The 144,179-nt window shown below is 43.3% G+C and overlaps 1 protein-coding gene across 1 annotated transcript; it reads right to left on the bottom strand.

Annotated features, from left to right (window-relative positions):
- Nucleotides 1-32,358: 32,358 nt before the first annotated feature.
- On the bottom strand, nucleotides 32,359-36,154 carry CXCR4 (C-X-C motif chemokine receptor 4). The gene is made up of 2 exons (XM_046018039.1): nucleotides 36,044-36,154; nucleotides 32,359-33,946 (listed from the first exon to the last, which is right to left on the bottom strand). The coding sequence occupies exons 1-2, from the start codon at nucleotides 36,056-36,058 to the stop codon at nucleotides 32,900-32,902; spliced, it is 1,062 nt and encodes a 353-aa protein (XP_045873995.1). The 5' UTR covers nucleotides 36,059-36,154; the 3' UTR covers nucleotides 32,359-32,899.
- Between the last annotated feature and the right edge of the window lie 108,025 nt (nucleotides 36,155-144,179).

Below are 144,179 nucleotides of genomic sequence, written 5' to 3'. Positions count from 1 at the left end.
CCTCTGCCCACCCCACTGCTCATGTTCTATCTTGCTCTTTCTGTCAAACAAATAAAATCTTAAAAAAAAAAAGAAATCTGTGCCTGATTTGCCCACACTCACCTCTCGCTTATGTGGTTGGTGACATTGAAGCAGATGTCCAGATGGAGCCTCTATTAGCCTGGGTCCCTGAGGGATTATGGTGGGCAAAGCGACCAGCTAACTCAGTGTACATGAATCAGGGCAAGAAATAAATCCGGGGCACCTGGGTGGCTCAGTGGGTAAAAGCCTCTGCCTTCGGCTCAGGTCATGATCCCGGGATCCTGGGATCAAGCCCCGCATCCAGCTCTCTGCTCAGCAGGGAGCCTGCTTCTCCACCCTCCCCGCCTCTCTGCTTACTTGTGATCTCTGTCTGTAAAATAAAAAATCTTAAAAAAGAAAGAAAGAAATCTTATTCGCCTTTAAGTTTTTAGGTTTTTTTGTTACTGGAGCATAATTAGACCATCCTAACTGGCCTAGATGGTATTTCCCCTCCCTCCATCTCTAGCTGAGCTTTTCTGAAGATCTTAGATCTCCTTCTCAATCTAACAGCTTCAGCTTTTACCTCCACACACTAAAATAAAGTTGTGTTTTCTGCCTCCTACGCCCACTTCCAATTTCCACTCGGATACCTCTAAATTTTCAAAACACGCAGAGTTGAACTTCTCCCAGAATTACTTCTTTGTAGGACTTCTCTATCTCTACTAGGTCAGTATCATTTTTCTACTCACTGAGTTCTAAATCTGAGAGGCCTCTTTGACTCACTTGCCGCCTTCATCCTCACTTCTCATTAGTTACCGAATCGTCTTTCATCTTCATTCATGAGGTCTCTTGAGTTCATCTTTAGTGCTACTTACTATCTGCCACTTCCCAGGCTCTCTTGCATCAAGGAAAAGGCATATGAATTAGTATTCATTTGCCAGAGCTGTCATAACTAAATACCATAAACTGGAGATCTTAACCAACAGAAATTTACTTTCTCAAACTTCTGGAGGCAGGAAGTCCCCAGTCAAGATATTGACAGGTTTGGTTTCTCCTGAGGACTTTTTCATTGGTTTGCAGAAAGCTGCTTTCTCACTGTAGTCTCACACGGTCTTTTCTCTGTGTGCATGCATCCAGGTTTCTCTCTCTCTCCTTAGGAGGACAGAGTTATACTGGATTAGGGCCCCATCCTTATGACCTCATTTAACCTCAATTACATCTTTGAAAGTCCTACATCCAGATACAGTCATATTGGGCATTAGACTTCAACATATGAATTTGGGGGGTAGAATACAGATCAGTCCATAAGAGTCCACCAGTGAGTCATATTGGCACCAGACTTTGACTCAGGGACTAGTGAGGGAAAGACACCAAGCAGAAACAGTGGCAGAAGTCAAGGCCATATGAGATCCTGGTTCAGAAGTTATAATGGGGCTGGCAGTGGTAGAGATTGGTCTGAATTTGAGTCCAGGTTCAAACATTGCTCAGAAGTGGCACAGAAATTTCAGTGCAAACTGAAATGCCTCATGTTTTGTGGTAGCAGCTGTGATTATAACATCAGACCAGTTCTGAATTGAGGTGAGCATCATTTCTAAAGTTTAGTTTCAAGGCTGATTCTCCAGTCTTCCTAACAATTTCCTTTTGCCTTATGTATATGATGTTTATGGTATGTGAGTAAAATAATATGGCCCTTGTATCTTATTCGATATAAATATTCAATATGACTTTTATGTCTATAAAAAGTGTTTTGCTCGAGTATTTTTAAAAAAATACTCATTGAGATAATAGTGATTTGGCCACTTTCAAATAAGAAAATGCCTTTGTGATTGAGATCATCTGCATATTAGAATGACTTGGCCAAGTTATAGGGCCTGAGTCTCCCATATCTTTTGCATAAACTCCTTTTCTACCTAATCACTTAGAATTGACTTCTACTGCTTGAAATAAAAAAATTCTGATGCTTAGATCATGGTAACAGGCTCCCAACCTGGTACCTATACTCTAATTTATCTTAAAAATCATTATCAAACAAATATTCCTAAAACACTGCTTTCATCATTTCTATCTCTGTCTATAAATCCTTAGGGACAGTTGAATGTTATTATGTTAGCATTTTGTCCTCTCAGTTGCAAGTGTCAGAATACTAATTCAAATTAACAAAAGCAAAAAAGGGTCACTTATTGGCTGCCATAGCTATCGAGTCCAAAAGGATAGACAAAACCTCAAGCATTCAGGCATAGCAGCGTTCAGGGGCTCAAATTGTGTTTTTAGGGCTATGTTTTTCTTCATTCCCAGCTCCCTCCATGTGTCCCCAAAGATAGTCAGTCCTTAGCTACTTGACCTTTGGAGGAGAAAGAGATAGACATTCTCTGTCTCTCTCTCTCAACAAAACTGAATGATTCTGCATGAGTCATAGGGTCTTCACTAGGCCAATCACTAGGCCAATCCATGTCCAGAAGGATAGGATTCCCGTGCACCAGACTAGGCTGTGCACTAGCTGCTAAGGTGGGAGAGGTGGCCACAGTTCAGGCCCTCTATGTCAGGGAGTGCCGATTTCCCCAAAGAAAAAACTGTGCCAACAGAATAGTTCAGAAACACACCAGGTTTTGTGGGCAGTGTATTCTCCAGCCCTCCAAACTACACTGGCTGGTTTCTGCCACCAGCTCTGGTGTTCTGGACACTAGCGATGACCCTGGGCTTTCCCAGGAAGAAGCAGCCCCTGTCTGAGGGAAATAAGCTTTCTCTGGAAGTGAGTGGAGATTGTCCTCCTGGGCCAGATGACTGTGTGCCCTGTTTCTACTTTCCACCCTATCTCCCTGCTTTCGAAGCTAATCTAATTCACTTTTTACTAGTGCTGGCAACATCACCAACTGCTCTTTCTGCTCACAGCCCTGCAGGAAGCCGTATGTGGTCTTTTGACATCCCACTCCTTGCACCCAGGGAGAATTGGACCCATTGTTTCATAGGGTTTCCTTTAGGCTAATCTGAGGAGTGTGAAAGAACCCATTTAAAGGGGTCTGATGAATAAGGACAAAATAAAGATCAAACCCAGGCACAATCAAAAGCTGTTTGTTAACAGGCAAGATGTTCTTCAAAGCATTTATCAGGAGCCAGGGGAGACTTATCTTGCAGCATTATGTGGAGAAAGTAGGCGGGTCTGAGGGCATTCATTTGAAGTTCTAAACAGATGACTGCTGGCCTGGCAGCTGGGCTAGGAATTATCAGTAAGTCTCTTAGGTTAAGTGGGCAGCACTGGTAGATAAGTGTCTGGGAAAAATAACTAATCATGTAGTAGGTAATGTTTATTGGGGAAGTCCTCCAAACCCTCTGTCCCACTTCCAGAAAGGACTACATGCTGTAAATTTTCCTAATCCTAATCCCCGGTTTAGGAAATTGAGCTATTCTGGTGTCATATAAACCTTGTATCCACTTTTGAGATGATAAAGGAATGCAGAGAGGCATTAACTTCTGCAAACCAACACTAGATTGGGGCATGATGGTACTTCCAGAGTTGGCTTCCATAATGTCTGCTATTAATGGTAATAAGTAACATTTATCAAATGCCTACTGTGTACCAGGTAGACATTGTACCCAAATGATCTCATTTGATCTTCACCACACCCTAGACTTTTATTATCCCCACTTTACAGATGTAGGGGCTGAGACCCTGAAAAGTTCATGGAATTCACTGAACGGTACATAGCTAATACATTGTAGGGCTGGGAGCTAAACCTCTCTGGCTTGCTCTATCCAAAGCCCGTGCTCCTAATAGCTTACCATTCTGCCATTTTAACTACCCACCAAGGACATCGTCTCCCTTTTCCTTAGAAAATGGGAACTGAGTTCTTCCATTTGAAACTTCAGTCATAGAGGGAGAGGCTGAGGGACATAGAAATTAAAGTAACTCAGCTGGAACTGCAATGGTTCACGGAATTTACTATAAAGGATAGATTTTTTTCTCATTATAAAAGACAAGCTGTGGGTCCAACACCAACAGATTTAAGGACATGGGTTAGTGGTGGCAGAAAGGGTACCCAAAATGCACTTACTCTGATACCCATTTGAGTTAATGTGTGTAATGATTCCTATTAGCATATTACTCCTTCAAGGAACAACTACAAACTATGTTGCCCTAAAATAGCAGTCATTATAACATGTAGCTATTTAAATCTAAATTAGTTAAATAAAATTTAAAATTCAGTATTTCCGTTCTATCAGCCACCTGTCAAATGCCCAATAACATGCCCATCATTGCAGAAAGTTCTGTTGGACAACACTGCTACAAAACCTCCCTTCATGCATGCTGCATGCTGGCTACCACCTCATTTCTTGCTGCTCTTCCTGCAATTTTGTGGAAAGCATGGGCTCTACTTATCTCCACTTCCCCACCTCCCTTTCTCCCCTCAGTCCATTCCACCCAGGCCTTTCATTTCAACCACTTCACCAAACACTCTTCTTCCAGGGACATTAATAATCCACATTTGCCCAGCCAGTGGTCAGTGTCCTCACCTGGTCCATCCTCTTGGCTGAGTGGGATGCTATGGGTCACACTCTCCTCTTCAGACACTTCCTTCTCTGAGCTTCTGGAAGACCACCCTCTCTTGGTTCTCCTCCTACCTGAATGGGACACATGGCAGTCTTCTTTACTCCCTTGTCCTCCCCAACAAGACCTCTTTTTTTTTTTTTTTTAAGATTTTTAAATTTATTTATTTGACAGAGAGAGATCACAAGTAGGCAGATAGGCAGGCAGAGAGAGAGAGAGAGAGAGAGAGGAGAAAGCAGGCTCCCTGCCAAGCAGAGAGAACAAGACCTCTTATTATGGGGTTCTAGAGCTCAGTCCTCTGACCCCTTGTCTTAGGTATCTACACTCTTTCCATGGGTGATCTCAAAAACCATAGAGCAGAAAGCATAGCATTCAGCTCCTGAGCTTAAAGCCCTACAATGACTTTCCATTGCAACCAGAATAAAATCTGGGGTCCCTACTGTGGCTTTTAAGGCCGTGAATGAGATAGCCTCTGCCTTCCTGTCCCTCTGTTCTATCTGTGCTGGTTTTTTCTCTGTCCTTTGGCTAGATTGTTTGCTCCTGGCTTGGAGCCATGGGGTTAAACTGCTCTCTTCCAGATTTTTCAATGGTTGATACTTGTCATCATTTGGGTCTTAACTCAAGTATCACCTCAGAAAAGTGGCTTTGACCATGACTTGACCATGATTCTGTAGCGCTCCCCTTCACACACTAAAGTATCTTGCCTATTTTATTTTATTCATGGCATTTATTACTAATTGAACTTTCCTTATTTATTTATGTTTTATGGTCTCTTTTCTGACACTTGCATATAAGCTCCTTGGGAGGGCATTTCATCTGTTTCTCTTACTTACCACTCAGTGCATCCTACAAAGTTTGGCACACAGTAGGTTCTTAATTAAGTCTTCTTGACTTAAAATGTTTGTTGAATAACAGTTTGGGCAGGAGTCAGAATGGGGATATTAGAACTATAACAGACTCAGAGTCAGAGTCAGAGACAGAGGAAGACAGAGGAAGAACCAGTTGCTGTTAGTGGGTTATATAGGCAGGAGTAGACAACTTCGTTAAATGAGTTTTTTTGCCCCGGCCAGCTTAAACCAATGTCCTTCATAGTTTGTGACTCTACCTATACCTTAAGAATGTCAGTTTCTGGGGCACCTGGATGGCTCAGTTGATTAAGCATCTGCATTTGGCTCAGGTCATAATCCTGGAGTCCCAGGATCCAGCCCTGCATCAGGTTTCCTGCTCAGTGGCGAGTCTGCTTCTCCCTCTCCCTCTTCTCCTCGCCCTGCTTGTACTCTCTCTTACCCTTAAAAAAAAAAAAAATTGTCAGTTTCCCTTAATCTTTTTGCTGATTTTCTCAGATGTTAACCCACCATCATGGGTTTTGGTTTTTCTATCCATAAGGCAATTTGGTTTTTGGTAGAGAATTCCTGCTTTCTCTCAGTATTAGATTTCTAATTGCCTGACATCACTTTAAAGAAACTTAGGTTACACTCTTTCTGAAAAGAAATTTAACAATAATTTATAGAAGACTTTAAAAATAATTTCACTTCTCGGACACCTGGGTGGCTCAGTCGGTTAAGCATCTGCTTTTGGCTCAGGTCCTGGGATTGAGTCCCGCATTGCTCAGTCCCCCCTGCTCAGTGGGAAGCTTGCTTCTCCCTCTGCCTGCTATTCCCCTGCTTGTGCTCCCTCTCTCTCTGACAAATAAATAAATAAAACTTAAAAAACATTTTTCACTTCTAAAATGTATCCTAAAGAAGTAGTCATAAATTTGAACAGAGATTTATTCACAATGATTGGTCATCTTAGACTTATTAATAATAATTTAAAAGTCAGAAATAATTTAAATAATCAACAGTAAGAAAGGTTAAATAAATTCAGATACTTGTATGTTTGAATATTAAAATATTAGAATATTGGAATAAAAATTCTGAGAACCACCAGAAATGGAGATTTCTCCCCACAATATAATGAGGAAAAGTCTTACAATTCATGTTTAATTGTTTATTATTTCAATCCATAAACTACCTATATCCACAGGAAGAAAAGTTGGAGAAAATCAAAATGTAACTTGGATTATCTCTAGGGCATGAGATTAGTCTTCTTTTAATATTCATTATCGTTTCCTAGGCAGTGAGTGTGTAGTTCTTGGCAGCCAGTGAATTACATTTTCAAGCAGGAGTGGATTCCAGTGTTAGGAATTTGGAGCTGCAAGTCTCAGGTTTAGTACAGTTAAGTTCAACAAATATTTATTGAATGCCTTTTATGAGTCAGTTGCTATTTCATGAGCTGGGGATAAAACATGGATAAGGCAGAGTCTGGTCTAAGAGACTGACTGAAAACTGCCAGGGAGGTTATCGCAGGGTGCTGTGGGAATGTGGGGAAGCAGGAGAGGGTGTTTGGGAGAGAGTTATAAAGGGGACACAGAGCTTCACAAACAGTTTCCTGAAGGTTCTGGGTCCTTGTTCTGGTCCTACATACATGCTCATGACCTTGGGCCATTCATTCATCCAGTCAGCCTCTCAGCTCCCCATCTATAAAATGGAAATAACACTACCAACCCTCTCCACTAAAGCAGGTTGTGATTTTTGCAGATCATATTGAGACAGAGTAAAGAAATGCTTTTGGCACCTGAGAAGAGTTATCAGGGGCTTATGGACTTAACCTACTAAAGACCTCAGGAAGTAGAAGCCTTGATTTAATGATTAACAGCTCAGCTCAGCAAGGCCGGAGGTCAATTGGATGACGATTCCCTTGTGTCGTGGGTGAGATTGCTACTTCTTCCCTCCTCTGAGCCTAGCAGCTATTTTGTGGTATGTTATCACTCAAAAAAAAAAAAAAAAAAAAAGCAACAACAAAAGTACAGAAAAGCTGATATGGGGACAAAATGTGTCTCCGTGGGAGAGTCTCAGCTTCCACATTGTAGAATGCCCTCCTTTTCCTTCCTGGCTTTAGCTCTGGGGCGTGACCTTCTGAAATCATCATGTTTTATGACTGAGAGGAAATTGTGCTGCAGTTGAGGACCGCAGTCCCTATTATTTTGAAATTCACAAGCCTGGGTTCTGTCTGGAATTAGACTGGGGGGCTTTGGGGCTGATAGCCTAGATGTTCAGTTTGCAGCTGTTGAAGCTAGATTCTTTTGTGTCAGTGGCTTCTCCCATTAGCCCCAGTCCCTGGGTCACCACACATTTAAGAACAAAAGGGAAAGGCTGAAGCTCCTTGCATGGTGAGATCTTAAATCTGCATACCCAGGAAGACAAAGCCCCAGAGATGGGGTTTTGTAGTTCCTGAAAATAGTATGGGAGTGTGCTTCTTCTTCAAATCTTTTGGGGGTGGTGCTGGCTCTTCTCTGGGGATTCTTGCATAGAATAGCTGGTTCATTCTCTCTGTTTCCCTCTCTCCCTTGTGTCTTTCTCCTTTTTATTTCTTCTCTCCTCCTCCCTCCTTTTCATCTTCAACAAATATTTATGGACAATCAGTTGTACATCTGGCACTGTGTTATGCATTGTAGGGAAAACAAATTGAAAATGCTACCCCAAATTTTAGATGAATACTCTGGAACTTTCAGAAAGCTATCACTACCAGGCAAGATGATCAGGTCAGAGTTCATGGGGTTCACTTGGTAAAGTTCCATGGGAAAGGTTTTTTTAGTCCTGAATTTTATAGTAGAGCTAGAGTCTAGACATGCAGAGAAAAAGTGGAGGGAATGGCCCAAACAAAGGCCTGGAAGTGGGGACCAAGAGCAGTGGAGGGTAAGGTGCCAGAGTGGACAGAGCCAAGCTTGCCTTTGTCTCTTCTGTCTCTCACAGGAGATGGATAAAATCTCACTCAGCCATGAGAATTCCATTTCTTAGCATAAAACCTTCCCTTCCTCTTCTGGTTCTGAAGGCGTAATCCTGTATAGTTGGGCTCTTCTGAAACTTTTAACCCCTTGCTGAAGAATTTTGGCATGAAAAGATGAAAATGGAAACATTAATACCTCCACTTCCAAAAAGGTCTTTCCTTTTAAGTTACAGAAAGCATTAGCATCATAATTAGCAATATCCATGTTTCTTTATCAGCCTGTTCTTTCTTTGTGGCACTAAATAAAATCACTTTGTAATTTTAGTCCCAGCCTTTAAGAAGTTTCATTGTACACTTCTATAGGTCAACAAGTGCCTTGAAGATAGGCACTGGGTCTTATTCTCGTAACCCTAATATGGTGCTTCATAAAAGTTTGTTGACCAACGGTACTAATATGAACAGACACATAAGAGCATGTATTCTGAAAAATCTGGAAATAAGAATAAAGAGGAAGCAGCCCCATTTTCCAGGAAGACAAATTGAGATAAAGTACATGAAGAGCTTTACTTAGTCTTTCTGCCAGAATTTGATGAGTGTCTCTTCTGAATTGTGGCCCTGTGGCGAGCTCTGCATGGCCTTGGCAGAGTGGGGCCTGTCATGTCTACCACATGGTTGCTTCCCTGCAGTGCCAAAGGATGAGGCCATTTGGAGACAATCACCTTCTGTCTCTGGGCTTTGACATCTGGAAGGTGTACGACCAACAGGCCTTGGCTGGGCCTCCTGGCCCTTCAGCTTGCCGCATGTTTGTTGGAAGCCGTTTTAAAGGAGAAAGCTGTGGCGGTGAAGGTCACCTTCTGGACAAATAATTCTGGTCCAGGGGCACCAGATGCAATAGGGAGTCAGAGGCAATGAACAAATGAGCAAATGACTTTGTCTTAAAAGAAAATAAGATTTCAACAGAGCTGTGAGTATCCTTTGCTCAATAGGATTGGCACTCTGTAGAGAAACGACTGAGGGTGGCTTGGTTAGAATCCAATTTTAGTGATTAGTTCTATTCACAATAAGGCATGTTAATAGGTCCCATGTTGAGCAGCAGAATCCCCTGCCTCAGGTGCCAAGTGCCAATTAATGAAATCCACATTCAGGTCCCCCAGGTAAACAACCATTTGATATCCATTCTCTTTTAGCCGCAGGCAAGCATTTCCTCCAGTAGCACAGATCGTAGATAGATAGACTGTAAGCTCCAAGAAGACAGGGGTGGGGTCATTCTTGTTTTGTTCACCACTATATACTCAGTTGCCTGGCTGGCCTCTACCACTTGTATAAGATTGTAAAAGGAAAAAAAAAAAAACAAAACCAGCCACAATAATTTCCCCCCTCCCTCTATTCTCGCCTATTGCAATATGACTTTGTAGTTCCTGGCCTTTGGACTTGATTTGGCTATACAATATGACAGAAGCTCATGGTCTCAGTTCTGGGCTTAGACTTTTAGACCCCTTGCACACTTCTCTCCTTCTTGAACCCTGCAGAGTCTCTGAGTGAACAAGATCAGGCTGCTCTGTTGAAGAGTAAAGACACATAGGTCCATTCACTCTTATCATCCCAACTAACAACCAGCCAACCCCTAGAAGTACAGTGACCTTGATGATCAGTAGTGACCACAGATGCATGAATGAGTCTAGCTGAAACCAGAAAAATCATCCAACTGGACTCAACCCAAAAGGTCACCCAAGAAATATGAACTAGGGAAATGGTGACTGTTTCAAGCCACGAAGTTTGGGGTGGTTTGTTATGCTATAAAAGGTAATTGATTAAGGGCCCAATGTATATTTGCTGAGAGATGAATGACTTATTGGTTAAAAATCAACCAGTCTTGGTTTGCCCAGATCTCTCTTTTATATTATTGTTTTATTATATTATTTATTTATAAATAAATAAATATATTTATTAAAATATAATAATATTTTATATTATTGTTTTATATTATTGTTATTTTTCCTAACACTTACCACAAGCAGAATAAGCTTGTTCCCTTATTGGTTTGTTTATTTATTTATTCTCTTTTTCAAGTACCTAAGTTCCATGAGATAGGAGGATAAGATGCCTCTTACTCATCTTTCAATTCCTATGGTCTAGAGTAGTTCTTGGCACATTGTGGGCTCTCCAAATACTTATTGAATGCAAAAGTGGGGCACATGATGGGCTATCAATAATTATGTATGAATGAAGAGTGAATGGATTTCATTAAATCACTTATAATGAGGCTATATGAGCAAAGAGCCTGGGAAGTGGGTATCACATGTATTGGTTAAGGTATCCTACACTTTGTGTGTTTTCCTGGACACTCTTAGGGTCCTTGGCTGGGTCTGAAAATTAAACTGACAAAGACGGATTAACAGGAGAGAAGCAAATTTATTTAATATAAGTTTTATATTACATGGGAACCCTCATAAGGAAATGAAGATCTGGAGGAATGGTTAAACCTGAATATTTTTGTGCTAGTTTTGTTGAAATGTCGACCATCATATAGGCAAAAAAGCATGAGGTAAATGTAATAAACTTGGGGAATCATAGCAAAGACTGTTCAGATTCTTCTCTGCATCATTTTATTTTTGGAGGGAAAGATGCTCCTTTCTTCTGGCTATAGGAAAGGCATTTCCTAATGAGGGCTTTATGAGGGGAAAAGAGGGATGGGGGAATGACCTTCCTTCTACTTTTTTCTCAAAGTCCTTCAGCTCAGAATATTCAGGATGCCAAGATGCCATATTTTGGGTGTAGTGTGTTCCAAACCCCATCATCCTTAATTTTTTCCCTTAAAGTCAGCACTTATTAAAGCTTGGCAAGTAAAAGTAAAGAACTTTACTTTTGTGGAGATATTGTTATATTTTTTTTCTTCTACCTCAATTCTTGGCTCCTTATTTCCCTTCCCAAGTAATTTTTAATTTACTGTGTTTGGATGATTTGCTTGGATTTTCTTGGTTGATAGCACCACCAGTGAAAAGTTGTTATTCAACAGGTTATAGTTTCCCTTAAGCAAGAAGAATAAATTCTAGAGATCTACTATACAAAATTGTGCCTATCCTTAGCAATACTGTTTTGTACACTTGAAGATTTGTTAAGAGGGTAGATCTCATGTTAAGGTTTCTTACTACAACTTAAAAAAAATAAAAAAAAGGAATATAGGGGAGCCTGGGTGGCTCAGTCATTAAGCACCTGCCTTTGGCTCAGGTCATGATCCCAGGATCCTGATCCCAGGGTCCTGGGATCAAGCCCCACATCAGGCTCCTGCTCAGCAGGAGGCCTGCTTCTCCTCCCACTCCCCCTGCTTGTGTTCCCTCTCTCACTGCTTTCTCTCTGTCAAATAAATAAAATATTTTTTAAAAAAGGGATATAATATAGCTGTAATATGGGGATTGACAGAGTTCAGAGCATCCCTATCTCCAAAGATAAAGGTACACAAAGAGGAAGCTGAGCCAACAGGCCCTGCTAAGTTGTCTCCACTTTACCACACTTGCCTCATACCCTTTTGTCCTCTCCTGGTTTTCCATGACTTTTCCGCTTTCCATTGAAACTAGTATAAAAAAATACTCAGGTTGAACTGTTTCTGCAGGTCTTCATTTCCTTATGAAGGCTCTGGCGTCATGTGAAAGTTAAAGTAAATAAACGTGTTTATTTTTGTTAATCTGTCTTTGGTCAGCTCAGTTTACAGAGGCCCCAGCCAGAGAAACTAGGAGGGAAGTAGGAAAAAGATTATATTAAGAAGAGAATAGTGGCAGTTTTTGTGATTCTAAAGATGAGTTCTTTGGCTGTGATCAGAGTCTGAGAGTGGGAACATCACTCATGGTGTTAACAAATATATCCATAGCGATTACAAAATGAAAACCATTTAAAAAGCACCACCATCACCAGTAGCATCATCAACAACAGAAGCAACAACAACAAAACTTTGTTTCCAAAATTTCCCATCTCTTCCTCACTCTGCTGCTACCTCAGATATTTACCTTGGTGTCTTGGCATTTAGCTTCTTAGAGGAAGTAAAGATTTCCTTTATTTACTCATATTTGTTTCCCACCTTAGATCTAAGTAGACAGGGAAATGACACAGAAGACAAAGGAGACAGGATCTGCACTTTAAAATCTGAATTATACTTATTCACTTGATAATCAATAATAAAATTGCAATGCACTCTTAACCTGCAACATACGTCAGATGATATCTTTCTTTTATTTCGCACCGACTGTTGTTAGTGAGCTAATCTTTATGTTTTGGAAGGAATAAAATGTCTAATTAGTATTTTATTATCCAGCTTCATTTTGAAAAAAAGTATAGCACAGGAAATGAGTAGATTTGCACTTAGGTTGGAGTCTTATTACAAAGTGGCCAAACACATTGCTTTTGCCTTTATGATCAGGGACTCCAGCATCTAAACATTAGTTGGAGCAAAGAGATGGACCTTGATTTTCCCAGAAAGCTCTAGTGCCTTTTATATCTGTCGTCTTCCGCCTCTAGGGTTGGAAAAAAAAAAAAAAAAAAAAGATAAGAATTGAGGAATGGATTGCTTTCTAGTGTAATGTAAGGGAGGAAAGTTTTCCTGGACCCTCTTACGGTCCCTGGCTAAGTCTGAAAATTCAACTGACAAAGATAGATTAATAGGAGAAAAGCATACAGATTTATTTAATATCAATTTTACATGATATGGGAACCTTCATAAAGAAATGAGGACCCAAAGAAACAATTAAAACTGGGTATTTTTATGTTAGATTTGATGAAGAGTGGATGGTGATCAGAACATAGATAGGTTAGAGACAAGGTAAATGGAATAAACTGGGGGAAACTTAACAAGGCCTCCTTGCTTGGCTTCTTATCAGTGTCCCTTTGTCTTTGGAGACAAGAATCCTCCTTTTTTCTGGAGATATGTAAGGCGCCTCTCACATGAGGGTTATATGACCTGCTTCTTGGGTGAAGGAAGGTGGAGGTCAGTGATCTTCCTGCTTCTGCTGTTTCCTCAAGCTCCTTCAGCCTAAAATAGTCTATATACCAAGGTACCATATTTTGGGGGCATTGTGTGTTAAGACCCACTATTAGACGTTTCAGACACTTTGGGCATTGTCACAAATTATGGTCATTTTTACTTTAAGAATAGGGAAAGGGAGGTGGGAGAGAAACTTCCTTTTGCCACTCAGATTACTCCTCCCTGATGATTGCCAGCATTGCTTCGCTTCAAGCCTGGCTCAGACCATGAGCCACACATGTCAAATGTGACAGGAAATATGTGACTGGCGGAGTGCCCAGATCTCAGAAAACATTTTATGAAGGGATTCAATTGGGTCGGTTGAATCTCTCAATTTTTCTAAGACAGTGTGTGCTGATTCCCTTTCTGGTTCCAAATGTTTGCTTTGTCAGGATCTTTCTTTTCACACCTCTTTTCCATGTGGGGCTTTCACATCATTCCTTTTCCTCGGTCTGTTTTTTGGGCCATTTATCTGGCTTTCAAATCAGCCCATCAGGGCACTGACTTCAGGGGGTGAGTGCAAAGAAAGGAATCCAGAGGAAGGCCCACCTGCACCTCTGCCTGTCATTGACATCGTCAGAAAGGATTTATTAAGCACTGACTTGTGCCTAATCTCCCCTGGAGTCTAAATTTATTGTTGAGAAATCTCAGACCTTAATGGGTATCCAAGTGTTTCAGATTCAATTGCAGATGAGCCTTAATGGCAATTCAAATGTGAGAAGACAGTGTTCCACAAATTCTTCTCATGCTTTTATTCAATTACTACTTGTTATTATGGGTTTATAGATTGATTGCACTAGACTTAGGCTTGCTGAGCAAATTTTTATAAAGATCTCAATTCAGAAAGTCAATGTCGCCGGCATTTTTAAGGTAATTCTTTTTCTCCGGACAGCACGCCCAGCCTATGCTTCCCATTTTCCCTTACAGTGCCTGGACCCTTGCTTGTATGGCTGGCCAGCCGGCAGGCCGGGACATAAGATCATGAAAAGCCCAAGTAGTGGGATCAAACTGTGGATGACAGGAAGCTCAGCAGGAGGATATTAACACTAATTAGAATACTTTTTTCTGACCACAGATAATGATGGCTTTCTTTGTTCAGCATCATGAGTAAATCCCCCACTACAGATTTCCATACTCTGAACCAATCTGAGCATCTGGATGGAACTGCTGTCATGGCTGAATTAGCCATTCCAATTAGAGAAAGTAGGGAGTTGCCTCCGTGTTTCGATTCCCCAATCATCTGTGATAACTGGAGTTAAGGGGGGTTTATGAAGCCGTTCTTAGAAGGAAGATGCATTAACTATGACATGACCTATTAAGCATGTGCAGAAGTTATGAGCTCAGAAAGGGAAGGGACACACGTAAGTATTTTGAATTGACACTTAATTTTTTCTCCCCTCACTGCGCTGGCTCTGTGCTGAATTAATTCCACTTTTATCTTGCTTTTAAATAAAAATTTATGGATGGCAGCTGAGGTCCTTCTTAGAGTCTTTATGATTTGGGATTAAGATCCTTAAGTGTCTGGGCAACTCATTAGCATGTGCGCTCTAGCCACTTATATGAAGTGAGTGGAGGAAGGAAATGAGGGAGAAGGATGGGGGAAGAACAAAGAAACAAATAGGTAGCCATGTTTAGATAATAATAATAATAATAGTTATAATAATTATAATTATTATTATTATTATCATCATTATTTCACTTGAAGCAACTAAAAGGCTTCCTTTAAGGGCTAAATATTGCATGCTACCCCCAACTATAGCTGAATAAGCATCTTGGTCAAAATTTAAATTCATTTTGAAAGTAAGGATTTAAATACCTAATTTAAATTCTAAACCTTGAATTTTAAAAAACATTAGGAAAACAAACATGCAAACAACATTCTACTACCCAGAAGTCTAGAGGCACTAACTATTGAGATGAGAAGCAGTGAGCTTATATCCTTTCCAGATACACAGACAACATTGCTATTTCAACATTTGCATCTTTGACCAGCCCATTCAGAGACTTTTTTTTGCCAGTGGGGGATTTGTGTTGGTTGGGCAGGCCTGAGTGGATATGAAGACTAATGTGTAACGTTGGGCCTGCCTCCCAAATGCTCCCAAGCCAGAGAGTCACCTTCCACCCCACTCATGATGAGGTAGCAAAGTGGTGAATGCCCCTTCCTTGACAGACTCTCTGCCATGGCTGTTACCTGCCGAGCAGCCCCATGGGAAATTAGTCACATGGAGTCATAAGTCATGGAGCAGGAGGAGTTTCTATAATGTAGCTTCTTTCATAGGGTTTTAGCTGGCCGATGCTTGACCTTTCGGGGTCTGGTTAAAAGTGCCTGACCTCTACTTTCTGTGAACCACAGAGTCCGGTCAGCATTAACTGGCATTACACAGTGTTAGAATACCTTCTTGAAGTTCTCATAAGTGTTTTCCTGAAAGGGAGGTGCCCTGATGCTTTCTCGGCCTTTCTCTATTTTCAGTGTTCAGTAAGTTTCTCTCATCCCTGAGCTGCACCTACCCTTCAGTGGCCTTTCCACAGTGCTGAAAACAAATACAGAGAGATGAAAAGCTGGTCAAGAACATCTCTGGGGGACGCCTGGGTGGCTCAGTTGGTTAAGCGGCTGCCTTCGGCTCAGGTCATGATCCTGGCGTCCTGGGATCGAGTTCCACATCGGGCTCCTTGCTCGGCATGGAGCCTGCTTCGCCCTCTGCCTCTGCCTGCCACTCTGTCGGCCTGTGCTCTCTCTCTCTCTCTCTGACTAATAAATAAATAAAATCTTAAAAAAAAAAAAAAAAGAACATCTCTGGTCCATAACAAGCATTTATGTATAAGTCATCATGTGAATGATTAACATATCTCAGTAAGATTCATAGAGGGCTTTTTGAATTAGAGAAGAACTTGATAAGGGTGCCTGGGTGACTCAATCAGTTAAGAGACCGACTCTTAATTTAGGTTTAGGTCATGATCTCTGGGTAGTGGGATCCAGCCCCTTGTTGGGCTCTGCACTCCCCTCTCCAGCTCCACACTCAGTGGGGAGCCCTGTGGGACAGTGGGGAGTTGGGGGAATGGGGGTATGTGGGGCAGTTGGAGGGATGGAGGTGGGGGATGTGTGTGTTTGCTTCTCTCCCTCCTTTGCCCCTCCCCTCTCACAGAGCACATGCACATACCCCCCTCAAATAAACAAATAACTCCTTAAAAAGAAAAGAGAAGAACTTGATACCTCCATATATTAAATATATTTATTTATTCTACATAGTTGACATGAAATTCAGTATGCTTTATAGCATATGAGCGGAGGGATTGTAGTGAGGTAGGGAAAAGTCAGCTCATGTAGGTGAACTTGTTTTTATTAACTGAATCAGTTATTTTAATTTATATTTACGTCTAGGCCTATGCTTCACTGTTTCTTGGAAAACTGGAACATAGCTGGATATCAGGAAGGGAGAAATAGATGCAGACTCCGGCTTCTCTATCTATAGAGTCCCCAAGGACAAGACTTCATCTTGTTCATAATCACTGAGCCTGACACTTACCAGGTGCTTAATATGCTTGATAGGGAGCTATAGAGGGAACTGAAGCAAGGGGATGTTAGTGAAAAGTACAATTAGTGGGGCATGGTGTTTCAGTGGTGCTCATTGATGAGGATGTGATTAAATATTAACTTACATTCTGTTTTAAATACAGAGAAAATGCTCATGTTTCTTTGACTTTAGATTTTTCATGTGTGAGGTGAAGTTTTGGCTCAGATAATACCAAAGGTCTTACCACATCCAGAATGCTAAGAATCTATTCCCAATTACTGTACCCAGAGTCAATAAGTATTGAGTACTCATTAGCTTACCTGCCTGGCTGATCCTGTTAGCTTGTTGGGGATATGGAATAAATGTACTATGGTATCCACCCTTAGGAGTTAGAGAGAAAAAAAATATCACATAAAATGTAATGAGAAAACAGTTTACTCCTCAACTGTGGCCTCTAAAGATGCCTTCTTGAGTGAGGAGCCTAGGAGAATGAGGATCACTTGAGTAACTAGATAATGGGGAGAAATATCAGTCCAGGTTGAGGGAAGAGTATGATCAAAGGAGGGAACCAGCTGACATGCCTGGGGACACTGAGAATATGGACATGATTTTAGAATGGGAAGTAGACAGAAGTACATTTGGGGAGATAGGCTAAAAACAGATTTTAAAAACTCTAAAGGCAAGTAGAAGGTAGGAAAGGTAATAGAGATACATCATCATTGTCCATATCCTCATCTTACCAAGCTTCTGATTAATATGTTATAAAACGGGCCATCCTTCTGGAAATGCTCTCTTCTCTTAGCTTCCATAGACCACATGTGTTTTGTCTTTCCTTTTACCTCACTGGTTTCCTCGGTCTCCTTTGCAAGCTCATCCTCCTCTACCCAGCCTCTAAGTGTTGGAGGCCCTTCGGGTCCAGTCCTTGGCCCTCTTCTCTATCTACTATACTTGATTTAATCTAACCTCCAACTTTAAATGCCATCTTCATGGAGATAACTAACTGCCCAGTACATATCTCTGAACTCATCCTACCCCTTGAGCTCTCAGACCCATATTTCCATCTCTACACTTGACATCTTCATTTAGATACCCCACAGGAATCCCCCATTACATAGTCATCGTTCCCACTTACATATTGATCATTCCCCACTGTGGCTGAGGCTGCTGGTGTCCACCAACATTCTTTCTAATCTTTTTCCTTTTGTAAAATAACTTTCCAGTTTTAGCTTAACATATAGCTGCCCAGCCAAAGGCTATTATTTCATGGCCCCCATTTCAGTTAGGTGTCACGTGGCTAGGCTCTCACCAAGGAGACACCAACAGAAGTGGTGTGTGCTGCTTCCAGATGACAGCTCCAAAACTGTGTTTTCCTTGCAGGCTGGGATGCAGTGGGGAAGGCTAAAGCCAGAACAGCTAACTTAGATCCAGAAATAGAAACATTGCATTTAGGATAGCCAAGCTATCCTACCAACTGTGGACTCTCTACCTATGGCTTATTATATGAGAGAGAAATTGTTCCATATAGTCTTTGAGACTCTATGCTAAGAAACCATTTTGTAGAGCAACTTCTACTGTACCCCTAACCAATCTACCCGGTTTTCCCCATCTCAGGAAACATGATCTTCATCCACCTAATTTCCCGAGTCAGAAACATAATTGATTCCTTATTTTTCTTCAAATCCAATTTATCAGTAAGTCCTATTGATTGTACCTAAAAAAATACCTGAAATCCATCCACAATCCAAATTCATTCATAGCTACTTCCTTACCTCCAAACTGACCACCTTATGTTGTGTTTGACCCGTACAATGCTTCTCCTGACTGCAGCCAGAGGTAGATTTAAAAACTTAATGCATCACGTCATGTTCCTATTTGAAACCTCTCATTGCCTTCTCATTTTATTAAGATATTTTTATTATATATATTATATATGTGTGTGTATATATATATATATATATATTATTATTATTATTAAGGTAGAGCCCCATGTCCTGAACTTGACCCTCTATGACCAGGTTTCTGCTTTTTTCCCCAACCTCATCCTGTGTCACTTTCTCCTTGCCCCGTCCTCAGCCACAGGAACCTTCTTTCCATCTTAGTTCCTCAAACAGTCCAAACTCTTCCCAGTCTCACACCTCTGCTCACGTGTCATCTCTCTAGGGAAGTTCCCTTCTTCAATTCTTTGTCAGGTTGGCTCCTACTCATCCTGCAGGTCTTGGCTTAGCCCCCTTGCTCAGCTCTCCAATTTTATTTCATAACAACCTATTATTTTCATTTATAGTACATCACAATTTATAACTATACATTAGACAAAGGCTCTGTTTGTGGATGTGTGTTCTTCCCCATAGTCTAGAAGCTCTCTGGATGCAAGAACCATGCTGGTGCTGTTCACCTCCACACACCTAGCATTGTCACAGTGCTTTTCACACAGTAGTTGTTCAATAAATTGAACACTTCCTGAAATGAAATAAGTAGGAGAGAAATATTTTAGAGCACAGATTAAGGAAAATATCTAAGAGAAATATGTGAAGTGGATTTTAGTTGGAGAGAGACTAGTTTAGTATTAGTTTCCCAGGGCTACTGTAACAAATAACTACAAACCGAGGGCCTTAAACAACAGATCTAGCCAACTTTATTTCGTTAACTTCTTTCTGCCTCAGGGCCTTTTCATGTGTCCTTCATGCTATCATCTCCTGTACCTTTTACCCTCTTCAAATACACAGTCATCCTTAAGATGCCAGCCAGCACAGTTAACACGTCTTAGGGACTTTTTCCCTGACCTAGGTCTAAGTCACTTTAGGTCACCTTCTTTTGTTTCTTTCAGAGCACAAAGCTAAGTTCATAAAGAAGCATTTTTTTTAGCCTTGGATATTTGTTTAATGTTTAGCTCTCCTATTCTAGGTCCATATGAGCAGGGGCTAAGTATGTCTTGCTATGCTCAGCACCTAACACAGCACCTGGCCTGTACTAATAGAATGAATGAATGAATAAAAGCCATAATTCAAATATTTGACTCCTTTAGATTTCAAATCCTAATGTTGAATTCAAAGCACAACTTTTGGTGGGGTTGGGGCGGGGGACAATTGCTGTTTTTGTGTATGCATTATATCACACTTTAACAAAAATTTAAAACTTAAATCTTCCCACTATATAAGTATTTGGCAAGTTATATTGGGTATTAAAAATACATTCCTTCAAGACCTTGATTTGGGCTATTAAAGCACTTGCTGAGAGACCTTCTTCTTCTTTTTGCTGAGAGACATTCTTATGTTTTTAAAAGCAAAAAACAGCAGATGTTGTTGAGTATTTGGAGAAAGGGGAACCCTCTTACACTGTTGGTGGGAATGCAAGCTGGTGCAGCCACTCTGGAAAACAGTACAGAGGGTCTGCAAAAAGTTAAAAATAGAGCTACCTTATGACCCAGCAATTCCACTAGTAGATATTTATCCAAAGGATACAAACACAGTGATTCGAAGGGGCCCATGGATCCCAGTGTTTATAGCAGTAATGTCCACAATAGCCAACCTATGAAAAGAGCCCAAATGTACATTGACTGATGAATGGATAAAGAAGACGTGGTATGAATACATATATATATTCATATATATAATATATATTATATATATAATGAAATACTACTCAGCCATGAAAAGACTGAAATCTTGCCATTTCAAGAATGTGGATGGAGTTAGAGTCTATCATGCTAAGTGAAATAAGCCAGTCAGAGAAGGACAAATACCATATGATTTCATTCATGTATGGAATCTAAGAAACAAAACAGGGATGAACATAATAAGAAGGAAAGGAAAGGAAAAATAAGATAAAAACAGAGAAGAAGGCAAACCGTAAGAGACTCTTAATGATAGGGAACGAATGCTAGAGGAGTGGTGGGTAGGGGGATGGGGTAACTGGGTGAAGGGCACTAAGGATTTGTTGTAATGAGCACCGGGTGCTCATTACAAGTGAGAATCACTACATTCTACCTCTGAAATTAATTCTACACTATATGTTAAGTAACTAGAATTTATATCAAATCTTGAAAGAAAAAAAGAAATTGCTTAACTTTATTTTTTATCTTTCTTAAATATATTGAACAATTTCCTGATGTCATAAAAAGAAGATATTTAATATAAGTAAATGGTTAATTGGTTCTTAATAATGAGCATCATCAATGTAAACCTCATTGGCTATTCTCTGATACTATTATAATACTCAGCTTTTATTTTATGGCAGAAACAAAGCAGTCATTTATATCTTTCTTTTTCTTTTTCTTTTATGCATTTTTTCTTTTTCTTTTTTTTTGAATTTAAATTCAATTGACTTTCAAAAGCCTCTCTACAAAAATCAGTTTACTGTTTTACCTTTTGAGGGCTGCAATAGCCATGGAGGTGTTGGTGGCTCAGTGGGTTGGGCCGCTGCCTTCGTCTTGGGTCGTGGTCTCGGGGTCCTGGGATCGAGTCCCACATCGGTCTCTCTGCTCAGCGGCGAGCCTGCTTTCTCTCTCTCTCTCTGCCTGCCTCTCTGTCTACTTGTGATCTCTCTCTGTCAAATAAATAAATGAAATTTAAAAAAAAAAGAAAGAACTTGTTTTGAGCCCAGTTAGCTGACAGTTTCCAGCTCTGAATGCCTTCAGGCCACACCCAAGCTCCAACAGACCTCCAATAGACCTGTTGCCTTCCTAACCCTCTTTCAGCATCTGCTTCCCAGAATATCCAACCAACGTAGCGGGCTTCCAGTAACATAGCAATATAAGATTAAAATGTTGGGGTTTTCTTTTTTTTTTTTTTTAAGATTTTATTTATTTATTTGACAGAGAGATCACAAGTAGGCAGAGAAACAGGCGGGCGGGGGGGGGTGGAGCAGGCTCCCCGCTGAGCAGAGAGCCCAATTCGGGGCTCGATCCCAGGACCCTGAGATCATGACCTGAGCCGAAGGCAGAGGCCTAACCCACTGAGCCACCCAGGCACCCCTAGGGTTTTATTTCTTTTGATTTTTCAATTTTCCTTTTCTAGCTCATTCTCTAAAGATCTGTAGTTGCTCACTGTATAAGGCCTATTTCTGAAATGAAGAATTCCAGAAGAAGAATAATTTGTTACTAGTCTCTAATCTCCATGAGACCTGAGATTTTGTTTGTTATGGTCACATCCCAACACTTACACATAGCAGATGCTTGATGAATATTTGTTGAATGATTGAATGTATATCTCAAGAAACATTTTTTTTCTGTTTATATTAAATGAAAGAGACAAGAACATGACATACCACAATAGCATTTTACGTAGAGGGTGTATTAGTTTGATAGGGCTGCCATAGCAAAGAGCCACAGACTGGGTGGTTTAAACAACAGAAATAAATGTTCTTACTGCTCTGGAGGCTGGAAGTCCGAAGTCAAGGTTTCAGCAGGATTAGTTTCTTCTGCAGTCTCTCATGTTAGCTTGTAAATGGCCATCTTCTCCCTGTGTCTTCACATGGTCTTCCCTCTGTGAGTGTCTGTATCTTAACTTCTTCACAGACATCAGTCATGCATTAGCGCCCAAAAAGACCTGAATTTTAACTCAGTTACCTCTTTAAAGAACCCATCTCTAAAGACAGTCACATTCTGAGGTACTGAGAGTTAGGGCTTCAACATATGAATTTTGGGGCGTACAACTTAAAGCCTATAACAGAAGCCCATAAAAATGTGCCAGTGAACAATTCTTTGGTTTAAGGTGTTTTACTTTGTGTTAGATGCAAATGGAAATAGAAATAAAATACAATAAAATAATATGAAAAATAAAAATTATATGAAACAAGACAAATGTCTGATTTATAGCCAAAAAATTACATTAGTGTATCTAAAAAACAGACAGTGAGGTATAAAGGCTAAAATTCTTTTGTAATAGCTGGGTGGACTTCTAATGCTTGACAAAGTATATCACACATCATAAAAAAGAAACAAGTTATAACTCGTAAATGAAGATATGTATGAAACTACCCATGGAAAATTTCTTTACCCTGTGAATTTAAATCAAACCAGGTCGTATCTTTCTCATTGAAATATGTGTTTTGAAGAGATTTTTGTTTTTAAAGATTTTATTTATTTATTTAAGAGAGAGAGAGAGAGAGAGAGAACAAGAGGGCAGAAGGAGAGGGAAAAGCAGACTCCTCACTGAGCAGGGAGCCCCACTTGGGGCCTCAATCTCAGGACTCTAAGATCATGACCAGAGCTAAAAGGGAGACGCTTAACAAACTGAACCACCCAGGCACCCCTGAAGAGAATTTATATACATTATATACACATAGGACAATTTGTTTCCCAGAAAAATACAAATTATGAAAAAGTATTACTTATTAAAACATTAATTTCATTTTAACCACAGGGAAAAAACCCGAGAAGTTTTCCTTTCTAGTCCCTGCTGTCTACCTGATTCCTGAGCCTATCTCAAGTAATAAAAGTAATAGGCTTGTGGTATGCCCTTCACAAAAGTGAACATTGGTCTCTCTGCGATGGCATTTCCCGCCTCCGAAACTTGCATTATGTTACATGCTGTCAGCCACCATTGTTGTGTGTCGCTATATTTTGGGGACTTATTAGAATGAAGGAAGTTCTTTCCTAACATGACATTTCCTTTCTAATACAATACAAAATGGAGTATTTAGGGCTGACCACTTACACATTGTTTCCATTTCAAGCCCCACGGTATTGCCGTCATATATGAATGCCTAATGGTTTCAGAGATTTCCTTAAGGGTTTTCTAGCATGTTTACTTTCCTGTGGATTTTGAAAGACTTGACCTCTCTGAGAGAAGTCTTTTGAGAGACCTCAGATGCATATCACCTCTATGAGAGCCTTAAGAGGCCAGTCTTGTAAGGATGGTGCCATGACTATGTATTGATTTGAAACTGTCTCACTCACCAGAACCATACTCTGGCCTGTGGCTGCCATTCTCCTCTACTTGTGGAATTCTCTAGAACCCTTCCCTGATATCATGACTGTCAGTTTGGAAACACTAGATTATATCAAAGGCTCTATTGGGAATATAATGTTAAGATTTCTGCTATTAGTAAATTCTACTACTAGATTCTAAATACCTTGAAGGTAATGTACATGTCTGATTTTTAAATCAGGTAAACTGAGGCACATTAAAAAGTGTAAGATTTTCTTTGAGCAAAGATGGATTGGAATAGGGTAGCATCATAACAGAAGTGGTTTGGAGTACTCCTTACTAGGAACCCATAGAAAGACTTAACACAAAAAAGATCCAGAAGCAAAGAAAGGAAGTTATTTGATTTGTTATACCTTAAAGCCTATTGTCTATTTTCCATTGCTTGTCCTTAGCATTTTGATTTTATAACCTTGAGGCCTTTACTACAGGCTTAGATTTTGATTTGTTTACATATGTAGCACCTACTTGGGCCCTGAGCTAATTAAAAAAAAAAAAAAGGAAAAGACTGGGTTCCTATCTTGGAGTGCTTATAGCCTAGGAAGGAGCTTGTACACTTCCTTCTTTCCTGCCCTCTGCCTTTTAAAACAAACTGATTATATTTTCATTATTCATCATAATAAAATTTGAAAATACAGGGAAACCAAGATTTAAAAATCAACCAAAAAGCCTTAAAAGGCTTAACGACTGCTAATAACATTCTAATTTATCTTTTTTCATGTGCATAGAATTTTTTAAAAAACTATGTATATTTTTTCATTTAAAAATGTATTAAAATTCAATTAATTAATGTATAGTGTATTACTAGTGTCAGAGGTAGAGTTCAGTGTGAGTCATCAATCTTTTATAACACCCAGTGCTCAAATGCATAGACTTTCAGAAACATTTATAATCCGGTAGCACGCACAATTTTGTAACCTGCTTCTTTTATCTCACACATCATAAAAGTTTTCCAGTAGCCTGTGTAAACTTATTTAGGAAGCTAGATTATATTCCAAGCTTTGGATTCACCATAGCTTCCTTAATCCCCATTTTGAGGGCAGGTATTTATTTGACTTCTTGCCCCCCCCCTTTTTTTTTTTAGTTCTAAATGCAAAACTCAACTTTGTGCACAAAATATTTTTATTATTTAGGATTTTTTCCTGAAATTAAATGTCCAGAGACAGTCTCCCTGTGTCCAAAGGAATGAGCATCACAACTCCCAGGGCATGTGCCAGTGACTCTGGAAGGGTCTGATCCATTTGCCCCTGACCTGCAGCACTCAGTGATGCCTGGCTCCCTGGGTCCTTACCCTTGGGACATTGCCACTTTGAAAATGTTTGCTCGTTTGATAAATGAGAAGCAATGTGTTGTTTTGATTTTTATTTATTTGGTTGCCAGTGGGGTTGAACATTTCCTCATATTTTTGTTTATCACTTTTATTTCCTCTTTTATGAATTGGCACTTTGTGTTCTTTCTCATTTTATTTATTATTTCTCCCACATATCTCTCTCTCGCTCTCATTTTTTTTTTTTTTTTCACTCCATACTGATAGGGTTTTGGTTTAGCCAGGGATATTTTTCCAAGGCCACTTTAGCCTTTAGCTTGTCTTCCTTTACTCTGGACAGTGGTGACTGGGCAGTCATTTTTATCCTGTCATATATTATACTACTATACTATCATACTATCATTTTTATACTATCAGAAAATGTTCTTTAAAACCGAAAGTAGTTTAACGTTGCTTTAGCTTTTCAGATTCTTCTCATTTGAGACAGCAGTTGGGCTTCTCACATTGGAAAGAATGTTCTATAAAGTGAGGAAGTTCCCTCAGGGACATTTTTAGTAAGAGACCTAAGAGTGGCACCCACGTGGAGATAAATTCTGACATTCCCATGAGGCACCTGAAGGCTAAAAGGGAAGAGCAGAACTATCCCCAGTCCCCCAAAAGCTGGGGTGAGGTCCAAATCTGCTTCCTGCACCATTGATTTTTCTTGGGCTTTTGTGGCTGCGAAACACTATTCATTGCAGTGGATTATGGCTTTTTCTTTTGTCCTATTTACTAACTGGGGAGCCGTTGCCAAAAGTTGTGACGGGTGATTATCATTTTGGAGACAAAAAACTTGTGCTGCTCACCCTCGAGAATGGTGAGTCAGCACCTCAACAACTTTTATTGGTGAGCTGTCGTTCTCCCTACAGGGCGTTATAAAAGGAGATGCCACCTTCACCCACACCCTGGGAGATGAGAGGGTAAAGTACAAAAGTGGATAAAAAAGGCAACTCTGTTATCCCAGAACTTTCTTCTGTAAATAATAGACCTAGTAAGGCAGGAGGATCTTGCCAGCCAATAAGGCACAAACCCGCATACAGACCCATGTTGAGGTCCCACCTGTGAAAGCATTTTGTGAATAGTCAAGTGCTTTGTAAGTGGTAGGTGTGATATTTTTGCAAACAGTTGAAGGTCACGGGTTCACTGGTTTTATTCTTGGTTCCTTAAGCTAACTTAAAAGTAAACTTTCCTATATTTAGAGTTTCACTGATTCATGCACGTTTACTGAATTTCTATTATATTTTGAGCATTGTTTAGACCTGCGGTCAGCAAACTATAGCCCCGCAGGTCAGATTTGACCAGCCACCCGTTCTTCATAGCCTGGGAGCAAAGAACGGCTTTTACATTTTTCTAAAATTGTTGAAAAAAATCAAAAGAGGAAAAATATTTTAAGATACTTAAAAATTTCAGTGTCCACAAGTAAAGTTTTATTGGAACACAGCTATGCTCATTCATTTATGTATTGTTTCTGGATGCTTTCCTGCTGCAATGGCAGAGTTGAGTAGTTATGACAGAAACTGTGTGGTCTGCTGAGGCTAAAATATTTCCTGTCTGGCCCTTTACAGAAAAAGCTTTCCACTACTGTCCTAGAGACTGGAGATACAGCTATGAACGAGATAGACATTGTCTGTGCATCTACGGGTGTCATTACTTTAAAGATGGTCCCAGTGGGACTCACCCTTGATCCTGGCTTTAGAAACATCAGGTTCTAACCAACTGAGCTAACCTTATATAATTTTAGCCAACACTGGAACAACCTTATGGAATCTGATTATTTTTTCATCAAATCAGATCAAATCTATGAATTAAGTATGTTAGACTGCAAAGGTCTCAGCACTTAAGACATTAAGCGAGTTAAGAAGCAAAATTTATTTTCAAAATGAAAAAAAATGACTGTAATGACACACAAAAGCTGCTTTTAACTTTTCAAAAGCCTTTTATTTGTGCTAGCTTACACTCCGCAGACTTCATGAGCTAAGAACTTCAGATGGAAAAGCTCACTTTGGACTGATAGAGACTGAGCAGGCTTGCCAGAGGAAGTAGCATGTGGCCTAAAATGATGGTCCAGATTTCCTTCTTCAATCCCAGGGGCCTAACAAGTTGTCTTCTATGGACAGAAGGCCAAGAAACTGCCTTCAGGGCTTTTTCCCATATACTATGGTTTGGCAGAATTTCTACTCTTATCCTTATGATGCAAACAGACCAGGATTGAGAGCTTCTCACCCAACTTGTGAGGTGGGTTGCTCTTCCCTAAATGGAGAATCAGTGGAAGTAAGAATGGGAGTGAATGGGTATTATTCAATAGGAAAATTGGGTGGACGGGTGGAAATTTTGATATCTTAAAATGTAAAGCAGTTTGGAAAGTCTGGGGATCTTTTGACTAACTTTCCACCTTATCTAGAACACCAAAAGGATTACATCTTCGGCTATATTGTGAGCAACTTGCATACCTGCCTGGTCCAGGGTGTTGTTCAGTAAACAGTTCAATTAAAGAATGCCTGAAAAAATGAAGGAAGGAGGTAAAGTCACATGCCAACATTAATCTGAATTCTTAGAGTGTTATGTGCTCTTAGGAATGGAAATTTGTGGATTTTCGTTCATTTGCTCACTCAACAAATGTTTATTGAGCACCTACTATGTACCAGGCACTTAGTCCCATTTTATTTCGGTGACTAATAGTGAAAATCTTTCTAAAATATCAGTGTCTGGGGACACCTGGGTGGCTGAGTTGCTGAAGCATCTGACTTTGGCTCAGGTCATGGTCTCAGGGTCCTGGGATTGAGCCAGCCACCTACCCACTCCCCTACCCCTCACCCCCTACTCCCTGACCCCACCCCTCCTAACTCTGTGGGGAGTCTGTGTGTCCCTCTCCCTCTGCCCTCTCTCTCCTCCTGTTCATGCTCTCTCTCTCTCAAATAAATGAATGAAATCTTCAAAAAACAAAAAATCACTGTCTGCTTTGTCTCTTTACAAAGCATAACCAAGCAAGTGCCTATTATTGAAGCCTGAAGAGGACTGAAGAGCATGGAGGTTCTTTTTGACCTCATGGATATTACCCTGGCTAACAGGGTAGAAGCTAACAAAGTTGCCGTAGTGCTTAAGAAGACACACACTGGTGTCAGCCTTCCTGTGTTCAAGTCTAGACTTTACCATTCATATGATGTTAGATAAATTTTGCCTCAGTTTCTCCATCTTTAAAGCAAAACAAAAATAATACCTCATACACAGGGTGGTCGCGAAGATGAAATAATCAAAGTACCTTGGTACGTGGGAAACTCTCAAAGTGAATGGTAACTGTTTTTGTGATCACACAGAAGTCAACCTAGAAAAGATAGAAGCATTTGGACTGAAGGTATTGAGAACTTGAGGACATGCCCCAGAACATGGTGGTTTGGTTTCAGTGCCACTTATAGTATGCGTAGGGGAAAAAACACAACCCCGTTATTGTAGTTTAATTTCTCTGTGTTCTTGCCTGAAAATGGGGTGAGTAATACCTAACTGGTAGGGCTCTTCTGAGGAGCACATGGATGAGTGTACCCAGAGTTCAGTTGGCTCTCAATAAATATTACTTTCCTTCTAATGGAGTCAAATATGAGGAAGTAATTCCCTTTAATTAAGAAGGTTGATGAGTTGGGTTCTAGTTAATTGAACTGTAATATGTAAATCAACTTAATCGTGGACTGGCTTTACCAGATAAACACCCAACACCTGGTATGGTTTGGTTGAGCACCTTTATTTGTTTGATTTTGAAAATCCTTCCTCCCCCTCTTCTGTGGCTTCTTAATATTGTGGATCCTGCAACTCAGCCTGCAAACACTTTGCATTTTCAGTTGAAAGAAGGATTTTGAGAAGGTTTTAGATTTTAATTGTTGGACTTAATAGGATTGCTTTAAATTAATCCAAGTCAAGGGGCGCCTGGGTGGCTCATTGGTTTAAGCCGCTGCCTTCGGCTCGGGTCAGGATCTCAGGGTCCTGGGATCGAGTCCTGCGTCTGGCTCTCTGCTCTGAAGGGAGCCTGCTTCCCTCTCACTCTCTCTGCCTGCCTCTCTGCCTACTTGTGATCTCTCTCTGTCAAATAAATAAATAAAATCTTTTAAAAAAAATTAATCCAAGTCACTTGCAGACAATGGAACAATAGCCTTGTACCTCATCACTCCTTGTTTATTTTTTAAAATAAAAGGAGCAAAGTGGGACATGTTCCAAATTGAGTCACAGGCTGAGATGTGGATCAACTGAGTAAACATTGTGGTCTTTGGGGAGATAGATATTGGGTGGGAGCTAGAAAATGTTCAGCATTCATCCTTTACCATTTATTTCTCTTTGTGGGACATCTTCCTAGCATAGCATGAGAGAAGAAGATAAGCAGAAAGACATGTTCATTATGACAAGGTGACATTGAAGTAAAGATGGACGAGAATGGTGTTTGTTGAGTAAGGAGGAACCACCAGGAAGAGGTGCTGAAGGGAGACCTTGGAACTCTGTCCATTGATAATTTCATGGGATTATACTGTTTGGATATACCCTTATTTTCATAATCATTATCATCCTGTGGCCCTCATCTTGAAAAGGCATTCTCAACCTTGAGCACAATGGACACTTTGGGCTAGATAATTGTAGAATGTTTAGCAGCATCCCTGCCTCCTACCCACTAGATCCCAGTAGCACTTTACCACCCATCCCAGTAAAATAACCCAAAATATTTCATTTCTTGGGGGGCAACTGCTGCCCCCACCCCCACCTGCCCTGCCCCAGTTGAGAGCTACTGCCTCAAAAGGATTCATTCAACAGCATTTCTCTTAGGCTGTGCTCATGGAAAGGGCATTCCTCTGACTTTCGGGTCTCCAGGACCGACTGGCTAACCCACATTGAAGCCAAGTGGAATCCTCCTCAAAATGGGCCGAGTACCTCCCTATGATGCCAGGCTGCAGTGCCACATTTTTAAGTGTTGGTGGGATGCCGAGATGATTTTCTAAGGTAGTGCGAATTTTGTCTCCAGTGGTCCTTAGCCCTCCTCAGTATTACATGGACTTAATGACAACTCAATTCCCTTTGTGGTGCCTTTACTATCTGACAGTAAGCTTGCAGAAAGTCAAGCTTGTTAGATTGTTAAAATAAAACCTGTAGGTTATCCTTTTAAAATGGTCCCCCCCCCCATTACTATTTTAACATAAGCATAACCACAAACGGAGGCTCAGAAGCCCACAGGCAGGGGGAGGTGAATTGCCCAGTGGCATTTTAGGAAAACAAAGGCTTTGCAAGATAAAAACATCTTCTTTCCTTCCCAGTTACAAGCTTAATGTTATTAATAACTCAGATGTCCTATTTATGCTGTTAGTGGCAGCATGCATACAATTTAAATATTTTAGCTTCCATTATACAACTGGATCTACATTACTGACCTTCAAGGGCCCCATTCATAAAGGATGAGGAGAGGGAACAATCAGCTACTTCATACAAGGACTGGCTAGCACACTGGGTTTCCCAGCATTGTCGAACAAACCACAACATAGGGAATGCTTTGGAGCCACTTGGAACATGGCAGGGTGGGGACAGAGAATGATGGGGGTGGGGCTTTCAGGGCAAGGGGAGAGCCAAACCTTTTTTTTTTTTTCTATTTAAAAAAGAGTTATCCCACCTTTGTTCCAAGGGAGAATGAAATATCCATTAAGTCTGGTGACACTGGGAATTTTGTTTCAGCTCCGTTCCTTTTGTTGTGACTCCAGGGTAAAGGAGAGGAATCTGGGGTGACTAGGTTTCAAGCCAAGAGGAGAAAGAAAATGAATCCTTCCAAGGATTTCTTCTATTGTCTCAAGAATAAATATTTATAGAGAAAGTTCAAGTGAAGTCTTACAATGGTCATGGTTTTAAGACTAAGCCTTCCAAAGAGTACATGTAAAACTATGCTTAAATGAAGGGTGATCCAATTATGCTTCCCAGGGAAAAACCAAGAAACCTCAAGATAATTTCCTATATAAAATCTAATTGTGTTCTCAAGTGGAGTAGGAATACCATTCTGAATTATTCCAAATCCATAGACTGCAGCAGAAATGCACAGCCAAATTGGATTCTATTTTAAGTAATTAAGTTATTTCCCTTCACAGGATCTATAATTTGCCTTCGACAAATGTGATTTGCCTCAGAAAGATAATACATTGCAATTTTTCCTCCAAAATAGATTTTCTGTGCCAGAAACAATTATGAAAAGTAGACCAAATATTGCTTTGATTATATCCTGGTTATTATCTTTGAGTGCATGCCTGGAATACCCTTTTTGTGTCCCCAATTGAGATAGGTATGGCTGTTACATTGTTTAGAAATCATCTTTAAATGGAGATCAGAGCTGAAATTTACTCAAGAGCCTGGGGCTTGCACAATGGTAGTGTAAATAGTTACGGGTGTTATTACATAAGACTCCAAAATCTTGTGCAAAATATGGGCAATGAGGAGCTTGGTTCAGTGGAGCTTTCTTCTGAGCTCTGAAAGCACCAACTTAACTTTTATCTGCTTGGTTAAACCCTTGAGGTGCTAGGTGTTACAATAGATTAAGTGTTGAGATTTGCATAGAACATATTGCAAGTGGGGTATTTTTGGCTTGGTTAATTTTAAGAAGAAAACATTCACTTTTGGCTTTATTTTCAATAACATTTCAGTTGACTTATGACCAGGTGTTCTGGGGAACAACAGTGGTATGGTGAAAAGCATGAGCTAGGACAATGAGTGCAATCAACTCCTGGTTTGTCCCCTTCAAAGTGCCAGTGTCCGAAAGTCTGTGAATCTCAGTTCCTTTGTTGAAAGGGAATGATGGTATCTAGATTGAGAAAAATCAGAGGAGAAAACCATACCAGGCTTGGCACAGCACAGACCTGGGTTATACAAGGGGTCAGTTGTAATAAAATCTAAAACATGGTATTGCAGACCTTTTCTCCTTTACACACATTTATCCTTCAGATTCTTTTTCATGGGAATAGGAACTGGCTAGATGTTTCTAAATGTCTAGGAGTTGAAAGTGGTTGAGACTTCAGATTTTGAAGACAGATTCCCTGGTTTGGAATACTGGTGGTGCTGCTTACCAAGCCTTTAACCAGGTCACTTAGGATTTCTGTGCCTCAGTTTCCTGCTCTACAAACTATCGTTCTACTATTAATAATTGAGCCAGAGTTCCTATCATAGAATTATGATAAGGGTTAAGCAAAATAATTTAACAACCAGAAGAGGACCTGACATGCCATAAATATGTTATTTTTTACTTCTGTGAGCCAAAGGAATATCAACAGAAATAAGAACATAACACTGAGTAAGTTTATCATGAACTTTTATTAACAACTTAATACAAGACTGTACATTGTAGGTGCTGAAATCAACCCACTTCTGAAAACTGAAAAACCAGCATTTCTATACCACTTTAGGCTTTGGTTATAAGTGCCACTTTCTACAGCAAAATCACATAGTGTAACCAAACAATTTAAGAACAGGAAAAAGAAAATGTTCCACTGGAATGGAGAGATTATTTATGTACAAACAGCTGAGGATCATTTCTAGCTTAAGTAATTCACTACACTCTGGAATGTTCAGTTCCCTCTTCTACAGTCCTACAACCAGACATACAGCAACTAAGAACTTGGCCACAGGCCCTGCCTACAGACACTCATTCACATGAAAAACAACAACAAAAAATATTTATATAAATAAGTCAATTAAAACTCACAAAAACTAAAGCAACACAAGAAAAAAATCCAGTAAAAAAACTGTACAGTATTGGTCAGTCTTTTATATCTGAAAAAATGTGTAACATAAAAAAAAAAGTTCTTTAATGTATACAAGTCTTTTCAATCAGTGTTAGCTGGAGTGAAAACTTGAAGACTCGGACTCGGTGGAAACAGAAGAATGTCCTCCCCGCTTCCCTTTGGAAAGGATCTTGAGGCTGGACCCTCTGCTCACAGAGGTGAGTGCATGCTGGGCAGAGGTTTTAAATTTGGCTCCAAGGAAGGCGTAGAGGATGGGGTTCAGGCAACAGTGGAAAAAGGCTAGGGCCTCAGTGATGGAAATCCACTTGTGCACAGTGCTCTCAAATTCACATCCTTGCTTGATGATTTCCAGGAGGATGAAGGAATCAATGCTGATCCCAATGTAGTAGGGCAGCCAGCAGGCAAAGAAAGCCAAGATGAGGATAACTGTGGTCTTGAGGGCCTTGCGCTTCTGGTAGCCCTTCGAGTGGGACAGCTTGGAGATGATGATGCAGTAGCAGGACAGGATGATGATGCCCGGTAGAATAAGGCCAACCATGATGTGTTGAAACTGGAATACCACCAACCACGAGTCGCTGGGATAGAAGCGGTCACAGATATACCTCCCATCTGCCTCCCTGACGTTGGCAAAGATGAAATCGGGAATGGTCAACAGGAGAGCAGGTATCCAGACCCCCACATAGACCACCTTTTCAGCCAACAGCTTCCTTGGCCTCTGACTGTTGGTGGCATGGACAATAGCCAAGTACCTGTCCAGACTGATGAAGGCCAGGATGAGGACACTGCTATAGAGATTGACTGTATAGATGACATGGACTGCCTTGCACAGGAACTTTCCGAAGTACCAATTCGCCACAGCATCAACTGCCCAGAAGGGAAGTGTGAGGACAAAGAGGAGGTCTGCCACAGACAGGTGCAGTCTGTACTTGTCTGTCATGCTTCTCAGTTTCTTCTGGTAACCCATGACCAGGATGACCAATCCATTGCCCACTATGCCAGTCAAGAAGATGATGGAGTAGACTGTGGGCAGAAAGATACGGTTGAAATGGGCATTTTCCTCCCGGAAGCAGGGTTCCTTCATGGAGTCATAGTCGCCTGAGCCCAAGTCATCTTCTGTGTAGTTATCTGAAGGGTATATCTGCAAAAGAGGCAAGGGAATGAGTATTAACTTTCAAGTACAGCGGGCATTCTCCAAGTTCAAAAAAATCTTTCTGCAATTTTTAAAAAGTAATTTATAAAACCCAACTCATCTCAGCCTTCTTCAGGACATTCTGCTCCCAGTGAAGCAGTGAGGGAAGAGCGGGAGAGAATTATAGACTCCTCCCCATCTTCCCCCAGAGTCATTTCATTATAGCTGTCTTTAATAGAACCAATTAGAAAATTCTTTGTTTAGAACAAAAGGGCGCTGAGATTCTGACGGTTTTAAAGTCACATCTTTGCTAACTGTTCTACCCCGCCCACTAGGGGGAAGAAAAAAACCTTGGGAGGAAAAATACCAAAACAAAACACAAAGAGGCCCCTCCTAGGCTGCCCGGAGGTGGGGGGCGGCGTGGGAGAGGACAGGTGAGGAGTGGGAATAGAAGCCCGTGTTTGGGGAGTGGGATTAATTTTCTATACGAAGATTCACCGGGACAGGGAAAAGGGGAGGAAGGAGCATGGTGGGGGGGAGTCCTCAAAACTTTCTAAGGCTCAAAACATTGTCTTTCCCTCGCTTGTCTAAACACAAATCATTCTGTACTTCAAGCAACGCTAGTGGGGAAGGAGAATACGGCCGTTAACGAAGAGTCTTTATTGCTTGGGGTATTGAACAGGGACGTTAGAAGAGGATACCGCCCCACACACCTGCCCGCAGCTGTGCTCCTCAGGGGCAGGGGCGTCTCTACCTGTTTATCGCTTGGCGCGTTTAGGACGTTAGGGAGTGCAGCATTTTAATGGGAGGGGAAGGTCACGGGGTCTGCACTCAAGGTCCTCGCCCCAAGTTTCATTTCCTCACTCTCCCGGATCGCTTCCCACCCCGCCACTGGTCCAGTAAATGGGGTCGGAGGTCTGCAGCTGGAAGCCTCCAGGCGAAGGGCGCACCAAGGGCCGGGTGGTCCAACTCCCGACCTCCGCGGCTGCTCACCACGCCCACGCCCACCACCAGCCGCAGCAAGCTCCCAGGGTTCCGCCCGGCAGCTCTCCCAAGTTCAGTCCTACAGGGTGCTGGGGAGAGAATGGGCGGCTCCTCAGTAAACGCCTTTGAATTGTGCGCCGCTGGGGGAAACGAAAAGCCTTCCTGGTAAGGGGTTTTCAAAAGTCTCCAGGAAACCACCAACGGTTAAACTGCGCAATTGGGATCGGTGAGAGCTAAACGGTCTCCCCACTTGCACCTGCCGGTCTGCGCCGCAACTACCCGCAGGCCGGGTGCCCTCCCAAGTCCTCATTCCACCCCAGACCCTGCGGGGCACACCTCTGGGTCCCGCTGCACCGCGACTGCTTAATACTCCTCCCTCGGTACTATCCCAAACTATGGAACCCCGGGGTCCACTCGCTGCGATTCCGATGCCCGCGAGGTCTCTCCCTCAATCCTAAGGCGCACCGGCGGCTCCTGGCCACCTCCCTGCTATGGCCAATTCTCAGACCTCTCTCAGGCAAGCAGCACCTTGGGTCCGCCCGCCCTTCCCGCCCTCTGCTCACTATGCGGGGGTACTGACACAGCTCCTCGGGAGGTGCAGAGTTTGGCGAACAGGCGCCTAGCCTCAAGAGTGGTCCCCTGGAGCCTTTGCCTGAAATTAACCAGGGGCGCAGCCTCGCTCTGGGAACTCAGACCCCGCACCGCCCTCCACCTCTCAATTCAGATAATTCACTCCAAAAAAACCCCTCCTCCTCCCCTGCGGGAGAGACTCTTGGTCTGAGTTCGCTGGCAGCGCGCACGCCTTCTCCGCACTTGTGCACAGAATGTTCTTAGTTTGCAAACAGCATACACGCACAGCGCGCGCCGCAGGACTAAAAGGAGACACACACGCAGCCACCGAAAAGGTCCTTACAGTTTTTTCTCCAATGTTTTACAGAGTAAAAGATTCCAATCCTACCCCCTCCTCCAGTATAACCAACCGCACGAAAACTCCTTTCCATGCTCCTTCTCCCGGTTACCGGCACCTCCCATGTTCTGGTCGGTTATGCCCACTCGAAGGGGTTGCGCTCTAAGTTTACGTGTTTGTACGTTTAAGAAAAAGCAGGTTGAAACTGGACTTACACGGAACCCGTCCATGGTAACTGCTCGCTCTCCAGCCGCAGGGGCTACCGGAGCACCCAAGTCGTCGGGATCACTTTGCTACCTGCTGCCGCAGACAACAGACTGAAGTTTCTGGCTGAGACTGGACTTTTATAAAAACACGCTCTGCGGGCGGCGCATGCGCCGTGTGGGTGCGCGGGCGGGGCAGGGAAAAGGGAAGGCGGGGTGGGGTAGAGGGAGCAGACGCGGGGGAGGAAGACTCGAGGGAGAGGTTGGGGTAAGCGCTCCAGCAGTCCCAGGGAGGTTAATTGGGGTAAACCTGGGAATCCCCTGAGCGGCTGCTGTTAGTTGGAGGTCACCTTGTGAGTCTTGAGCTGTGGAGGGCATCCCAGAGGCGTTCCCCAACTTGGGAAAGCTGAATGCGCCTGAAGGGAGGTGGGAAGCGCGGGCGACCAACGCGTCCCGTGTGGCGCATCCATCCTTGCTCACGTGGATGGAATTCCAGACCCGGGAATGCTACAAATGGAGACACTGAGGCCCGGAGTAGAGTAGTGATGTGCCAGAATAACCCAACCAGTAGGCGGCAATGCTGGAAGTGGGTCCAGCATCTGACTCCATTCCCCTGCGCTTTCGGCAGATGCAGTCCGTTCAGACAATAAAATGACTCTTCAGAGCACAGCTGTAGGTAACAGTACATGCACATCCACAGTAATAGTACCAGCATCAGGTACACATAATAAGGAAACACTTTCAGGAGAGGGTAGGATTATTTGGCATAATTAGGGAGGGAGACCGTGTAGAGAAGTAGGTGTGTATTTCCGGGCAACCAATTAGTGAATAGTACTTAAAAAAATACTAAGTGTGCTTTATTATAAGAGAAATTTAGCGAATAGTACTTTTTGTAACAGATCACGAGGTAGACTTGCACAGAATCACTCATTCATTTTCACAACAACCTGTGGGTGTTACCATTACGGCGATGCATTTAGTCATTTAGATATTTTCGGAGGGCCAATAATGTGCGACTCACTGGTCTAGACGCTGGGCGTACAGTCCTGAACCAGAGGATAAGGCCCCCATGCGGAGGAAACTGAGAGCTGACTAGCGGAGATGAAAAGCCGGGTTTGGCCCGGGATTCCAAGCTGGGCTCAAACCAAGATCTGGCCCCGTGTCCAGTGTCTTCCACGACTCAGTGTGGAGGACAAGTGTCCGCAGGGATACTAGAAATTAGGCTGAAGGTTGGGCGGGGTGGGGCGGGGGTGAGGCTAGACGGTTAAAAGAGTCCCCCTATACACTGGGGTTTGCAGTGAACGCCCAAACAGGGCTTTCCATCCTCGCGCCGGTTCCCGCCGGCGCGAGCCTGGGTGGGGCGGGGAACGATTGAAGGGCGGGGCCAAGAGCTAGTGCGACCGCTGGCGGGGTGACCGCACCAGCGACAGCGGGGGACCGAGAAGTGAGTGCTAACCAGCGAAAGCGATGAATGCGCTGTGACGCGCGCCCCAGCACGATCCCAAGAAAAAGACTTGCCCAGACTGGACCTAGAACACCAACCCCTTCGCTTCAGATAAAACCTTTCAGTCTGGAGGTATTCCAGAGATGGTCCAGGGGCTGGGAACCTTTCTAAGGAGCATGATTTTCTTTTGTCGGCACCCCTTCCCTAATGTTTGTTGGTGAAGGTACTCATCTACTGAAAGCTGATGTTAGGGTCTGGAGGTGGGACTCTCAGGAACTACTAATTTAGGACACAATGATGACCAGATGAAATTATATGTAATATTACATTATGTAGAGTAAAAATTGGGATCCTCTCGTTTTCACATCCTACGGTTAGGAGGCAATATTGAAGGACCAGAATTTTAGATAGATTCCATGATTTGCTTTTCACAAAGCTCAGTAGTGGCAGAATCATTATGTTTTGACCCAGAATGTCAGCTGCATTGTACCTCAAAATTCTTCTCTTCATTATGGTGGAAACCTGACACGTGGAATCTTCCAAACCTGTCCCAAAAGGGAAGAGAGGGTAAATCCAGAGTAAAATGGTTTGCACGATAAATATTTGTTGATTGCAGACAAAAGAAAGGTTTTTCTTTATCTGTAGACTAGTTTAGATCCTTTTAGGTATATCTGCTAAGGGAAACAAGATAAGAGAACAATGAAATGCCATTCAGTGACTGTCAAAGTAAGCAAAATTTTTCTTTTCAAAGATAATATCTGGATATTAAGATAAGAGCAGCTATTTCTCCGTTGTGGCTTGGTGGAGAATGTGGACTGAACATCCTTTCTGGAGAGCACATTGTAGTCAGCAGAAACTTAGAACAGTAATTCCACCTATAGAAACATCCCGAGGAAATAGAAGTTTGCCGCAAAGTTATTCATGGAGGCATTATTTTAACACTGAACTATCTGAACAGCCCTAAACGTCCATAAGGGGAACAGTAGAGAAGATTTTGGTATATCCATATGTGGAATTCCATACGGCTATTGTCAATGATGTTTATGAAGAAGATTTTCTAATGACACGGGAAAATGCTTATGAAACATTAGGTGTGAAAAGTAGGACACAAAACTGTATGTAGTGTGAACTCAATTATGTTAAAATATGTGCTAGAAAAAGATGGGAAGGATGGGGCGCCTGGGTGGCTCAGTGGTTTAAGCCGCTGCCTTCGGCTCAGGTCATGATCTCAGGGTCCTAGGATCGAGTCCCGCATCGGGCTCTCTGCTCGGCAGGGAGCCTGCTTCCCTCTCACTCTCTCTGCCTGCCTCTCTGCCTACTTGTGATCTCTCTCTGTCAAATAAATAAATAAAAAAATCTTAAAAAAAAAAAAAAAAGAAAAAGATGGGAAGGAAAACAAAAAAAACATTTCTTAAGATTTTATTTTTATGGGGCACCTGAGGGGCTCAGTCGGTTGGGTGTCTGTCTGCCTTTGGCTCAGGTTTTGATCCCAGGGTCCTGGGATTGAGCCCCATGCCTGGGTCCCTGCTTAGTGGGAAGCCTGCTTCTCCCTCTCCCGCTCCCCCTGCTTGTGCATATGCTGTTGTTCTCTCTCTGTCAAATAAATAAATAAATAAATAGAATCTTGAAAAAAGAAAAAGATTTAATTTACTTATTTGAGAGAGAGACAGAGAGCGCAAGCAGGGGGAGGGACAGAGGGACACGAAGACTCCCTGCTGAGTGGGGAGCCTGACTTGGGACTGGATCCCAGGACCCTGAGATCATGACCTGAGCCAAAGTCAGACACTTAACTGAGCCACTCAGGTGTCCCCCAAACCAAAATGTTTATAGGAGTTTTCACCGGGTGAGAATTATATTTGATTTTTTATTTTCTTCCATCCATTCTTCTGTGCTTTCCCAATTTTCTGTAATAGGCATGAAACATTTTCATATTCAGAAAAAAGCCAGTGTTAAAAAGGGAAACAGAATGCCTCCCTTCTCATACGTTTCCACTTCCTGAAGTATTCACTAGATAGGATGACTTTTCCTTAATAGTCCTCCTTTCCTCTAAGGAATGGCCTTTCCTTATTTTCCCTTGGGCCAAACCTACCTAAACTACTTTTCTAACTGCTCTAAGATGTTCTTAAAAAGAAAACAAAGCAAAAAACCCAAATATCTGTCGAGTGCTTGTGATGTGTAGTTGACCACTTACAATCCCTTCAACCACTCCATAAGGCATGTACCACCTCTAGACCACCGGTAAGAAAACTGATGTCCAGAGAGGGCAAGGAACGTGGTAGAGATCACACAGTGAGGATCTGCACCCAGTCTGTCTGGCTCCAAAGCCCAGACTCTCTCCACTCTTCACAATGTCTTCTTTCTCTAATGGCTGCTATTCACCCTCTGAAAGCTCCCTCCCCTGAAAGGTCACTTGGCATCCACTTACATACTGCTTTGAGTGGCATCTCTTGGGATGTTATCCAACTTTTAAATGAGTGTATGTCTTTTCTCCTCTTCCTCAAATATTCTGGGTTCCTTAAAGTGAATGCTCAGATATCCTCTATACAGCTAGCCCACTGATGAACAAATAATGGGCTCCCTAATCGTTTACTGAAGCTTTATTTAATGAATTAATGACTTTCCTGTGTGGCTCTGGCAACAGAGCTAGGCTTAGGGGCTGTCAGGGCTTTGGCAGGGTCCCCAAGTTCTCAGGCTGGCTTGAGCCCAGGGAATAACTAGCCTTGGCCATGCTTTGGAGGGGATGCTTGCAAATCCAGTGACATAGTGGCAAGCATTCTGCCGCCTCCTGTTGCTTGGTCTGCAGCTGGTTGATTTGTGTGTAAGTGTGTTTGCGTGTGTGTATCTGTGTGTGTGTGTCCCCAGGGAGGTTCAAAGCCAGTCAGGCAGAAACCTTAGGGACAGACCTCTTCCTGATGGTGGGTGGTAGGAGGCAGCAACCTCACAGGCCTTCTGAATGCACCAAGTCCCCTGTTCCCTCGCTTGCTCCTCCCCTGTCTTTTTCAAAGAAAAACTGCCACTTTTGCTTCTGAAAGAGAAAAAGAATACAAACCTCATTGATAGCAGTAGGGGCTAATTCAAGAGACAAAGTTAATGTTTTCCCAACTGATAAAAAAAAAAACAAAAAAACACAAAACACAGGAGACTATTTCCCAAGAGGCTTGTAATTCTACCAGAGGGTTACAAATCTCAAAGACAGTGCTATCAAATGTCAACTATTGCCAAGCTGGTGTTAGGGGGAAGAAATGGTTCCTCACCCCACTGCAGCCAGTCGGCTCGCTCCTCTTTTCTCAACTCCATATGTCTCTAATGCCTACAGGTGGAAAATGACTTGGGGAAATAAATTAAATTTAGGGAAAGTATTACTGGTTTTCTGAGTACCATTTTTATCTTACATCTAAGTCATATTTTGAATTTCTAAAAGGTCTGACTTCACTGAAGTCAGACTTCCACGATTTCCAGATTTCCAGTGATTTCCACGGAAGCTTTGCAGCCATCAAGAACAGTCCACAAAATTTCCTATACAGAGAGAAAAACTAGACTGGCAAACAAATACAGTTTAGAGTCAGCCTGGTAAGTCATTTTAACAAAGCAGCCACTTAATTAACAATGCAATGATCTTTACTTGACTAGTTAGTTCCACTGCCAGGAAACGCATTGCTTTCAAAGTTTGTTGTGCTCCTGTGGCAGGTTCACTGTGGCTTTGTGGATCTGAAGAACAACAGACCCCGTGCTGTTGCCTCAAAAATTATGGTGTCAAGCTGGGGAAGAGGGCACGACTTGAGGAAATAATTGAGTGAGCAAACTCTGTTCTCCATGGAAAAGGCTTGTCATTGTTTTCCTTAAACCAGTAATTTATTGGCGGTGACCTCAGGCAGCTATATTACCAGAGGAAGTGCCTACAGTTCTGTGGACCGTCTGGTCTCTCTAAAGAGAACTATGCATCCCACGGCAGAGCCAGGGGACAGCCAGAAATGCGGTGATCTGATCCCCCACACAGATGGGCTTTGAGATCTTGCTGAGATCATTCTACCAAGAGTTTTATATTAGCAGAATGATAGGGTGGAAGTTATTTGTGTGTGTGTGTGTGTGTGTGTGTAGGGAGATCCCTGCAATGTTCATGCGAGAGGAATTTTCTAAATCCAGAGCCATGATTGTGCCTTTGGAGCTACTTACAGTTATAAGGCACAAGGGACAAGCCCTGCAGATATTGTGAATAAATGAGGCCCCATAGGGAGTGGTGGGGGCTGTGGAGAACTGGGGAGCCCAAAGGGGGATAGCCACCACCCTTGATTGCTCTATGTGGGAATTTGGGCCCTATCTTCCAATTGCTAAAGAGAAGATGAAAGTCCTAATTTTTTAAGGTGAAATCTCTTGACTTTAAAATGCTGATTCAAAACACGCAAGCAAACAAACAAAAATTCTATGAATTTCCAGTTTACGCTGGCTGAAGTTACAATACTAGGAATCAAAAGAAAGATGGGGAGGTTGAGGGACCCAAAAGGATGGAACAGATACATAAAAGGCAGCAATGGAAATAGCCAGAACTCTCCACACAATTCTTTTAGGATAGCCCTGTGCCATAATTTGTCCATCGCGCTGAGACTGGAAGTTAAATCACTTTGGATTTCCGGAGTTGGTCCTTCTTTGCAGCTCCCAGCTGCACTCAGATTAATATCTGGGCCCCTGAAGACAACGAACTCATTCCACTATGGTTCTGTTGTATGCCCTCAAACTTTTCCCTGTCCTCGGGCTCTTAGCCTTCTCAGTTACCTCAGTGTGTAAGCACTGGGCTATTATTTCTTTTAGATTTGTAGGACAACATCATTCAAGAAGAGGAACATTCCTCCCTCTTCTCTTTAAACAGTGCTGATAGAAGAAAGAAGGATCACCCGCCGAGTAGAATAGCCTTAGTGGGTCAGAGCATGGGACTTTGGAGCTTGAATGCTGACTCTACACATATCTTCCGGCTCCACATTCAGGGACATCACGTGGGTAGCTGGGCAAGTGTATCTCTAATATATTTCCTTAGCTATAATAGCCAGGTAGTAGTAACATTTCACTTTTTGGGTTGTTGGGTGTATTAAATATGACAATGCATATAAAGTCTATAGCACAGCATGGGACCCATTGTAATGCTCAATAAACATTGCCTGTTATTAATGTAGGTTCATATCTCAGCTGCTGTAATGTCATGTCAGTGGAGGGTTCCGATTACCTAGGCAAATGCATTTCTCCCCTATTACCCACGGAAGTGAAGTGAAGGGAAATGGAATCTTAAATAAAGTGTGAAATGTTCTTACTTCTAACTGTGGGGCAGAAGAAAGACCTACGTGGAGGGAGAAGGAAAGAGAAGTAATAAAGTTTCTCAAATGTGCCTTGAAAGCCCTCTCCTGTAGTTGCAAAGACTCCAATTCAGGATTGGAAGGGATCTTGGAACCCGTTCAGTCTCCATTCTAAGGAGCTCCTTCCACAATGGTATGGGACACTCCCACCTCTAAGGACTCTCTGGGATGGGCAGCCCATTCCTCAGAAAGGGAGCTTATACAGGGCTGGGTGAACCTGAGCACTAGATAGTCCTTTGCTCCAGGCACCTGCCTCCCCTATTTTCTTTCCTCTAGGTCTAATTTAACTTGAGCTTGGCTGGATGAGATGCCTCGAGAGAAAGCCAAGGAGAGCGGCAGCCAAAACCATCCCCAGGCTAAAGCAAAACCTGCCTTCCAGAGACACTTTTTTCTACAGCCACAAGGATGAGTCTAATGAGAGCCCTCTTTGTTCCATTAGCACATTTGAGAGCGGAATTGGACCAGGTTAGGGTTTCTTTTCATAAAGGAAATTATCTTCAAACATGGAAGATTTGGGGGATTAAATGACTCAAAAGATTTAGTACTAGACTTTTTAAGGCCTTCCGAGACTTTCAGATGTACTTGCCTGGAGAGAAAATGTGGGGCGGCAGCAGCTTCGGAAGCAGGCTAATAAAGAGAAAGATTAACCCCATCTTTGCCTGGCGTTACATTAGGGGAAACCAGGTTAAAATGAAGGCTTAAAAAATTGTCTGAAGATCCACTCTTAAATGGAATTCTTTTTTGCAGGTGCTGAGGGGTACCTGGAGAAGACGTTCCTTTATCATCCAATTACCCCTCATACTCTCTCCAACCCAAAACATAGGGCTTTTCCTGGAATGTCTATAAATGGGGGATGGCTTTGTGTTGGAGCAGTTTCTTTTCAAACAGAGGAAATGAAACCGTTTCAGACTCATTTAAATATACCAAGGTGACGTGTTTCAGGTTTTCTTCCTTGTTTTTCTACTCCTTTATTCCAGTTATCAACAAGTTGTGGGATCATCCTCCAAGGAACATTTACTCAAATCCAGCTTGCTGAGTGCAGCCCTCCATGGCCTTACACACCTTTGAGAGCCCAGGTGGCGCAGCCCCTCAGAGGGAGCAGGCATGGAATATCCCTTGTCTGCCAGTCTGCCCCACCTTGTCGCTTTAGGTTTGGAAATCGGCTCATGTGCTGATAGTTTATGGCTGGTTTGGGGGCGGAAAACAATGACCTCCACAGCAAAGATAAAGCTTTATCTTTGATGAAAGTGGGAGGGCATCCAGCTCCATCTTCAAGCTTCTCCCCAAACTGATTAAATTAAGCTCCTCAAGACTGAAGAGGATTTGTTCTCTGCCAAGTAAATTTTCACTTCAGGGTTAGGGGCCTGGAGACCAGTTATTTTTTAGAGGGATTTTTCCTCTCTTTCATGCCACCCCATATGGGGTGTGCTCAGGTTTTTGTCATAAATTGGCCATTTGCCACTCTAAAAAAGAACTACCATGCCCTTCAACCAGAGCCCCTGCCCCAACCCCTTTCTCTTTAATCACAAACGCACACACACACACACACACACACACAGAGGCACTCACACATGCCATCATAATCAGTCATTCCACAAACCCAAGTCCTCAGCTGTTTCTAGATTTTTTGATGTCCCAGCAGCTCCTGCTTTCTCTCTTCTCTGTCCTATGTCTGCTCTGTGCCCTAGCCTTGGTTCCAGTAAAGGGATGGTCCACTCTGGAATTGCCATGAATTTCTATGTGGGCTTCTGTTTAAGAGTTTGGGTGTGGGGGCACCTGGGTGGCTCAGTGGGTTAGGGCCTCTGCCTTTAGCTCGGGTCATGGTCGCAGGTTTCTGGGATGGATCCCCATATCAGGATCTCTGCTCAGCAGGGGGCCTGCTTCCTCCTCTCTCTCTGCCTGCCTCTCTGCCTACTTGTGATCTCTGTCTGTCAAATAAATAAGTAAAATCTAAAAAAAAAAAAAAAAAAAGAGTTTGGGTGTGCAGGGTCACCAGACTGGTCTAGAAACTGAGAAGAGGTCCCTGGTTTTCTGGTAGGTAAAGACCTCCTCTGTCCTCTTATGCTAAACATAAACATTTAATTGGCCCTCATTTCTGACAGGTTCCATAAGAAATCTCCAGCTTCTTCCTTGAAAGTATGAATATACAGAAGGTATTTTTTCTGTGCATTCTCCCCCAGACAAGTTTTGTTGAACTTTACCTATTTTCTGTAGTTTGTATTGTGAAAACAAACCTTTCTCCCCAAATCTGAAAAAATACATGATTATGTTTTTTCCAACTGTATGCTCAATTTTTTTTTCCCTTGAAAATCTTTGCTTTACCCCCACCTGGAGTCACAGAGAACCACTTAAATTGGTCTGATCTTCTGACCTGTTGTCTGCGGTCTCTGGCCCCATGCCTTGTGTCCCCTGTGAATAGAATGAGCTGTTTTGAATAAATTCTGCAGAAGAAAGAGCTGGAAATGCAGGCGTGTGAGGCCTCCACAAGAATAGAGAACTGGCAAAAATAAGCCAATACAAAATCAGAGTTTCTCCCATACCCACCTGCTGTCCTGCTTTGTTATGTAAGTATAAACAGTTCTCCTCTTTTCTCCTGAAAGTAAGGGTTGTGGGTTTTACTATGCAGCTCTCCCTTCCCTGTGTTGCCAGGGGCAGATGTGTATAGAAGAATGACTGTGATTTATCACTGGCCAGTGTTCTGAGTCCCCTAATCTCCCTGGTCTTGAGTCCTCTTCCAGAACTTCCACAGAAGCTGAGGCAGCCACGGAATTTCAGGTGTGCCTGTTTGGTGAGGGACAGCCCTATCTCTCAGAGAGGAATTTGGAGAGTCCTTTGGGTGCTGCTACTCTGGGCCCCCTCCCCTACCTCCCCAAGACACCTGGCTTGTAGAGGTGAAGATTGTATAGAGCTCTAAGGATTCTTCCCATAGAACCATATGTGCAAGGACATGGAAGTGTAAAGCAGTAGGCTGTGTTCTGGAAACTGTAGTAGAACAGTTGCCGTGAGTGTGACTTGACATTAAGGGAGTAATAGAAAGGAGAGTGACTACTGAACAAGATGACTAAGATGAGGAGCTTTGGGGCGCCGGGTGGCTCAGTTGTTAAGCTTCTCCCTTCGGCTCAGGTCATGATCCCAGCCAGGGTCCTGGGATTGAGCCTCGCCTTGGGCTCCCTGCTCAGTAGGAAACTTGCATCTCCCTCTCTCATTCCCCCTGCTTGTGTTCTTCTCTTACTGTCTCTGTCAAATAAATAAAAATCTTAAAAAAAAAAAAAGTTGAGGAGCTTTGCAGACTCTAAAGTGCCAGGCACCTATCAGGGACTTCTGTTAACTATCTTGCAGGATTGATATGACTATCACACAAAGTAATCTATAGGCCAACTTTGTAAAGTGGAACAGCATTAATTCAGAGTTAACTATTACAGAGATAAGATGTTTTACATAAATTTGAATGAAGTATAAGATGAAGGTCAATTTCTATTCATAAATCACAGGGACCTGGTTTCAACCTGAAGGCCCTAGTCCTACTGTGAGATGTGGGCTCTAAGGAAATAATGGAATCTGCCAGTGGGATCAAATCAGGGTTGGTGTTAAGTCCTCTCAGGGTGCAAGCAAGTGTTCTTGGTTTGTCTTCCCTGTGAATCTGGAACACTCACTCTCCCACTACCCGGGATCTCTCCAAAAGCATTTTATTTAATTTTTTCGATTTCTCTTTTGGATCTGCCTTCTCCTTCCTTAGTGGATTCTCTTCCAGCTCTTCCTGGCCCCTTCTGAGCTCTTCTCTTTTTACTTCTTTTACTCTTTTCATTCCCTTCCTCTCTCCCTGCCCACTACCCCTCTTTCTGCAAACTATTTTGAATGCCTGCCATGTGCAAAGCTCTGCCAGGCACTGGGACACAGTTCTTGGTCTCAAGACATGTAAGGGCAGCATGCGAGATGATAAGGAACATAGAGGACTATAATCCAAGCTAGAGCAGGATGGACAGGTCATGCAGAGTAGAAACAAGGTGTAGCAGGGAAGGATGAAGTCTTTCACACAGCAGGATATATATGGCAATTAAGTAGGATTTTGATGTGGAGAGAACTGGGCAGGAAGGAGGACATTCAGAGTGAAATAAGAAAGCATGAATAAAATGTTGGAGCCAGCAATAGGGATCAGCCAGTTTGATTGGACTATAGTTGGAGTTCTCTCTGGGGAGGTACATTGAAACTAGAACAGAGATGTTTTATAGGCAAGGGGAATAGGTCTGGACTGTATTCTGTCAAGTAAAATGAAAGCCATAAGGATTTTGAGTTGGAATATAATATGATCAAAGTTATGCTTTAAAATAACTAGTCTTAAATAGAGTGTAGAATGGGTTGAAAGAAGGAAACAGGTGGACGGAGCAGACAAAATTATTTGGATAGCTTGGGCAGGGGACTGTAAAGGTCTGGGCCAATTGGGGAGTGGTGGGAAGCTGATAAATAGAAGAGATCTTGAGGAACTAGCATCATGTGCTCATTGACATGGTGGAGAAGAAGGACGAGGTCAGGGTGACTTGAATTTCAGCTCCGATATGATAAAGAGAGGTCAGGAAGAGGCTATCTGGGAGGGGAGGTGATGCTTTTTGGAAAAACTCTGAAGGCTATCCTTCTATTTTTCAAAGTGTGGGTATTGACTTCTTACCAATACCTGCATCTGGCTTGTGGGCCAATGGTATCCTGTCACTGATGTCACTGGGGTGACTTCATCTATTTGCACCTCTCGAAAAGATAACCATCAGAAGTGGCAAAACTTGACAGACAAGAAAAAAAAAAAGATAAGGGTAGTTTCAATATCCTTCCATTCGACGTCTAAGTTTTCTGTCTAGGTGTGATTTGGAGTTGATTCCAGGGGTAGGACACTATGTCAGATAAGAGCACATCGATATGTGGTTTATGGAACACCACTTAGAGGTGGTGCTATAGAAGAGGCAGAAGGAAAGGATGCAGCTGTCTGAAGAGACTTAAGGTTCCAATCAACATCTGCACTGTAGTAACAGTTCACATACAGATGTTCATAACTTATGGTCACAAATGAATTTACAGAAAACAAGAAGGTGCTGGCACCTGCCCTTCTCACACCTGCAGAATCAGACTCACCAGGAGTGGGGCACAGTAGTTCAGAGGAAGGAGCCATTTCAAACCAGGGTGCGTGGAAAGCTTTGCAAAAGAGTTGGAATCTCATGGGGAGTCCACAGTACCACCATGCATTCACCTCCTGACTGGGCACATAGTTTGGAGTCCTACACCAAGATAGGTGCAGTTAAAATCATTTCAGGAATCTTTAGCTACAAAAATAACTTTACCAGGACATTGAAAATAACTTGCTCTACATATATGCCTTTACTTGTAAATTGTGCCAGAGTCATTTTTAAGGACGATAGGAGCTTTTGCTTCTAGTCCTCTACTCTACTCTAATAGTTGCTTTGTTGAGTATTCTGGTCTACCTACTGGCATCCAACTTTGTTCTCAGAATGTGGCTCATGGCTGTAGGTGGAGTTTATTCTCAGATTCAATTTTTCCTTTCTTCTTGATCGTAGATGACTTTCCTCTCACTTTGGCTACTCACTGGTGTCTCATTTCAAACACTGTTATTCTAGCATTGAATTCTTCAAGTGACATTTACTATTCAGCAGCAAGTGAGTGCAGGTGGATGGGCCACTGGGCTTTGACCTCCACAGGGTGGCACATGATGTTTCCCAATCTTTGGGCAATGGAGCCCCAGGGAAGTTTTTATAAAGGGTACACATAGTCTCAGGTCCCAAATCTTACTTCAGGCTAAATAAATAATGCACTACAACTTTTCAGATGCGTATGGATGCTTTGTGATTGATAAAATACCAAATTTATTTGAAAGTGTCTTGAATTTATAGTTTTGTTAGTTTATTTTTGGATGTGGATGTGTGTGCGCATGTGTGTTTAGAATGGTCTTCATTAACAGACACTGACAGCATAACCAGCTTTCATCTGGTGATTCATGAAACTTTGTGGTTGTTAAAAGTGATCTTGTTTGACAGAAGAAAGGCAGCCCTGGAGGAAGCGTATTTTTTGTCTGGTACCTACAGCCTGCTCCTACTGGGGCTACAAAAGAGAGAGCTGGGGCGATAACCAAAATGGAATGGGACAGAAGGAGTATTTCTCTGTATACTAATTACTACTCAGCTTGCAGGACAACCAACCAAGAACAAACCAAATAAGAGGACTGGTACTTGGAAGACAGGTTTTAGGTCCTCTAAACCTACCAACTACCCTGAGCAGGAGTCCTTTATGGAACATTTTGGAAAGGTGAACATCTAGCTCAGCCCCCATACAACAGGAAGCTTACTATAAGGCAAAATCCAGATCCTTGGACATCAGCCTTGGTGTTTCTGGTTGGATATGGCTGAGGTGGGGCCTTTGACATTATGTTCCAGCTGATTCTGATGTCGGCCAGTGTTGAGACACAGGACTACCACAAAAGGACAAAAATACTCTATTACAATGCTTTTTGTTTGTTAAGTGCTCACTAATGCATGAACAGTGTCATGATGAGGCCCCTGTGGACTTTATGTTTACACCCCTTTTCTTACTTCTCACGCCCACCCTTGTAGATAAATCCTTATTTAAAAAAAAAAAAAAAAACAAACCCCACCCCCACCCCCAAAAACCCCCAAAACAAAAAACGAATGAATTAAGGCCCAGGGAAGTGAAACCAATGTACTGGCTGGGGAGTGACAGTTGGAACCCCAATGCACAAATGAAACCAGGGAACACTGGGTGTGACAAGCTCTTGAGGAGGGACAAACAGTTGTGACCTCCAACCCACAATCGAGACTGGTGAACGTAAAATGGGCACTAGCCCATTAGTAAGAGACTAATGCTACTAAAATCAGGGAGTGGGGGAAGTGCTCTGTAAGAAGCTTCTGACACACTTAATTTCTTTGTGTATCCAGTCTACCTTTGGTGCTGGAGCAGAATCAGTTTAAAGCTTATGTTCTGGAGCTAAGAGACCTAGGTTCACTAACCAAGGGGCTTCGGCATGTTACTTGATGTTTTTAGGGCCTCAGTTGCCTCATCAATGTGGAGGTAATGCAAAGTGGTACCTACCTCTCCCCATGAGTTTAGCTATCAACATCAACATTTATGGCCCACCTGCTCTGTGCTTGCCCTATGCTGGGGATACCACTCTTTAGGAGCTGATAGAAGCCCATGTCAGGTATTCAGAGGAAGGAGGACACAAGGGTGTCAGAAGCTCACATCATTCTTTATGTGAAGGAGTGTAAGACCAGGGAAGCCAGATGTTTGCATGCTCTCTCCTGTACTGCACAGGAGATGGATGCCTCACTGGGTTCCTTCGGAGGCTGGTGGTGAGCAGGAAGATGCTGGCCACCATTTCTCATGGCTGCTGCAGTGTATGACAAAGGATTGCTTCCAGTGCTGCAGCCCACCCACTACATTGCTTGCCTTGTCCCTGAGGAGTGGACTTCTCATTAGGAGAGAGTCTTTCTTTTGGTCACAGGGATCCCAAAGATCACTGGGACTTGGATTGTTTCAGATGCCACATGGAAGTTCAAGTCCACTCTCACAAGGGCCCAGAGAAAGGGATGGCTCTTATGGTGAGGATAATCACATGATATACTTTCTCTATGTGGGGCTTTGCTGCCTGTGTGCAATGACATCTTGGTCCATGGGACTACTGAGATCTCTAAACCTATAACCTCCAAGTGACCTTCCCCTGGGGAGGAGCAGAACTATCATGAGCCAGTCTAGGACTATTTAGAGATAAGTCACAATTTTCTATGAAGTCTGCTCTAAATTGGAGTTGAATACAGGTAGACATCCCTAGGAGTATGCCTCCTCTCTCTTCTGGCCTCTCATTTTCCTGGCTACTCCTCCAAAATAATGTCCTGTGAGAATGGTGTGAGCCGACTTTAGACACCTGCTGTGTTTTACCCAAAGGTAACACCTTCTGCCTTGGATGTGGGGGAGGAGGACATTTTATATCCCCAATTCTATTGTTCTTCATGCCTCATTGTTCTTCCTTCACACCCCCTTTTCAGACAAATTGTTTTGCTCCTTGATTTTGCTAATTCTGTGGATGAGCTCGAAGACAGCAGAAACTGAGCCCTCGCTGCTGTTGACATTTATAGTTCTTTTTCTCAGAACTCCTTTCTTTTTTGTAAATGCCTACCAGGTGCCCCCAAGTGAAAGATGATACTTGTTTGTTTGGTAAAGGCCTCCAGATAAGAAGAGTCAGAACCAACAGCTCTCCAAAGAGAAGTGGTTTCGTTGGCCACTGAGTCACCACACTAAATGTTCATCCTGGCTCACTGGCTGAAATGAGTCAGTGGTCCTTTTAGAACTCCCTTTAGCACAGTGTTTCAAAGAAATCTGTGATCGAAATTGCAATTTATTTTTTCTTCACCCCAGCTGACTATTTTGCATTTTCCCAAGGTGAAACTCAGCCTCTTTTCCGGTATTGAGAAGAGTTGAAACTTAAAGTGGAAGAGTAAAAAAAAAGCCCCCCTACCAAAGAGAAGTCCAAAAGATATCATTGTAGTGTAGGAAACTGCTTCTCAAAATCAGATCCTAAAACTGAGTGAGTGGTTTGCTGTGTGCAGCTTTCTCGTGGCTTGGATTTTTAAAATTCTCTTCTTTTAAAGGTATGACACATCTTCCTTCTGGTTGCCGTCCTCCTCTTCGCATCCCCAGTCTCCCAGGCGGGGGTGCCTCCTTGGTCTACCCAACGACAACACCTGATCCTCTTCATCAAAGGTGACTGTGCTGTTCATGGGAATTGACCGTTTACTCCCAGATTGTGATGATTTTTCTACAGAGGTGGGGTGTTATCCACATATTTCGGGACCACATTCTGCATTAATACAAATCCTTCCGATCTTAGAGTGCTCCTTCAGTCCCATTTGCTGACTAAAATGTTCCCAAAGGACATTCAGCTCCTTCTTTCCCCAGACATTTACCGAGCACCGAGTATGTTCCAGATACTAGTCTTGGGAATATAGCAGTGCCTAAGGCTGGCCAGGAGCCTGTCCTCATAGAGCTCACAGGGACCTAGACAAGTGCACAGGCACTTATAGTCCAACCTGAACTAAACCCAGGAAGGCATCCTGGAAGAGACAAGCTCAAAACTAAGATAAACTAAGTAACTTAACCAGGTGAAGGGAGTAAAGAGGGAAGAGCATTTCATTTTCCATCGTACTCATCCTATTAAGCATCTTCTTATACCCTGCTTTGAGTTAGTTTGATTGTTTGGATGCCGAATGTGTACATGTTGTTACGTTCAAGATAGAGGAACTACTTAAGGACAAGAGTCTGTGGTACTTTCCCACTCATCCTTATCAGGGTTTAGGGCAGTGCTAATTCTTTGCAAGGAAGGACCTTAGCACGTATTATGCCTACTCTGTTCCCATCAGGTTGTGTGCAAGTGATTGTTCAAATTACCATGTTATGGGGCATCTGGGTGGCTCAGCTGGTTAAGCCTCTGCCTTTAACTCAGGTCATGATCCCCGGGTCTTGGGCTCAGGCCCCAACATCAGTCAGTAAAGCTCCCTGCTTGGCAGGGAGTCTGCTTCTCCCTCTTGCTCTACTCACTGCCCTTCTCCTCCCCTCCCCAACTGGTGCGCGCGCACACACGCGCGCTCTTTCTCTCTCTCTCTCAAATGAGTAAAATCTTTAATAAATAAATCACCACGTTACTGAAAGAAATTGGAGGTAGTATGACTAGGGCAATAATACCCACAGCCCGGAAATCAGGATGATGAATAGTAGTGTGATTTTGGGTGAATCTCAAAACTGTATCCAGGCCTTGATTTCTCCATCTGTGGAGTGAAGGAATTCCAAGTGCCTCCCAGCTCTGTAATCTGCTTTCTCCTCTGAGCTCACAGGGCCAATCTGGTTGTCGTTGAACCGGTAGGAAGATAACTGCAAAAGGCGGTTCAGGGGTTAAGTCAGGAAACCCAGCATGGAAATGAAACCGCAGCCCTGAAATGCTGAAGTGCTAGGCCAGTTGGAGATCAAGGAAAGGACGTTCCCTAAGAAATGACCCCAGCGTGAGCCCCAGAGCCTCTATCCTGTTCTCTGTTCCCAGTGCCAGGCATGCAAGAGCAAGTTGCCAACTAGGGAGAGATGGTGCTCGCTGGGGCTTTGTTCTGAGGGGCCAGTGGAGCTTTCACTCCAAAGCATCAACACCTGCGGTCTTGTAACCTAGGCTACAGAATAGCAAGTGGGTGCGCAGAATGCAAGTTGATGAGCGAGACCGTGCTGCGTACAGACGCTCACAGCAGAGCTCACTGCTAAAAACACCTAGTTGAGGACATCATGTACCAATCCAAGGGTGGCCCCCCTTTTTCTCTCAAATTTTTCAAAACAGGAAGAAAGTTTTATTGACTGCAGACACCAATAACCTACGTCCTTCTAGAGAGATCTTTCTGGAAGCCATCCAAGAAAGCTACCTTCACTAAGGGATGCTAATCACTTTTTTTTCTTCTCTCTTTCTTCTTCTTCTTTTTTTTTTTTTTCCTCTCTGAACTTCTGGTAGCATTTTGGAAGGTTGGCACAAGGCCATCTGAAACCACAGTGGGGTGTTAGGTAATCATGTTCTCATTAAAATGCTGTTCTGTGGTTTAATTTTCAACGGTTTCTTTGCAGCTTGGAAACACACATACTATATTTTGGAGGCAAAGAGAGACTGTTACCAGACAAAAAGGTGGGAAGATGGGCTGCCCATAGGGTAGTTCCTTGTGTGTTCCCAGAAAAGAAAAAGCTGTTTTCATTCTAGAGAAGACAAACAGTGGAAGGTAGCACCCATGGTGCTTCCCAGAGACTGGTGGTATTTAAATGACCCTGGGAACAAATGCCTCCAAAACACCCTGAGACTGTCCAGATTGAAAGTATCAAGTAGTGTCTATCCATGACCCTTTGCTCACTTAGTCGTTGTGTTGAGCACTTTTATTGAATGTCTACCAAATGTCTACTAGGCACTAGACTAGATCGTAAGGACAGAGAGATAGGAGCCAGCGCCCACAAGGAAATTGCCACCAGTTGGAGTGGCCGAAGAGTAAGTGGGCAATGCAGTGTGGGGTAAGTGGGCCCTGATTCTCCTCATCTTCACCTCTGAGGAATTTCCACTTGGACCTATGAATTTTATCAGTGAAAACAGCAAACTAAAGCCCAAGGTTATCATTTCCCTTTTAAAAGAGAGGATGTGAAGCCTCAACTGTTCCTATTAGATAGTCTTCTAGAACTACCTCTGACCTCCCTTTTTCGTCCCAACCCAACCTGTTCCCACCTGACCAGCTCTGGCTCTGTGACCGTGACAGGTCCTTGACTTGGCCACTCCTCCTCTGCTATTTGTACATTCCCAGCAATAGGATCTTGGCTTCCTTCCTAGTTCTTCCGTTTGGCTTTCAGCTCCCCTGGGGCCTCACAGAAACCACACTGGCCCCTGTCCTATGCTTTCAGAGGGATTTACAGAAAAGTATCCAGAAATGCTGTCCAAAATGATGAAGATGCTGCAGGTAAATGGAATTGAATAAATTCAGCCCCAGACCAATTGGACTGTAGGCCTGATTTGAGCATTTCAGATCAGATGAGCATTACCAATCAGACCTATTCTAGTAAGAGGTACAATTCTACTTGTTCTAGAAATGGGTGAAAAAAATCCATCTTTGGATCTCTTTCCCCTCCAACATCCTTCCTCTTCCCCTCTGCTCTCACTGGTTGTGCTGTTTCTCTTTTTCTCCCTTTTGTTTGACAGTGTTATTGTATGCATTTTAGGGGAGAAATCTGCATAGTTACTTTTGGTATTTGCTTTGGGGGTTTCAGGCTTTCACAAAGCACCTACAATGGGCTGAAATTTAGAAGTGCCTTGTTTTTCCTCTCTCAATTCTTAAATTCTTAATTGAAATGAGACATTCTTGCAGGGATCTTCAAAAACGTTTCAAAACCAACAGGAAGGCTTTGGATTTAATTAGAAACCCTCTCACTGGTGAGCATTTTTGAGGCTAGTCAAATCTGCTGACGCTTCACTGGAGGTTTTTATAGGGACCAGAAGGTGAGCGTGGAGTGAAATGGACTGATTTTAATGCTAGTTTCTCAAAACACTGACATTAAAGCAGGTAAAAATCAGTGTGGTTTTCTTCATGGGGGGTTTCGCTTTGACTTTCAACATTGAAATCTGAGGGTTTTGATGAACTCAGAAATGCAAAGTGAAACTTGGAAGTGTGACTGCTCATCAAGCCAGACTTCTATGAATGGAAGCTGTGTTCCAGGTAGTTTCTTATCACCATTTGTTATATGTCACCCTCTACTCGTTACAAAAAAATATAGTCCCTTGTCTTTAAGGAACTTATATTTGAATATTGTCAGTCAGCCATATAGCAAGGCATTTTCTCATTTTCCTCAAAGTTCCCACTCATAGAATTACTTTATTTAAACCGGAGGTGCCATCCTTGGAGAATGGATTGTAGGGACTTGATGCCTGTGTCTTCCCGAAGATTGGAGGAAAGGGAATAGTGAAAGGCAAGAGCTCTAGGGATAAGGGCCTCCTCCCCCTGCCCTCCCCTCCTTTGGCTGTGGCAGCTCTGGAAAGCAATGGAAGGGCCAGAGAACGTGGAAGGGACGCCTTGGGCCACAGAAAATACATTTTTCTCTCTTGCCACTTTTGACTTGTTGGGCTCAAGTAAATCAATAAAATAGCGTAATGGAAGCCTACACAGCATATTGCTCTTGCATATACGTTCAACATCTTGAATGCTGAATTCACTCAGACTCCTGAAAGTAGAAAGTAGAAAATGTACAGAAGAACCTTTGTTTTCATAACACTTTAAATGGATTTAGTGGTGTGGATCAAATGGATCAATATTGATGTCTGGGTGTTTGCCTATGCAGTGAACACAGCCGTGAGGTCCTAAAATCCCTTGAATCAAGGTACCTGAATTGAAGAGGCGCTCTTTCTCTACACCTCCCCCTACCAATTGCTTGCTTACTGTTGTTCAAGTTTACCTGAGGACGGAACAAAATCAATGATTGAATAGCAAGGTGCTATTGTGTGGCTCTGTGAGAGTTACACATGCTCAGAGTTTCAGATGTGATTGACAGAGGAGTGTGTGAATCAAACCCCTTGTTTGGTTTCGCAGTCACAAAGATCCCTTTCCCTTTGAAACCCAAGAAGGTCCCCTTCTCTGGACCTGTGGAGGAAATTAGGCAGCAAATAACCATGAATTTAAAAAAAAAAGCACACATGAAAACTTTAATCAATGTAGCATTTATGGGGGCATTTAGGAATTTTAGGATGGCTTTCTTAACCTACCTTCCGAATATAGCCACCTATAGAGAGCACTAATTCTAATAGGTATATTGTCTCCTCTAAATTGTCTGATCTGCCTATGGTTATTATTTAAACTTTAAATAAATTGATTTTGATCTAATAAGATGATTTTAAGAGGAAACTGACCCAGTGATCAAAGGCTCTCTTTCTCTCTCTTTTCCTGATAATAGTTCCGATCAGAATTCTGCATAGAGATTAGTGACTCTTTGGAACAAAGATTTTGTGTTTGGCTCTCAGAAACGGCTGTGCAAATATTCAGTCTGAAAGCCCTTTTAATGGCCGAAGAGGGAGGAGTTGACAATCCCGGAATGGCCAGGTGGAACTGAACTGGGATGAGTGGTTTCTTGGCAGTGAGCCCATTCTCATGATGAAAGCTGGGAAAATTTGCTTGGGGAAAATAATCCAATGACATGGAAGGATTAGGCAGGCTTACATTTAGCAAACTGGAAACCATGAATCTGAATGGTGTACCACTTCTCCACACAGACAACTGCTTTGCTTATAAAATAGAGCAACCACAATTAAATGAGAGGAGAAACTAAGGAGAGAAGGGTGTTTCAAAGTGATATTGCACCTATAGAAACCAAGTTTGCTATCAGTAATTCCTGATCCGTGCTGAGATCAGAGTCATCTCAGCAAAGAGAACAGCTCCCTGCCATCACCCCAAAGACAGGGGGAAACTTCTACCACCTCAAACTTGCACAGACTTCAATTTCACCTTCCATCTCTTGCTCCTATTGGTCCAGCCACTTAATGATTTCACCTCGGAATACTTAGCTATTAGTGACACTAATTAAAACCTGCCTTGCTCTTAGATGTATTATGAAGCTGTTTGTAAAATGCTGTGAAGGCAAATTGTTCCAAGAGCTATCAATTCTGGTAAAGGCCATGTCAGCTTCAGTTATGTGCTCATAAATGCAAATCCAACCTGGTCAATAATCTCCAGGGACGGTCTGAATTGCACAGCTGGCTTTTTAGAAGATATGTGTGGAAGAACATGAAAAGATTGCTGAAGATGCCTAAGTAAGTTTAAATAATAAATGGAACTATATGGGCAGAGGGAAAGCAGAACATGGGCATCAGATATGCACTGTATTATATACAAAGGGGTGATTTAGGCTGGGTCAGCAAGGTATTGGGGAGGAGGTTATTGAAATAAGAAGTCAGCACAAAGTGTAATAAGATTGACACAAGTTCCCAGCTGTGCCCACTCCGGGTCCTTTTTTCTTTTGCTGGCTGCCCTCCTGTCATTACCCCTGGAAGCACTGGGGAAATAAAGGTGGAAGATGACTTTGCCAGTCATCAGTATGTTGGGTCTGTGGACTTTCGTCTTAGGACTCCTTCTCCAGGATATTATTTCACATAATATGAATATGAAACTTATGGATAAATCAAAGCATCCTTCATTGAGTTATTCAGCAAATGTTTAGTAGGTGTGTGCTTTGCGCCTGGCATTGTTCTAGGTAGTGGGGATACAGGGGTGAAAAGACAACTCAGTGAGCTTGTTTCAATCGGAAGACATGCAACAAACAAGTAGACAAATGTGCATGATAATGACAATGAGGATAATAGAATAGGGTAAAATTTGTGACATCATGGATGGACCTAGAGGGTATCATGCTAAGTGAAATAAGACAGAGAAAGATACTGGCAATCTTTCATTATACATTCATAGCCTGTTTGTATCAACCACTTGAATCAACGATCTGGGCTATATAAGTTATTTTATTTTATTTTATTTTTTTGCTTCTTTTGTCTTTTCCTATTTCTTTAAAAAATATTTTTATTTTTTTCCTATTTTATTAAATTAAGAAATCATATCTTAATTAGAAGGTTTGGGGGAAAGCACATATATTTGCTTCTGGATATCTTAATCTTACACAGATCCAGAAATTATGGTGAGAGTGCTCTCTGAAGACTGGATCTGATGTTTGTCAGATGCTCAGTGGATGAGCTTATCACACTTAAATGTGTGTGATGCTGCAAACCAGGAGATAATGGCAAACAGATTCCTAGTCTATTCTTGGCTTCCATTTGGCTCTAGAAAGTATTTATTTATGTCTTATTACCACATTCAGGTGTATGTTTAAATATATGAAATAATACATAGTAGGTTTTGCTTTCTCATAGTGAGGAAAGCCATTAAATGCTGGCAATGAATCAAAAAAATTATTATTATCTTTATTTGTATTTTTGAGCACATGATTCAGTCTTTAAAAAAAAAAAAATCCAGATATCTTATCCTTCACATGTCCATACAGGTTGAGGCAACTGGTAATGCTGAATATGTCAATGACATATACGTACCTTATGGCAAACCACTGGGAATCATTGAAATGATCATGAAGAAATTATTGTTGTTTATTTTGATTTAATTTTTTTTTCATTTTATTTAAACTAATTCACCCCACCCTGCCTTTGGCAACCAGCGGTCTGTTCTCAGTAGCTATGAGCTTGGGTTTTTTGTTTTTTTGGTTGTTTGCTTTTAGAAAATTCCGCATATAAGAGAAATCATACAGTATTTGTCTTTTTCTCACTTATTTTACCTAGTGTAATGCCCTTGAGGTCCATCCATGAAGAAATTATTTTTATCTCATCTTTTGTTTCAAAACCTCCTTCCTCGTGAGTAGCCAACATATGTCATTATCTATTGGTGACTGTAATTTCATAATGTTCCCACTTTTCACCATTTCCTCTGTGGTGGGTGCTGTGGTGTCCACTGCACAGATCTTCCTCCAGAAATGAAGGACTTGTTCTCTGTCCCCCGCACCTCCCGGTGGCTGGGAGTGCAACCAGAAGGTGGCTCTCAGCTGTCAGCCCTCATCAGTTCTTGTTGAAATGAAATGATGATGATAAAGAAAAATGCCCCACCCAAGGTCATTTCTCCTTCAAGGGGCTGGCTGATCCGTGTGGGGGTAGAGGCTCCATCCCTTGTTCCAACTGGGGGACAACTCTGAAGGGTTGTCCCAGCTTCAGAATTCCCTGTGGGATGACTTAGGACTGGATCACAACTCAAATTCTCCCTTTGTCCAATCCTGCTTCCTTTCTCTCTTTTTTGTAAGTGTTGGTTTTAAGAGTAAACCCTAATAAATTCCCTGCATGTTAACATGTCTCAAATCTGCTTCTGGGGGAAATCTGACCCTTGATAGCTGGCACCAGAAGACATGGGAGAAAGCAGTCCCTGGGTGGGAATTTGGGTCCAGTTTACATACTGCTTGGTGGTAATAAGAACCCCCATCACTGGTGGACATAGGGCACAGATAGCCCCGAATTTAGTGTGGTAGCACCACTGAAACTCTTACCAGTGGTGGACTGGGTTGATACACCGATGGAAGAAAGTGTGATGGCTCATGCAATGTATTAGACTTTTCAGAAATAAGGGGGAAATGGTAACTTTAAGGATAGTGGAATTTGGTAGCTGTAATTAACTTTACTCTGGAAACAGAACCAAAATCTGAAAGTCATTAAATGGTAGTTGAAATCTAAGTGTGAAATTCAAAGGGCCTCCTTGGTAGCATACAAAGAGGTTTTCATCTCCTTCAATAGGAGAGAATGGTGAGAAACTGGCCCAGGATCTAATTTTAAGAGTAATTAAGCTCTAAGAATGTGTTGAAATCCCCCGCTAAGGCTGGTCTGCTATTTTAAGGTTAAGATCTTGGTTGGGAAGAAATGGGGCCCTGAAACATGGGCTTGGGACACCTAAATTGATGCATCCAAATATCTTGAATCCTGAGAATTACCTGAGCCCTCTGAACCTGCAAAGGTGGCCCAAATCATCTCTTTATTATGGGGTGGTGCTTCCCATTTGCCTGAAGATGACACAGAGACAGAAGGGAAACTGTAAGACAACATGCATTTCTTCCTTCCCTTCCTTTTCTGTTCATTAAATCAATGACTAGGACTAAATCACAACAGAACGCAGGTTCGAGGACATGCTGGTCCAGGGAGGGAAGTGCAGGACCTAGCCTACTTGTACCAACAAGATCCAGGAGAGTGCTGGATGCTGAGGGTGCAGGACTGAGAAGGGCAGAAAGTACATTTGATAAAAGGGAGTTTATCGACAGGGAAGCACTCTCCTGAGATACAGGATTTAACATATTGGTAAGGACCCCCAGCAAATGGTACAAACGTGGCTAGGATGGCTCTTAGAAGCTTGGGAAAAGGGATGGACTACACTAATTGAAGCAGAAATGACAGAATTTCTGTGGCAGATGGTGGAAGAAGGAATTAAAAGACTCAGAGAAGGGGACACATGAGAGTGGATATACTACATTAGGGTATAAAATCCACACAGTGACTATGTTCTATGGAAGGGCCAGGAGGACACACCATTGCCCAGAGCGATAAAGAATGCTGGTGCCTCATTAAGAAGCTCAGTGGTGCTTGTGTTCTATGTTCTAGGCCTGACAATAGGAGATAACATTACAGAACCGTGTTCACAGATATCAGGGATCAAAAAATCCAGAACAATAGAGGCTGTTGGCAATGCTTTACTGTCAGAAGCCAGGTGGGGAAAATTATTGTAATAAGCAAGGTCAAATGGGCATCCAAGGAGGCTACCTGACCCACAGGTCATCGTAGAGATAGTTACTAGAGCTCAATGTCCTTAGGCGCAAAAGAATTGTAGCCCATAAGTGTGCTACTCTAAAGGAATCACAGATGAATGACCAGGAGCCATAATTTCAATAAAAATTCACGATCTCTTACCCAATTTCTGGACATGTGTCAATTTTTGAACCAAGAACCGATCACTTAAGGTGGCCTCCAGGAGGAAGGATCCTGAAACACCTCTGTGTGTTCAGAAATGAATTCCTCAGTCCTTCCCCAAAGGAACAATGGCCACTTACTCTGATAACTTTGCACTGGGAAAAGCGGAATGCTCAAACTTTTCCAAAGACTGTTGAACACAGAGCCAGAGTTGACACTGATACTTGGAGATCTAGAGCATCATCCTGGACCCTCTTTGATAGTGGGGGCATATGAAAGCTAGCAATAAGTGGAGTTCTGGATTGGGTATGGCTCACAGTGAATCCCCTGAGTCTATGGATCCACCTGATTATTATTTCTCCAGTCCCTCCATGTACAATTAGAGTAGATGTACTTAGTAGTTGGCACAACCTCCACCTTGGATTCTTGGCCTGTGGGGTAAAAGATGTAGTAAAGTTCAAATGGAAGCTCCTGAAATGGCCTCTTTCCACCCTGTGAACTGACAAGAGAGAAAACCAGAAATAATATTGCATTCTGGTGATAACAGCAGGCATTAGTACCAGTCTTAAAATATAGCAGATGGTGGTCCCAGTCATATCACAACTAATAGACCAACCCAGCACCTGAACATAGCAGATCCATCCTGAAAGATAATAGTGGACCACTGTAAACTTAACCAACTACTGGCCCCAGCTGCAACTTCTTTGTTGAACAAGTTAGCATACTCTGAGGTAAATGACATGTAGTCATTACATGTAGTCATTTACTGGCTATTGCTTTACATGACATGTAGTCATTTACTGGCTATTGCTTTCTTTTTCAACCTGTTGGAAAGGAGGATCAGAAACAGCTTGTATTGACTTGTAAAGCACAAGAATCTCCACTTGTGGTTTTGCCCCAAGGCCATGTTAATTCTCTTGCCCTCTGTTATAAAATAGCCTGAATTATCCGGACATGCTATAGAATATTACTTTGGTCTACTGTGTCAATAGTATCATGCTAATTAGGTTGCATAAGTCTTACTTTGGTAAAATGCATACTCTTCAGAGGGTGGGGGATAAACCCTATAAAGATTCAGGTACCCACCATATCAGTAACATATTTAGAGGTTCCTTCTCTGAGACATGCCAGGATATCCCTTCAAAAGTAAAGAACAAATTATTGCATCCTATACCTCCCACCACAAAGAAGAAAACACAACATACAACTCTTGGTAGGCTTCTTCTGGTTCTCAGGCAGCATATTCCGTATCTGGGAGTACTGTACTAGTTCATAAAACAGATGACATGGAAGGCTTCCAGCTTTGACTGGTGCTTAGAACAGATACAGGTTTAGGCCATATGACCAAGTAGGCCCTACGGTATTGGAGATATCACTGTAGAAAAAGATGTTTGTGGGGTTTAGAGCAAACCCAGTAGGAGAATGACAATATAGACCCTTAGATTTCTAGAACAAGGCAATGCCTTGGGTATTGCCATCTGCAGTGAGAATGATATACCTTCTGAAAAATAACTTGTGGGGTCTAATAGAGATTTTATTCTTGGTCATGACAGTGCATCCAGTGACCATATGGCCAGAAGTACCCGTAATGGACTGAATTCAGTCAGACTCCAAAGGCTGAGGAAGCCCAATAATAGTCTATAGTAAAATGAAGTTGCTACATCCAGGATTGAGCATGAATAGGAGCAGAGGGCACAAGCAAACTGCGGAGAAAGGGAGTCCAGAGCCCCAGGTCATTTACCATGGTTGCAGCAGCGCCATTCCCCTAGCTCCCCCCCCCCTTTTTTTTTTTAAAGATTTATTTATTTGACAGATAGAGATTACAAGTAGGCAGAGAGGCAGGCAGAGAGAGAGAGAGGAGGAAGCAGGCTCCCGCTAAGCAGAGAGCCCGATGCGGGGCTCGATCCCAGGATCCTGGAATCATGACCTGTAGCTCCCCTTTTTTAAAAGACTTTATTTATTTGTTTGAGAGGGAGAGAGAGAGAGAAAGAGAAAGGGAATGCACAAGTCGGGGAGAGGAGGTCCAGAAGGACAGTGGGAGGGGCAGAGGGAGAGGGTGAACCAGACTCTCAGCTGAGCATACTCCTTGCTGAACAGAGAGCCTGACTCAGACTCCATTCTAGGATCCTGCGATCGGGGCCAAAGGCAGATGCTTAAATTCCTGAGCTACCCTGAGCTTCCCAGGCACCAGCCCCTTAGCTCACTTCTGTGACTGTATAGACTATGACTTCTTTGACTATGACCAGCTGATGTGAAAAGGAAAAACTCTGAGTTTGGTTTGTGCATGGCTTGACTTGGTATGTTTAAATTGAAAATCACGGTGATTACACTAAGTCCTCCTCAGGGTGGCCTTGAGAGAAATGGTGATGGAAAATTCTCCCAATGAATAGAGCTTCTAGGGTACATCTTTACGTAGAAGGACAAGTGGCCTCAAGGTTAGAATACAGTCAGACTCTAGATCAGTGGTGAATGGGTTATTCAGGGGCCTCGAAGGAGAAAGATGGGAAGGTCAGAAACAAGTTTGTCTGGCATAGATTCATGTGGATAGACAGATGGGAGTAGGAAACAAGGGAGGAGATCTTTGTTTTTCATGATAAAGCTCACAGAGGGCATTCAGTGTGGAAGAGGCACTAAACAACCAAGCAGACAATCAACTTGGCCAGATGACATCAGCCAGTCTCTGTCATCAGCTCCTCCTGTGCTGGTCCAATGGGGCATGAATAAAGTAGCCATCGTGGCCAGGATGGAGGCTGTGCATGGACCCAACAGCATAGACATTCATACTTCTTATCCCCAGAATTCTGGGCTTTATGGCTGAGAGATCCTAGCTCCTAAAGGGGAGCATGAACACTTCTGCCAGGGGACAAAGCCGTAGTCCCATTGAACTACAAGCTATGGCTGCTACCTGCACACCTCAGGCTCCTTGTGCCAACGGATCCGCAGGTAAGAGGAGGAGTCACCATCTTGGCAGGGGCAACTGGTCCTAATCATGAGGAAGAAGCAGGGATGCTTCTACACAATGAGAACAAGGAGGAATGTGGCATTCGGGTGATCTACCTGAGTACCTCTCTGAACTGCCTTCCAACTTTAATGGTAACTGGAGAAATTCAGCCACCTTGGCCTGGGACAGGCATGGTGATCATTCACTTGTGAGGGTCTCTGTCATGCCACCAGCAAAACCAGTGAGACTAACCGATATGGTAGCAAAGGGGAAGGGGAACCCAGAACCAGTTGTAGAGATGGAAAATTCAGTTACAGCCCTGAGACCAGCTGCAGATTGGGGCTATAATTTATCTAACTAAATTCCTCCCCTAAGTTTCCCCCAGGGGAATGTCAGAGTTGCTCCCAGAGCTATGTGAAGAAATGGATCTGAGCTGAGCAAGGGATGGAGTGTACTGGATACCAGGATGTACTCCCCAGATCTTCCCTTAGGGCTGAAGGACAAATTCCTCTTCCTACTGGGAATGCGGCTAGAAGATGGCTCTCAGCTTTTAGCTCCTTTGGGTGCTTGACTTGGCTAAAGAAATTTCCCTGCTAGGGGGCACCTGGGTGGCTCAGTGGGTTAAAGCCTCTGCCTTCAGCTCAGGTCATGATCTCGGGGTCCTGGGATCGAGCCCCATATCGGGCTCTCTGCTCAGCGGGAGCCTGCTTCCCCCCCCCCGCCCCACCTGCCTCTCTGCCTACTTGTGATCTCTGTCTGCAAATAAATTAAAAAAAGAAAGAAAGAAAGAAAGAAAGAAAGAAAGAAAGAAAGAAAGAAATTTCCCTGCCCAAGAGACAACTTGTAGTCAATAACTGACCCATGGGGGGTATGAAATTTCAGTCCCATCTCCTCAATTCAGTTAAGCCCCGAAGAGGCTTAGTTATGTTAACTAAGTTAGTTAATACTTAGTTAATAAAACTCTAATACTAGAGTTAGTTAACTAAGTCTAGATTAGTTAAGCTAGATCCATAGCTCTATGGGGGATCGCTGAGGACTTTGTTGGTATACTGCAGCTCAGATTCTCTCTCTGCTCAATCTTGCATCTTTTCTTTCCCTCCAACAGGTGTTGATCCCAAGCATATGCCTTAATTATAGAATACACATCCTGTGTGCTAGTCTCCACCTCAGAGCCTGCTTCCTGGGGAAACACCTTCAAAACCATCAAGGCCTCAAGACATGTTGCTGATGGCCAACTGATCTCTTTGAGGGAAGCAGTGAAGAGACTGGTGTTCAGAAGTGCTGTCTTCAACTCACCGGAAATTCCCTCCTTGAAGCACAGAGATGGAACTTCGCCAAAACTGATGCCAATCTACTTTCCCACTTTACATCGCAACTCACAAAATAAGTGTTAAAAATTGTCTTTACATAGAACAGGGATTCTTCAATGATAAACCATTGTCAGATGGACTATATCTCAGTGAAAAGAGTCTTGTAGTTAGTGGTAATGGCTGCACAACACTGTAAAAGTATTTAATGCCACTGAATTGTATGCCTAAAAATGGTTAAAAGTGGCAAATTTTATATATGTATTTTTACCACAATCGAAAAAGATCAGTAATGCAACATACCCCAAACCACTGACTTGTGTAGGTGGGTGAATTGTATGGTATATAAATTATATCTCAATAGAGCTGTTTAAAAAAAAAGAGGCTCGGGTGAGTACTTCTCTTTCATAGATGTGACCTCTTGCTGCACTGAATTTTGTCCATATAGAAAGTGAAATATCTACACAGACATGATACCAGCTTTTTGCTATAGTATACTACTGATATTATGCAACATCTATCAATGTTTTTTCATAGAGAAATCTTGGTGATAGTTATGCTTCTTTCCCAACATAATATTATCATTACCTTTGTAACTGGTTTTACAAACTTCCCGGCAACAATGCGTCATATCCCTATTTTCTTTATATATTTTTTCAAGATTTCATTTGTTTATTTGACAGAGAGAGGGGGAATGGGAGAGGGATAAGCAGGTTTCCTGCTGAACAGTTAGCCCAATATAGGACTCGATCCCAGGACCCTGGGACCATGACTCGAGCCGAAGGCAGACACCCAACAACTGAGCCACCCAGGCGCCCCTCCCTATTTTCTGTGAAGAGTGCATCCTTTATCTGTAGTTTTGGTTTCTCCATCACTTTTAGCAATAAAATCCATCAGTTTTGTGGTGGGAAGCCTTTACAATATGAGTAGTTGCTCTGGAAAAATTTTATTGTTCTATCAAAGAAGTCATTGTACTTTGTGGAAAAATATCACTGAAGTTTTCATGGTTTCCTGCTGTCATTTTTATAATGGATGTCACCTTGGAGGGCTAGGGACAAATGTGTCACCAGTCCACTACAATCCAGTTTTCAGATTTTTTCTGTTCATACTTCCTATTCTTACTGACTTCCATTTTTGTTAGGTTGATTACCATAGTCATATTCTTACTTCTCCTAGCACATATTGCTCTACCTGCCTTTGTTTGACCTTGACTCTGTTTTATATATGTAATAAATTATCTTGAATTATGACACATACATAACTATTTTCATTAGTACCACTTTTGAGTCACTGATCCGTTTTTGTCAATTAGGGATAATTATAATATTAATGACTGAAAGTACAAATTCAATAAGCAAGAAAAATGACATAATGTTAGCTGAGACAAAATGTACTTACACCATGTAACTGAACGTTGGCTAAATTGAGCTGATGTGATACTGGGATAACCCAGGGTTTCAAGAATCTCATTTTGAGCAACGACACCTGTTTTTTACTCTTTCCTTCTTTTTTCCCCTTGTTCGTTCTAGCTGGTTTCCGCATCCACCTTCTTCACCTTCTTATTCTTCTTTCCTTTCTTCAAGAGTTATGATATTAAAGTGGAAAGAGACCTTGTGATCATTAAGTCCAATGACTTCATTTTACAGGTAAAGAAAGAAGTCCAGAGAGGTTCAACGAACTAATCCAAGTCAGAAGAATCAGACCTGGTCTCCTGGCTGCCTTCACTCATGACCAGTGTGTTTGTATTTTGCCAGAACGCCCTCTCCTTCAGCTTTTCTTCCTGGTCCTTTCTTGGCACTGACAGTTGTTGCACACATAGTGGCTAACGCTGTTTGTTATAGGGCTAAGAAAGTGGCATGTTGTGAGTCAAAACTTCCCTCCTCTGTTTCCTTTCATCCCTGCCCCATAGAATATTCACTCACAATCTCTGTGCATACTCCTTCCAAATGTCAAACTTATACACTGTGCTGGTATCATTACCCTAATTCATGCTGTCATTGTCTTTCTCTTACACTATTTCTGCAACCTCTCTTCTAGTTGCTCTGCTAAATCCAAGTGTCCATCCATCCACCCATCCATCCATGCATCCATTTCACTATGGCCAAAATAGTCTCATAATATCACTCTCATCTCTTTGATGATTCTTAAATCCCTGCAAGATAAAGTCCATCCTTTGAACAAGGCATCTGACCACGGAGTCCCTTTGTGGTCTGGTCCCTGCTTTCCTGTCTGGTCTTATCTCCATCACTTTGTATATTAGTCAGACTAAGTTATGATATACTCAAAAAAAAAAAAAGCTCCAGAATCTTAGTGGCTTAACACAACAAAAGTTTATTTCTTACTTAAAGTGTGCTGCAAGTTTAGATGACTCTCCAAAGGGCCTGTTTTCTATGCATTGACTCAGAGACCCAGCTGCCATGACAAGTGGTATTTCCATTTCACTAGGTTTCCTCCACAATTGCCATGGAGGAGGAAGAGAGAGCTGGAGGGTGAGCATGAGTTCTGTGCTTCAGCCTGAAAATGACACCCACTGCCTCTTGGCCAGTTTTCACTTAATTGCAAGGGGGCTGGGAAACTATTTCTGCTATGGTCCCTCCTTGCAACTGGAGCTCTGGAAATACCTGACTACTTCTTTCTTTCTTTTTTTTTTTTAAGATTTTATTTATTTATTTGATAGACAGAGATTGTAACTAGTCAGAGAGGCAGGCAGGGAGAGAGAGGAGGAAGCAGGCTCCCTGCTGAGCAGAGAGCCCAATGCGGGGCTTGATCCCAGGACCCTGGGATCATGACCTGAGCTGAAGGCAGAGGCTTTAACCCGCTGAGCCACCCAGGCGCCCCTGACTACTTATTTCTTGAGTACAAACTCCTTTAAAGCCTCCATGTCTTTCCACCAAGGCATTCCACTCTGCCTAGAATATCCTGTTTGCTGACCTCACAAACACAAACTCAAGTCTCTGTTTCTTCTAAGCCATAGCTGATTTTCTCAGGCTAACTTGGTGCTTATCCAATGTTCCCACAGCATCTTGTAATTACCTCCACCGTAGTTCTTTTTATATTGTTATAGCCATTTGCCTGGCTGTTCCCCTCTAAATGGAAAATTCTTTGTGGATAGAGAAAGTGTATTTTCATCTTTAAGTCTTCAGTTTTAATACAGTGGTACATAGAGGCTTTTCTTACCTGTGGTTGAACAAATAAATGAAAGAAATGACTAAAAAAGTGTACAGTTTGTTTTGTCATATCCCAGCCCCACCACTACCACCTTAGCCCAAGAGGCCACCTTCTCTTGCTTGGAAAACCACAAGACTCTTTCTGCTGGTCCTCTTTCACTCTTGCCCATATCCAGCTCACTCTCCACTCAGCAACCACATCATTATGAAACATGAATCTGAGTGGGGCTTCCTACTTCCTCAGAATAAAATGCAAACATCTGAATTCCTTCCCATGACCCCCTTGCCTGCCAATCTGGTCTGAGTGCACTCTCTATGCTGTGGCTCCCACAGTGGCCTCCTCTTAGTTTCCTGAACCCTCTAAGATTTTTCTTTCCCCTGGGCTTTCTCAGAGCTGGTTCCTATGCCTGGAATGCTCCTACTTCCTCTTCTTTCTTGGTGAATTCTTTCTCAGTCTTCAGCTTAAATGTCACTTCTCTAGTTTTTGTTTTCTTTTGATCGAAAATGAGAAAATCCCACTCAAACTACCCTAAATCAAAAAGGGAATTTGGGGCGCCTGGGTGGCTCAGTGGGTTATGCTGCTGCCTTCGGCTCAGGTCATGATCTCGGGGTCCTGGGATCGAGTCCCGCATCGGGCTCTCTGCTCAGCAGGGAGCCTGCTTCCCTCTCTCTCTCTCTCTCTGCCTGCCTCTCTATCTACTTGTGATCTCTCTCTGTCAAATAAATAAAATAAAATCTTTATTAAAAAAAAAAGGAATTTATTTGTTCTCATATCTAACAAGTATAGAAATAATGTTTTCCTTCAAGAAAGGCTTGATGTATGTCTCTGAGGACCCTATTTCTCTCAGTTACTGTACTGCTGTAGCTCTTTCCTCATGGCCACAAAATAGCTGTCATTGTTCTAGACGCATATCCTCACACCATCATCTCCAGGAGAAGAGAGAGGGCCTCTTCTGGTAACTCCTATTCAAGTACAGGGGTTCTTTCTCTCTCATTGACCTAAGTTGTATCACATTCCTGTGTCTAAACCAATCACCTTGGGAGGGACATGAAGACAGTGGGGAGGAATTGGACTTGCTTATACCAACAGGACCCTTCCTTGGAGTTGAGGATGGGACCACATATAACCTAACAACATGTCTGCATATGAGGGAGAGTTTATATTTCTAGAGGATAAAGAATATTTTGGGTGGGAAAAGTGGAAAATAAATGACTGGGATTCAGCCAAAAAGAAATTCATGGGGCACCTGGATGGCAGGTTAGTCAAGCGTCTGCCTTTGGCTCAGGTCATGATCCCAGGGTCCTGGGATCAAGTCCCGCATTGGGCTCCTTGCTCAGTGAGGACCGTGCTTCTCCCTCTGCTTGTTGCTCCCTCTGTGTGTGCATTCTCTCTCTCATTGTCTCTGACAAATAAATAAATAAAATCTTTTAAGAAAATCATCATTCTTGGGGCGCCTGGGTGGCTCAGTGGGTTAAAGCCTCTGCCTTCAGCTCAGGTCATGATCCCAGGGTCCTGGGATCGAGCCCCGCATCAGGCTTTCTGCTCAGAGGAGAGCCTGCTTCCCCCCCACCCCTCTCTGCCTGCCTCTCTGCCTACTTGTGATCTCTCTGTCAAATAAATAAATAAAAGCTTTAACAAATAAATAAATAAATTAGTAAATAAATAAAATCATTATTCTTTCTTAGAGGAGTCTTCATTGTCTATCCCCATCTAAGGAAGCCCCTTCTGTTATGGCTTCTGTTTTCTTGCTTGTTTGTTTTGTTTGTTTGTTTGTTTGTTTTAGAGAGGGAGGGAGAGGAAGGGCAGGGCACAGGGACAGGGAGAGAATCCCCATGCCCAGTGCAGGGCCCTATGCAGAACTTACTCTCACAATCCTGAGATCGTGACTTGAGCTGAAATCAAGAGTCAGATGCTTTAACTGACTGCACCACCCAGGTGCACCCATCTGTTATCTTCGGTTACTGAATCCTACTCACTTCCCTCAAAGCACCCGCTACCGTTTATACTGTTTATTTATTTGCCTGTTTGTAGTCTGAAGCTCCCACTAGGCTCTAACTTTATAAGAGCACATACCACGCATGATTTATTCCCTAGTGCTGAAACATACTAGAAAAGTCAATAAATACTTTCTTAAAGAAAAAATGAGCAATTTTCTTCCTTTTCAATTTGGCTCTGGTTTTACCAAGGGACAAAGGGGAGGAAGAGGGGTTGGAAGGATAAGGGGGAATGTGAGCACTCTGATTGTTAATTTGGCTTTTCTTTGTCTAGAAGCTTAGTCCTCTTTCCCTCCCAATAATCCCTCAAACTCCCCATGCCCAAATCTTTTCTTATTAACCCATCTGCTCCTGGATCTCTGGTAATTTGATGTTCCTTTGGGGTTTTCTTTTTAAACCTAGCTTGAGTTAGAGTCTCAAAAGGAATCTAATTTTTAATAGAGAGTTAGTTAAATTATGTTTATTCAGAGAAGACAGGAACCAAGTCTTCTCTCTCTGTGTTTCCCCAGCTCCTACAAACGTAGCAGGTGTGCTTCACTGAGTGAAAATTCAGTCTCCCTCATGGAAATTGACACTGAAGCCGATGCCAGGTAGCAGCAAGAGAGAGGAGAGGTAGCAGTGAGTCAGGAAAAAGGAAAAACTGCCAGGAAAGAGTAAAGGTTGGTAAACAGTAAAGTACAAGGTCTTTGGGTTAAAGTGACGTGGCTCAAAAGAAGAAAAGTTATAATAAATTTGGGAAATGGAGGCAAAATGTACAAAATCGAAGTAAAGCTGGAGGGATCTTCTTTCCTTCTTATATATCCATTTATTTGCCAAATATTGAGCATCTAGTACATGTCAGACACTCTTCTAGGAGCCAAGGATACAGGGGTAATCAAAACATACCAGTGCTTCCCATCATGGAGCTCGTATTGTAGTAAGGAAGATGAATGATCAGCAAATAAGGAGACAGAGATGATGGGCTGTTGGACACAGATGTCAGATTGAAAACGCATCTGCTTTTACTCCCTTCTGAGACCCTAGGGAATGAAATAAGGCACTTTTTAAGGCATAGATACTCAAGGATAAGGCAAAGGGACAAGGAGGTGGCAGGACTGAGGGGGAAAGCTGGAAGGCAAACTTAAGAGAAGTTTATATCCTCAGTGGGCAGAGGAGAAAGCTGAGAGCAAAGCCAGTTTACATGCATCACCTCCCAATGCACAGGAAGTGGCATGCCAGGTGAATCTGGAATTGTGTGTGTGTGTGTGTGTGTGTGTGTGTGTGTGCATGGAACAGAAGATAAAATAAAGATCACCAGTTTGGAGTCAGCTCTCCAGACCCTCTTGTCTTTTCCACAGAGAAGATCCAGACCCCTTTGGCAGGATGATGGAACTATATTCTCTGGAGAAGACTTCCTGTCCATTTGAGGATGGGGGACTGGACACAGGTCAGGGGATTAAGTGAGTGTATGTATCAGGGATGCTGAGATCCTCTTTCTCCAAGAATGATGGCAGCCAGGCCTACACCCTCTAGCAGGAGTTTGGAGAAATGCTTTCTGGAGAGCCTGACCATTTCAAGAGAGAAAGACCTAAAGATAATGGATACTGGAGTTTTCCAACAAAATAGTGCAACTTAATCACACCATAGGGTGAAGCTCTGCAGTCAGTAAGCCCCACCTGTCTATACAGAGCTATCAATCAGCACTTTGTTCTCTGTTCCTCAGAAGAGCAGATGGCCAAGGATTACCAGACATCTGAGGACAGGTTCTCATAAGAAAGACCAAACAAAAACCAAATGCATGGGGAAAAACAACCTGGAGGAAACAGACTTCGTAGGAAGAAGAAAACTTACAAGAGAGGAGGAGAGGAAGGGGAAAAACTCATTAAATGCTTGAAGAGATAAAAGGTATTGCAACTTGGGAATAAGAACAAGATGCTGCTTAAAAGTAGTTTTCAGAGGACAAAAAGGAGGGGTTGGAAATTAAACATATGGTGGAAAAAATGAAAAACTCAGTAGAATAATTGGAAAGTTGAAGAAAACTCTCAAAAAAGTAGAATAAAAAAACCAAAGAGGTGGATAAGTAGGGGAGAAAAGGTGAGAAAATTAGAAGAGTAGCCCAGGAGGTCCAAATAATGGGGATTTGAGAAAGAGAAGAGAGAGGACAAAAGAGGGGAAGGACTGGCAAAGAAAGAATTCAATACAAACTCCCAGAATTGAAAAAATGTGAGTTTCCGGATTGAAAAGGCCACCAAGTGCCCATCACAATCACACAAGGGATGAAAATAGTCCCACACTAACAGCCTCACGAAGTTTCAGAACACTAAGCGGAAGAAAGGGCTTAAAACCCTCCAGACAGCAAGAACACATCACTTACAAAGGATCATTAATTAGAATGGTTTCTATTGAGAAATTTTGGGATCTGGAAGACAATGGAGCAATGTCTTCCAAATTCTGAAGGAAAATGATTTCAGACCTAGAATTCTACTTCCAGCCAAATTATCAATGAGCTGTGAGGGCAGAAGCAAAAGCATTTTCAGATGTGCAAGATCTCAAAAAAAAATTTTTTAAATAAATTAAAAAAGGAATGTGTTTTCCATGTAGCCTTGCCTGGGAAGTTTTTGGAGCATATGCTCCACCAAAACAACCAAGTAAACCAAGAAAAAACAAAGATGTTGGAATTGGGGAACAGAGGGTGGCTAGGATGATGGGGAAGAGAAGTTCTAGAAGTCAGCAATGTCCCAAACGTACAGGGAAACCCTTTTATTATTATATTTTAAAGAGTTTATTTATCTATTTATTTTGAGAGACAGAGAGAGAGAATATGAGAGAGGGGAAGGGGCAGAGGAAGAAGGAGAAACAGATTCCCTGCCCAGCAGGGAGCCAGACCCCAGGACCCTGTGGTCATGACCTGAGCTGAAGGCAGGCACTTAACCAACTGAGCCATCTAGGAGCCCCAGGGAAATCATTTTAGTTTGGACCATGTCAGAAGGTGAAGTGAGGAGAGTGCTCCAAGAAATCAAAATGATGGGACACTTAATGTTTCTGAATGCCTGTTGAGAACATTTAGGTCACTAGTGAAGTTTGGCTTTTTTTAGTGATAAGGATACAGAACTAAGGAAACTATAAAATTAGTAACTCTATGAAAACAGAAATAATTGTAAGGAAAAAGTAATAATAAAATAGTACATGATTTATTGCATTTACATAGACATCCTTAAGTAACACTGACTCTTGACCAATGCTTAAGTTCTAGAAGGCAGAGGGGTGGAAAGTGTATGCTCTTGTGTGAGAGCAGAGGGAAGAGGGAGTCAAAATCCTCACCTTCCATAGTGGAAAATCAAAAGATAATGTCTAGAAGTATTTGGTTCTGTTTTGTTTTGTTATGGATTTGGAAGCAATAACAAACAAACAAACAAAAATCAGTTATAGTTGTTGAAAGTGGTTGGCTTGAGTAAGGGGTATGGCTGAGTAAGGGGTATTGGCTTGAATACGGAAATGGCTGCTTTTCATAATAGATCTAGTTGGTTATTTAACTTTGTACTTGATTAACTCTGAAGAAGAATAAGACCAAAGGAAGGGAAAAGGAAAATGCTAGAAAGAAATATAACAAAATACTAGTTTTTCTCTCTAGGTTTATGGTAATGAATCCTTTTTATTTTCTTATTTATATTTTTTCATATTTTCTCCAGCTTCCAAAATAAACATGGTCTAGTTTTTAAATCATAAACACATATTTTAGGTTGAGGAGAGGGAGAAAGAGCTATAGTGAAAAGAAGCAACTTTGACAGGAGGATTTGGGAAGGCTTCACTGATCATGACATTTGGCTATATCTTTGAGGGAGGAAGAACATTCCAGAAAGTTATGCTAAGGTCCTGGGGTGGGAATATGCTTGAACCATGCCTGGTGCCTGTGAGGAAGAGCCCAGAGGCCGGGTGTGTGCTAAGTGTGGTGGTGAGAAGGTGAGGTCAGAGGGAGAGCTTGGGGCCAGCCCCTATGGGATCTTATGGGGCATATTAATTACTTTAGATTTTAACCTGACCGCTAAGAGAAAATGGCAGAGTTTAGAGGAGAAAAGTGACATGATTTGATTTGCATTTTAACAGGATCACTGTGGCTGCTGTTGTGTGTTTGTTGGGGGAGAGGGGATGTAAGGGAGGGAGGAAGAAGGGAGGCGGCAAGAGGAAAGGGGAAGACCCTTTAGGAGGCTGTTGCTGTAGGTAGTTCAGATGAGGGATTCTTTAGGGTTAAGCACAAATGTTCAAAGAGTTTTTACTTTCTTTTAGCAGCAGAAACCTTTTTTTCCCAAAGGAAGTCTTACATTGACCCTTCATCTATAAATCATTAAAGTGAAGTGTAAAAGTGAAGGGGCTTTAATTGAAGTAGGGATGTAGAGGGCCTCGAGTTGCTCCTCCCCATCCTCTCCTCCCAGCCTCATCCTGGTGATGCCTGGGAGGTGTGCCTTTGAACCTAGGGATCTGCAAACTCTGATTCCACCTAGCTCTCTCCTTTCACTGAAGAGGTCCAATGCAGGGAGGAGTTGGACGAGGAGAGGGTTTGGGTAGGAGCACCTCCCAGGTGGCGTTCATGCTGTGGCAAAAGTTGGGGAGGTAGGAAAAAAGAATCACACTCCATGTGCCTGTAAGGAAGAGCAATAGCCAAGCATCTTCACTCCAGCTCAGGGCACTTCCCACTGAACTCACTGCTTCTGCCGGCTTTGGGCCAACTGCAGTATGTCAGGCTTTTACCACCCCTTCCCAAGGGGACATGCTTTGACCCAACTAGAATCCAAAAGAAAAGCTGGGGCAGGGTGGGGTGGGGTGAGAACCAGTGAGGACAATGGGTGACATCTCTGCTGTAGGGAGGATCTAGTTAGGCTCTTTCTAACTGCCCCCTCCCCCCACCCCATGGTGTTCTGGTAAATTTGACAACTGCTCTCTGGAAGAAGAAGGAAGAGAGAGAGGGAGGAAGGGAGGGAGGAAGGGAAGGAGGAATGAAGGAGAGAATGAAGGAAGGAGAGAATGAAGGGGGAAGGGGAAAGGAAAGGGGGAAGGAAGGGAGGAGGGAAGGGGGAAGGAGGAAGGAGGAGGAAAGGAAGAGGAAAGGGAAGGGGGGAAGGAAGGAGGAAGGAGTCAGGTATCTGTACTTGCAGATTTCCATTGTGTAAATAGTTTCATCTGACAGATTTAATGGCAACAACATGAAGACGCTGAACAGGAAGGAGTTTGGGAAGTTGCCCATCATTATATAGCATTCCCACCATTCAGATACAATAGATGAAATAATATCATGATCTTAGATAATAGTAAAATCTAGTAACATAATTAAAAAGTGATGAAATTTGAGCATTTCATTCCTTTACTTTTAATTTAATTTAAGTTCTCACGGCTGTGTTTAGCAACCGGCTGGCACAATTTCTGAAAAGTTAACGGTTGGCTCTCACTAGCCAATTGGAAACAGCACCCCATTGCCCCACCCCTCAAACAATCCCTCTGAACTTCGAATCAAGAGTTTCAGTCTGCAGATAAACTGTGGAACATCTGTACAGAGGAACACCACACAGTAATAAACAGGAATGAACTACCGATACAACAAAACCTCAAATGACACAGCCATTATGCCACATCAAAGGAGCCTGTATTAAGAGTGACATAATGTATGACTTCACTTTCCCTATAGGCTTGAAAGACAAACCTATGGTGTTGGAGAAAGATCGGTGGTGGTTGGGGGTTAGGGATAGCAAGACGGAGTAACAAGAGAGAGGCAGCGCAGAACAGGTTTTTGGGGTAATGAACTATTTTATGTCCTGATTTTGGTGAGGATTACATGAATTCATACATGTGTTCGAATTCACCCAACTGTAGACAAAAACAGTTTTACTGTAATTTTTAAGATAGAAGGAAAACTCACCATATTGTTAAAAATAACAACAAACAGAATTTTCGTCTGAATTGGCCAAGGCATTCCACCATTTTGGGCCTTCTTGGAATCTGCCATGAAAAGAGAAGTGTGGCTAGTCAGGAGCTGCAGAATTCAAATGCCTGTGAGGGTCACAGTGGGTAATGCAGAAGCAATGCAATAGCGAGTGGTGAGGACTTCCAAAAACTCTGAAGTTTCCACCTGCCTACATGGAGCAGCTATAGCGTCTGCCTCTGATGGCTACCATACTGGGTTGTGGGCCTAGTTTTTCTCATCTTATGAGTTGGAGGATAAATGAGGACTCTAGATTTTTTTTTTTTTTTTTTTTTTTAAAGCAGTCTCCATGCCCAGTATGGAGCCCAATGCAGGGCTTGAATTCATGACCTTGAGATCAAGACCTGAGTTGAGATCAAGAATCAGACACTCAACCCACTGAGTCACCCAGGTGCCCCAGGACTCTGGATGTCTTCGAGGTGAAATTTGCTAATTTGTAAGTACTACCAGAACCCAACGAAACATGTATATAAATCATCATCAGACTAGGGGCTGCCAGGTTGCAGCTGCTGGACAGGATGCTCTGTACCATCTTTTAAAACTCTTTGGGCCAGGATTGTAAACCATGATAAGCAGTTTCTTCATCAGAGAGGGCATCAGAGATTTGGAAGTAACTCTGAAGGTAATTGCATCACTGAAAGTAAAATTAAGCCCTGCTTTATGCCGCAATTTAGAAGTTGTGCGTTTGAAGTACTAAATGTTGTGGTTGTCAGAGTCCGTTAATGGGGAAGAGGACCGAGGGCTGAAGTGGGCTCCTACTCCTCTTCCTGTCTACTCTGCAGGAACGCTTGGAAATGCATCATTTGGTCTGTTACAGATCACAGCTTCTCATAAATGGGCCTGACTTCTCTGCACACATTACTGATTTTGTGATGACGAGTGAGAATTGAGGCCATTTTTCATCTCCATTGCCAGACCATGATCGATGCTCTTGCACACTTAGATTTGCACTGGGCGTGTAACAGGAGAAGGCCATCATAAAGGGCTGAAAATGGCATCAGAGAAGGAAGCAACATGCATCTGGAGCTGAAAGCCGGGGAATTGAGCATAAATGTGAGTAGGACAGATGAGCTGGAGGCCCTGGTATCTGGCTGGAGGGATGGCTCCTCTCCCCCTGTTCGGTATCATTATATTACACACCAACATTGCCTACCAAGGGAAGACCCCTGTTTAGGAGTCTGTGGGGGTGGGCCTGGGACAGAGAGGGGACTAGAAAGGGGCTTGCCTGAAGGTACATTAGTCCTCAGGGCTGCATCCCCAGAAAGCCCAGATCCAGGCTGAAAGACAGTAATAGGAAGAAACCTATAGATTCAGGAGTCTCACTCCTGGACCCTCAGTACCCTTGTGGGGAAGTGGGAGCTTTTCTTGCCAATGTGGCAGCGAGAGCCTTTGCTCAAAATGGTTTTCCTTTCCCATTTCCTCTAATACCCCAAACTTGTTTTTTAGAGGGAAACTATTTCGCATAGCTTGGCAATAAAAAGTGACCTCTCTCTCCCTTCCAGAGGAAAGAGGCCTCTCTAAGCAGAGCACTCACCATTCCCCTAGCTTCAGTGATGAGTTCAGGAATGGACTTGTGACACCGGTTCATGTAATCTGAGTTCTTCCTGGGACTTGTGCTGGATTTGAACAGACAGACACGCTTTTCTCTGTCAGTATTAGCTTTGAGGATGGTATAACCTAGAGCATCTTGCCACCATGCGGAAGAGTCTGTGAAAGGAAAACTGAACTGATAAGTGCTATTGATTGAGCTCCTGGATACCATCCTACCTGAAGTCCAACTCTGAACTTTATTGTTACAGGTGTCAATTTCTTCCTTCTTTCCTTCCTTCACCTTTCGTTTTCTTTTACCTTGGTTTGCTATGATTTCTGTCATTTGCAACCAAAAAGTCTTGATTAATATTTCACCCTATGTATGTACATAATGCTAAATAGGCTGATATCACATATTATGTATATTAATAATAAGTTTAATATTATGTGAATAGAAAATTTAGTTTCTTCATTCAACTCATGTGCCAAAACTATGCTAGATACTAGCAATCCGTTATGAACAAGATATACAATATGGTTGACCTAACCTCTATTGACCCAATTAATATTAGATTAGGTATTTTGTGATTGCAGCATTCAAATAATTCACTCAACTATTGCCTCCTATATGTCAGGACAATGCCATGATAAAGGAGTGAAGAAGACAGATGTGGTTCCTTTCCTCATGAAACGTAACTCCCTGTCCCAGTTCCCTTGTCTATAAAATGAGTATAATAGTCCCTAATTCCCAAGGTTGTTGTGACTATATGAGATATATATGATGCTTAGAATAATGTCTAGCACATGGTCAGTGCCCAGTAAGTGATAGATTGTCGTTTTTAATACTGAACCTTTCGGATATTCAAGGTTTTTGTTTTTTTGTTCTTAAAGTTTGACTGTTTTCTTTTGCACTGTAATAAGAAGTTGATTTGGGGGTCAGATAATACTAATTCGTATCCTGCTTCTTCCGTTACTAATTAAAAGACTGGGCAAATCATTTAATTTCTCTGAATTTCAGTTTGCTCATCTGTAAAATGTAAAATAGAATGATAATACTCTCTTCGAGAAGGCACCAAGTGGGAACTTAATTATTATTATTAATCCATCCACAGAAATATAATGATAACATTGCTTGAGAAAAATCATCTCAGAGAAAGCGGTAATAACTATTATTATTTTTGTAAATAGCATTCAGAGTCTCCACCTAGTCCAGTTCTCATACTTTTCACCAAAATACTTCTGGGAACAGGAGGGGAGAAATTATCCTGAGGGTGGGCATCTAGGGGACGGTAATGACCCACAGTGGACTCCTGCAAACAAGAAATCAATTTGTCTAAACTTACCAAGTTTTTGCTTTCCAGTCTATGGTAAATTCAGGCCTCTTTTAATGTGAGGACGTTTTGAATGACCTACCAGTTAAATTACTTTCAGTCCTCTTCTCTCTACCTGACATGCCAGTCGGAAATATCTGGTTTAACTTGGGCCTTCGTGGGGGCCCACCCATCTTACTCACCCCTCACTGCTGCCCAGCGAGGTCTGTGCCCCCGTTTTTGAGAAGCACAGCATTCTCAGTGGCTGTGGTCTTAAAAGGGATGTCCTGCTCAGTGCTGTGTCACAAAGGGGTCGCTCCCAAGACACCAACAACCCCGGGGTGAGGACGGGGTGAGGGAATCCAGGTCAGCCTCTCCCTGCCTAATTTGGTAAATCTGCACTAGAGGCAACAAATATTATGTACTTCTGTCACCAAGATGATGAAAAGCAGGATAAAGATGTGGATACATACTTCAGTCAGGGCCATAAATCGTAAGGACTATTCCCCCCACCAGGCTGTCCTGGAAAGGTGCCGGCAGAGGGAGAACCAGATACCACCAACCAAGCATGAAAGTCAGTAGGCTGACAAGGGGGTCAACAGAACAAGGAAGGAAGGCAGCTTGGTCATGGAGAGTGAATTGCTTGCATTTGGGGAGTAGGGGTGATGAAAAACCTTAGGATTGGGCACCCCACTGGCTTTTAATATGATCAGGGTGAGACAAACGAGCATCGAATTTGCTGGAGTTGACCTGGAGCTGGCTGCATGGGCCATATGGTTTCCCTGACCCATAAAAGTCACTAAGTGAGGAAGTAATTTATTGCTGGAGATCACTGTCTGCCCCAGAATATCCTGGTGTGTTCGCTTCATTGTTTCCTTAATATGGGAATGGGAGAGGAGCCGGGCAGTGAGTGGCGTGGGGGTTGGGGGGAAGCAAACGGCTTTGGGTTATTTGCGGGGACAGTTGGACCTCCTCTGCTGGGAAGGAGGAAGACTGGGAGGTCTGATGCCTGTGCTGCTAGGCCTGCTGCTGCCTTCATTGGGGTTTTTCCTGCCCAGCCTCTGAGTAACCTGTGGGAAAGGGAGAGAGCTGGGAACATAAAGAGGGAAAGGGGGTCATGAACTTCAAATGAATAACTTGGGATTTGCAAAGTTTGAAGAGAGGACATTTCATAAATGGCAAATCGTTCCGGAGCCCAGGGAAAAGAGGCCAATATGTCTAATGAATTGGTGCCATAAAGGAGAGGGCTGTTTCCTCCCCTAAGCACTGCAAATAAAGAAACATCAAAACAATAGCTGGTGATAACCTCTCAGGGAAACAGATTGCTTTTCGAGGCAAGCTGTCCTGGTTAACAATGAGCCTCCCACAAAGGCTCGGGAGCTGAGCGGCAAGGCAAGGCCGGGCAGCAGGAGCCTTGAAAGTATGCAGGTACAACTGAGAGCCTTTTCTTTCTTCTGCTTCTTCTCTCGTCAATAGCCCCAGGCTTCGCACTGGCAGTATTTCAGAGCAGGTATCTTGGGTTTCTTACCTCGGTCTTATCGGGAGATGTTATCTGTACGAACTTGAAATCCGGTGCGCTGCGCCAACACCTGTCTGATCTGCTTCTGCTTCTAGTGTAAAAACACACGTACTGACGCTAAGAACATTTCTGACTTTGTTTTTCAGGCTGCGTGGAAACGGATTCTGAACTGCTACCTGGTCGTTAAAAAAAAAAAAAAAAAGCTTTCTTAGAGGATTCCAGACTTAGCTCTGGTAACTTTAACTATCCCGTGGGGCTAAATGAACCCTGGGTTAATTGTTAGCCCTTGGGCAGGTAGGATTTTTAAGAAGTTAGGTCCACATGAAAATATGCTCAAGTAGTACCCCAGAACAAAATTTCCTATGGGTCTATGTAGCCCACACAACCCATAAGGCCTCTATCGTCTCTCGGACTGAACCGTGCTAGGCATGTTCTTTTGGATCCCTTCCCCTGGGTCTTTCCAGCTTCCAGTAACCAAAGAACTCGGTGCCACCTAGAAGGGTTTGTATCAGGGAAGGAAGATGTAGTAATCTGGAGAACACAAGCTCCAGTCATACCCTTAAGTGACAGCCATTTGTCCTCACGGCCGGTCTGGGAAGGAGGATATGCTAGGAGTTACATGGAGAACTCAGAAGAGAGGGGTGTAGAGCTGTGTATCCTGTGTGTCTGCTTTAGCATTGCAGTCCTACAACCTTGACCTTCCCAGTGAAATTGTTTTGTTTTCTGAAAAGATCAGAGACTATGGAATCCGGTGACCCAGGTTTAAATCCCTGCTATATGGCTACCCTGCTGTGTGACTCTGGGCTGGTTACTTAACCTCTCCAGGCCTTTAGCCTCCTAAGCTATAAAGTAGGGCTCAGCACACTTATTTAAATAGGTTGTTGTGAAAATCAAAATCTGGGGAATATTGGAAAGAAACTGGGATGGGTCCTTCGTGTGTGGTCCAACAGGGGCTCCCTCTCTCTCTCCATAATACAAGAGGTGCCATGACCCCACTCCTTTAGTCTGTTACCTCTTACCTCAAAAATCATGTCCTTAAACTTTCCTTCTCCTCAAATTCTTCTTTCTGTGGGTAAATTTTCAAAGGCTCCTATTAAAGTCTTTAGAAGGGAGAGCGTCCATTAGCACTTAAGCTTGAATTAGTTTAGGATCTAGCTAGATCGATGAAGACAAAGAAGGAAAAACGTAGCAGAGAGAGGTATGGAAATGAATGAAGGCTTTTCTGGGACAGGGAGCTAGCTCCATTCCTGGCTGTGACTGAGGGGAAGTATACGGTGGGGTAGCATTCAGGGCAGTGTTGAGGAGCGAGGAAGATAGTGAAAAATCCAAGAATGATTAGAAGATGGGAATGGAGTACAGAAGAGGCAATGATGAGCATAGAGTGGCTGTTAGCCCCAGGTAGGAGGGACCACTCTTCCTCTAAGATACAAGAGGAGGGAACAATCATGGAGGCTGAGAGAGAGAATCCAGGGAGGAGAGAAGGAGACTGGCAGAAATGGTTCAGTGGGTTAAGGAGTAAAGGGTGAGGCTTTGGAGACAAGTAGCATAGATGTGTTCTTTTCTGGGACATGCACCATCTGATCTTGGGCAATCTGTGTATTTCCAGTGATATATCAGTTACTACATCTATAAATGGGGATGGTATCTAATTTGAAGAGCTGACTCAAACAGATACTGCAAAGTACCAAGAACATGCAGGCTCTCAACAGACAGCCCACTGCATATCATTGTCATTTTCATGGTCTGCTGTGTAGCCTGGGGACTCCATGAGAGGGACCAATGTTAGGAGGAGTCACCGTGGGATAGCAGCAGTAAGAGGAAGCAAGGGCTCAGTGGAAGTAAGACAGAATGGATTAATAGTGGACCAAGTTCATGGTGCCTGGTGATGTCCAGTAACAGATCAGAACTACAGAACACAGAACTGGGTGAGGGGATGGATTCAGGGCTGGAACCTGGTGTTCAGACCCAGCATATGGTTACAGAAGGGTAGGGATAGATTGCTCTTGTGGTCTGCGGTGCTAACAGCTGCACAAGGCGAAGACAGAGGGGTCGAGTCCAGAAGCGTCTTGGTGTTGGTGGAGAACTGATGCTGTGGTGGAGTGGAAGGATGCTGTCACTGAGGGAGAGGCCTCAGCTGGGCACTCATCAGGGAAACAGCCCAGGAATACCAATGTAAAACGAGGCTGCAATGCAGGGCCTGTAGGGTCAAGAGTTCTGATGTGTTGTCAGTAGGGATGTTGAAGTCCTGAGAATTCCTACATGACTAGAAATAATGTGGACTGCAGTTATCCAAGAATGAAGAAATGGGTCATGGGGAGGGTCAGTAATCAAGAAAAGCCATAATGTGAAGAGGCCTTGTTAGATCTAGCAAATCTACAGGGGAGAAGGATAGGCTCTGATGGAAGAATGGAGGGCAAGCTTTTGTATGGACATGCCCGTATTGTATTTAGCTCGCATATTATTTTTTTAAAAAACCCAACAACTGAGGCAACATTTATGTATTTTTATGAAGAAAGAATCTTGATTTCTGACTTCTGTAGAAAAGTAGGATTATCTGGAAATCCTATGTCTGTATTCCTTTTATGTCAATACTTTTACTATCCCCATTAGAAGGGAGTAGGATTTGTCAGTTTGTCACACTCCTCACCATTCCCTATTGGATCCCCAACACTGAGGTTAAATGTCATTTGTTATTTATTTTTGAACTTTCCTTTGTTTCTCTAAGGTAGGAAAATATGTGTGTATAGAAATATGCACGTGGAGGCATTTGAGTTTGTGACCTTGATTTGGAACAAAGGCTACAGCAATGAAGTTAGGCCTTGATCCAATGACAAAAGAGGGGACCCTTCGTTGTTTTAGGGGTGCCTTGTGACCATACTGCCAGGTAGGGAAGGGGCACAGGGAGACAGAAGTAGTGGGTCAGAAAGGACTGAAAGAAGGTGAAGAAATGTTATAAAAATCAGAAAACCATAGTTCCTAGAGCCACTTGCTTGGGTTCCATGAGAAACTTATTCATTCAAAGTGGTTGGATGTAGCTCGCTGTCATGAGGACTGGGCCATTGGGGATGAGGGCTTTGTGGCAGATCTTTCTGGTTGCCTGTCCAGAGGGGGAACTATGAGTCCCTACTCTATCTACTTCCTTGCTGGCAGAACTTAACTTCTGCTATAGAAGTATTTGAAAATGTCAGATTTTCCATTTTTCAGCCTTCCCTACAACTAAGGCTTAGGCACTGAGTCTGTTCTGGTGCTATAGCAGAATTACCACAGAGCAGAGGGCTTATGAACAATAGACATTGGCTTCTCACAGTTCTGGAGGCTGGAAAGTCTAAGATCACGGCACTGGCAGATTTGATATCTGGTGAGAGCCCGCTTCCTCACAGACAGTGCCTTCTCACTGTGTTCTCCCATGCTGGATGAGTGGGGAGGCAGCTTTCTCTGGCCTCTTTTAGACCAATAATCCCGTTCATGAGGCCTGTGCCTTCACCTCCCAACAGCCCACCTCCCAGCACCATCACCTTGTTGGTTAGAATTTCAACATTGGAGCTTTGGGGGACACAAACATTCAAAACACAAACAAGTTTTGGGGCCACACAGGTGTGTGGCTCGATTATGGCCAATGGAACTTGAGAAAAAGTCTCTTGGGGAATTTGAGGGATGCTTTTTCTTCCCTAATTAAGCATGGCTCATGAGAGGAAGCGTTCATTTTCATTAGTCAGATGTTGTGTTCATATAGAACGCCTCAACCATTACACCCATTTTGTGCACATGGGAGGATGAACCAAATGACCGGGCCGGCACACTAAGACTGGCAGTATGGAAAGCTGCCAAGAACCTGGGCCCTTGATGACATTTTTGGGACACTGAAACAACCTCATACCATCCATTTCTGGAGTATTTTATGGGCAGTGATACATTTTCATCACTGTTTAGGCAACTTAAAGTTGGATGTGCTGTTACTTGCAGCTAAAAACATTGTAAAGGATAGAGACTTTATGCAGAGTTGGACTTACTAATGGGAAACAGGCCAGGGAGCTGGAGATCCTCCCAGCAATTGGATAAACACAGTATTATTTTCCTACTGGATCCATTTAACTTGATGACAGTTCAATAGTACCTCATATGAAAACAAACATGGATAATATCAGTATAGGGGATAAAATTCATAAGATAAAATGGGAGTCTTAAGGCTACTGTCCGACAAGGATCCCAGAAATTTAGGATTTCATAAGATGTATGTACATAGTGTTTCTCTTTCTGTTGAGCACGGGGCGTAAAACAATTCAAATTAAACTACAGTTAGAAAGATTAAGTTGGACACAGGATAGGTTTGTGTCTATTATGATTATTAAAGGGACTCTAAATTGGAAATGGGACAGATCAATGGAATGTCAGAGCTTTGGAAGTTTTAAAAGAGGGGTATTGTGGTTTCAAGTGGAGTTTTGCTTGGACTAGTTGTCTCCGATTTCTAGATTCTTGTCAATTTCTTGCCATTGTTTCATATTTGTGAAGAATTTTTTTTTTTTCTTAGATGATGATTGCATTCCAGACCCTCCAATGTTTCTTTAGTAATTTATCCTTTGTTTTAATGTAACGTGTTACTCTAATGTTGCCCTGGAGTTTTCCTTTAAGTAGTTAATATGAATGAAAGGAGAAAAGAGCCAGGAGTCAGCCAAATGTTGACACAGATTGTAAATACCTGTAGGGAAGGTATTTAAGCATTTCCGATAGGAAGGATACTGTAAATTTTACATGCAAGAGCTCTGCGTCAAAGCCCAAATCCCAGCTTCTCTTCTCACTTTGTGACTTTTTAGACAAGGTCAGCACAAAGAACCCACTGTTTCCACAGGCATTTACATCACCACTCTATCTTGTTATTCCTGACTTCTTGCCAATCATATTGAGAACTTCTTAAGGGGAGTAAAAAAAAAGGATAACCAAACCCGATTTGCCTCCTTGACAGTAAGAATAGAAAGAAAAGTCTCTCCCAGAGACGGCTTTTCTTTTCCTTTTCTTATTTTTAGCTGTATGTTTGAACTTGACACTCTGCCTTTGACAGCCCCTGGAGTCCGAGCTGATGAAAAGCTGAGTCAATTTTTTCATCCACAACTCAAACTCATATTAATTTTTTTTTTAAACAAGAATTTTGGAGAAGCGTTGGTTTAGGGAATACGCCTATCTCACTTCCTCACTGGGTCACAAACCCATATTCCAGCGCCCCAGACTGAGAATGTGGTTGCTTCTTTTGGTTCTATTAGCAATGGCAGGCACAATGGGCAATAGCTGGAGGGTGAAAGGAGAGATGGAAAAGTCTCCTACAATCTGAGTTCCAGGGGCATCTACGCCCCCTTTTGAGAAAGGTTCATCCTGCGTTAGGTGGTTTGTCCAGGCTAGACCTGCTCTGTTCTGCTCTAGCAGTTCTCAGCTCTTGCCTTTAGCCTCTCAGCAAACTAGAGTGGATCCTTCTTCCTCTATCCATGAATTCAGTCTTGCAGCAAATTGATTAAACACCTATTCATTGCTGCAATAGCTGACGTTCTGTGGTGACTTTGCTGTTTCTTGGAGGAGTGGAGGGGAGTGGTTAAGAGCATGGAGTCTGAAATCCAGTTGTTAGAGGTTGAATCTTGGCTAACTGAATGACCTTGGACAAGTTCCTAAACCTCTAGTCCTTGATAAAAGTATCCCACCAGCTTCTTGTGAGGCGTGAATGACGTATGCTATCCTTAAATCTCAGCCCAGCACCTGGGAGGACATGAGCTGGTAAATGCTTACTGTTAGAATCATGGTCAGTAGTGGTCAGAAACTCCCAAACATGGCGGCCCTTCCCATGGAGCTCTTCTCCTTTCCTGTGCATTTTCTCACCTTTTTTTCTTTCCTGAGCCATCCTTCACCCACCTCAGTGATTTACCAAGTGAATATTCAATACCTGCTAGGAGCTCTGCCCTGTGTTCAGTGTTGTGGGGTGACCAAAAGACTGGGTGTCATTGGGTCTTCAAGGGGGCTACTGCCTGAATGGAACCATATGTTGACACACACAATGCCAGGCAGGACTTAACATATGCTGATCTGTGTGCTAACCAGTGGGAGGGAGCCGGGGGGAGCCAGCATGTTAGGAAGGGAGTGGAGAGGACTGGATTCCGCTCAGGTCTACAACAGAATCCTGGATAAGTCACTGTCCCTCCTGGGGCCTCACTTCCCCCATCTGTAAAACCAGAAGATTGGTCAACAGTTTTTAAATTTTTAGACCAGGAACCACAGTAAGAAGTGTCCATAGTTTTACATCATGACCCTCAGAACTACATGCATATTGGAAACAACAGTGTTATGAAATAAGAATTACCCTTACTATGTGAAATTCTCTGTGTTTTTTATTTAAAAAAAAAAATGTCTATCATAACCCTTCATATTGACTTCCTGACCCCTTAATGGTTCAGTTTGAAAACTCTGGACTGGATGATCCCTAAGGAGCATTTTAGTCTAAACTTTCTATAATTTTAGATCTACGTGGGCTGTTTGGATTTAAGAGAAGAAGGAATAATTAATCTTCCAGGGTAGTGACTGTCTAGACCCAAGCTGGATTAATTAAAAATATATATTTATGTATATGGTTGGCTCCCATACCAGCGTTCTGGAATTCAAGGACATAGTCTCATGGACAAGAAGAGGCTAATTGTTGGGATTCGTTTGCTGGAGCATGATGGGGCTGTGAACAGTTACAATGTGCATTGCTCATCTGAATTAGGTTTTCATTTGTGGAAAGAGAAGAAAGAATCCTGTCATCAAAGTTTGCTCCTGCTCTCTAAAGTATGGGAATTCTGGAAAGAATCCATTCTCCTCAGGGGGAAAAAAAAAAAAAAAGGCCAGCTTGTTTTAATCCCTAGATGGATACAGTCCTGTGAATTAGGACTGGGGAGAAAGAACTTCCCTGCCTATGTAAATGTTTGTTTTTGCTCTAATGTGTTTGTCCATTTGCTTGACTGCTAGGGAGATAGCCATCTAGAAACACAAGCTTCAGGAGAAACTTAAAAACCAGAACAAACAAAACCTGCCGCCCCAGCCCTCTAGACAGAAAAACTAACCTGCGACCATCAAATGCAACATCCTTAGGCTGTCCTCTAGTTCACATTTAAGAGAAAAAACTCATCCGAGTGGGCCCTTCAGGACTAGGCTGCATTCGAGGGCTTACAAACACCAAGGCACTTCAGTGAAGCACCTTCATATCATCCTGAAGCAAAGCAATTAGAAGACTTCTTGCATGCTAAGGAATCTTCTGGAATTTTCAGTGACTCTCTGAGAATGATGGCCTTTTTTTTTTTTTTTTTTTTTTTTTTTTGAACAACTTGAGACTTTCAAAGTGCTTCCATCAGTCTGGAGCAAAGCCTGATCAGCACCTGCAGAGGGTGGCCCTTTGGGAAAATGTCAGCCCGAAGTTTCATGGATGCAGACTGGCTTAAAGAAGTCAAGAGTCAAGGCTGCTTCTCTGTTCTTTTTAACTGTTGTCTGGCTTAGATTTTTGTCAAGAACACAGGATTCCGAGTCAGTGGGTTAGTCAAGTTTGTGAACCTTCCCTGCCTCTGTGAAACACATAAGGGGCACCTGGGTGGCTCAGACGGTTAGGCGTCCGAGTTTTGGTCTCAATTCAGTTCTTGATCTCAAGTTTGTGAGTTCAAGCCTCCATTGCGCTCTATGGGAGCCTACTTAATAAAAAATAGTACTGAATTTATAAGATTAAATTATGTAACACATACACAGTGTGAGCAACCCGTGTTAGGTTAGTCAGTAGAGAGCACACTATCCTCGGAAGAAGGTGGAAGAAGGTGGAAAAGTCTAGGACAGAGATGGCGAGAGCGAGAATGATCCTGAAGGAGGTACCACTTGCCTAAAGTAATGTTGCGAGTTCAGAAGGATGGAACCGAGACAGTATTTTGGTTCCTCTGACACAACCCATCCGTCTAAGTGGGGCATGGAAGGAGGTGGCCACACAGTCTCGGTGAAAAAGGGTCAAGGGGGAGGTCTTTGGGAAATGGGGATAGAGACACCAACCCTGAAGGGTTACTAAAAAGATCAACTAGTGGGTGGAGCCTTTGACTGGAACTTGTCACGTAGCAGGGCTGGATAAATGGTGACTCTAGGAAGAGCCTTCTCTTACCACAGGTTCGCCCCTTCATCAAGCTTCAGGCTTTCTGAATTCAGAGCCTTCCTCCAGGTAAGGAAATGGCAGTTTGCTGGAATACAATGGTCTTTTTAAGGCGGCTCAGATGTTTATCTTATTCCAATATTTACCTTATTGAATAGGATTTGGGTGGCTTATTTTTCTATTCCTCCGGGGAGTAAGGTTTCACTGTGTTAAGTTGAATATCAGCTTTTAAATGAGAAATGGATAAACCTAAGAGAAAACTCTCTTTTGACCCAGGGGAGAAAAATGCTCTGGCAACATCTGGCTGGGATTCATCTCTATCCACAAACTTAGGGGCAGGGAACCCAAGGGAAAGCCGGAAGGAGTTAGGATTGGCTGAAATAACGACAGACGTTTAGCAGGAACCCTGTCTAGGCTTGTGGCCAGGAACATCTGGGATGTTCTAGCATTTGGTTTCATATCCGTGGATGGTTACTTGTCCTGAGTACAGAGCAGCTGTTGATTCCTGAGATACTGGGAGGCAGGGAGGACACAGCCTCTTCCATCTAACCTGAGCAATTTCATTTTTTCTCTTTAGTTGTGTGGTCATGAGCACGCTATGAAGACGCACACACAAGTTGTGTCTTTCCACAACGTCAGCCTTATTCAACCCTAAAAAAAAGTTAAATCACAATAATAAAGCAGGTTCAGGATTCCAGACTCAATGACACTTCATCATGGGATTACACTTGGCTTCTTACACAGCACGCAGAGCAGGACGAACAAGACAACAGAAGGGCGCAGGAAGCGAACGAACCAAACGCGAAGTCAGTCTGGGGGTGCGCGGTTGAGGAAAGGCCTCGGTCTGGTCCGGGTCAGCTCTCGGCACTCGCTGCTTCTGTTGTTCCAGCAGCGAAGGGTCTTGATTCTGTTTGGGGATCCATCGGGTAGTCTTCTGTGGCTGTTGCCTTTTTTAAGTGGTCAGACATAGAGGGGTCATGTCCAAAGAGTCTGAAGGTTTGCTGCCCAAATCCCTCCCTTTCTAAAAGGATTCCATCAGTTTTGGGTGTCTGCAGACTTGCTCTGGGTCTGCCTGTTATCAGTTCTGGGTATCAGCTGACATTGGTCCCGGCAAGCTCTCCTAGCTGTACTACAGCTTAACTGCTTGCATCATTGCTTGACCCAGGCCTCTGCTTGACATGAGAGACTCCATTTTGCTTTCTACAATGGGGGAAGTGGTATAGGGAGAAAGACTGGAGTTGTGTTAAACAGTGGGCATTCTTCAAGTCTGTACCTTTCCTGCAAGCTGAGGCTGTGTGAAAAGAGAAAGTAGTTCAAAGGGGCCCATGAGCTCATGAGGAAAAAAACTCAAAGCAATGCTTAAGTATTGTACTAGAAAAGTCCTTCTCCCCCGGACTTCTACCTTCAAACATGAGAATTTCCTTGGTGATATTTGCACGTCTCCCATCAGCACAGATTTTTTTATTTGTTTTATCCAATCCATACGTGTCTATTGAGAACTGTCTCTGTGCCAGGCACTGTTACAGACACTGGAGATATAAGAATGAAAAGATGGATAGGTTTGATGGCATTAGCAACAATAATAAAACAAAACTCTGATGTAGAGAAAGATGGTTCAAACAACATTAAAATTAATAAACAGAGTAGGAAAAATAGCACTATATATGCCAATTATCATGTCAATGTCCATCATATGTAAAAAAGCACTTATAAGTCTATAAGAAAAAGACACACTCAATAGAAAAGGGGCAGAGAATAGAAACATGTTATTTTCAGGGCGCCTTGGTGACTTACTCAGTGAAGCATCAGACTCTTGGTTTTCGGCTCAGGTCATGAGATCAAGCCCCATATTGGGTTCCACACTCAATGCAGTCTGCTTGAGATTCTCTCTCCCCCCTTCCTCTGCGCCCCCTCCTCCCGCTCACACACACTCTCTCTCTAAAATAAAAATAAATAAATCTTAAAAAGAGGAAAAAGAAACAAGTTATATCAGAGGGTGGGGAGAGAAAAGCCCTTGCGTTGGACTCAGAATATAGCCAGGGAGAAAAAGTCATTCACAAGTGGTAAGGGTTACAAACAGAAATAAGCACAGAGGAGTTACATCACCTGTGTTAGTCTCTGAAGTTCAATTGTAGCAAAAATCAACTGAATAAAATAGATCCTTAAAATCCCTTAATAGATCCTTTAAATCCCCGATGTGCTGTTTACCTGATAGTGTGTATATAAACCTTTTCCTCTTGGCATTTAAGAAGCACTGGGAGAGACTAAATGAAGGAACAGAAGGAATGCAGAGGTCTGGAGATCCAATCCATTCTGCTCTTCAAGATAATGAAGGAACATAGGTCAGTTTGGAGCCTGTTGGTTTGGAGGAGCCCTGGGGACCTCTGGCTGGAGCTGTCCAGCACAGTTGTACACGCGGCTTTAGGCTTGGCTCAGAGCTGGGAAGAGAGTATTGGGATCTTGCATTAAATCAGCTGCTTCTGGGACACCTGGTGGCTCAGTGGTTTAGGCCTCTGCCTTCGGCTCGGGTCATGATCTCAGGGTCCTGGGATCGAGCCCCGCATCGGGCTCTCTGCTCAGTGGGGAGCCTGTTTCTCCCTCTCTCTCTGCCTGCCTCTCTACCTACTTGTGACCTCTCTCTGTCAAATAAATAAATAAAATATTAAAAAAAAAATCAGCTGCTTCTGTGAGGAGAAGGGCCTAGACTGGGTGTAAGGAGACATGGCTTTTTTTGGTCAGTGAGGTCTTCTTCTCTGGAGAACTCATCTCTAAGATGTGAATGATCTTATTAACATCTCTCCACAGGAATTAGAGACTTTGGATGGCTAGAGGTAGGAGTGGGGCTAAGGAGGATAAAGACACACCGTGGTTCCTGGCCTCCTGTGTAGGGTGGCCTCCTTCAGGGCCCTCAGGAACCGAAGTGAAGGCTCTCAGACTTCACTGTCCATAAAAATCATCTGGGAGTTTATGAAACGGCATAATCGGGGGCCCTATCCCCAAAGACTTTGAATCTGCGTTAGTTTAGCTTAAGGTCCTAGAATCTGCATTTTTAAAAATTTTTATTTGTTTATTTGAGAGAGATAGAATGAGAGAGAAAGCAGCATGAGTGGGGAGAGGGACAGGGCGAAGCAGGCTCCCTGCTCTCAAGGAGCCCGATGTGGGACTTGATCCCAAGACCCCGGGATGACCTGAGCCGAAGGCAGACGCTTAACTGAATGAACCAACTAGGCACCCCTAGAATCTGCATTTTAATAAACACTCCAAGTGCTACTAATGCCAGATTCAAAGTGGTCTAAAGGTATACACAGAAGAGATATATATTTAAAAATACAGGGAAGAGAAAAGTAAAAGAATCATTTGAGAAACTTTGGCCCTAAGGACAGTCCAAAGGACTGAAGCTTCAGCACATGGATATTTAGAATGGGCATGTCTTTGTTGAAAGGTGCTTGGGCATTTGCCTTGAGCCCACACTGAGAGATGTTAACAGATGACAACTGGCTGTCTCTGCTCAAGAGCTGCGGAACAGGACCCAGGCTGCCATATCAGAGAGCTTCTGCCCCTCTGCAGATCCAGGGAACAGTGTTCTCATGTCCCAGTGCTGGGAGACCTGTGCTTCTCCTCACTGACTGGTTTGCTTTTACCCTGTGGGATAATGGACTCACCTGATTGACTAAGTTTCTTGGTCTGATCTCTCGTCTGGGTGTCATAGCCAAATTAGTGACCCACCCCTAGCAGATATGGTTTGCATGTATAACCGTCACTACTCCCGACTCCCAGGTTCCCTATTAATCTCTTTCCTTTGTTTTTTCCCGTGCTTCATTACTATTAAAAAAAATTTTTTTTTTGAGGTAAAATTCACATAACACAGAATTTTCCATTTTTTAAAAAAACATTTATTTGGTTTTAGAGAGTGGGAAAGGGCAGAGGGAGGGGCAGAGAGAGAATCTTGAGCAGACTCCCCATGGAGCACAGAGCCCGATGCAGGGGTGGATCCACAATCCCAAGATCATGACCTGAGCCAAAATCAAGAGTCAGCTACTCAACCAACAGAGCCACCCAGGCACCCCCAAGTCTGCCATTTTATCCATTTTTAAATGTTCAACTACTGGCTGTTAGTACATTTACAATGTTATGCAACCATCACCACTATCAAATTCTAGAACATTTTCACCACCCTAGAAAGAAACCCTTTATATATTAAGTGGTCACTTCTCCAGTCCTCTTCCCCACAACCCCTGGCAACCACTAATCTGCTTTCTGCCTGTATGGATTTTCCTATTCTGAAAATTTCCTGTAAATGTGGCCATTTATGTCTTACTGTCACTTAGCATGATGCTTTCAAGGCTCATTCATGTGAGTATCAGGGCTCCATTTCTTCTTATGGCTAAATAATATGCCATTGTAATAGCTATACAATTTTTTTTCATCTGTTTATGAGGTGAAGGACATTTGGGTTGTTTCATTACTCTTTTTAAAAATATTCTTTTTATTGTATACAACTTATAGCCACCTCTAATTCTTTTGTAATAAGGCAGCACACAGGTAGGCAATTAAAATTTATCCATATGTCTGTGTACATACAGCTGCATGTAAGACTCCATACAGCAACCAATACAAATAAGATACTGTCATCACTTCTGAGCTCAGATAATAAAGTGTGGTTTCTAATTATTCAGTGAAGTATTAATCCATTATTTGTGGCCAGTTCTGAGTGTCCTTGGTCCCCACATGTTGCTTAGAGGTCAAGACCATCTGGAGATGTTTTCTGCTTGTCCTGGTGATGACCGCTCACCTGACCCACTGTTGCTCACCAACACAGACACTCTTCTTGGAGGCAGGAACAAGAAAAGGGAGCAGGATTGAGCCACTTTTCCCAAGTCCATTTTACAACCATGGATGGGTTTCAATTAAAATGAGGTCATGGGCTATTAAGATAACTGTGCAGGCGGTGGGGTGGGTGAATCACCTGTCTGTGTGAAATGCCCATGGCTGTTTGGTAGAACTCGGGCTCCAGTCTCTGTTTGCTTCTGCGGGTGGGTTTAGGAGTGGGCAGCAGAGATGTCATTGGAAATGAATGTGCTTCGTGGGCATCCAAGATCATCTCTCTGCCTCCACCCTCTCCTTTGTCTGGTCTCATAGAACAAAACCAAGTGATAACACTGGAGAAAGGGGCCACGCTTCAGCTGCTTATGTTCTTGGAGTCCTTAGTTATATGCAGCACCGTGAACAAGACCTTGATGGTGGGGAATGAGGATGGGATTAGGGCAAGGATTCACAGTGGGTGTCTTTAGGACCATCCTACCTGGTCAGTAGTTCTGGAGGGCAGCCGAGGAGGCCAGGAGAGATTCTGCCTGGCTGCCCTTGGCTGGTGTTGATGGCTGTCCTACTGTCCTAGGAACATGCCAAGAGAGACTCAGGGTGCTGGGCTGCTCTCTGAGAACAAGAGCAACAACAACACTGTGTCTGAAATCAGTTCAAGATGTGCAAGGATGGGCCCTGCATTGGGTGGGGGGATGAACCTATGTGGGGGCACAAATTCCTGACGTTTGAATTCTTACCAGAAAATGTGACTCTAGTCCTATGATGAGGTCACTCTGAGCCACTCTGTAGATGCAGAATTCCAGCCTGACTGAATTGAGCAACTGGCTCCAGTGGGCATGGTTTTATGCTCTGACGATCTCTGGGATGGTCCTGCCTGGTAACCCGCCCCGCCCCCCCACTCCCATAGGTAACCTGGTGAGCAAGGTAAGGTCTGCTGATGCTGGGCTGGTTGGGTTGGTTAGGTTGGGTCTCCGACCATGTGAGAGCTGTCAGAGTTTGGATTCTTGAGAGGTTTAAGCTAGACCATGGTTCTTTCAGATCTGGGTTGCAGATCTCATGAAAAGTATAAGAAATTATTCCAGTGGGCCCAAGATGGGGACAGTGGGCCAGAAGCAGGCTCACATAGGCTATGGGCACACGCACGCATAGAATGTTCTTGTGTGAGCACACGTGTACGCTGACTATGGTGTATATGTGTGCATATGGGGTTTGTGTTTCAAGAGTGTGTTGGATGTGTTTATGTATTTAATACCAGTGTGCAGATATGAATGTGAGCAATGGGGCCCTAAGCACCTGTGTGAACTTTGGTGTGTGAACTGGCAGGGGCACAGTGGTGTTTGGGTTATGGGTTGGGCTGCTTGTGAGCTTGTCCTTCACATGTGGTCGAGGCCAACTTGCTCAGTACCTTATCTTCTGACGGTTGCTGTTCTTAAAGGCTGTTAGGAGTAGAGAATCTGGGTTGCATCTAGACCTTTCTAGGGTTGCGCTTACTGAAATTAATGGAGCAGTGAAACCTACTGAGAGAGGTAAGTGCAATTGCTGTGACTTTACTAATAAATGTGGGCTGATCATTTTAAGGGAAAAGTTTGTCCCTCAAACCTGGGACCTCCTAGTTTCTAGTTCTAGCTTCTGATTTCAGATGCCTTCCCTAGGCTGTGACCTGAAAGGCAACTCGGAGGTTTAAATTGCATCTTGAGCTGTCAGCAAGTCTGATGGAGAGGGAGGGAAATCAGGGTCATGAAAGAGTTGGCGAGCCCCTGCAGAGCTGTGGCATAAACTCTGGGGTGGGAGTGCAGGGTGCTGAGTTCTGTATTGGGCTCTGCTGATGACCATGTTCAGAGAGAGGCTTCTGGTCCTAGTGTCTCATGAGCAAAACCAGGGTGTTGTTGGGAATGGGCTCTCCATGCCCCATTTAAGTGCGGCAATGTCAGGCGCGCAGGCCACAGCGAGGATTTACGGTCGTGTTTGTGCTCCTTTTCCACCACTTTGGAAAGTGGAGCAATGCAGGTTTCTGGAAAAAATGACCAACTGTTCCTAATGGGCAAAGTCCTTTAGTTTTTCACCAATCGATGCATGTTCACAAAATCACAAAATCGATACGTGTTCACAAAAAATTTTCCATAAAGTTTTGTGTTTTCTGGTGTTTCAGGCAGGGTTAAAAGACAATAAAATTCACTAGATCCTTCCATGTCCTGAATTTCAGCAGCTGAGCTGTCTGTCTGGACGCTGGACTGGTAGTTATGGAAGCCTCTCAGCATCCCATAAGCACCCCCTCTTACCAATGAGAAACAGAAGCCCCAAGAGGCTAAGGAGTGGGGGCTTGTGTGCTTTACCACTTTCTTCTCTGAGTCCTAAGGTCTTGGCTACATGGGATTCCGCTCCCCACCCCCTTTTTAAAGATTTATTTATTTATTTGACAGAGACACAGTGAGAGAGGGAACACAAACTGGGGGAGTGGGAGAGGGAGAAGCAGGCATCCTACGGAGCCGGGAGCCTGATGCAGGGCTTGATCCCAGGACCCTGGGATCATGCCCTGAGCCCAAGGCAGAGGCCTTCCGACTGAGATACCAGGTGCCCCAGGGATCCCTTTCTTTTCTTTTTTTTTAAATTTTATTTATTTATTTGACAGACAGCACAAGTAAGCAGAACAGCAGGCAGAGGGAGAGAGAGAAGCAGGCTCTCCTGCTTCCAGGGAGCCTGATGCGGGGCTCGATCCCAGGACCCAGGAATCATGACCTGAGCTGAAGGCAGCTGCTTAACCAACTAAGCCACCCAGGCGCCCCCAGGGATCCCTTTCTTGATCTAAGAATACGCTGATGGGAAAATGCACTGTGCTTGAAGGGAAAAGCAAAAACCCCAACAGATTCCACATAGTGAGAAAGTCCAGTCCTTCTGCCTAGCAGGGAAAACCCTAGGCACGAAGCAGCAGCTCTGCACAGCTGAATCCAGGAGCCGGCTTCCTGCCTCCTGGTATCCTCCCGGGGGCGACAAGGGGTGGAACCTTGTGGGGCTGCGAGGGAGGGCAGGGGGAGGGCCTGTGGGGCCAGCCCCGGGACCTTTGGTTTCAGGTCCTTCTAGTAACATTAGCACAGTGCTCTCAGTGTCCGGGGATGGGTGCTGGGATTTCATCCTTCCCACAAAGACCCTTTCACACATTTATTAATGAATGATGAAGCATGATATTTAGAGACATTTTCCTGCTAAAGAATAATCCTTGAGTCCTTGAAAACGAGTCAGTGGTCCTCCTAACTCCCTTTCAAAATCTTCCTCCCCTCCAGCGTAGTGGCTGGGTTTTGTGCCCTGGGACTGACTGAGGTGTCTTGCTTGGGCCCCCCACTCTTTGTTTTTCCCTCCACACAAGTTAATTTTCCCAGGGTCAGGCGGCGGCGGTTCACTATGGACACAGCATTTTCCTGCAAGATATTTTCTGAAGCCACCAACAGCCTTTTGGTTTTCAGGATTCTTATTTAAAGAAATTTGCATTAATAGCTCCTTGGGCCCCCTCATTTACATACATGTTTGAAAGGGCAGGAGCTTGGGGAATGTGATGAAAAAAAACCCGTGAATATGCTGGTGATGTGTGCCCTGCAGGGATGCCCACGACTTTGAAAAAAGTAGAAATTTTAACTTGCAGTTTGTGCGCTGTTACCGAATCTGGGAAAAGAATAAACGTTGTTATTTTTTTCTTACCTTTGCCTCATATGATGGAGAACAACGGTACTAGTTTTCGGTTTTCCGGAAAAGAACAAAGTTTTTTTGTTTCATGGTTTTTCTGGGGGTGGGGAAAACAGGGCATTAATTAAGACCCATTAGGGAATGAAATGGAATGTGTTCTAAGGAGCCAAAAATGTTTTGCAGTTAATACCGGATCTGATTGTGTGCAGTCCCCTACAGGCAAGATTTCTTTGAGTTTATAATTCTGAAAAAGAGGGGCTTATGGGTCAAAATACAATTACTTTTAACCGGGGATGTTTTATATTCTTTAGAAATTAGGTTGTATCTATGACATTTGCTAAATCCTGTTGAGACATGAATATCAGTGTTTTGGGTTTCATATAGTAGATCCCATAGGTGTAACTCATTCCAAGGCAAGGAATCATGCAGCCATATTTTTTAAAGGAAATGAAAAATAAGATGTTCATTTGAATAGCATGAAGATTTATTTAGACTTGTTGACTCTGACTTAAACTGGGGTCCGTGGACCTCTCCCCGCCACCCCACAAAGGAGCTCATGCTTAGAATTCTGAATTTCTCTAATTGAGAATTGGCATGTCCTTTATGAATGTAGGTAACAAACCACATAACATTGGCAGGCCTATGACTATTACCAGTAGAAATCACAGCTATTTCCATAGCACACTGAAATTATTTCAGATACGTCAAAACTACTTCAAAGTTATGGCAGTTAGTAGCCTGCCTCCTAAATTTTAAGTGCTTAAATATATAATAATACCTGTCATTGCTACATATTACTATATAAAAAATTTTAAAAATATAACAATATTTCAGTGTAGTTGGTTTCCTTTTTATCCTGGTTATTTCATGTCCAGCCTTGAAAAACATGATTCTGGGGTGCCTGGGTGGCTCAGTTGTTGGGTATCTGCCTTCAGCTCAGACCTTGATCCAGGGTCCTGGGATCGAGCCCAGGTCGGGCTCCCTGCTCCCCGGAAGCCTGCTTCTCCCTCTCACACTCCTACTGCTTGTGTTCCCTCTCTCCCTGTGTCTTTCTTTGTTAAATAAATAAAAAATCTTTAAAAAAAAAAAAAGAAAGAAAAACATGATTCTGAGAAGATGTTGAGAGACTTCTCCAGACTGCCATAGGGACCAGGGCACGAAGAAGATCGTTCCTCTTCATCCCTTCTCTGCTGTCAATGAGACTGGAGGGACAATGGGTAGGAATTCTCCGTTGCTGGGGGTGGGGGGATGGGAGCTCCTGGCCCTGTGCACAAGCTGCCTTGCAGGCCATGGATTTGGGGCAACTGACTTCTGAGGCTGTGTTCTGGTTTCTAAAATGGCGATGACAATAATAATAAGGTTGTTTCTAAGAGGTCCAACTACATTCGTGGAAATTTCTAGTAGCTCCTAACTATACGTTCAACTTGATAAAAATAAAATTACCTTCGAGGTCTAGGAATTACTAAGATGTGAACTGAAAACCATTGTAATTGTGTGTTTAGAAGAAACAGAATCTGTTTTCTTTTCCTCTAATCTACATGTAGACGCCATCGACCAATTCATCTACTGAAATCATCCTCCCTTTTTGGCTGGTAACTTGTACTGTTCAGGCCAGTGGCTCTCAAACTGTGGTCTTTGGCCCAGTATCAGGCACTGTCTGGGAGCTTGTTAGAAATGCACATTCTCTGGTCCACTCACACATACTGCAAGTCAGAAACAATGGAAGTGGGGATCCGTGATCTGTGTTTACCAAGACTCTCAGGTGATTATAATGTTCCTTAAAGTGTGAGACCCTGTGCTTAAATCATCCCTTGTCCCACCACCAACTCTGGGATTGACTAAAATTGGAGGCAGCTGGTCTCCACCACATGCTTCACTCTTTGCTTCTTGCTTAGTTGTACTTGGGATGATCTCAGCTTTTGATCTATTGGGGCTTGCCTTGTCTTTTGGACCTTCTAGCTTTTTAGGATTTATCTTTGAGACTGAACAAATCTTGCTTTCAGACTAGTTTTCTTTATCAGTTCTTCAGGTAAAAGGGACCCTCATTAGCTGGATTCCCACAATGGAAATGGAAGCTGGGAGGTAGAGGTGTGAGTTGGCTGATGTGGTTAGGTAACTCATTCTCAGTTCCTCTTAGCTTCCCCTTTGTCCCTGGTGTTCATCCACCTCTTCCCTGCCCTAGCCCACCCCTTTGTGGCTTGAAACTGGCCACAGTGGGAGCATTCAGACCATGGGAATCACAAATGCTACAAATCAAGGTATTTTTTGTTTGTTTCTTTATTATCTAAGGAGTTGATTTATGAACACACCTGTGAATGCATGATATAAATGCATGTTTATATCATAATTGGCACTAGTTAGTGTGAACTTGGGAATGTCACCCAACCTGTCAGCTATCACTATACAAAACTGAGAATGCATAATAGGTCTAGATAAGAGAATGAAAATTACACATAATTCAGAGATAATGATATTTAATGTTTTGATTCATTTCTTCCATGCTTTGCATTTTGTTTAAATATTTGAGGTTATATCTGCCTTTGGCTCAGGTCATGATCTCAGGGTCCTGGGATGGAGCCCCACAGCAGGCTCTCTGCTCAGCAGGGAGCCTGCTTCCCCCACTCTCTTTGCCTCTCTGCCTATTTGTGGTCTCTTTCTGTCAAATAAATAAATAAAATATTTGACATTTTAACTTGGTATCCCTTTGACTACCGCCATCGTATCATAAGCATTCTCCTGTTTTTTATTTTTATTTTTTAATTTATTTTTTAATTAATTTATTTTTTCAGCATAACAGTATTCATTGTTTTTGCACAACACCCAGTGCTCCATGCAACACGTGCCCTCCCTATTACCCACCACCTGGTTCCCCCAACCTCCCACCCCCACCCCTTCAAAACCCCCAGGTTGTTTCTCAGAGTCCATAGTCTCTCATGGTTCGCCTCCCCTTCCAATTTCCCCCAACTTCCTTCTCCTCTCCAATCTCCCAATGTCCTCCATGTCATTTGTTATGCTCCACAAATAAGTGAAACCGTATGATACTTGACTCTCTCTGCTTGACTTATTTCACTTAGCACAATCACCTCCAGTCCTGTCCATGTTGCTACAAAAGTTGGGTATTCATCTTTTTTTTAAAAATAAACATATAATGTATTTTTATCCCCAGGGGTACAGGTCTGTGAATCACCAGGTTTACACACTTCACGGCACTCACCATAGCACATACCCTCCCCAATGTCCATAACTCCCTCCCCCTCTCCCAACCCCACCTCCCCCTAGAAACCCCCAATTTGTTTTGTGAGATTAAGAGTCATTTATGGGGGCGCCTGGGTGGCTCAGTGGGTTAAGCCGCTGCCTTCAGCTCAGGTCATGATCTCAGGGTCCTGGGATCGAGTCCCACATCAGGCTCTCTGCTCAACAGGGGGCCTGCTTCCCTCTCTCTCTCTCTGCCTGCCTCTCTGTCTACTTGTGATCTCTCTCTGTCAAATAAAAAAAAAAAAAAAAAAAAAAAAGAGTCATTTATGGTTTGTCTCCCTCCCAGTCCCATCTTGTTTCATTTTTTCTTGTTTCATCTTGTTTCATTTTCTCTACCCTAACCCCCCATGTTGCATCTCCATGTCCTCATATCAGGGAGATCATATGATAGTTGTCTTTCTCCGATTGACTTATTTCACTAAGCATGATACCCTCTAGTTCCATCCACGTCATCACAAATGGCAAGATTTCATTTCTTTTGATGGCTGCATAGTATTCCATTGTGTATATATACCACCACTTCTTTATCCATTCATCTGTTGATGGACATCTAGGTTCTTTGCATAGTTTGGCTATTGTAGACATTGCTGCTATAAACATTCGGGTACACGTGCCCCTTCGGATCGCTATGTTTTTATCTTTAGGGTAAATACCCAGTAGTGCAATTGCTGGGTCATAGGGTAGTTCTATTTTCAACATTTTGAGGAACCTCCATGCTGTTTTCCAGAGTGGTTGCACCAGCTTGCATTCCCACCAACAGTGGAGGAGGGTTCCCCTTTCTCCGCATCCTTACCAGCATCTGTCATTTCCTGACTTGTTAATTTTAGCCATCCTGACTGGTGTGAGGTAATATCTCATTGTGGTTTTGATTTGTATTTCCCTGATGCCGAGTGATGTGGAGCACTTTTTCATGTGTCTTTTGCCCATCTGGATGTCTTCTCTGCAGAAATGTCTGTTCATGTCCTCTGCCCATTTCTTGATTGGATTGTTTGTTCTTTGGTTGTTGAGTTTGCTAAGTTCCTTATAGATTTTGGATACTAGCCCTTTATCTGATATGTCGTTTGCAAATATCTTCTCCCATTCTGTCAGTTGTCTTTTGGTTTTGTTAACTGTTTCCTTTGCTGTGCAAAAGCTTTTGATCTTGATGAAATCCCAATAGTTCATTTTTGCCCTTGCTTCCCTTGCCTTTGCTGATGTTCCTACTAAGATGTTGCTGCTGCTGAGGTCGAAGAGGTTGCTGCCTGTGTTCTCCTCAAGGATTTTGATGGATTCCTTTCTCACATTGAGGTCCTTCATCCATTTTGAGTCTATTTTCATGTGTAGTGTAAGGAAGTGGTCCAATTTCATTTTTCTGCATGTGGCTGTCCAATTTTCCCCAGCACCATTTATTGAAGAGGCTGTTTTTTTTCCACTGGACATTCTTTCCTGCTTTGTCAAAGATTAGTTGACCATAGAGTTGAGGGTCTATTTCTGGGCTCTCTATTCTGTTCCATTGATGTGTCTGTTTTTGTGCCAGTACCATGCTGTCTTGATGACGACAGCTTTGTAATAGAGCTTGAAGTCCGGAATTGTGATGCCACCAATGTTTGCTTTCTTTTTCAATATTCCTTTGGCTATTCGAGGTCTTTTTCTGGTTCCATATAAATTTTAGGATTATTTGTTCCATTTCTTTGAAAAAAATGGATGGTATTTTGATAGGGATTGCATTAAATGTGTAGATTACTTTAGGTAGCATAGACATTTTCACAATATTTATTCTTCCAATCCAGGAGCATGGAACATTTTTCCATTTATTTGTGTCTTCCTCAATTTCTTTCATGAGTACTTTATAGTTTTCTGCATATAGATTCTTAGCCTCTTTGGTTAGGTTTATTCCTAGGTATCTTATAGTTTTGGGTGCAATTGTAAATGGGATTGACTCCCTAATTTTTCTTTCTTCTGTCTTGTTGTTGGTGTACAGAAATGCAACTGATTTCTGTGCATTGATTTTATATCCTGACACTTTACTGAATTCCTGTACAAGTTCTAGCAGTTTTGGAGTGGAGTCTTTTGGGTTTTCCACATATAGTATCATATCATCTGTGAAGAGTGATAGTTTGACTTCTTCTTTGCCGATTTGGATGCCTTTAATTTCTGTTTGTTGTCTGATTGCTGAGGCTAGGACTTCTAGTACTATGTTGAATAGCAGTGGTGATAATGGACATCCCTGCCGTGTTCCTCACCTTAACGGAAAAGCTTTCAGTTTTTCTCCATTGAGAATGATATTTGCGGTGGGTTTTTCATAGATGGCTTTGATAATATTGAGGTATGGGCCCTCTATCCCTACACTTTGAAGAGTTTTGATCAGGAAGGGATGCTGTGCTTTATCAAATGCTTTTTCAGCATCTATTGAGAGTATCATATGGTTCTTGTTCTTTCTTTTATTCATGTGTTCTATCACATTGATTGATTTGCGGATGTTGAACCAACCCTGCAGCCCTGGAATAAATCCCAATTGGTCGTGGTGAATAATCCTTTTAATGTACTGTTGAATCCTATTGGCTGTATTTTGGTGAGAATTTTTGCATCTGTGTTCATCAAGGATATTGGTCTGTAGTTCTCTTTTTTGGTGGGATCCTTGTCTGGTTTTGGGATCAAGGTGATGCTGGCCTCATAAAATGAGTTTGGAAGTTTTCCTTCCATTTCTGTTTTTTGGAACAATTTCAGGAGAATAGGAATTAGTTCTTCTTTAAATGTTTGGTAGAATTCCCCTGGGAGGCCGTCTGGTCCTGGGCTTTTGTTTGTTTGGAGATTTTGGATGACTGTTTCAATCTCCTTACTGGTTATGGGTCTGTTCAGGTTTTCTATTTCTTCCTGGTTCAGTTGTGGTAGTTTATATGTCTCTAGGAATGCATCCATTTCTTCCAGATTGTCAAATTTGTTGGTGTAGAGTTGCTCATAGTATGTTCTTATAATCGTCTGTATTTCTTTGGTGTTAATTGTGATCTCTCCTCTTTCATTCAAGATTTTATTTATTTGGGTCCTTTCTCTTTTCTTTTTGATAAGTCTGGCCAGGGGTTTATCAATCTTATTGATTCTTTCAAAGAACCAGCTCCTAGTTTCATTGGTTTTTTCCATTGTTTTTTTGGTTTCTATTTCATTGATTTCTGCTCTGATCTTTATGATTTCTCTTCTCCTGCTGGGTTTAGAGTTTCTTTCTTGTTCTTTCTCTAGCTCCTTTAAGTGTAGGGTTAGGTTGTGTACTTGAGACCTTTCTTGTTTCTTGAGAAAGGCTTGTACCGCTATATATTTTCCTCTCAGGACTGCCTTTGTTGCGTCCCACAGATTTTGAACCGTTGTGTTTTCATTTTCATTTGTTTCCATGAATTTTTTCAATTCTTCTTTAATTTCCTGGTTGACCCATTCATTCTTTAGAAGGATGCTGTTTAGTCTCCATGTATTTGGGTTCTTTCCAGCTTTCCTCTTGTGATTGAATTCTAGCTGCAGAGCGTTGTGGTCTGAAAATCTGCAGGGAATGATCCTAATCTTTTGATACCGGTTGAGACCTGATTTGTGACCCAGGATGTGATCTATTCTGAAGAAGGTTCCATGTGCACTAGAGAAGAATGTGTATTCTGTTGCTTTGGGATGAAATGTTCTGAATCTATCTGTGATGTCCATCTGGTCCAGTGTGTCATTTAAGGCCTTTATTTCCTTGTTGATCTTTTGCTTGGATGATCTGTCCATTTCAGCGAGGGGAGTGTTAAAGTCCCCTACTATTATTGTATTATTATTGATGTGTTTCTTTGATTTTGTTATTAATTGGTTGATATAGTCGGCTGCTCCCATGTTAGGGGCATAGATACTGAAAATTGTTAGATCTTCTTGTTGGACAGACCCTTTGAGTATGATATAGTGTCCTTCCTCATCTCTTATTATAGTCTTTGGCTTAAAATCTAATTGATCTGATATAAGGATTGCCACACCAGCTTTCTTCTGATGCCCATTAGCATGGTAAATTGTTTTCCACCCCCTCACGTTAAATCTGGAGGTGTCTTCACGTCTAAAATGAGTTTCTTGTAGGCAACATATTGATGGGTTTTGTTTTTTTATCCATTCTGATACCCTGTGTCTTTTGATTGGGGCATTTAGCCCATTAACATTCAGTGTAACTATTGAGAGATATGAATTTAGTGCCATTATTAGCCTGTAAGGTGACTGTTACTGTATATTGTCTCTGTACCTTTCTGATCTACTACTTTTAGGCTCTCTCTTTGCTTAGAGGACCCCTTTCAATATTTCCTGTAGAGCTGGTTTGGTGTTTGCAAATTTTTTCAGTTTTTGTTTGTCCTGGAAGCTTTTATCTCTCCTTCTATTTTCAATGATAGCCTAGCTGGATAGAGTATTCTTGGCTGCATGTTTTTCTCGTTGAGTGCTCTGAATATATCATGCCATCTCTTTCTGGCCTGCCAGGTCTCTGTGGATAAGTCTGCTGCCAATCTAATATTTTTACCATTGTATGTTACAGACTTCTTTTCCCGGGCTGCTTTCAGGATTTCCTCTTTGTCACTAAGACTTGTAAATTTTACTATTAGGTGACGGGTTGTGGACCTATTCTTGTTGAGTTTGAGGGGTGTTCTCTGCACCTCCTGGATTTTGATGCTTGTTCCCTTTGCCATATTAGGAAAGTTCTCTCCAATAATTCTCTCCAATAGACCTTCTGCTCCCCTCTCTCTTTCTTCTTCTTCTGGAATCCCAATTATTCTAATGTTGTTTCGTCTTATGGTGTCACTTATCTCTCGAATTCTCCCCTCGTGGTCCAGTAGCTGTTTGTCCCTCTTTTGCTCGGCTTCTTTATTCTCTGTCATTTGGTGTTCTAGATCACTAATTCTTTCTTCTGCCTCATTGATCCTAGCAGTGAGAGCCTCCATTTTTGATTGCACCTCATTAATAGCTTTTTTGATTTCAACTTGGTTAGACTTTAGTTCTCTAATTTCTCCAGAAAGGGCTTTTATATCTCCAGAGAGGGTTTCTCTAATATCCTCCATGCCTTTTTCGAGCCCGGCTAGAACCTTCAGAATCATCATTCTGAACTCTTGATCTGACATATTACCAATGTCTGTGTTGATTAGGTCCCTAGCCTTTGGTACTGCCTCTTGTTCTTTTGTTTGTGGTGATTTTTTCCGCCTTGTCATTTTGTCCAGATAAGAGGATATGAAGGAGCAAATAAAATACTAAAAGGGTGGCAAAATGTGCTGTGACCAAATCAGAAGAGACCCCAAATTGTTGGGCGGAGGAGAAAGGGGATAAAAAGAGGTTCAGAAAAAAAAAGGAAAAATTTTAAAAAATAAAACAAATAAAGAAAAAATATAAAAAAGAAAGAAAAAAATATATATTTTAGATAAACTAGTCAAAAAACATTAAAAAAGAAAAGGGTAAAAGTTTTAAAAATTTTAGCAGAAGAAGAAAAAAGAAAGAAAAAAAATTGAAAAAAAAAATTGAATTAACCACATGACTAAAGAATCATGGGGAGATCGCCATGAGTTCCATGCTTTGCTTTCTCCTCCTCTGGAATTCCGCTGCTGTCTTAGGTATTGAACCTGTTTCCCTTGATAGATGAACTTCGTCCTGGCTGGATATTTTGTTGATCTTCTGGGGGAGGGGCCTGTTGTAGTGACTCTCAAGTGTCTTTGCCCGAGGCGGAATTGCACCGCCCTTACCGGGGGCCAGACTAAGTAATCCGCTCGGGTTCGCTTTTGGGAGCTTCTGTTCCCTGTACGCTTTCCGTAGAGTTCCGGAGGACGGGAATGAAAATGGCGGCCTCCTAGTCTCCGGCCCAGAGGAGCCGAGAGCCCGGGGTCCCACTCCTCAGTGCGCCCCCAGAGGACAGCGCCCAATCACTCCCGTATCCCCAGCCTCCAGCCGCGATCTGAGCTCACCCAGCCCGTGACCAGTTCAAGGTAACCCCGAGCTGAGAGTTCAGTCCTCGGTTCTGTCTCTGTAGCCGGCTTCTCCGTTCTAATACCTGCGAGCTCTGCGACACTCCGACACCCCCGATCCTTCTGTGACCCTGCGGGACCTGGGGCCACACTGACCCTGCGTGGGCTTCACCCCGGTTTGGCCTCTGGAGCAAAGTCCCTCAGTGGAACAGACTTTTAAAAGTCCTGATTTTGTGCTCCATTGCTCCGCCACTTGCCAGGAGCTGGTCCCTCCCCCGCGGTCTATCTTCCCGTTGTTTTGGATTCACTTCTCCGCCAGTCCTACCTTTCAGAAAGTGGTTGATTTTCTGTTTCTAGAATTGCTGTTCTTCTTCTCTTCGATCTCCCATTGGATTTGTAGGTGTTTGCAATGTTTAGATAAGCTATTGAGCTGATCTCCTGCTACCTGATGTAGTCTCAGCCTGCTACTTCTTTGCCATCTTGACTCCTGTGTTTTTTAAAAAGTATTTGGAAACATGTTTTTCAATGGCTATATAATATCCCACTCTTTGGATAAAACACTTTACCTGATCTGTGTTATAAATGGTGTTGCAAGGTCTCTTTTTTTCCTGCATTTTAAGTGTTTTCTTAGATTATATCCCCAGAAGAAAAATTACTGGATCAGCTTTTGATGCTTAAATACATATTTCTAAATTGTTTTCCAAAATGTGTGTACTAGTTTATATTCCCCCCAGTGGAGAAGGAATAACTCTTTTTAGTTACTATGTTGACCAAATCGAGAGCTGTTTTGACTTAGAAACCAGCATTTTGGCACATTGCTTTTGGATGTCTGTTTGTTGTCTGATAGCTTTAGAAGGAGAGAACCAAATTTGGAGTGTTATTAAAAAATGTTGGTATCAAGATAATTCCTTAAGCTCTACTGATGGAGGGAGGTTGGCCAAGTTGAATAAAAATGATAGTCATACTCTTTTAATGTGCCAATCTTTTGCAACTTGAATGCATTGCAGTGAAAGTTGAAATGTGTGTAGAGGTTTTGCATGTGACCATATTGCATGAGGGTGACTGTGACACATGGTTTATCCCAGAGCAGCAGGGCTGGGGAAGTTAACCACCATAGTTCCTCTATTGTAGGAAACAATATAGTCCTCCTCTTCCATCCAGGTGGTGGTAGGTGGGTAGGGTGTGAGAAACAGGAGTGAGCGAGGGGGATATAGCTAAGATTTTACCCTCCTTTTATTTATTACAAATTTAAAATAGCAGGAGCACCTTTTATAGTTTTATTCTTAATACAAAAGGAATGTGTGCCCAACATAAGAAATTTAAAAAATATAGACAATCTAAAATAAACATGACCCCCCAAAATAAGTATTACTCATCAGTTGTATTCTTCCAGTCCATTTTCCTGTGCACCTGTAGGTACATATATATAGTTTTTATCTTTTGTGTATGCAATTTGAGATCAAAAAGGCATGCTGTATGAGCTGATTTATACTCTCTTTTTTCTTCTTCCTTTTGCTCCCTTTAAAACTGAATAGACTGTAAATACCTCTCCATGTCATTTAATAGCCTTCTAAGCATCCTCTTAAATGTCTGTCCAATATTCTATATATGGACATAGTATTTTTATTTAAGCCATCCCTTATGGTTGGACACTTCTGCATCATGTGTTTTACATTATTGCCAATAATACTTTTTATCCCCTGAACTCTGGGCTTTATAGCTAGCAGCCTTGTTTGGGAACAGTTCAGAGAGAAGCTGACTCAATTCCAGAAAGTCCCAGTTGACCGACTCCAGAGTTGTTGTGCCTGTCCTTTTCATTTCTTCTTTTCTCTCTGATCATTCCCTTCTCTTCCTCTCACAGAACTATGACAGAGGGAGGTACAGAGCTCTCTGTCTTCCCTGCACTCTCTGGCTTGTTCTTCATCTCAGGAACCTACAGAGCCTAAGGCTGAGATAATTCTAACTATACCACTCTGCCTCTGCTCCCTGTTTGTTTAAAGTTATTAGGGGCACTGTTACACAGTAAGAAAGCAGTATGGGGATTAGGTGGGAAATGACAGTCTCCTGCCTGACCCCTGCCAGCCTCCCATCATTTGTCACTCTTCAGAGGTAACCAGTTATAATTTCTTAACTTGTTTTATTGGATGCTTGTTTCCTTATTTCTATATAACATGCCTATATTGCATCTTCGCTCCATTTTATTGTTTTCCTACTATAGATATAAATAGTATTCTGCTAATGCAGAGTTTCCAATTCCATCCCCAAGTACATTCTATTGGCAGAGGTATATAACAGTTTTAATAGATCAATATTTGGTATTCACATCACTGTAACTGGATAGTCATTGTTCACAGCTGAGCTAAGTAGCCTACTCTGCCTTTTTGTTCTTATTCCTTTCCTGGACTGGATCATGCCCACCTGCAGTGGGAAGGGCAAGATACTTTACTGAGTCCCCCAGTTCAGAAGCTAATCTTATCCAGACACATCCTCACAGACACACCATGATAATGCTTTATCTTGGCACCCCTTGATCCAGTCAAGTTGACCTAAAAGTAATCATCACACTCAGAATTGGGAAGAGATGCTCTTGTGGGCTCGTAAGAGCCAGCTGTAGCACGTTACTGGGCTACCACCTTACTTTTGATGGAACCCATCTTCTAGTAGCTTCCTGAGAAAGGGTACATGGAAGTAAATGTACTTTACATTGAAAACTTCTACGTTTTTAAAATGACTTTTTTACTCATACTTGATTGATGTCTTCTTAAAAATCTGGGTGAGGTATGGTTTTCATTCAGAACTTTGGGGGTGTTTCTACATTTTTTTTCTTGTTTCCATTGTTGGTAATGAGCACTCCAATGCCATCCTGGGTCTGAACCTTTGTATGTATCTTACTTGTCTTCTCTGGAAGCCTCTAGAATCTTTTCTTTATCCCCGATGATAGGAAATTTCATGGTGGTGCATCCTGTCTCCCAATTGTTCTGTATCCTTAGCAGATCCTTTTCAGTTAGTAAACTCATCCCTTTCAGTTTTGGGAAACTTTCTCATATTTCTTGATTTTCTCTCTTCCATTCTCTTTTCCTAGAACTGTAGTTTGTTGGTTATTAGATATCTTCTTTTGATCCTTTAACCTACCTTCTTTCCTTCCTTCCTTCCTTCCTTCCTTCCTTCCTCCTTTTGATTGCCAAGAGCTTTTCCTCAGCATTATTCTAGCCTTTTGGTGTAACATTAGGTGTTCCTATCAGGTTGATGACACCTTGAGTTGGGGGTCATGCCCTATATTTGTGTCTCCTACAGAGTGTCTATCTGGCACAATACTTGACAGGATAAAGACATAAAACCAGCAAAGACTTTTTATCCAGGTAGATTTTGAATTACACACTAGGGACAAATTATTTAACTTCTCTGTTCTTTAGTTTTCTTGTTCATAGCTGAGAGCATGTCTCCCCATCGGGAGGGAGGCCAGCAAGCCTGAGGGGTAGTCTACCAGATCTGGTGCAAGGAGAGCACAGCCCTTCCATCTCCCCACTCTACCCCCCGGGGTGCATTCTAAATAATGTGTTTTAATCTTAAAAATGTAGAATCTCATGAGAGATTACATTTTATGGTACCCAGTGCCTTAAATAATTTCATCTTAAGAACAAGGAGCATTTTGATGCTTAAATAGGACTATAACTCCTCAATGATGAATTTAAATTGTCTTCTTCCAGCTGCCTTCCATCTGACCTCCCTTGGCCAAAGTAACGACAATAATAACGGCTAAAGTTTATTGAGCACTTACCGTATTCTAGGCCCTATTCTAAGTACTTAATATGTATTTGTTTAATTCTTACTAAAATTGCATGAGGTAGATGGTATTATTCCCATTTACAGTTGAGGAAACAAAGGTTCTGGCATAAGATTACACAACTAGTACATATAATGTGGGGACTTAAACCCTGCAATTAACTATGAATCCTATGCTACTATGAAGCCTTCTTCATGGAGCAGCTTCTGTATGTGGATCCTTCATTTGAGGGAAGCCAGGAGTCCCAGGAAGTTCTATCCACTGGGGAGGCAGAGTATCTCAAGGTGCAGTTCTGAAGCTGGTTGAGAGTGTATAACAGGCTTAGCAGATGTCCCTGCCCACGAGGGAGGAGTTTCCTCGGGGCTGAACAGCCTTGACAGGTCTGCCCAACAGTGGGACCTCTCTTGTTCAAGCAGCCTTAACCACTAACGCTGTTTTGCCTCAGTGGCCGGGCTCAGCTCCCGACAGGCCTCGTTTAAACAGGCGGCTTGTAACAGCTGGGGCTGGCTCAGCAGAGCGTGTGGGCAGCCAAGGATGTTCCGAGTGCAGGTGCCTGTCTCTGAATGTGCAATCATGCAAATCCGAGCACCCAGACTGACGTGAATTGAAAGCCTAGTGTTCAGTTCCAATAAACTCAACTGTCTATTGCCAGAGCAGCCTGGACTGGCAGTCCTCTACTCATCAATTCAAATGAGCATTTGTGGTGATAGAGGAAAGAAGTGTGGGGTGAATCCCAATCAGAGCTCACTCCCTTTGGGTAGGCAGCATCTGTGAAAGGCTTCAGACACCTTTTGGGGGATTAATTCTCATAGGAACTGGCCATGAGACAGAAGGTGTTGCCAGAGAAGGAGGTGAGGGAAATTACACCCTCTGCTCATAGGATCTTGGAGGCCACCGGATTTTCCCTCCTTTTTTGACACTGAGGTGTAAAGGTGGAAGCCAGAGAGGGTAAGCGGTTGCCCAAGGGCACACAGTTCACCACTAATGGGCTAGACTTCCGGATTCCAAGTTTGGGTTTCCTTTTAGCCACTCTACCCAGCAGATTATCCCTTCCAGCTCACTGCTTTGAGCACCAGGTCACCAGTGACCTTAACACCTATCACCAGCTCTTTTCCCAAAGCCACTCAGGGAGACCAGCAATAGCAAACTTGGTAGAATGCGAAGAACTGAAAGCATTGCTTGACACAGAAAAGGGGAAGCTGAGGGCAGGTTGTGGCACAAATGTCTGGGCATTGTCTCAGCGACAAAGCAGCTCTCAGGGCCACAAGATTGTTATCCTCTCTGCTGACACTCTGTTCTTAACGGACTCTCAAATAGCCTTTGGACTGGATCTTGGCTGTTAAAGGTCTGTGGTGTAAGTGAGAGTCCTTGCATTGCCGGTAATAGTAAGCAACCCCAGCTAATGAAAAGCAAAGCTGGGGCATCCTTTCTTTACTGGTAGATCAACATTTTCTTCCTTGGTCCATCTGGCCAACCGTGACTGTCCTACTGCCCACGGTCCCTGTCACATAGACCTTTGACAACTCCCCATTGCCACTCACTCCACAACCCTGCCCTCCCCTGGCCTCCAAAGCCCATGTAAATGCTCTAGAGATGCATCTCATTAGCCTTCTAATTTGCAGTAAGTGTCAGGATCACACTATTCAAATGTTGCAGAGGCAAGTGCAAGGGGAATGAATTAAATGGTGTAAGCTTCCTACCTCTGAATCATCAATTCAGGAAATTACCTTCAATGCCATCTTTAAGTTTGTCTGCCAAACTGTTCTATACACTTAAGGCCCGGCACGATCCCTCCCAGCGAGGCAAACCAGCAGAGAGGCTATTTTGGCTCCGAATGGCTGTTGCGCAATTTCCATTTTTTTTTTCCCACCCCACCCCCACCTCGTGTATCGCATCCCAGGATAAATGGTAAAAATTAGGGTGGACACTCCTAGGCAGTTGTAGCTCTTTTTAGAGTTCCGAGGTTAGAAGGCATGAATGGAGAACGGACATGCGTTTTCTAGCTTAACCCAGGCAGCGCAAACTTTGTTACAATCTTAGTCTTTAGCTGATTTGTAGCCTCACAACCGTGAGTCCGAGTTCCTGGAAGAGAGAATCTGATTTGCTCTCCGTGGGCCAGGTGTCTATGGTTGGCCTAGTCATCAGAAGAGGCGGGCTCACCCCCTGTGAAATGCTTCGGGGAAGGAACTTTCTCAAGAGGAAAAGGGTTTCTGTTGACTTGAACAGTCCCTGCAGAGAAACTTACTCCCATTGCCTCCTTGAATAGCCAGGTTCAATTCCCTGTCAGCAACTAGTTTAAGTTTATGGACTGCTAGCCAGTTCTCCCAAGGCTGGACAAGCCTGTATTAATTAGCTTCTCAGGTGTGTGGAATCCAAGTTCCCTGGAATGGCAAAAGGGAGGATGCTCTTGAAACTATCTTCTTAAAACTCAGACTTATAGCGTTGGCTTAATCTCTTCCTTTTTACAGATGAGGACACAGGTTTGGGGAAGACACATGCACAGCTCAAGGTCAGCCCGTCCCCAGTAGGTACCTTGTAAAGTGGGGAGGCTGGAAGAACCACCTTGCTAAATCCTTCACCAGCTATCAGCGCGTGGTGGAAATGCTGACTGGATAAATACTGTATCACTGTGGCAAGATTTGTGGCCCTCGGAGGGCTTCCTGTAACAATGCCTAAGGAGGTTTTAATGATCTGCCTACTGGGCATTCCTGAAGCATTCATTTCGGAGAAGGCCAAGGTGCTCAGACTATAATTCTGAAGCTAATTTCTCCCTGGACTCTCATGCCCTGGCAGCAAGAGAGAGTGAATAAGGAGAATGACTAGGGTTGCGCCAGCCCTTGATTCTTGTCCTTTTGACCTTCTGCTGCAGAAAGAAAATGGGCTTGGTGTGACTTTTAACACCTGCTGCAAAATGTTGTTACAGAGGGCATCGAAGAGAGAATGAAAGAGCCTGCCATAGGCCAGTGCCTCTGCCTGCAAAATACCTTCCTGCAGTTCTTGAGCTCTTAACCCTGAGATCAGTCCATCCCCAGGAACCAGCGGAGCATAGGATCAACTTGGGGGAGTGGGCCAATTGAAGAGAGGGCATTGTTGCAGCTTCTTGGGGCACACAGTATCCCAGATTATGAGGAAGCGGAAGGATTAGGGAGGAGAAGATGAAAGGTAAGCCACGGAAAATAGGTGAAGGAAGTAGGTATTAAAATAAGAAGTGAAATTTGTGGGAAGCATATCCAATGTTTTGTCCATGCTCAACTGGATTAGGAACATATAATGAAAGCAAACAGATGTAATGGAGTGGGGATGATTAATGGTGTCTTGCGATAGTTCAGGAAATGACTTGGTTCAGGAGGGCTCCAAGAGGAAATTGAACTTAATGCTTAAGTTTTAGTTGCTTAACTTCTTAGTACACACCTGTAAAACCAGAAAGAAAGAGAAGCCTGAGGTTTAATATGTTGTTTGTAAAGTAACATGAGATATGAATGTCTTGAGCATGTGTTTCAGCTTTATCAAGGATGTCTTTTCCTAGGCAATTATTGCAGAAAGTGGACGTCCCTAGTGGTACTGGAGACTGCTTAGAAGTCACCTTTCAACGAAATGAAAGTACAGCTTCTCTCCATCTACTCACTCCAGTGATTTGTTGGCTTTCCAGAGTCCCAGTGAAGTTCCCTCTGCACCACAAACCCCATGGCACATCTTTCCTCCTTGGAGTTCATATAATGCTCCGTTTGCTTCACTTCTCTTTGCTTTGCATCACGTGTGGTTTTGTATTGCTAGAGTACACTAGAGTGTACTCTAGTGGGATCTGAAGATTCAAACCACTGTGATATGGGGACTTACGGCAAATAATGGTAACTGTGCCCTCCTTACCTTTTATTTTTTTTTTTTAAAGAGTTTATTTATTTATTTGAGAGAGAGAGAGAGAGAACAAGCAGAGGGAGGAGCAGCAGGAGATGAACAAGCAGACTCTGTGCTGAACACAGAGCCTGAGGTGGGGATTGATCCCCCCACCCTGAAATTAATGACTTGAGCTGAAATCAAGAATCAGACTCTTAACCGACAGACCTATCCAGCCTTCTTCTTCTTTTTTTTTTTTTTAAACCTCTTATTTTATTTTTTTCAGTGTTCCAAGATTCATTGTTTATGCACCATGGCCAATACTCCATGCAATAGGTGCCCTCCTTAATACCCACCACCAGGCTCACCCATCCCTCCATGCCCTCCCTTCCAAAACCTTCAGTTTGTTTCTCAGAGTCCACAGTTTCTCATGGTTCATCTCCCCACTCTGACTTCCCCCAATTCACTTTTTCCTTCTCCTAATGTCCTTCATGTTATTCCTTATGCTCCACAAGTAAGTGAAACCATATGATAATTGACTCTCTCTGTTTAATTTATTTCACTCAGCATAATCTCCTCTAGTCCCATCCATGTTGATACAAAATTGGGTATTCATCCTTTCTGATGGCTGTGTAATATTCCATTGTATATATGGACCACATCTTCTTTATCCATTTGTCTATTGAAGGGCATCTCAGCTCCTTCCACAGTTTGGTGATTGTGGACATTGCTGCTATGAACACTGGGGTTCAAATGGCCCTTCTTTTCACTACATCTGTATCTTTGGGGTAAATACCCAGTAGTGCAATTGTAGGGTCATACGGTAGCTCTATTTTTAATTTTTTGAGGAATCTCCGCACTGTTTTCCAATATGGCTGCACCAACTTGCATTCCCCCCAACAGTGTAAGAGGGTTCCCTTTCTCTACATACTCTCCAACATTTATTGTTTCCTGTCCTGTTGATTTTGTCCATTCTAACTGGTATATCTAACTGGTGTAAAGGTGGTATCTCAGTGTGGTTTTGATTTGAATTTCCCTGATGGCTAGTGATGATGAACATTTTTTCATGGGTCTGTTACCCATTTGTAAGTCTTCTTTGGAGCTGTTCATGTCTTCTGTCATTTTTTGACATGATTATCTGTTTTTTGGGTGTTGGGTTTGAGGAGTTCTTTATAGATCTTGGATATCAGCCCTTTGTCTGTAGTGTCATTTACAAATATCTTCTTCAATTCTGTGGGTTGCCTCTTAGTTTTGTCGACTGTTTCCTTTGCTGTACAGAACCTTTTTTCTTGATGAAGTCCCAAAAGTTCATTTTCGCTTTTGTTTCCTTTCAGGCTCCTTTTTTTTTTTTTTTTTAAATTTGACAGCAAAGATCACAAGTAGGCAGAGAGGCAGGCAGAGAGAGAAGAGGAAGCAGACTCCCTGCAGAGCAAGGAGCGCGATGCAGGACTCCATCCTAGGACCCTGGGATCATGACCTGAGCCGAAGGCAGAGGCTTAACCCACTGAGCCACCCAGGCGCCCCTAAGCTCCTTATTTTTAATAAGACAGTCCTACTCCCTTGTAGAAGGCAATGATAACCTAGCTAGAATCTCCATTTCTCAGTCTCCCTTGCAGCTAGGTGGCTGATGATGGAATGTGAACAGAAATCCACAGTTGTTTCTTGCAAGGAAATTGCCTACCCTCCCTATCTCCCTCCTTTCCTCCTAACTGGCTAGAATAACCATCAGCATATACCCATGGGATAATGGAAGAAGAGAAGAAATGTGAGTCGTGGGTTGTCTTTGTAAATTAGTGTTGTCCATTTGCTTGGGACTGCCCATCTACCCTTTGATATGAAGTAAGGAAGACATTGATATCTTGTTTTAGATTTTGCAGTATTGATATCATTGAGGCAGTTTATCCTGTATCTAAACTAATATAGAAGTTCAATGCTTTGTGTTTCTTTCTTTCCTAGTTGGTATAGAGAGTTTTCCCAACCTCCTGGGAGGATATGAGCATTCTGTCCTTCTTACTCCTCAGTAAAAAGGGACTGATTTTTCTCTTATTTGAGTCCTGGTTCTGATGGGCATCATGCTGTGAAGAAACAAAAGAAGGTTTGAGGAGGAGGTAGAGAAGAAATGCCTCTGTGGAAAGAAGGCTTTCATTTGTGCTTAAAAGGAAATGGTGGTAGGCTTGGAGAGAAGAAGAAGGAGAGAACATCAGGATGGTTTGCAGGAGTTGGGACAGAGCCTAGAAGTTACTAAGGAGGGAGATGTTCTGCTGTACGGATAGAGACACAAGTCCAGAACTAGCAAAAGTCTAGCAAGAGAAGTATTGTTCAAGCACTGTGTGGAAACTGAGTAATGACAATTGGGATGCGCCTGGGTACTATGCTGGCAGAACTTTCTGTAGGTATCTGGTGAGGTCTTCCCTTCGTCAGCACTTGGTAGTTTGACCTGTCACTGTCTGATGACAGTGACATCCCTCCGTGCTCCAAGACTGTTCTCAGCCCCACTGATTACCCTGTGAGCTCTTCCCTGCATCTTCCACCTTAGGAACCAGCTGGACTCAGGAAAAGGCCAGAGGGAGTGGAAGTTCCCTCAGCATCTGAACTTAGCAGTAGTAGTAGAGTTGCCAGATCCAAGGGGAAAAAATGAATAATGAATAATTATGAACAATGAAAAATGAACAATGAATAATTTTTTTTTGTATAGGCATGCCCCATGCAATAACTCATGTGTTTTGTTTGGCTACCCTACCTTGCAGGAGGAGGATTGCTGGAAATCTCTTGAGCTGGGCCAGTGGTAGTAACACCCCTGCTACCTTACTCCTTCACGAGTATGAAGGGTATAAATCTAAAGCAGGAAGATCAATTCCATTGCCATCCATGGCCTGAAGATGAAGTCAGGGTCCCCCAACCTGACTGGAAACTACTTGGAGGGTAGGCACTTATCAGATATATCTGATTATTCCATTCAGCATGAGCATGGGGATGGGCACATGCTTGACATTCAGTGAAGCCTTGCTGCCAACTTGAGTTGAATGGCCCTGTGCTGAACTGGAGGGAGCATGGGATTGGGAGTCAGGAGCCTGGGTGCTGTTCCTGGTGTTGTCTTCAATTTGGCAGATGCTTGTCAGCAGTTTTCTCTACCTCACTGGTTCCGCTAGGTATAAAATAAGGGGTTTAGATTAGAACTTATGACTTTAACGTTAGCCTCCTTTAGGAAAGTGGGAGAGGTAAGAAGAGAGGGGATTCAAACAGATAGGACCAGATCTGTGTTGCCTAATGGAAGAAAATTATCAGCAGCAGCTTGGTAGGACACACAGCATCTATTACTATTTAACATTAAATACTTAGTGACCTTGTTTCCCCCATTTCTTCCATTGAATGGATTTGGGGAAGGCCATCCTCCTGAGATTCTTCTCCCAAAATGCTCTCAGGGAGTTTCAGGGTTGCTCCCTGTCCCAGAACATCAGCTTGGTTACTGTGGTCAGAAAGTCTGGCCAGTCTGCCCAAGATCTTGCCACCCACTTCCATCAGGTGTCATGTACATACCCAGGCCATCAAGCCCAGCTGCAGGCTTCTCTTCTCACTACTGCCTTGCTACGCTGGCCCCAGACTTTCAGGAAGAACCAGCCCCTCCCAATTTGCTCCAAGCCCAGTCACAGGCCCTTCCCTCTTATCCTCAAATCTAACTAGGGGAGTACTCCATGACTCAGACTAGTAATCCACAGCACATTTCCCATTTCTCAGGCATTTCTTCTTCTTCTTCTTCTTCTTCTTTTTAAGATTTTACTTATTTATTTGGGAGAGAGCAGGAGAAGAGAGAGAGCACAGGCAGGGTAAGGGGCAGAGAGAGGAAACAAACTCCCCACTGAGCAGGGTGCCCGACTTGGGGCTTGATCCCAGGACTCTAGGATCATGACCTGAGCTGAAGGCAGTCACTCAGCCCCCTGAGTCACTCTCAGGTGCCCCTCTTGCATTTGTTCTTAATGCTCATGGGCTAGGAGGTGGGGAGAGCTGATAGTTCAGTATGAATTTCTCTCTAGGAAAAGCCATTTTTCTTCTGTTTTTTGGTGCACCATGTGGCTTGAGAGATCACTTTCCATGCCTTTCTGTGGCACAGATGTGCAAGTATAAGGAGCCCTCACCGTTTCTCCTAGGACAATGGGTGGGGACCTGTCTTCCATTGATGGAACTGAAAGGGCTTAGGCACTTCCCCAAAGAAAAAGAGTGTCCTCCAAAGAAAATGATGACCTCTGCTTCTAGAAATCAAATATAGAAGCCAACCCCTAAATAATAATTCCCTCACTGAAATTAAAAAAAAAATCCAAAATCCCTTTTTATCAGGTTCTCTACTAGATAGCCAGTGTCCTTCTGTGTTGGGTTTCATTAGAAGCCTATAGTCCTCTACAGGAGGCGAGAGTAATATGACACAAAACAGGAGGGCCTAGGACAGGGCACCACTGAATGGCATCAGAAGCCAGCCCTGGGAAATGTGAGTGGGAGACGAGGTAGAGCTTGGAGCATCCTGGAGGCTTCTTGGAAGGAGATGGAACATGGGCCAAGCCTCAAAGGATGACTCTGCCTTGAAAAATCAGAAGGAAGAATATTCAAGTTCAAAGTTCTGACATGATGATGAGATGCAAATGAGCACGTTGTGTTTGTGGGAAGGGAGGGAACACCAGTGGCACCAGCAGTCCCCACGCCCTTTCACCAACTGGGATAGGAAGAGGGTTCATCGAGGTGAAAACTCTGGCTTCCAGGAGTGCTGTATTGAGAACAGTATTAAGGCCACTGTGCTCGGGCAGAGAAGAGTATTGTCATCGATTAGTGATGCCTGTCCTAGGTACAGGATGGAGAAACAGTGACGTATCTTTCAAGAATGTCACTCTTGCCTAGAAACTGTTGGATGTAAGTTCAAAAGAACCTCCAGTGTAGGGACTTTCCTCCTTTTTCCTGTCCTCAATTTAAGCCAGTGCACACTGAGAACCAAGTGTCTGACTTTGAACAATAACTTACTACGTTTCTGCCAAGCCCTCGAGGCTAACGGTACCAATTCCCCACTCTTGTTCTTCAATCTGCTCAGAGAAGCCAGGGTCCTTGTCTCTGCTTCCTGCATGTAAGAGAGAACAGTGTTTTCAACTGGGACAGATAACTTTGGTTTGAGGGAAGACAATGAGGGCACTAAAGGGTGGAAGAGAATAGGGGAAATTCTGCTTGTGGACACTTGCCAACACCCATGTGAGCGTGTTATTACCTAATGTGCAGCACTGGGCTTGTGTTGCTTCCTGTACCCAAGTCTTATCTCCCTATCAGGGCTGTAAGTTCCTTGAGGTCAGGGATTGCTGTCTTTATCTTAGGGGTTAAGGAGATAGGAACTGGGTCTGTACTCTTTGTGTGTCTACCACACTTGGGTGTGATGGACATCATGTCCTTCAGAGTGTTAGAGGCTTAGAGGATGACTATTGGATGGCTTGAGAGCCCTGCCAATGACTTGTCTGCTTTAAGGAAAAATCAAATAAAATTGAGCTTGATCCTTCAGTCTAAGCGATTGGCAGGACGTAACAATGGGCTATTCATACCACCTCCTTTCTGAGTATTTTTCTTAGAGCCCAAGCCTTCTCTCAATTCACAGGATCCTCCCTGGAGGGTGGATGAGGACTATGTGGGGACAAAGAGAAGACTGGATGGAGCACCTTTAAAAATATTTTCCCTGGAGACTGAAGAGTGGCATTTTCCCATCTGCCCTGGAGGTGTCCGATGGGTATTTTCAAAGGAGGGATTTCTGCAAAACTGGACCCTGGAGGGTGTCTATTCAGGGAATAGTCTCTGATCTTTGATCCATTTAAAAAACTGTACCCTGGTCAAGAGCTTGTGTCACTGCAGCAACAAGGTAGCCTGGCACACATGTTAAGAAGTGGCTGGGGTGATCCCACATCATGGTGTTCACGACAAAGTAAGGCCGTGGCATGGTGGCAGGAGCAGGGGGTGGCCAGGGGGCTGCATTGAGTCGCAGAGAGCCGGGTAGACTTATAGAGCATAAAACAGAAGGCCAGCTGAGCTCAGCTGCAAAAGCTCTGCAAAATTAGAAAAGAGTTTTAAGAGTGTGTACACCTTAAAATTGGATAGGAGGGGACATCTATAGGATATCTGTGGATATCATTGTGTGGACTTTGAGTCTGTCTGCAGCTTCTTAAACTATCAAGATTTAAGTCTTTGGTGAAAGAGTATCGTGGCAAATAAGGCTAAGTAACATCTCCTTACTTGCAGATTTTGCATCATAGCTGTTTTTTCCAGGATGCTTGACAGTCAACTAGAGGGTTTATGCTGATCACCCCACTGCAGGAATTCACAGTTTACAAGGAGCACTAGGGTAGGAGCCACCCCATGCGCTATGGGTTATAAATGAGAATAATGAGGCCTATATGGGTGTGTGGCCTATTCACATGGTTTGGTTAGTGGTCAGACTAGGCTCAGGACTCAGCATTCCTTCTTCCAGGTCTGGGCACTGTCCACCCTACCTCCCTGCTCTTCTGGTAGACAGGAGCTCAGCTGGGGCTGGCTCTGGCTCCTCTCTGCTCTGAAATGTAGTCCCACTGAACTCCAGCTGCTGGACCATCCGCATGACAGGGACAGCGTGAGACACCTTGCTTTCCACGAAGGACACTTACACTTGGAAAAAAGTAATGTACCTAATATCAGTCTTGGGCTCACTGCAGGAAAGGGACTGAATAATGTGGAATCCTAATAGAGGTAGTAGCAGTATGGAGCTTAAACATGTGGCCTCTGGGTGGATCGCTCTACCTCTTTGTGCCTCAGTGCCCTCATTTGTAAAATGGTGCCAATAACAGTATCTACCTTAATGGGTTCTTGAACACACATACACACACACGCACACTTTATAGTCCTTACAATTTTGCCTAGTATGTAGTAAGCAAGTAATACATAAGGGCAAAGTATTAACGTTGTTAACATGTTAACGTATTAACATGTTAATAACAACATTAATAATGTTAATAACAACATTAACATTAACAAATAACAAAGTATTAACATTGTTAATACTTATGTAAGCATGTTTTTACCTAATGGTGGCCCTGGTCTTGCATTGTTTCCTGTACCCAAACCTTATCTCCTTATCAAGGTATAAGTCCCTTGAGGTCAAGGACTGTGCTCTCTTCACCTTAGAAAGCCCAAGAGACAGTAACTAGGTTGGCTTTTACCTTATCAGTTGTTACATGTCTTTCCAAAAGATTTCAGTTGTTGTAGACATTTACAACAGCAACTGAATAAACTACTCTATTGTATAAGTAGCTCACTTAAGGTTTCCATTGTCTATGTGAATGAGGCATTTTAGCCCCTCCCCCCCTGCAGGGGTGCTGTTGGGGTTCATGCCTCATGCCCTGAGCCTGGGCCCTCAGCTTCCCTTGTGACTTCCCTTGTGACAGCTTCCTGCTTTGAGTGCTTGCTGACTCTCCCAGCTTTTCTTCTTCAGGGTTTTCTCCTACGCTGTTGGAGGTCTGTTAAATCTGGGAAGGCAGGAGATAATACCCCGTTGAACAACGAAGGACAGGAGCATCCCACCTTTCTGAGGCTCTGCACTGAGGTATCTGCTACAGTAAGACCTCTCACACTTGAAGGGGCACCAGAATCACCTGAGGATCTAATTACAATGCACATTCTGGTCAGGAGGGCTGAGGTGGGACAAGATTCTGCTTTTCTAATCAGCCCCCAGGTGATGCTTGAGCTGATGGTCCCATGGACCATATTCGCAGCAGGAAGTTCTATGTGGTTTCCTTTGCAAGATCCTCAGGGGCTAGAACCAGAGTTGGTCAGCAGCATGCTCTAATTGGTCTTAAGTCCTTCCTTGACTCACCTCTCTCTGGCTTCTTAGAATCACCCTCCAAGTAAACCACCTGTTCTGCACCCACGTTTTGGCTCAGACTCAGGAGCACCTCCAGTCAGACAGCCCTTGCCGATGTGGATTGCACAGTTACAGAGAGATGGGGCTCCAGCCCGAGTCCCATCTCCAGGCTCTTTGTACTATACCTTTGTACCTCTGTGCCATGCTGCTTCTCTAGTGGTCTGTGACTGCTTTACGTTTTGAGTTCAGCTGCAGGTAACTGAAAACCCAAATAACAATAGCTTATGCACAATAGGAACTCATTTTCCTTGAGTAAAGGCAAATTCTTAGGAATTGTGTTGATGGTGTCGATGTGGTGGTTCAGGGATTTTTAGCTGAGTGCTGCTTTACAAGTCTCTTGGCATTTTTGTCATGGTTGGAGAAATACCACCATACCTTCTGTCGCCATATCTGCATTTCAGGAAGGAGGAAGAAGACCAAAAGGCAAAAGGGTACACGCCAGTTGAGAATGTTCTTTTCCTTCTCCTGCGAACTTCCTTTGAAACCCTACCTAACCCCCCCAACCCCCAAATATTTCAAAGACTGGAACTTTCATGTGGCCACTGCAATTTATAAACCCTTTGGAAAAATGTAGTTTTTCTGAAAAATTGGTGTGTTGCTGCCCCAACACAATAGACTCTAGCTATTCATCCCTATAGGAGATTAGCAAGGGTTTCAGGAGAGTTATTTTTCAAGAGCTTTACATGATTTTTCCAAAGCTCTGTTGTGTCAATTTGGGGGGATAGGGAGGGAGGTGGTGGTGGCAGAGGAGGGAGGGCATTGTACCTTTGTTTTAGACACCTTCCTAGGCACCTCCCTGGTCCATTACAAGGGTAAGATCTGGCCTGTAGGAATTAAGTGGTCAGGTGGTAAGGCTTTAACTCCAGGCTGGGCTGGCTTTTTCCTAAACTGTAAGAACTCAAAAACAGTTTACAACCTCTGGGACTAATTCTTCCCAAGGACCTCCATCCAGCCAACAGAAGGAATCCATATTCTTCCTATTAGCATAAGCTTAATCTCATTTTCTAGGGGACCAAGGACCCTTCTTCTAACCTCATTATACCAGGAGGGCATCTGCCTCTTCCCAGTCTGGGTTATGCTTCAGAGCTTGATAACATTTTCTCCCCAAGCTAGATAACTAGCTCAAATAGTTTCTTTCTGATCTGTATTTTCTGATCTCCCCACTTCTCCCAGCACCTCCTTCTGCTGCGCTCCACAGCTCAGCCAGATAGGCATTGGCTTATTTAAGCAGGTAGTTCATCCACTGACTTCCGAGCATCTGCAGTTCCATGTCTTCATTCTTATTCTTCCAAGTGCCTGGACCAGCTAGTTAATTAATTGATGGGATGTAGTGTACAACCCAGACCCCTTTTCTCCTGGAATTTGGAGTCTTTTTCTCAAAATAGGTAGGGACTTCAGGTGTTTGCTGATTGAATTAGTTATTCAAAGAATGGTAAAAATTTAAATATAGAAATGTTCTTGAAGATATTTTTCCTCGGTGTTTTGAGATCAGGCGGCTCAGTTCTACTACTTAAATTCACTGTGTAAATTTAGGCAAATCAATCCACCTGTCTGTCCTGTTCTGTCATCTACAAAATGGACAATAAAAATAATGTATGTTGAGTACTTACTGTGTGTTAGGTGCTGTCCAAGAACTATAGACATGTGAACTCAGGCAAGTTCTTAGCCTTCAGTTCTTAGATGGTGTAAGTGAACTAATACATGGAAAATACACATGGCAAGCTCTTGAATATGTTAGTTATTAAAATCAGCTACAATCAGTTCTCAATTATTGCCCACTATTAATGTTGGATTTGAGATCTGTTTGCAGCATTTATTTGTTTCTTCTTTTTTAAACGTGGGGTATCCTCCTGTCCTCCAGAACCTCTCTCCCTGTCTCTCTGTTTCAACCCCTCACAGTGATTCCTCCGGGCTTCTTGCTTCGAATTGCCCTGTTATTTTTCATCCCACTCCTTCTCTGAAAATATTTCCTTCTCTTGGTGGAGGAAAAAGGACCAGATATTTCAGGATTTCCAGTGTTTTCTAAATTTCAGTCTCTCTACATAGACATACTGCCATTTTCTTTTCTTTCCATAGGACGATAAAAAAAACTCACGAGTGGTAAGAGTTGGGTAGAAGAACTCCATTGTTATAATGGATTCTATCTTTGAGGTGTTTTACAGTTTATAAAGCCCTTTCACCTACATCTTCTCACTGAAGTCTGGCAGCAACTCCGGGAGGTCCTCATTGAAATTATGGTGATAAAATTGCTCATTAAGTTTCAAAGCAGGTTTTAAGGGAAAGGACAGCTGCCTTATGCAATCATCTGGTGGATTCTTAGTTTAGAATTAGTTAAGTTCTTAGTTAAGCTCTGTGTGATGAGCTGAAAAGTAGGTATTGTGTGTAGGGAAGGAAGACTGTATTTTTTTAATGAAGAGTTTCTTGAGGGAAGGGGTGATGTCTGTCTGAATGACCACAACCAAAATTGTTCAAATTTTAAAAGAACTAAACCTGTTTAGGTCTCTGTGAGTTGTCCATTGTCATGTTAATTAGTTACAGATGTGGGGACCCTTGAGCCTTCTTCAGGGACTTGAGGTATTCATGTGAGAGCTGGAAGAGATAGTTTTAAGTGAGGGAAGTCCTCAGATGGGGTCTGTGAAAATCTGGATGCACTTTCAAAATAGTAGTTACCAAGGACTTACCAAGAAAAAGTTCCTAACTAGGAGGCATTGGAATGGGGAGAAATGGAGGAGATAAATGAAGCAACAGAGCCAAGAATCTCTGCACACTTGTGCTTGAAGGCAGGGGATGGACCTCCTGGTTGTTTGACTTTTGAATTCTTTCATTGTGTCTTGTTTCACATTTGACCTAGTTTCCTGGTCAGCCTGCTAATGGGTCTTACTTTTTTGTGTGTGCAGGGTAGAGGTGGGGTTAAAGGTGGTTCTGGAAACCTTACAAGATTCTGATTACAGTTACGCAATCCCTCTAGAAAAAGATGCACATACGCGCACAAATAGATAGCTCTGCTCCCCAAATCAGAGGACCTGGTTTAACACCTCCTGTCTCTCACCACACTTCCCAGAAGGCTGGATTAATTGTCCCTTCTTACAAATGTTCTTAATGTGCCCCATTGTTCCCGCTTTGTCCTCTTTTTGAGAGCAATTATCACCCCACTGTCCAAATCACACTTTGTGCTATCTTGGGCCGTCTTCAGTTCAGCACTTTCATAGTGAGCTCAGGCAGCTGCTGGGGAAAGGAGGGATTGTCCCTATCGCCAGTGGTCCATTATTTAGGAAACACCTATTGATTGCTTTCCACAGAACCAAGCATCCTCCTTAGCTTTGGCTGTATCTCTGGAAGCATAAAGAAAGAAGGTGAAGTTGATGCTGGAAGACTTCACCAAGGAATTTGAAAAGCCAGCTATAATTTCAATATTTTGGTGGTTTGTGGAGGTAGGAATCGGGTCCAAAGGGAGGGAAAAGAGAGATGAATTATATAATGATGGATGGCTGATGACATCACCAGGCTCTTTCTCTAATTATTCTTGCCAGAGATGATTAATCAAAGGTACTTGAGTTCCACCAAACTGTTCCCTCTCCTGACCCTCATTTTAATTTTGCCATAGTGATCTACCAGGTTATTTTGCTTATACCAATTCCTAAAGTTGAGTGTTTTTTGCCAGTGGAGACAAGGCATGAAACAAACTTTTATTACTTCCTTTAGCCTGGGTCTGTGTATAAGTTCCCCCAGATGGGCTTTTTCCTTCCTGAGCTTTTGATTGGCTGCTTCTGTCATAGGCTCAGTGATTTCGGATTTCCTGTTGCTGAAAAAAAGAAAAGAAAAAGAAATGAAGAAGAGTTGTTGGTTGAGGCCTTCCTCAGAGACACTTGGGACTGTCCCCTGAGTTCACCGTTCCTTCTCTTTTGTTTACCTTTATAAAAATAACTTGAAGACATACAGGAACACATCAGTAGAGCCACCCACATTTGCAGTGAAAGCTTATTTTTAGTGAAAATAATTATGCTAGAATATTCATTCAAGCAGTGCTTTCTAGATCTGCCATGAGCAAGGTGCTATATACTTACTTTAAGGAAACAAATTGTTGAAAATGTTCTCTGTTAGCCTTTGTGTTATTGGTATGTGATGAACCCTTGGCAAGCCCAGCAATGTTCCCATACTTCTTTCTTCTTACCCCTCTTCCAGATGATTAAGGATCTAGACCCCTTTTGTTTTATGTATAACCTCTAAACTTGAACTGCCTCCTTGTGTTGGGGCCTTTATTTGGAATCTGCATCTCTTTGCATCTCAGGAGCATTTTGCTTTTTCTGGTATGTTTTTCAGTTTGCTTGCTTGACTTGAAGGGAGCCATTAATTAGCTACTTTAAGTTTTACTTTGCTAACATGCAGTAGTAGAAATATCACATTTCTAGCTTTTTTTTGGTGTCACCTCAATACTCAGAATCGTCTCTCAAGTTTATTGAACCACCCAGGGTCAGAAATATGAGCTCGGCTTTTTGTTGGGCTTGACCTATTGACCCAGGAGAGCAGCTGGTGTGGTTCCTACAGCTGCCCTGGCTTGTGGAGCCTTTTACCCAAAGGAGTTCTCTTTTATGGACTTCTCTGGAAGGAGGGCTATTCCTGAATGGATTTCTCTCTGAAGGCTCTACAGAGGCCTGGCAGAGAAAACAATGATAAGGAGAAGACAAACAGAGAGCTGAAGGATTACCTCACAAGAACAACACATCAACAATGAGGAAAACTGCTTTGAAGTGAAGTGAACCCCTGAACTTTATTAGTTGTTCAACCACAACTGGAGGGAAAACATGGAGGAGCACAAACTCTTTCAGGTTGTGAGGGAGAAACTCTTTCCCTGAGGGTGGTACTGTGGCGGGGGCAACATTAGTGTATTTGGGCACGGCTGACTCAGGGCCTTTGTTTGGAATTACCCAGGGATGTCAGTTCTCCAGCAAGACTCCCCTGTCCCTGTCACCTCCCCCCTCCCCCCAACACACTCTGAGCTCTCTGAGCACTATTCAAATCTCCATGAAAGCCCTTATCTGCTGATCACATTATGCTGAGTTAATCTGCTTCCCCTGACTACAGAGCTCTTCCAAGATAAGAACCTTTTCCTATTCTCTCAGAATCCCCAGGGTCTGGCCTAATGCAGGGCCCAATCAACACCAACTGAATGCCGCCATTGCATCCTGCACCCGTTGCCATCCAGTACTCTCACACAATGTGATTAATTCTTTCTACTTCCCTGCCTCCTCTGTTGAGCACTTAGGAGACTGGGGACATTTCTGAGTATTTTGTCTTCTCCAGACCTGCAGGAATGTCCAGGGTCTAGAAGGCTGACTACCACATGGTGTTTGCAGTGTGCATAGGAAGACTATGCCCCCACCATGACTGACATCTGAAGGGCATCACCCTACCTGGCTGGACCTGTACAACCATCTTTACAGATCTGAAATAGTCTATAAAAAGCTGAAATCCAGGCAGCTATTATGGCTATCTCTAGTGGGGATAAACTCCACAAATCATTAAGAGTTAGAAGGCCTGGACTCTAGTTCTCAACTAATTGACTTGAGTAAGCCTTAAAACATGGTACAATAATACTCACGATGTTTACCTCATAGAGTTTTTATTTTTTAAATTTATATTGACTATTTTAAAGAAATGTAAAAGTAATATGTGCTTGTGCTAGGTACTATATGATAGAAGAAAATAGGGTGAAAGTTCAAAGTTCCATCATCCTCCCCCACTCAGCCCCTCTCACACGGGATCTACCTGCCACTCACCTGGGTCTTTTGGGGGATGTGGTGAAATCACATGACTTAACCTAAAAATGAAGTGGTGTGTAAACATAGGGTACGCCCCATAGATGCCAACTATTGTCATTACTACTACTGTTAGTAGTGGTGGTACTTGGAGATACAGAATCTGTATTGGAGAATTCCAAAGGGAGCTAGCTGGGGGGAGGGGGATGTTAATAGCAATACCATCTGTGGGAGTAATGTCCCCTTGTGAATCCCCAGATGGCTTCAGAATGCCCACTGCTGGGCCCTTCCAGATTCTGAGGCAGGAGGAATGTGTGGAGATTCAGAGTGTGGGGGTCAGAATGACTGCGGCAGGCGTTGTTGCCCCACTCCACATCGTGGCACCTCTAGAAAGTTCTGTGACCTCTGAGCCCAACTTTATCCCTCTGTAAAATGGAGGTGATGAGAGTATGCTCCTCACAGTGTTGAGTGAGTATACATGAAGCACTTAGCACAGGTCCTGATATACAGAGAGTGCTCAATTATTGTTAGCTTATGATTAGTGAATCCCTGGACAGATGGCCATAGGAGATCTGCCCAGAAAGATATTTGCCAGCTCTGTCTACTTTGAAACTACTGTGCTGGGATTCAGTGCCTCCCGATGGTTCAGCAAATATTTGGAAGAAGAGATTCCAGGTTTCATGCACTTAAAAACAGCTTTCCCCGAATCAATAAGGATCCTCTTGGCATTTCCCATCTTTTGTACCTGAGCATCTCACCCTCCTGCACAAGATACCACCATGTATAGTTGCCAAGCGTAAATCCCTATGGGTGAATCTGAAACCCAAAGAGAATTCACTCCTTGAGCAAATGGACCCGGAACTTGCTTTGGAGAGAATCAAAGCCCACCTTGCAAGATGGCCTCCTCTATTTTTATTTTCATTTTTTAATTTAAAAAAATTTTTAAGGATTTTATTTATTTGTGTGTGTGTGTGTGAGAGAGAGAGAGAGTGAGAGTGAGAAACAGAGAGTGAGCACAAGCAAGGGAGAGGCAGGCAGAGGGAGAAGCAGGTTCCCCACTAAGCAAGGAGCCCAATGCAGGACTTGAACCCAGGACTCTGGGATCATAACCCAAGCCAAAGGCAGACACTTACCTGGCTGAGCCACACATGCATCCCTATTTTTACTTTTTCATGAAAAACACAAATTAAATTGACAAGTGGATAATACCGTATATCAGTGTGACAGCATTCCGAATTAGCTTATTGGCTTTGGTGCTACAGCATGAGTTTTCTTACTAAGAATGTTCAGCTGGAGACATGTCTTCTGCTCTTTGGATTTCCCATTAGGTTTACAAATAAAACTGTTGCCCTGACTGATACTTTCTGGGGAGCCTCTCTGCCGTTTAATTGTTCTCTATCAATCTCCCTGCTATTTAAACTGGTTCTTAAAGATTGTATGTATTTATTTGAGAGAAAGAGAGAGTGAAAGCACAAGCTGGGGGAAGGGCAGAGGGAGAGGGAGGAGCAGACTCTCTGCTAAGCAGGGAGCCCGATGAGCAGGGAGCCCAGTCCCAGGACCCTGGGATCTTGACCTGAGCCAAAGGCAGATGCTTAACCGACTGAGCCAAGTAGGTGCCCCTTCCCCTGAATTTTGAAGAAGTTTCTTTCCCTTACAGTTCAGCTGCCAGCGAGCATGAGTTTTGCTTAGAATTTGGGGACTTGTGGGGAAGGTGTTCAGAAAGGTGGCAGGGGAGGGGCAGGTTCTTGCACCCCCTAGCATTCCCTGGCAGGAGTCCTATGATGTGACATTCCAAGGACACTAGGTGTTTATTTATTCTTGGTGTCTAGGCTTCAGTGGGGTTATTATCACATTGTTTCCTGTGGGCTCTCCTTGGCCTCACATCAGTTCTGCCTGATGCCCACATTTTTGAGGTCTGTTTTGATACCCAGTATGTGTCTGGGAACCCCACAATGTCCTGAAAACATTTACGTGAACTGACAGAGCCATCTTCCTCTTTTCTGGTGAAATGAGGCCTCAGAACAGAAGCGCTTGAGGACTTTGGACCTTCTTGACACTGTCAAAGTTTTGATTCCGAAAGTAAATCTCGCTGTGGTTTCCTCCCCAATTTCTCTGTCTTGAGAATCTATGTTCTTTGGCTAACAGCAAAGGGCCGGATGGTTGCTTGCCTTTACATTTCGGTAATAAGGTCCAGGGAAATCTGAGATCAGCTGTGAAGTGTGCTTCTTGGAGGGAACAGAGCCCTGAAACCCAGCTTTGCAACCATTGTGGCTTGTAGTGAAGTCCTTGGGCACGCTGGACAAGGATTTAGGCCAGAACGTGGAGAAGGGATGTTCACCTGCATTTCCTGGAAGGCCAAGCAGGGAAGCCAGGAAGACCCCCTGGGCTTGGCTCTGAATGCCAAACGGGGCACCGACTCCAAGCCTTCCCCATGGCTCCCTAGAGACAGTGCCTGCAGGAACTGGCCATTAAAATGAGTGGCTTAGCCTGTGCTCCCCATCTTTTGACCCCCTTTAGGGAAATGTGGGAAAGCTGCAGACAGGGGTCCCTGGGGCATGCTTCAACATGTCAGCTGTCCACACTGGAGACTTATTCCTATTCCAGGGAGACCTGCCAGACTGAAATGTCTAGGGCTAGCCTATCTTGAACGCCAAATACATCATACAGGTCATTTCCTTGCCCCTGACATGGTATCCACTCTCTTGTGAGCCACGTTTATGCACTTTGAGCAGTCCTGGTTAAATCCCAAAGCCAAATGGTCATCAGATGCAGGAAGCACCCGGTCACTTGGTGCTGAGGAAAACTTAATATGGCCATAAACATTTTATGTGGGTCTTTACCACTGTTATTTAATTAACTCTCATGTTACAGTGCTCCGGGAACACAGCACCGTGCAGCTGGGTGACAGATGGGTGGACCAGGAACAGAAAGCAACCGTGAGGAGTTCAGCATGTCTGAAAGAGAACCAGCTCAGGAACTGGGCAAACTAAGGCTTGAATCTCGGTTTTGTTCTGTGAGTCAGTGCCCAGACCTCTCAGAATCTTGCTTCCTTCATCCGCTGAATGGGGTCAGTACAATAGAAACTCCTGAAAGGTGAGATTTATTAAATGGTGTATAGAAGGTAACTTCTAGGAGCTCACCACTAGGGTATGCAGGAGGATACACGGTTCGTACTGGGTGTGTTGTCCCGGTGTTGGGTTCAGTCCTGGCCTAGGACTAGTACTTGTGTTCCCTGCAGTTCATTTGCAGGTTTGTTCTTCCTGATTTGAGTTCCCTCGTTTCAGATTCAGGGTTTGGCAGTGCTGACAAAATGAGGGCCTCAATGTACAAAGAGGATTTTGCAGATCTACAGGGGGCACACCGGTTGTTAGGTGACAGAGGTGGGTCTGTGGATCCATTCCCTGCTTCATTCCTGGAGGTTGCTGTGATGGGACCCTTCCTGTCTGAGAGAGGCGGCTGGCTGTGCTGGAAAGTTCTGTAGGATAACTACTGGTAAAACCAAGAAGCCTGTGTGAGGATGGAACCCTGGCCTTGTTATTTGCACGTGTGTAACAACTAAGCTGGGGGTGTAAGGGCATAATTCAGGAAATCCCCATTTCCAAGTACTTCTTCTTCTTGTGCGGATTCAGATATAAAGGGTCAAGGAAGTTAAGAAGGGAAAATTAAGTTCATGAAACTGATAATTAAAGGTTCTATCTATCTATCTATCTATCTATCTATCTATCATGTTATAGAAAATAACAGAGACTCACAGTGCCTAAAAGGTTGTTTGTTTATAAATATCCCTTATCATGGAGAAAAAAGAACCACTCATTGTTAGGTCATTTCCTTAAGTGAGATTCAAAGTTCATTTGTCTTTATCCACTTGTCATTTCATCTGTTCATCATCGGCCCATTGTCCATCCGCCGACCCATCTACCCATCCATCCATCTGCACTTACTATTTTCGAAGAACAGTGAGGGCTGAGAGGTCATAAGTACCATACTTACCTTTTGTATGGAGCCAGGCCAGGGTATAGCCTCCGTTCTTTGGCTTAGGAGTTTGACAGATAGCCTTGGGTTTATAGACCTACTCTCCACTGACTCCCTAAGGAAACTTCGGTAAGTTGTTTACCTATTGAAGCACCAGTTTCCTCATCAGAAAAATGAGGACAAGAACATCCTCTTGTGAGGAACAAAGGAAATAATATATGTGAAGTGTTTTGCTTCAGATTGGAAATGTATTAAATCCTCATAAAAGTAAGTGACACAATGTGACTGTAGTTAGTTCTCACTAAATAAAACACAACTGCATAATTGGTCCAGCAGTGAAGACAAACTAGGTCTGAAATGCTTACATATTGTTTAGCTTGCAAAAAATTCAACATGGGTACAAATTTCCACTCCCACACCCCATGTACATGCATGCGTGTGTGTGTCCGTGCTTTGTGAGTGTGTATGTGTACATGGGTGATCAAGAAATGCATATTCTGTGGAACAAACTTTCTCTACAGGATTCTGGTGACAAATTTGATATTCATTTAGATTCTCAGGTGAGAACTTTCGATGGTATTACCTTCCTTCCCAACACTGTTTTATAAACTATAAGGTCTTTGAGGATAGGTATTTCAGTTGTATGCCTTAGATGGTCTTGGCTACTAGTAGTTCCTGATGTTGTCTTTGTTGATACCTTTTTTTTTTTTTTTTTTGGTGATGAACCTTGTCTGCTGGAATGCCAGTGATTATAGCTATTACCTTTAGTAATTAGCTGGGTATTCTTTCTTAATACCCTTATTTCTCAATACCCTTACTCCTATCCTGATTTTTTTCAGACTCATCATGTGCATCTTAAAAGTAAATTTAAAGACCGTTAGTATTCAGGCAAATGAAAAAAGAGAGATTTGATGTTCAGGAAGTCAGGGGCAATTTTCATGTTTTGATATAGAAGACTCTGGAAGAGGCTCTGTCTTTAGCTGGAAACCAATTTGCTCTGGTATAATCATTGCTGGAGGGAAGATCCTGACTCTCATACCAGATATTTCCCATTTATGCTCACCAGGTGGGTTGTGACAGATATTTTATCTCCAATGTCTTCATAGAAAATTTTAATGGAGTATCTAGAAAACTATTTAATAACATCTGGAACCACAGAACAAAGATATGATACAAGAAAGAGAGCAAACTGGAAGACTGAAACAAACCTGGGACATGGCATTTTAGACCCTGATGAAGAGCTGATAATGATGCTTCTAGTCTAACTGTGGAGCTAGGGATTAGGGAAAATAACTAGGGAAATAGACCACCCAGGCTGAGATGGGTAAGAGTTCATTCTTGTTTTACAATTTGAAGTGTAATGAAAATTAATTTCTCTGGAGAGTGTTGGTTCCTTTGTGTAAGGGAATAACAGCAGGTCAGATGTGTCATATAAAACTCACTAGCAATGACTTGGTTCTGTGCCGAGGTTCACAGCATGGGAATGCCACCACCCTGGCCCTCCGGCATGTTGACAAGAGGCAGAGCCGAAGACCGGGGAGCCTGGGGGTGGCATTTACTGGAGTCTGTGTTTTAGGCCTCACTGATCAAAGTAGCCTGGCCGTATCCTTTTAAGTCACGGACAAGATGGAAAAGGGCCAGAGTTCAGGCTGAGGCAAACGTGGCTGAGTCAGAAGGAATTCCATTGACAACTTAAGGAACAGCAATTCCTCTGATATTCAATGTACAGGAGAAGAAAAAGAAGATACCGGGAATGTGTGCGAAGAGCCATATGCAAGAATGTTCAGAGTGGCACAAAAACTCGAGAATTAAATGTCTATCAAGAGGAGACTGGATGAATGAATTGGGCTGCATTTATGCAGTGGAATAATGGACAGTGCAGATAAGGGAATAAACGAGCTCAAGTATTAGCATGCATGACTTTACAACTCTACAATGCTGAGCAAAAGAGCACAGTGAAGAAAATCTGTGGTACAAAATCATTTATATAAATTTCAAGAAAGTGTAGGACAATACTATATATTGTGTATGGAGATATCTATCTATCTATAGTATTTTAAAATACATGGGAATAATAAAAACCAAATTTAGTTTAGTGTTTATCTTTGGGGAGTTGGGTAGGGGGAATGTCACCAGGAAGTAGGGGACACACCATGTATCAATTGTATGGATGTTTTATCCTTTAAGGTGGGCAGTTAGGTACCCACCTGATTTATGATGTTACCCTTTCTAGGTTTTTCGGTAAGTCTGTAGTACTTCACGACAGCTTAGACACACCCTTCGTATGTACGGGGAAAGTGTTGAGAACCAAGAAGGAGGCGTTGCTCAGGGAGGAGTCCTGGAGGGTTACAAAGAAGTGATGCCGTGCTTTGTGTGTATTTGCTGACTTAATGAAGGTTGTGAGGGAAGGAAGACAGAGTCAGAGAGTCCTAGAGAAGGTGAATGAGAGGAAGGGCATCTGGGGAGGAGAAAGTTCGGAGCCGGTGATGTGTGGAAAGTAGCAGCACGCGCCATGAAACAGAGCAGGAAGATCAGCGAGCCAGACGGGTGCTGTGAAAACCAGCCAAATGCCCCACGGTCTCGGCTCCAGAGCTTGGGAAGGATTTTTCATTGCATTGGGAATTCCTGATGCTGAAAGATCAGCCGCTAGGTGCTGCCTGTCATAATGCTTAAGTGTCAAATTATTCTTGCGAAGGAAAGGGGGAGAGCAAATGCGTTTGAGTTCATCCCTCCGAGAAAGTCATCAGAAGATGGTGATCGGCGTTATGATTAATGAGCTGCTCTGTATTTACCGCTGGCACACGATGGGTTTTTGGGGGTCCTACCATCTGTATTCATTATTATTATTTCTTTGCTTGAGTGATTTATTCTCCTAGACTCTGAGAATACAAGTGAGGCTTTTAGAGGTAGCAGGCAGGAAAGTGTCCGTTTTTTATCCTACTTAAAACCGGTTACTCAACAAAGCCCACTGTACTCGGAGCCCCTTTGATGTTGCTCAGTAGACGTTGCGAATGTATCAGACAAATTTATTTTTAACTGCTCACTGAGGGCTTTGTGATTATCATCTCGTTGTTGTTCTAGCCATTTGGACAGACCTTTACTGAACAATGTTGAATTAATCAGGCAGAACAGAGGCCAGCTCTGTCCATTCCTTTTGTCAGGATGGAGCGAACCCTGAACTCAAAGCTTGTGGAAATCTGGGGCTGAGGGGGTCTCTGCCTGTGCTCCCTTTTGTTATTTTGTACGATTTAAACATTATTTCTAGTTCGTCTTCTTCCCCCTGCCTTGCCTTGAGCCTCCATGGCTCAAACCATTAAAGGTAGTTTTGAGGAAGGAAATGCAAAATGCAAGAGATAACACTGCTAGCTTTCTAGGTTAAAAAGACTTTTCGGGGGGGGGAAATGAAGTTCTGTCGCTCTAATGACATTGTTTAGTTTTGCATCCTATTTTAAGTTGATGGGTGAAGCGAGCCAGATCTCTTTCCAGCCATTCTTGACTCTTTAATTTAGGTAGGGGCTTCCTCAACAGGGCTTTATGTCCTGGTAGAATGCAAGGCTATTTTAGGAAATCCTTGCTGGATTGAGAAAAAGCATGTGATATAATTATGGTGATCAAACCATGTGGCCCAGAATTTCCAGGATGGTCTCTAATTCATGTTGCTTGAGGCTTTTCAACAGAAGTGGTTTATTTTGTGTGTTATCAACACAGAGTCTGATAAAGGGTATATGTATGTGCATATAATATATATTTATCTCTCCCCCCCACCCCCACCATTAGGATTTGTGGGTTTATTTGCATGAAGTCTTCTTTAGGATCTTGTGGCTTTGGAACATGTGATCCAGCCAGTCCTGTAGAAATAGCTACGTAGCTGAGCAGCCTTGAACAAGTCACTTCCTGTCATTGGGTTTTTCTTGGTTCGCTGCCACCCAGTACACAGCAGGATCACAGTGTCAGGCCCTTCTGAAATTCTCTCTGGGTCTTTGTCGTTTCTTCCTGTCCCCTGTACTCGCCTCGGTCTTCACCTTGTATGATTCCTCACTGTTGCCTTGTGTGCCTCCCTCAAATTTTGCAAGAGACCAGGTGCTGGAATGGTCTTTTATATTTGTTATCACCATTGGTTAGCACAGTGCCAGGCAGATAGACAATTAAAAAAGAAAAAAAAGACTGGAAGGAAATGTACCGAGAAGATAACAACGGTGAGAGAATGGGGGATATGTTATTCTTTATACCCTTTTTCAAGTTTTCCTCCTTTCTTTTAACCATTAATAGGTATTACTTAAAGAATCAGAAGAATAAAAACAATAAATGATATTTTTTTTCCTCTGAGCACTCAGGATCAGAGAGGGATCTGAGGAGCATGAAGAACAGATTACCATGCTGTCCGTGTTCCAAGACTGTTGTAGCATCCTCTGCCTCAGCTCCTGACATGGGGAGCAGCTGACTCCTCCTTCAGCTCTCCCACAAACCGGGCCATATGACTGCGACAGGTGGCCACGTGGGTGTTAGAGCTGAGGACTCAGTCTCCTGTGGGCTGTCCCCATCGCGGGATTGATTTCAGCCATGTCATGATAATCAAGCATGAACCAGTGGAATACTTCATACATTAAATGTCCCGGCATCTAGCAGTCACTCAGGATTCTGGACCCCAGTTGGTGCCTCCACTGGGGACTGAGCTTGAGTGAGAGGCCATGCTCTAAGTGGAAAGGCTGTGTAAGAATGTGGTGTTTTGAGACGGGGTATATGGATTGTCTCCATTGATGGGTAGAAGAAGGCCTTCCAGGGAAGGAATCAACTTGTATAAGGGAATGGTAGTGGGAATGAGGTTGGCCTGTGTGTTTAGTGTAGAGGAGGAAGTGGGGAAGAGGGTGATGGGTGGGAACAGGGAAGAAAATGGGCAATCTGGAATGGAAGATGCTAAGTTAGGGAGACTGGGAAATTAGAATGGAGAACTGGGGATGGGTCAGGTTTTGGGGGGCACGAGAACAGGACAAAGGCACAGCTTTGAGCTGGTTGGTGGTAATGACCCATTGTAAGGTATTCAGGGAGAGGGTAAAATGAAATCTAACTGATCAAGGTCACAGAGCCTTCCCATAGAGCAGAATGAGACATGAAAATGGTTAAGAGCATGGGCTCTGTGTGATGCTTCCTGGGTTGATTCCTGGTTCGAAGCTGTATTATCCACCGCAAAATGGGAATAATGATAGCTCCTTCTCACAGAATTGCTCTAGGGCCAGAAGAGCTAATTCATGTAAAATATTTAGCACGAGGCCCGGCATATTTCAGGAGTCTAATAAAGAGCTGTCATATGCAAATGAATATTAATATTCATTCAATCAGTATGGCAAAATGGTAATAAGTTCGGGAAACCAACTACTAAAAACAACTAGAAATTATTCCATGAAGGGAGTGAGCTTGAAAATCTTTCAGGATCTTTGTTGGAAAGTCCCGTCCCATCCCACAGTCTGGCTGTATTTACTACTGTCACTTAGCTTTTGTGAAATATTTACGTTGGCAGGTTACTCAACTATAATTTTTGTTCGTTATCCCCCTAAGGTTGGTGAGGAAGATTAGTTTGTTTATCTTATATTGCAGAAGACATACATAGTTATGAACACAATGATACTTAGTTACAACATCTCTTCCCTTAGCATTCACCACAGTTATCAGAGCTTCTCTGGGGGAACAAAGCGAGGTACGGGGATGGTGGAGGTCAGGCTCCAATTCAGAGAGACAGGGTGGTTCCTTCTTGGCCAGGTATAAGGCCCAGTCCTTGAAAAAAGGCTAGGAATGACCCGAATTGCTAAAATAGGACTGGCAAAACAAATCAAATACTTCACACTCTTCAGAACCTTAGTTATTTCTTGGGATGCTGTAGCTTATGTTAACCCTAATGAAAAGGTAACTACCTGTGGGAGGGATGCTATTTTTGTGCCATTATCAGTGGACTTTTTAGCGGAGAATTACATTCTAAACCAGAAGACAACATTCCCAAGCTCAGCTGCCGCTGTGACATTCCTATGTGCCGGACATACGTGACTCCTTTTAATTGATAACAATGGTGAGCTGAGAAGGTCCCCTGGGGGATATGACTCATGGTGAATCAGGTGCACATGGAGGCTGTATCCAGCCCCATTGTCTTTTGCCAAAGGTCTTTACTATGCTCCAGCTGGAATATCAGTGGAATTGTGTGATGTGGATCTGACAGAAGGAAAAGGCATTCAGCACCAGTGCTCTCTTGGGCTACCTGGCAGTGCCAGTTAGTGCTGCAGTGGTTGGCCCCAGGTCCAGTGTGCTGGCTCTCCAGGCAGATTAGGATGGTAGCTCAGGTGAGCTGTGATCTGGGGTTGCTATTTGGTCCAAGGATCCCAGAAGCAGAAAGGCACCAAACCCAGCCCTGTGCCCGTCACTGTTTGGCTCAGGGCACAGCCTTAACGTTAGGTGCTTCCCAGATCCCAAGTTCTTCCCATACGTGATGGCTGGTCCTTTCCAGAAATGAGCTAAGTGCCTGTGCAGGGCTTCAAACCACAGCCCATGGAACTGCATCTCGTATCCTCCTCCCTGCCCCACACTAGGCACCTTTCAGGGAGAGTGGTCCTTAGTAGGGGGAAAAGAATAATTTCTTTTCCTTTTGCTTCTAGAAATATGTTGTAACTTAGGGACCTTTGCATTTGGTCCCCAAGGTGGGTCATGTCTGTTGGCTCTTTTCCTGCTACGCATCTATTCCCCTTTCTCTAGAAGTAGCATTCCAGTTTTTCTTTGGATCAACATCCCTTCCTCAGTCTTAGCCCATGTGGGCCAGATGGGGCTGCAGCTACCTCCCATGCACATACACGTGTGTGTGCATGTGTGCGACCTGGGCCTGGCGGACTGGCATCATTGTGCTTGTTTCAGAGATGGATGTATAAGTCAACCTGGACCGTTGGGCATGAGTTCTGGGGTTTTTAAACAATCACTATCACCAAAGAGATTTTTTTTTTTTCTCCTGAAGTTGCTAACTTGGTAAATGAGTGTAAACTTAGAATTCCTGGTAGATATCTAAGGGAACAGGTAAGAAGAGCTTGCCCAGAAAATACATTAAAACCAAAAGACAGAGAGAGACATGTTCCCAAAGACATCATTCAAGTGCCTGGATCCGACTGTGCCTGAAGACACGATATAGATTTTTTTTCTGTTAGTTACAGAGCAGGATAAATTATCTTTGTTGTTTGAGCTGTTTTGAACTGGTGCGTCTGTTACTTACAGCCTAGAAAATCTTCGGTAATAAAGGCCACATTCTGATTATCAAAAGTTGTACAGTTAAATTTGTAAACTATTTTTTTGCAATGACTGTACCTTTACATGTTGTCTCTGATATACCAGTAACCAGCCATGCCTCCAGGACCACAACTGTCCTGGGCAGCAGGGAGGGGTGGTACTTTCACATCTCCAACACCTGTGGCTATTGGCTGGGATGTAGAAGAGAGAGCTTGAGGGAATGTTCCTTTGAAGAGCTTTCATGAACCAAGATTTTCCCGTAACTTCCATTTTCTGTGTTTGTATTCTGCAACAGTGAGAAATCCCCAGGCAAATATTGGCACTCTAGGTTATATTGAAAGGGCATAAAATCATCTGCTGAAATGAAAGTCAAGTGTATCCTGAGTGGTGCTTTCAGGGATCCGAAACATTTCAGGAGAATATTAAAAAGTTCTGAACTCACAATTTTAGCACTTCCTTGGACTCTAGAGTGCTCTTTGTTCAACTCCCTCATTTCGGAGGAGGCAAGATTCAGTGAGACAAGGGAGTTTTGATAAGGCCTCACAGCTAATATAATCGTAGACTGTTATCCTTGAGAGAAAGTCCCTCTGATTTCCTCAGGGAGACGAGGGACTACACACTTTGCTTTCCTGTATTAGGACTCTCCAGTTGCAAGTGACAGGTAACAACTGCAACTAGCAAGAGAGGACTTTATTGCTGTCACAGCTGCATAGTCCAAGATCATGGTCTAACTTCAGGTAAGGATGGATCCAGCAATTCTTAATGACATCCTAAAGACAGAGTCTTTTTTTCTCTGTATTAGTGGTGCTGTTTTGCTCTGTTGGCTTTAATTCTCCACCAGATTCTTTCCCCCTAGTGGCTTGTGGCAGCAGGAAGATTTTATTCTGTCATATTAGTCATTCCAGGTGGTAAAGAGCTTCTACTTTCTAGTAGTTCAAGCAGATTCCCAGGGCTCATGCCCACTCGCTCAGGGAGGGTCACCCTGGATCAGTCAGAGTGCCCAGGGATTGACCATGCTGAGAGCATCCCAGGCCGCTCCAGGCTTCAGCAGCTCAGGGATGGGTGGGTGCCACTGAAACCAGCTGGACAAACCAGGACTGGGGAGGGATGGCCAACGGAAATGTGCTGTTGCTCTCTGGGGGAGGAGACAACAGATGCCCACTACCCTTACCTCGAACCAGGAGGGGGTCTGGGGGAGGCCAGAGCTCTTATTTGGGGGCAAAGTGCCCCTGCTCACTAATAGCCTCTGGCCCCAGGTTGGCAAGTTGCTCTTCCAACTCAGCAGTGCAACCTCTGAGGTTTTACCAAATTGTGAAGATGAAGTTTCACAGGAGGAGTATCAATTTGGCCATTTCCAGCAGCCCTGCCTCTGATAAATATCCCCATCTTGGCTGCGCGCCTCCATTTTCTGGCCACGATAGGGCACCCCGCCAAGTATCTCAGACGAATATCTGTATTGTTTGTGGCGTGATTGTGACTTCCTGTCTTCCAATTTAGTTTTCTGCCTTGCTTTTCACTGTCTGGGTCATTTGATATTACATCTGGCGCTTCCTGTTTTTTAAGTCTCCGACTCTAGTCATCCAACTGAAGAAACCAGGGGTCAACTTCTTCATAAGTGATGCCTGCTTTAGTCACTTGTTTTGGTATACCAATTGACATTTGCGTAAGGAAAGCTGTCAGGTGTCTGCTGGTTTTCTCAGCCTCACATACTTCCCTATTTACAAGTTTTTGTTTTTCAGACACTGGGACTTTCTCTCCCTTGCGTGGACGTGGTGGTGGGGGGAGGGGCGACCATTCAGTGGTGCCTTTCTCTCTCTGAAAGAGCTTCCTGCCCCATTAGGGTCCCGGGTCCCATGGGTCCACCTCTCAGAACAAGGTTGCTTCAGGCGTGACAGGCTGAGCCACAGTCCTGGTGCTTCCCCTCTCTCCTTTCCCAGTCCTGGGTCTCACTGGTCTCCCTTTTCCTCTCAGCCTCAGAGGGATCAGCTCTGATGAAAAGCCTTTAGGCAGGCCAGCAAAAAGTCTACTAAGTGCAGATTTGCTTATTCTTGCCCAACAGAGAAAAAAGTTTAAGTCACTAAAATTTGCACTTCATTTAACTTTTGTTTCCCCAGACTGGCCTGACTTAGGAGGAAGGGGATAAAGCCCCAAGAATTTATATCAAGGGATAGACTATTTATGCTATCACTTGCACAGCTTCCTGGCTATCTGGGGAGAGGAGGTTTGCTGGCCTGAGCTGTTCCAGACTTACATTATTTCTTTTTTTGTCAAGGTAGGGGGATACACTCAGGGAATTATCCAAAATAACAGGGAAAGCATAGATTTATTCCATCTTAAGGGTAATGACAGCTCTTGCAGGGGGCTTGACAAATCTATAAAAACATGGAAACCTGCACTTGAAACTTGACATTCTGCTCCGTCTCCTTAGGAAGCCTTCGCCGAACAAGGGAATGGGTGGACACGGCCCGCTGTGAAGAATTAGGGCATCAATGTGAGCAGTTCTGCTCATGTCTCCTGAGGCTATAGTTGAACTCACAAAGGCTTAACACCCTGAGGAAAGACTCTGACCCCTCTGCTTCTTAGAGACATGAGGGGGCAGAGGCCAAATGTTCCCTCATCCTACCTTACTTTAGTCCTAGGGACAACTGGGGCTTGGAAAATGGAGGGGTCTTTCGTGTTTCTGGAAAGCTTGGCACAAGAGTGAGGAAAATCCTTTCTTGTCTCTGAATCCTCCCATCACTGTCTTTTCTCTGAGTGACCACAGAGGGGTATGTGACTCTCTGGGCGATTCTGTACCTCTGCATGGGTGAGATGTGCATCGTCCACCATGCAATGAACTCAGACCTTTATATTCCTCAGTCAAAACCGACTGCTTCTTGAGCTCACTGAAGAAGGTAGGACTGCTAAGTGTTATGACTTAAAACAGGAAAAAAAAAAAAAAAAAACCCAGTAAAATCCCAAACCAAAAAAACCCCTGTTTCTGTGTAATGCTTTAAATGACCTTATTTCTCCTCTGAAGCTACTTCATAAGGTCAGGAGGACAGGCATCATTGGTGGCTGGGAGAATTCAGCTGGAGAGCTGTCCCTACGTCAGTGGACTTCCAAGGCCAGGTCCAAGAATGGTTGCGTTTCAGTTTTGGTCACAAGTGAAACAAAGCCAAACAAGAAAAACAGGCTTTTACCCAGGCAGTTGCTGGAGAAGCCATCCAAAGCAGATGGGACCATCCGAGGAAGTGGTAGAAATAGACTCCTTCCATACTGGTCTTCCCCTAAGCCCTGCACATATTTTACCCCAATCCTGGGGGCTCTACTTTCTCTTTAGCTTTTAGTATTTCCAGGCTTCATTCATCTTGGAGTGTGTGGATCTCTCCTCAGCCAGGATGTCCAGAGGCTTCCCGTCCTCACCTCCGTCACCTCTCTCTTTCCGTGCTCATCTTCCCCACTGGCCACAGGCATCCTTGAGTCCAGGGGTTGGACCAGTTCCTGCTTTATCCGTGCTGGTGGCTTACCTGGCCCACATGGGTCAGCTCACCCAGTATGGGTCAAATTAGTAAGTGGCAAATGTAGGGCAGTGACAAGGGGTTTCAGGGTACAGGTTACCCGCCCACCTTCTGCCTGTCTCCATCCCCATGTTACCTAGTGTAGACGGACTGCCTGAGATGTCCTGACCATATCTGTGGCCTGTGGACTCCACATCCCCCTGAGTCATCAGTGCTCTGCGCAGGCTGAGCGCGTCTGTCTCTCTCTGGCAGGAAGGTCCAGGCCCAGTGACTGGCATGGGGTCCCACATCCTGCCCCAGCCTGTACCACCCACCCTTTTCACGCTACTAATTCACCCAGAGATTCCAGGCCAAACAAGTTCCCTAGACCTCCGGGCCTGGGCCCCTACTGCTGACCACAGCCTCATGGAAGCTTCTAGACATGCAGGTTTTCATTCATTCATTCATTCTCCCACTGATTTAGGTCCTACAGATACCTGGGTAATAAAGAACTCACAATGAAGTTGGGGTCTGTCAAACCTGGATTTGCCTAAGCACCCCCAGATCAGTTTTTACAAATACAGAGTGCTAGACCCCACCTGAGACCTACAGAAGCCGAATTATTGGGAGCAGGACTCTGGGAACATCTAAGATGCTCTCGGTGTGACTCTGAGGCAAGTGATCTGGAGAACCTCCAGTGTGGGAAATCACTCTGCAGCAAATGCCCTAAAGAGGCACAGAAACCAAGACCGACGGCTGTAGAGGCTGTTATTGCCCTTCTCACCATGAATTCTTCGTATTTGGGCTTGATGGCCTCCAACAGTCCTTTGGTGCTTATTTCTTCCTGAGGGGCCCTGAGTACAAACCTGCTACCTAACAGCCTACCCCTGGGGACGGGAACCATACCTGTTTTCCTTGCTGTTGTGTCCCAGGGCTGACAGCAGGGCCTGGTATCTAGTAAGGACCAAGGAAATAGCTATAAATGAATGAATGAATGAATGAATGAACTCCCAATTGCCTTAAGGTGCAGGATGGGCTCCTCTGCTTGTCCGCCCCCTGATACTGTGTTTGTATGTGCGTCTAGGAGGGGGGTGGGAGAGCCCAGGCTACGATAAGAGATCCTCCCAGCCCTGCCATCTGAGGGCCTGCAGAGCGGCCTGAAGAGAATGGGGGCTCCAGCTGAGTCTGTGATCCTACCAGGACAAAGGGGACTGTGGAGTGGGTCTCGCCCTCTCTGAGTATGGAGTTTGCCAAAGACAAAGATGGGCCTGGGCTGTGCTTTTGAGCAAGGGAGAGGTGGCTGGAATGAGGTAGTCATTAAAATGGCATTTGACCTCCTGGCAGCTCGAGCGAGGCCCCGTAGACCTCGGCCCTCCCCAGACGTCCCGCTGGGACCGTCAGAGAGAGGCCCATCCATCACGGGGTTCCTCTGGGAGGGCCACTGGCGTTTCTCCGTGAGTCAGTTATGGGGCTCTGTTTTCAACACAGATCTTGTCAAATTCAAGCTGTCAACTACACAGACCCTGAAAGCCTGTCACAGCCCCCTGGGGACACTCGTGTGGCGGGCAACCTTGAGGGGGCTCTGCTGAGTGTGGGACTGTGGTGATAAGAGGGACAAATGAGAAGAAGCCACCTGGGCTGATAGCCCATTGTGCTAGTCCACACCCCCTCTGTGTTTGTCCTTGAGGGACATCCCAGCAGCTGCACGGAGTATGTCTCCCCCCCTTCCCCCGCTCAGTTGCCTCTCTCCCCCTGCGCCAGCTCTTACAGGGAACAGGGAAGGAGCTAGTGCACAGAGTAGGT

This window comes from Meles meles, chromosome 9 (assembly GCF_922984935.1).
Source record: "Meles meles chromosome 9, mMelMel3.1 paternal haplotype, whole genome shotgun sequence".
Taxonomy (NCBI): domain Eukaryota; kingdom Metazoa; phylum Chordata; class Mammalia; order Carnivora; family Mustelidae; genus Meles; species Meles meles.
This window is presented reverse-complemented; position numbering and strand designations above follow the sequence as displayed.